Source organism: Schistocerca americana, chromosome X, assembly GCF_021461395.2.
Source record: "Schistocerca americana isolate TAMUIC-IGC-003095 chromosome X, iqSchAmer2.1, whole genome shotgun sequence".
In the NCBI taxonomy this organism is placed as follows: Eukaryota; Metazoa; Arthropoda; class Insecta; order Orthoptera; family Acrididae; genus Schistocerca; species Schistocerca americana.
Window position 1 is genome coordinate 174,599,893 of NC_060130.1, and position 144,179 is coordinate 174,744,071.

Consider the following 144,179-nt stretch of genomic DNA (forward strand, 5'->3'; position numbering starts at 1 on the left):
AACCGCACAACAACCCTGGGTTCGGTGCGGGGCGGCGGAGGGGTGGACTGCGGTAGTCGTCGGTGTCTTGCGGACCACTGCGGCTGCGGCGGGGATGGAGCCTCTCCGTCGTTTCTAGGCCCCCGGTTAACACACAATACAATACATACAAGATTTAAACATCGATTTTCTCGGGAACTAGGGGTCGTTGCATGAAAATCCCGTAGGCAGGTACTCAGAAAACGTGCCTCTACAACATACGTAGGACTCATCATAATCCGCATTTGTCAGACATGATGGCCCCCTTGTGAGTCGTAGTCGGTCGCGGTATGTACAGTCACGAATCGGATCGCAGAAAGAAAGCGGGATCATTAAAAATTGCTCATTAACGATAGTTTTGTGTGAGATGAGGCAACATAAGAGGGTCATATATTTTTAAGATCCGATTTGTCAAGAAATAGAAACCACAGTGAAATCAAAAATGATTTATCTGCAGAATTTAGCCACATCTTCCAGCTGCATAGTTAAGTTTTCTAACAGACAGGGAGCAGTATGTCGTCCTGAACGAGGTGACTTCAACAGAAACAAGCGTAACTTCAGGTGTGGCCCAGGACAGCGTAATAGATCTTCTCTTTTTTATGATTTACATAAACGATCTGGTTGATGGTATTCAAATGTTCAAATATGTGTGAAATCTTATGGGCCTTAACTGCTAAGGTGATCAGTCCCTAAGCTTACACACTATTTAACCTAAATTATCCTAAGGACAAACACACACACCCATGCCCGAGGGAGGACTCGATCCTCCGCCGGGACCAGCCGCACAGTCCATGACTGCACCCCCTAAGACCGCACGGCTAATCCTGCGCGGCAGCTACGTAGTCACTGCTCCGACTTAGTCATTTGTCGTAACGTTGCACCAAGTTCTAGTACCGTAGTCACAGAAGGCAGTCGCCTGCGCTTTCCGCCAATACTCTATGCTGGTCTGCAGATCGTTGTCTGTACCTAAATGCTCACCTCGTAGCCAGCGGTTCCTGTGAGCAAAGAAATGAAATCAGTGAAAGCCAAGCCCGGGGTGCATGCTGGGTCATAGAACACTTCCTATCGGAAACCCTCCAGGAGCATCTTTGGTGCAACTGCAATTTATGGCCTAGCATCGATGAGAAGAAGGGCAATGCCTGATGACAACATTCCTCATCTCTCGTCCTGAATTGCCCTTCGTACTCTATTTTATCGAAGCGTCTAATCCACTTGCTGAATAACATCATCGGTTGACACTAGCTTCCTTTCGTGACCTCCTGCATCATGAATGTCTACATGTACATCTACATCGACACTCCGCAAGCCACCGTAAGGCGCGTGGCGGAGGTTACCCTGTACCACTACTTGTCATTTCCTTTCCTGTTCCACTGGCAAATAGAGCGATGAAAAAGGGACTGTCTGTATGCCTCCGTATGAGCCCTAATTTCTCGTATGCAGTATGTTACAAAAAGGTACGGCCAAACTTTCAGGAAACATTCCTCACACACAAAGAAAGAAAATATGTTATGTGGACATGTGTCCGGAAACGCTTACTTTCCATGTTCGAGCTCATTTTATTACTTCTCTTCAAATCACATTAATCATGGAATGGAAACACACACCAACAGAACGTACCAGCGCGACCTCAAACACTTTGTTACAGGAAATGTTCAAAATGTCCTCCGTTAGCGAGGATACATGCATCCACCCTCCGTCGCATGGAATCCCTGATGCGCTGATGCAGCCCTGGAGAATGGCGTATTGTATCACAGCCGTCCACAATACGAGCACGAAGAGTCTCTACATTTGGTACCGGGGTTGCGTAGACAAGAGCTTTCAAATGCCCCCATAAATGAAAGTCAAGGGGGTTGAGGTCAGGAGAGCGTGGAGGCCATGGAATTGGTCCGCCTCTACCAATCCATCGGTCACCGAATCTGTTGTTGAGAAGCGTACGAACACTTCGATTGAAATGTGCAGGAGCTCCATCGTGCATGAACCACATGTTGTGTCGTACATGTAAAGGCACATGTTCTAGCAGCACAGGTAGAGTATCCCGTATTAAATCATGATAACGTGCTCCATTGAGTGTAGGTGGAAGAACGTGGGGCCCAATCAAGACATCACCAACAATGCCTGCCCAAACGTTCACAGAAAATCTGTGTTGATGACGTGATTGCACAATTGCGTGCGGATTCTCGTCAGCCCACACATGTTGATTGTGAAAATTTACAATTTGATCACGTTGGAATGAAGCCTCATCCGTAAAGAGAACATTTGCACTGAAATGAGGAGTGACACATTGTTGGATGAACCATTCGCAGATGTGTACCCGTGGAGGCCAATCAGCTGCTGATAGTGCCTGCACACGCTGTACATGGTAGGGAAACAACTGGTTCTCCCGTAGCACTCTCCATACAGTGACGTGGTCAACGTTACCCTGTACAGCAGCAACGTCTCTGACGCTGACATTAGGGTTATCGTCAACTGCACGAAGAATTGCCTCGTCCATTGCATGTGTCCTCGTCGATCTAGGTCTTCCCCAGTCGCGAGTCATATGCTGGAATGTTACGCCGATCAATTGCTTCGAACGTCTTCCTGTCGGGACACCATCGTTCTGGAAATCTACCTCGATACAAACGTACCGCGCCACGCCTATTGCCCCGTGCTAATCCATACATCAAATGGGCATCCGCCAACTCCGCATTTGTAAACATTGCACCGACAGCAAAACCACGTTCGTGAAGAACACTAACCTGTTGATGCTACGTACTGATGTGCTTGATGCTAGTACTGTAGACCAATGAGTCGCATGTCAACACAAGCACCGAAGTCAACATTACCTTCCTTCAATTGAGCCAACTGGCGGTGAATCGAGGAAGTACAGTACATACTGACGAAACTAAAATGAGCTCTAACATGGAAATTAAGCGTTTCCGGACACATGTCCACATAACATCTTTTCTTTCTTTGTGTGTGAGGAATGTTTCCTGAAAGTTTGGCCGTACCTTTTTGTAACACCCTGTATTATCTTCATGGTCCTTATGCGGAATGTATGTTGGCGGCAGTAGAATCGTCCGGCAGTTAACTTCAAATGACGGTTCTCTAAATTTTCTCAATAGTGTTCCTCGAAAAGAAAAGAACGTCGCCTTCCCTCCAGAGATTCCCATCTGAGTTCATGAAGCATCTCCGTAACACTTACGTGTTGTTCGAACCTACTGGTAACAGATGTAACAGCCGGCCTCTGAATTGCTTCGATGTCTTCCTTCAGTCCGAACATTATTACGCTGAAGCAGAGGACACCGGCTTATCGCAGGCACCTTCAGTGCTGGCCGGAAGGGTTTACGATGAGGTCGACAGCCGTACCGGCGGTAATGTAGCTACTAGCAGGATCATCCAAGCCGGAGTGGTCTCGACAGAGGAGCCACACCATAGGGTAGGGGGGACTCTATAGCCTAGGTCGTTACCCCCTCTAGGGGAGCTAACCCCGAATTGAAAGCCCGGTCCTCCAGGTTGTGGGTTGAGCGCGTGGTTGATACCCCTGCCTTGTAAAAAATGTGTTATTGCGAATAATTCAACAAGGCATGCTGGACTGCCCCTACACAGACCAACTATGCTAGGAAACAGGAATATGGATTTATCGGTGTTTAAATGGTTCAAATGGCTCTGAGCACTATGGGACTTAACTTCTGTGGTCATCAGTCCCCTAGAACTTAGAACTACTTAAACCTAACTAACCTAAGGACATCACACACATCCATGCCAGAGGCAGGATTCGAACCTGCGACCGTAGCACTCGCGCGGTTCCAGACTGAACGCCTTAACCGCGAGACCACCGCGGCCGGCTGGTGTTTAAATTTGGAACATGGAACGTGCTTACGCTGTTACAAACAGGAGCGACGAATAGTGTTGCAGAAGAGGTGCTATGGTATGGAATGGGAGTTTTTGCACTCCAGGAAATCAGGTGGAAGGGAGAGATTTATAAGCAGAAATTCTCCATGTTCTATTCAGGAAAGCGAAAGACAAGGAGAGTTTGGATTTGGGTTTATAGCCTCCAAGGATATGCGTAGATAAATTATTGCTTTCATCCCATATAATGAAAGCATATTTACTCTGCGTATGAAAGGCAAATTTCAAAATGTGACCTTTTTGAATGTATATGCACCAACGGAAGTATCAGATGGAGATACTGTGGACATCTTCTATGATCAGCTACAGGAGGTGTGTGACAGAATATCCAGATTTGATTCCAAAATAGTTCTTGGCGACCATAATGCAAAACTGGGTAAGGAAGAGACGTTCAGAAGTGTGTTTGATAAGGAAAGTGTGCATGGTGAAACTAACAATAATGGTAGGAGGGTTGCCCAGTTTGCTTCTGCAAACAAGTTGAAGGCAGTAAGTACCTGTTTTCCAAGGAAAAATATCTACAAAGGGAAATGAGATATACGAGGAACAAATGAAGCAGACCATATAGACCATATATTGATATCAAAGAGGTAGGCATCCGATATGGAAAATGTGAGCACTTTCCCAGGAGCAAACTCAGATTCTGATCATTACGTAGTAGGAGCCAAAATGAGACAGAAACTTGCAATGGCTGCCAGAGGAAGTAGTGCCAGAGTAAAGAAATGGAATATAGAACTACTGAAAGATAGGGCTACTGCTCAGGATTACCAGAACAGATTGAGACAGGAGCTACAAACAAAAGGTGGTGGCTCAGAAATGAAGACTTGTCTGATGATGAATGTAGACAGGCAGCGGAACAGAAAAAGGAAGCAAGGCGAAATGCTTGCAGCGGAATACTAGATAAAATCAGGCATTATATAATGAAAAGAGAATAGAGGCAGCAAGGGTATGCAGGAGGGAAAAAAAAGTAGCCATGAAGAGAAAGATACAGGAGATGGAAGAGCACTACCAAAGGAATGAAAGCAGAAAATTCTACAAGAAAACCAAAGAAGGATCTCAAGAATATATACCGAAAATAACAGCTTGTAAGGACAAAGAGGGAAATTTGCTGACAGAGAGGGCAATCCTATCAGGAATGAGCAGCCACTCTATTATACCGTAGATCCAGAAAAAGAGGAACCAACGTTAGAGGAAGTACGGAGGGTAGTGTATTGTTTAAAAAATATTATAAAGCACCAGCAACTGATGAAATAACTGCAGAACTGCTAAAAAAAAATAGAGGAACTGATCTTCATAAGCGGATGCACAAATTTATTAAGTTGACATGCAATCAGGAAAGGATCCGAGAAGAGTGGACCTTAGGTGTAATCCAACCAATACACAAGAAAAGAGGCAAGACCTGCTGTTCAAATTACCGAGGAATTACCCTACTGAATTTAACCTATAAGACCTTCTCTAGTATTATCTACAACAGGTTAGCACCATATGCAGAAGATATTCTGGGGGAGTATCAGTGTGAATTTCGGCCTAATAGATCAACAAAAATGGTTCAAATGGCTCTCAGCACTATGCGACTTAACTTCTGAGGTCATCATTGGCCTAGAACTTAGAACTAATTAAACCTAACTAACCTAAGGACATCACACACATCCATGACCGAGGCAGGATTCGAACCTGCGACCGTAGCGGTCGCGCGGTTCCAGACTGTAGCGCCTAGAACCGCACGGCCGCTCCGGGCGGCTATCAACAACAGACTAGATATTTGTGTTGAGGCAAATACATGAAAAGGCATATTGAGTATAGCGTTGAGCTTTATAACATCTACGTAGACTTCAAACAGGCCTTTGATAGTCTCGACAGAGCGCAAATGCTAAATGATTTGCTTCTACTTGGTATACCTCCAAAGTACGTCTCACTTATTCAAGCAACATTGGCTGGTTCCAAGGCTGCAATGCGAGTGGATGGAGAATTGAGCAATTGGTTTAGCATTTGTAGAGGAGTCAGACAAGGGGACGCACTCTCTACAATGCTTTTCAGTCTGACTCTTGAAGCAGCCGTGTGGAAGCTTCAGATATCTGGTTACATAGTGATACGTGTTACAAACCGGACACAGTAGGAAGGACCAGGCCACTTTGCTTTTTTCTTTTATCACTCGTTTATTACATCAGAGAAATACACATTTTAAGACAAAATTTAACTACATGAAATATTGCTCCCAGTAAAGGTTAACATAATCAGTGAAAAAACTTAGTTCTCTTAAGTGTTTCTGCTGGCAACAAATTTTAAGGAGGAAATGTAAGGTTTATATCAATTTAGCTCAAACACGTGGCTAGTGATTGAATCACGACACAGACACTTTAACAATTTCGGCAATAAATATATAGCGTGAATTTGTACTCACAGTAACCAACTAATCAACAGCCTTGCCATTGAATAAGTAGTAGGCCATTTGGAACGAATTAGCGACACCCAGCAACTAGGGGAGTTAATACCTACAGTCTTTAAATGTCTTGCTCCCCATTAAATAAACAAACTTACAGTAATTACATGAATAACAAATCAAACACACTACGATCCTTACAAACTCTTCAGTGGAAACCAAGCCAAAATGAATATTCCATTAACTGACTAGCACTGAAGTCACGGTAAAGCTCATCTCTGTGTTCCCAGACACACATAAGACAAATTTATACAAGACAAGATTTTGAGGGGAGCACATCAGTAAAACCGGTAGTGGAGCTAACTCGTGCCACTGAAAATTAAGGTACTAGACTGGGGCACAAGGTGGTATACAATGAGGTTGCCTTAGTGCTATACTGCGTTCCAAAATATTAAGTCAAATGGCCAAGTCAAAACTAAGTACACATAAACCAGCATTAATTAACGAGGAGTGACACACGTCGCTCGAAGGGATGACAACACTTAATTGAAAAGACGAATGCCGGAGGCGGCAGCAACATCAAACACCTTCTCCGAGTTTTAACCAGGAGTCACTTCCCGCTATACAAGTAAACATTTAACCAAGCACAAGGAAGGAACCCCAAAGAGAAAATTCAAATAAAACCCCCTAAAGATTATAAGGACAGGGAACCCCAACTATTTAAATTCAAAAGAATTAGCTCTCCCCAAAGGCAGTGTAAACGCGAAGGCCACACTTAAGAGGCCACCAAATTTGGTTACAAAAAGTGTTATACATTTGCTCCTTTCCTTTAAAAGAAACACAAGGCTGCTTAACTTCTGCTGGACGTCCGGTATGGCTCGTGTAGGACACACCAGGCAGTAACCCAAGCTAGGCGGTCGCAAGGCACGGCGAGCAAAATCAATCAGGAGAGCAGACAGGCAGGCAGCCAACACATATCCTCCATCCTGAACCGGCAGACCGCGTACAACCAACTCCAAATATACGTGGTTGCTTCCCACCTCGTACTTCGCGGCGTCTCAGCAGGTAGCCCGAGCAAACGTCAACTGCCACTCTCCCCGAGAATGCGGAAAACTACAAGGCAAGCAAAGATAAGAAACATCGAAGGATCGATAATGAACATCCAAGAGACTGGCGCGCCAGTAACGAGCGCCATGGCTCACATAGGCACAAAGTCGACTCATATGCACATGCATATTCTGATGATGTAACAATTATTAGTAGAAGAAGGGTATCGCTAGAGAGGACATTATGTGAGCTGAAAGAAGCCACAAAATATAGAAGACTTTCTATAAACGAAACAAAGATTAAGTACATGAATTTCACATGGAAGGAAAATTATAACTTGGATAGACTATCAGCAAACGGTTCCAATTTTGAACATGTGCAAAACAATGACTATTTGGGCTTTAATATTAACAGCACAGATTCCATGTCAACTGAAATAAAACTGCGCACCCTAAGTGGTAATAGATGTTTCCACACGTTTAAGAAATTGTTGGTCTCTAGGTTATTAAACAGGCATCTGAAGCTGCAAATATATAAGGTCATGATCAGGCCAGTTGTAACCTACGGATGCGAAACATGGACGCTAACGAGTGTTGACGAGCAACAGCTCAGGACATTTGAACGTAGAGTGATGCGTAAGATCTATGGGGCAGTTCAGGATAATGGAGATCTAGAACGAATACTGAGCAGGACCTCCTCATACAAGGAGCTGACATCGCAAGAATTATAAAAAGTAGAATAGCCTGGCTTGGGCATGTCCTCAGGATCGATGCAGGGAGAACAACCAAAAAGATTTTTGAATGGAGGCCAACCGGAAGACGACAGAGAGGAATGCCACGAAAACGGTGGATAGAGGATGTGGAAGAAGATATGAAATTTCTCAGAGTCCGAGGATGGCGGAGAACTGTGCTGGTGAGGACAGACTGGAGGAAACTTGTTGATAAGGCTAAAACTCACACAGGGTTGTAATGCAGTGAGAAGAAGAAGAAAAATAAGATATATTAAATAATTTTGGAAAAGCTACTTTAATTTTTAATTTAATTCTTAGATTATGACGCAATACTTTGTATGCTACGCACCGGCGCGGTATGATGACATGGTGCTATTATCAGTGAACTGTGTAAGTCCCGGCACACTCGCTCGACTCTCTATCTCTCAAATGATAACAGCGCTTGTTTCACTACACGTGCACGCTACCCAGACCCACCTAAACTTCCATACGCCACACTGTCTACGCCTCTATTGTTCGCTAAATTATTTGGATTCCCGCAACAGGGTTAATGAGAGTAATGTGTTCAAAGTTAGTATTATTATCGTCATTTTGCCAGTCTAGGCTTGTAACACTTATTTTCCGGTAAGGGGAGGGTGCACGGATAGCCGAAATGGCTACGGCGACCTCTCGCGAATGAAGGAAATGTGGGTTCGAGTCCTAGAACGGCACAGAATTTCATGCACCAAAAAAGGGTAATACTACCGTACCTAATACAGCTGATGTCAAAAGAATTCGCAGTTGGCGAATAAATTTAATAATATTAATAGAGCTGTAGATCGTTACCAATGTCCGTTCCTTCAGACATGCATGCATCTCTAAAGGTGCTCCTCCGTCCGAACAGGTCTCGTACGGCCCAACACTACCGACCGACTGCCGTGTCATCCTCACCGATGGGCATAGGTATGAAACGCATCAAATCAGCACTGCACTCCCCGGTCGTTGTCAGATTCCGTGGCCAGAGCCCCCACTTGCCAGAGTACATCCCCTTGCCCACAGCTCTCGTCAGAGTAGGACGGTAAGCCATCCGATTAGTAGCCAATGCCGACAGCACTTAACTTCGGTGACCTGACGGGAACCGGTGTTACCACTGCGGCAAGGCAAGGCATTGTAAAATAAGTATTAGACAAAACTGACACCGAGCGAGGCGGCGCAGTGATTAGACACTGGACTCGTATTCGGGAGAACGACGGTTCAATCCCGCGTCCGGCCATCCTGATTTAGGTTTTCCGTGATTTCCCTAAATCACTCGAGGCAAATGCCGGGATGGTACCTCTGAAAGGGCACGGCCGACAACCTTCCCTAATCCGATAAGACCGATGACCTCGCTGTCTGGTCTCCTTCCCCAAAACAACCCAACCCCAACAAAACTGACAATTTTCTGTGTAGTTGCAAGACACATCTACATCTACATCCATACCTCGCAAGCCACCTGACGCTGTGTGGCGGAGGGTACCTTGAGTACCTCTATCGGTTCTCCCTTCTATTCCAGTTTCGTATTGTTCGTGGAAAGAAAGATTGTCGGTAGGCCTCTGTGTGGGCTCTAACCCCTCTGATTTTATCCTCATTGTCTCTTCGCGAGATATACGTGGGAGGAAGCAATATACTGCTTGACTCCTCGGTGAAGGCATGTTCTCAAAACTTCAACAAAAGCCCGTACCGAGCTACTGAGCGTCTCTCCTGCAGAGTCTTCCACTGGAGTTTATCTATCATCTCCATAGCGCTTTCGCGATTACTAAATGATCCTGTAACGAAGCGCGCTGTTCTCCGTTGGATCTTCTCTATCTCTTCTATCAACCCTATCTGGTACGGATCCCACACTGGTGAGCAGTATTCAAGCAGTGGGCGAACAAGTGTGCTGTAACCTACTTCCTTTGTTTTCGGACTGCATTTTCTTAGGATTCTTCCAATGAATCTCAGTCTGGCATCTGCTTTACCGACGATTAATTTTATATGGTCATTCCATTTTAAATCACTCCTAATGCCTACTAGCATATAATTTGTGGAATTAAATGCTTCCAGTTGCTGACGTGCTATATTGTAGCTAAATGATAAAGGATCTTTCTTTCTATGTATTCGCAGCACATTACACTTGTCTACATAGAGATTCAATTGCCATTCCCTGCACCATGCGTCAATTCGTTGCAGATCCTCCTGCATTTCGTTAGAAATTTCCATTGTTACAACCTCTCCATATACTACAGCATCGTCCACAAAAAGACTCAGTGAACTTCCTATGTTATCCACAAGGTCATTTATATACACTCCTGGAAATGGAAAAAAGAACACATTGACACCGGTGTGTCAGACCCACCATACTTGCTCCGGACACTGCGAGAGGGCTGTACAAGCAATGATCACACGCACGGCACAGCGGACACACCAGGAACCACGGTGTTGGCCGTCGAATGGCGCTAGCTGCGCAGCATTTGTGCACCTCCACCGTCAGTGTCAGCCAGTTTGCCGTGGCATACGGAGCTCCATCGCAGTCTTTAACACTGGTAGCATGCCGCGACAGCGTGGACGTGAACCGTATGTGCAGTTGACGGACTTTGAGCGAGGGCGTATAGTGGGCATGCGGGAGGCCGGGTGGACGTACCGCCGAATTGCTCAACACGTGGGGCGTGAGGTGTCCACAGTACATCGATATTGTCGCCAGTGGTCGGCGGAAGGTGCACGTGCCCGTCGACCAGGGACCGGACCGAAGCGACGCACGGATGCACGCCAAGACCGTAGGATCCTACGCAGTGCCGTAGGGGACCGCACCGCCACTTCCCAGCAAATTAGGGACACTGTTGCTCCTGGGGTATCGGCGAGGACCATTCGCAACCGTCTCCATGAAGCTGGGCTACGGTCCCGCACACCGTTAGGCCGTCTTCCGCTCACGCCCCAACATCGTGCAGCCCGCCTCCAGTGGTGTCGCGACAGGCGTGAATGGAGGGACGAATGGAGACGTGTCGTCTTCAGCGATGAGAGTCGCTTCTGCCTTGGTGCCAATGATGGTCGTATGCGTGTTTGGCGCCGTGCAGGTGAGCGCCACAATCAGGACTGCATACGACCGAGGCACACAGGGCCAACACCCGGCATCATGGTGTGGGGAGCGATCTCCTACACTGGCCGTACACCACTGTTGATCGTCGAGGGGACACTGAATAGTGCACGGTACATCCAAACCGTCATCGAACCCATCGTTCTACCATTCCTAGACCGGCAAGGGAACTTGCTGTTCCAACAGGACAATGCACGTCCGCATGTATCCCGTGCCACCCAACGTGCTCTAGAAGGTGTAAGTCAACTACCCTGGCCAGCAAGATCTCCGGATCTGTCCCCCATTGAGCATGTTTGGGACTGGATGAAGCGTCGTCTCACGCGGTCTGCGCGTCCAGCACGAACGCTGGTCCAACTGAGGCGCCAGGTGGAAATGGCATGGCAAGCCGTTCCACAGGACTACATCCAGCATCTCTACGATCGTCTCCATGGGAGAATAGCAGCCTGCATTGCTGCGAAAGGTGGATATACACTGTACTAGTGCCGACATTGTGCATGCTCTGTTGCCTGTGTCTATGTGCCTGTGGTTCTGTCAGTGTGATCATGTGATGTATCTGACCCCGGGAATGTGTCAATAAAGTTTCCCCTTCCTGGGACAATGAATTCACGGTGTTCTTATTTCAATTTCCAGGAGTGTATATTGTGAATAGCAACGGTCCTACGACACTCCCGTGCGGCACACCTGAAATAACTCTTAATTTGGAAGACTTCTCTCCATTGAGAATGACATGCTGCGTTCTGTTATCTAGAAACTCTTTAATCCAATCACACAATTGGTCTAATAGTCCATATGCTCTTACTTTGTTCATTAAACGACCTTGGGGAACTGTATCAAACGCCTTGCGGAAGTCAAGAAACACGGCATCTACCTGGGAACCCGTGTCTATGGCCCTCCGAGTCTCGCGGACGAATAGCGCGAGCTGGGTTTCACACGATCGCCTTTTCCGAAACCCATGCTGATTCCTACAGAGTTAATTTCTAGTCTCCAGAAAAGTCATTATACTCGAAAATAATACGTGTTCCAAAATTATACAACTGATCGACGTTAGAGATATAGGTCTATACTTCTGCACATCTGTTCGACTTCCCTTCTTGAAAACGGGGATGACCTATGGCCCTTTCCAATCTTTTGGAACGCTACGCTCTTCTAGAGACCTACGATACACCGCTGCAAGAAGGGGGGCAAGTTCCTTCGCGTAGTCTGTGTAAAATCGAACTCGTATCCCATCAGGTTCAGAGGCGTTTCCTCTTTTGAGCGATTTTAATTATTTTTCTATCCCTCTGTCATCTATTTCGATGTCTACCATTTTTACATCTGTGCGACAATGTAGAGAAGGAACTACACATGTCGCTGGCTATGCTGAAGTAATGTCTGAAGGTTGTCTAACGATCCAGCCAGACTGCAGTAGCGGAGTACTTTCTAACGTGCTGCTCGATCGCAAGGCAGGCGCTGCACTAATGAAGAATTGCCGGTGAACGCCAGGTGGCGCAAAGCGTCAAGGCTGGAGCGAGCCGGCTCCGCCCTCCGCCCCACAGCTCGCTGCGCACATTACGAGCACACGGAACACGCCCCTGTCTGCAGGCGCCCTCCTATCGACATCTCCGCTACTCTTCACCTGTTCCCGTACTGCGTAGCACTAGTCGCACGCGTGGTACGGGAGCCACTCCAGACAAAAGAAGCATACATTCAACTGATCATAAAGTTTACCTTTTCTGTGTAGGAGTGTTGATATTTTCAAAATATCGTGTATCCGATACATCGATTTTAACGATATATCGAAGAAAGGTTTCGATGTACCGACAGAAAAAGATATCGACGTACCTATCTATAAAAAGATCAGCTGAACATTGTAAAAATACTGCCGGATTTAGGTTAGTTAGTGTTGTTTTAACGTCCCGTCGACAACGAGGTCATTAGAGACGGACCGCAAGCTCGGGTTAGGGAAGGATGGGGAAGGAAATCGGCCGTGCCCTTTCAAAGGAACCATCCCGGCATTTGACTGAAACGATTTAGGGAAATCACGGAAAACCTAAATCAGGATGGCTGGAGACGGGATTGAACCGTCGTCCTTCCGAATGCGAGTCCAGTGTGCTAACCACTGCGCCACCTCGCTCGGTCCGGATTTAGAGTAGTAGATTTAAGTATTGATTTACTCTTAGATGTTCTGTACATATCACTGGGGTTAAGATACATACTGCATACAGGAAAATTAACGAGACCCTTGGAGAAAAGAGAACCACTTGCACGAATATCAAGAGCTCAGATGCAAACCCAGTTCTAAGCAAGGAAGGGGAAGCAGAAAGGTTGAAGGAGTATATAGAGGGTCTATACAAGGGCGATGCTCTGGAGGACAGTATTATGGAAATGGAAGAGGATGTAGATGAAGATGAAATGGGAGATATGATACTGCGTGAAGAGTTTGACAGAGCACTGAAAGACCTAAGTCTAAACAAGACCCCGGGAGTAGACAACATTCATTTAGAACTACTGATAGCCTTTGGAGAGCCAGCCCTGACAAAACTCTACCATCTGGTGAGCAAGATGTATGAGACAGGCGAAATACCTTCAGACTTCAAGAAGAATATAATAATTCCAATCAAAAAGAAAGCAGGTGTTGATAGATGTGAAAATTACCGAACTATCAGTTTAATAAGTCACAGCTGAAAATAGTAACGGGAATTCTTTACAGACGAATGGAAAAACTAGCAGAAGCCGACGTCGGGGAAGTTCAGTTTGGATTCCGTAGAAATGTTGGAACACGTGAGGCAATGCTGACCCTACGACTTATCTTAGAAAATAGATTAAGGAAAGGCAAACCTACGTTTCTAGCATTTGTAGACTTAGAGAAAGCTTTTGACAATGTTGACTGGAAAACTCTCTTTCAAATTCTGAAGGTGGCAGCGGTAAAATACAGGGAGCGAAAGGCCATTTACAACTTGTACAGAAACCAGATGGCAGTTATAACAGTCGAGGGGCATGAAATGGAAGCAGTGGTTCGGAAGGGAGTGAGACAGGGTTGTAGCCTCTCCCCGATGTTATTCAATCTGTATATTGAGCAAGCAGTAAAGGAAACAAAAGAAAAATTCGGAGTGGGTATTTAAATCCAGGGAGAAGAAATTACAACTTTGAGGTTCGTCGATGACATTGTAATTCTGTGAGAGACAGCAAAGGACCTGGAAGAGCAGCTGAACGGAATGGACAGTGTTTTGAAAGGAGGATATAAGATGAACGTCAACAAAAGCAGAACGAGGATAATGGAATGTAGTCGAATTAAATCGGGTGATGCTGAGGGTATTAGATTAGGAAATGAGACGCTTAAAGTAGTAAATGAGTTTTGCTATTTGGGGAGCAAAATAACTAATGATGGCCGAAGTAGAGAGGATATAAATGTAGACTGGCAATGGGAAGGAAAGCGTTTCTGAAGAAGAGAAATTTGTTAACATCGAGTATAGATTTAAGTGTCAGGAAGTATTTTCTGAAAGTATTTGTATGGAGTGTAGCCATGTATGGAAGTGAAACATGGACGATAAATAGTTTAGATAAAAAGAGAATAAAAGCTTTCGAAATGTGGTGCTACAGAAGGATGCTGAAGATTAAATGGGTAGATCACATAACTAGTGAGGAGGTACTGAATAGAATTGCGGAGAAGAGAAATTTGTGGCACAAGTTGACTAGAAGAATGGATCGGTTGGTAGGACATATTCTGAGGCATCAAGGGATCACCAATTTTTGTATTGGAGGGCAGCGTGGAGGGTAAAAATCGTAGAGAGAGACCAAGAGATGAATGCACATAGCAGATTCAGAAGGATGTAGGTTGCAGTAGGTACTGGGAGATGAAGAAGCTTGCACAGGATAGAGTAGCATGGAGAGCTGCATCAAACCAGTCTCTGGACTGAAGACCACAACAACAACATTCTGTACATTAACAAACTAGCAGCCTGTCTATCTTCCTTAGAGCAAGAACTGAAAGAAAAACTATGCACGTTCGCCCTTGGCGGTAATCACTTTGCTAACAATGGTAACTGCATGTAAGTGACACAATAAAACGTGTCCGATGGGTTCGTCATTTGGCTTCGCCACATATCGAATCTGTCCGGGACACTTCATGTCGACTTCCCTGTTTATCCATTTCTGCCAAGACCAGTGACCTAGCAGCTGTAATGTGAAAATTGTGGGGTGAAACTAAACGTTGCAGTTTTTGTTCCTAACGCCGAGCGCCGGTTACGTCAGCATTTCCCCTCACATGTCTACGCCCACCGTAAAGACCAATCTTGTCATTTAAAGTATTATTCATAATTTTCGGCAACTGCTTTAGAAGAAAGCCGATGTGAAGAAATTACAGACTAGTAGCGAATGGTGGCTTTCAGTTGTGACGTTCGTTTTGCAGTTTATTCTGCATGTTTGAAGTAAATAAACCCATATAATGGTTAATTAGTGTTATTAGGTGGATTAGAAAGAGAAATACGTGAAGATTAAACACATATCTGAAATAATGCAGGCTTTGGTAATGATAATATTTAGTTGCGTGCTGTAGGTGTAAGCAAAGTAAATTTGCCAGTGGAGGCGAGGAATGGTCGGGCGCAGCCTGGGAGGTGGAGGCCGTCGATCGCCAGAAGAGCATTGTGCAGGGGCCAGGGGTCCCAGAGGATGCGGCCACTGACCGGCAAGCATCAAAAGGAACACCGCCGGGTGCCAGGTGAGAGACAGAGGGGGAAATGTCGAGCAGGCAGAGAGCGTCCAACGTACGCGCTAGCGCCGCCCGGTCGCGAGCTGTTTTAGCGGCAAATGGGCTGAGCTCTGATTGGGCAGTTCATAAGAAAGTGCGGGAAACGCTGAGGGTCAACGCCCGCTGTTTGAACAGAGAAATTTTTGGATAGGTGGAGAAATTGTATCACTCTGCGAGGGAGATGTGGGAGGCCTTTGCAGTGTTGGGATTGGCTGATTAGAGTTTGGCGGCAAGATTGTCGCAAGAGCATCGACAGAGCGAGGCAGGAGGAGAGCGCCTTGTGCCGTGAAAGCGGACAGTCCCAAAGTTCGGTAGCTCTGAGATAGGGACTTAGATTTGAATACTGTGCTGTGTATGATGTAGAGTCTGTAGCTACAGTTGGACATCAGCGTCCACGATAGGCATTGAATTGACTACTAGTATAATTGCAGTTGATTTCGCCTGGCAGTCACCATTGAACGTAGTCAACCAGTGCACAGAGCTATCATACTGGTATTGCACGTTAGTACAAGACACACTGGGCTGCACCTTAAAGGTTGTTGAGCCAGTCTTGGATGCGTTGTATACCATTTAGAGGAAATATAGGGCTTGTGGTATTAGCAGTTTCTGAGTAGTTTATTCTGCTCAAGATATTTGAGTGACTTTTCTTAATTCAGCGACTTCGCAGCTGCAGTCGTCGCCCCAGCAGTATCGACAGTATCGAGGGAGCCAGCACGCTGGTAGACGGTATTGTAAAACTTGCACCAGCGGCAGTAAAGTTCAGAAATAGTTGTTGAATCGTGTTCTTGCCATCCACTGAGCATCGTAGTTTTGCTTACGATTCGTTATTGGTTATTTGTCTATTTGCATGTTGTTTGGTTTGTTTCTTGGTGGTGGTGTCCGAAGTGCGTATTATTTCAGACACAAAAGAGATTATAGGAACGCAGTCAGATCGCATTTACCATTTTCTTATCCAGGGGCATAATTAAATCTAACTTCGCATCAACTTAACATTAAGAGCAGAGAGCCAATCTTACCAGTGTAGTATATCTAAGAACAGTGTACAATTTGTTTAATTTGTTTTCATTCATGATTTGTTCAATATCATCTAATGTCTATCGTGAGATAATTTACAATAAATACAAGTTGTTTACAATATCGCTTTTGATTCAGTAGTGGTCGTAGTTACCCATCACTGTCACATTAATATACTTTATTCATGTTTAATTTCGACCACTGCCCCAACATAAGAAGTCCTCCAGTAGCATTAAAAATTGTTTTTTAGCGCAACTGGTGTGGTATTTCTCCACATCGCAAATCTTGTTATTCCATTCACACAGCCACCCTCTAATGCAATCTTGTTTTATACGTCTTGTTTTATACGACATATACTTGTTTCATATAGTCAAAGAGAGAGATTGGACACAATGAAAGCTCAAAAAGAAGTAAGACTCCTTCACACAGTGAAAATGAAATTATGTTCCACTACAATTTTAAAATAACAACTTCAAATATTTACCGAAAATTGCGAAAGAAATATAATATAAAATGGAAATATCGGCACTCGGTATTACGATTTTGATATCGATATATCGGTGGGAAGAGTGTCGCCGGTATATATTGATACTTTTTGGAAAAGATATCGATAATTTACCAACAGCCCTAATTCTGAATAGTTGTGCGTGCATTATGTCCGCTGCAGTCTGGAACCGCAAGACCGCTACGGTCGCAGGTTCGAATCCTGCCTCGGGCATGGATGTTTGTGATGTCCTTAGGTTAGTTAGGTTTAACTAGTTCTAAGTTCTAGGGGACTAATAACCTCAGCAGTTGAGTCCCATAGTGCTCAGAGCCATTTTTTTGCATTATGTCGGAGTTAAGTGGACTCAAACGTGGGCAAATTGTGGTTCGTACGATGAATGCTTCCGTAACCAAGAGAGCCGAAGTGTTTGGTGTTTCAAGTGGCACTGTATCGAAGATTTATAACGCATACAGGGAAAACGGGTAAAAAATCCGCTTAGTCCAATGCGGATGACAGTGTGTGTTGAATGATCGAGAAAGAGAATCGCTGAAGAGGATTGTGACCAGAAATAAGAGGACGTCAACTGCAAAAGTTACTGCATAACTGAATGTCGCACTCGCAAATTCTGTCAGTGTCAAAAGAACGCGAAGGTTGCTCGACAATCAGGGAACTGGAATTCTGGAAAAACTCATCAGTGATGCAAATTCCAGTAACTGGAAAATGTGGTGCGGATGCCATAGCACCTGGACTGTGAAGCAATGGAAGAATGTCATTTGGTCGGATGAGTCTTGTTTCTCACTTCTTGCAACCTCAGGCCGTGTATACGTCCCAAGGCACAAACATGGCTATGGTTCGGTGATGTCTTGGGCTTCGAAATCGTGATAATCCATAGGCCTTATTGTTACTCTGCATGGTCGAATTACTCCAAAGGATTATGTGAACGTTTTGGCTGTTCAGGTCCGTCCCATGGTACAATGTTTGTTCCCAAATGGTCGTGCTGTGATCAAAGACGACAGGATCGTTGTTCACACAGCTCGCATCGTCCGGGAATAAGTTTGTGAGCACAAGCAATTGTCGCGTCTCTCCTGGCCACAACATCCTCCATATTTCAATACTGCTGACCCTTAGTGGTCTACTTGGGACAGAAGGGCGCTTAATCTGTCCACTTCCGTCGTCGTTACCTGAATTTGCCACTATTTTGATGGAAGTAAAAAATTCCCTTGAAAAGTGTACAGGACCTGTACTTATTCACTTCTAGACGATTGGAATCTGTTTTGAATGCAAACGGTTTTCCTACACCGTATTAGATTTGGTACTGTGTTACATTTTTGGTGTTCACATATTTTTCTCCATCCCCTGTACTTGGATTAACAAATACTGCTCTAGGACGACGCGATTCTCAAACGTTTTCGAGAAATCGACTTAAAAAATTTTATAAGTCTACTGAGTACTATACCTGCCGCCATAGACCAGGTCGCTAGCTCATGCGTGTGCTGTGGTGCTCGAGTCGGATGTCAGCCAGTTCGAATCCTGGCGGTGGCAAATATCATTGGCGGTGTCTGGCCAGCAAGACAAGAAGAGATGATGGCGTAAGTTCCTGATCACTACTCGTTGCGCCAATATTCTGGATTAAATTCCAAATCTTCTCATAGTGAGGGTATGTGACACTGTTGATGATGATCTGTTCATCGGATGGAGACCTTAGGCCTGGCGGTCCCCTATTCGAGAGGAGAATGCTATGTGCCAACGCCGGATTTCTCCTGCTCTTTTGCTTCATCCATTAACAACACAAACCGAACACCATACTGCACAAGCAGTTATCACACTCACTGGTTTCGACTTCACTTTTCACGTTCTTGAACAGGTAATATACAATCTACTTCTTAACTATCAGACAAGAAGTAATACAGGCTGACCATTATTGAAGTATATGAAATAAAATTGTCATAACTTCTGAACGGTTTCAGTTAGGACGTCCAAACTGCGCAGTGGGCCGCGAGGCATGATGTGAATTAGTTTGCGCTGTATGGTTTGGTTTAGCGACGAAGCCCACTTTTATTTGGATGGGTTCGTCAATGAGCAAAATTGGCGCATTTGGGGGACTGAGAATCTGCATTTCGCGATCCAGAAGTATCTTCACCCTCAACGGGTGCCTGTGTGGTCTGCAGTGTCCAGGTGCGATATTCCTTGATGGCACGGTGACTACCGAAAGGTACGTGAAGGTTTTGGAAGATGATTTCATCCCCATTATCCAAAGTTACCCTGGTGTCTAAAAGATGTGGTTCATGCAGGACTGAGCTCGATCCCATCGAAGCAGGAGAGTGTTTGATGTCCTGGAGGAGCACTTTGGGGACCGCATTCTGGCTCTGGGGTACCCAGAGGCCACTAGCATGGGCCTCGATTGGCCACTATATTCTCCGGATCTGAACACACGCAACTCCTTTTTGTGGGACTATGTTAAAAAAACACAGTTAACCCCAAGATCATTGCTGAGCTGAAAACAGCCATTCAGGAGGTATCGACAGCATCGATGTTCCAACACTTCAGCGGATCATGAAGAATTTCGCTATTCGTCTGCGCCACACCATCGTCAATAATGGCAGGCATGTCATAACCTACATCCGAATATGCGTAGTGGCGTTAACAGGTAGAATAAAATGTGTGCACGGCGTAGTTTGTAACTAATTTACGTTTCTTTTCCCATATAGTTCAATAATTGTCACCTTGTATATTGTCAGTGTCACGGTTCAGATTTCTAAAGGTCTTCGATGTTGATAAGGCTATCCACACATACAGAGAGAGTGCACTTAATTCATCAGACATTAAATTACAGCCTGTTGGTATATTTTGTGATCTGTCAAAAGCATTTGACTACATAAATCACAATATCCTTTTCAGTAAATTACACTATTGCGGGTAATAGGTAATGCTACAAACTGGTACAAATACTTTTCCTCTGATAGGCAACAAAGGGTGTCAAGGGAAGGAGAAGTGTATTAAGTTATCAGGCATCATGCAAATGGAAACGAATCATAAGAGGTGTCCCACAATGTTCCACATTAGGGCCCTTACCTTTTCTTCTGTATATCAGTGTTCTTACGACTGTAACGTTACCAGGTACCAAGTCTTCTTTTTGAAGGTGATACAAACATTACGATAAATAGCAATTCAAGTACACTACTGGCCATTAAAATTCCTACAACACCAAGATGACGAGCTACAGACGCGAAATTTAACCGACAGGAAGAAGATGCTGTGATACGCAAATGATTAGCTTTTCAGAGCATTCACACAAGGTTGGCGCCGGTGGTGACACCTACAACGTGCTGACATGAGGAAAGTTTCCAAACGATTTCTCATACACAAACAGCAGTTGACCGGCCTTGTCTGGTGAAACGTTGTTGTGATGCTTTGTGTAAGGTGGAGAAATGCGTACCATCACGTTTCCGACTTTGATAAAGGTCGGATTGTAGCCTATCGCTATTGCTGTTTATCGTATCGCGACATTGTTGCTCGCGTTGGTCCAGATCCAATGAGTGTTAGCAGAGTATAGAATCGGTGGGTTCAGGAGGGTAATACGGAACGCCATGCTGGATCCCAACGACCTCGTATTACTAGCAGTCGAGGTGACAGGCATCTTATACGCATGGCTGTAATGGATCGTGCAGCCAAGTCTAGATCCCTGAGTCAACAAATGGGGACGTTTACAAGACAACAACCATCTGCACGAACAGTTCGACGACGTTTGCAGCAGCATGGACTATCAGCTCGGAGACCATGACTGCGGTTACCCTTGCGCTGCATCACAGACAGGAGCGCCTGCGATGGTGCACTCAACGACGAACCTGGGTGCACGAATGGCAAAACGTCATTTTTTCGGATGAATCCAGGTTCTGTTTACAGCATCATGATGGTCGCAACCGTGTTTGGCGTCATCGCGGTGAACGCACATTGGAAGCGTGTATTCGTCATCGCAATACTGGCGTATCACCTGACATGATGTTATGGGGTGCCATTGGTTACACGTCTCGGTCACCTCTTGTTCGCACTGACGGCATTTTGAACAGTGGGAGTTACATTTCAGATGTGTTACGACCCGTGGCTCTACCCTTCATTCGATCCCTGCGAAACCCTACATTTTAGCAGAACAACGCACAACAGCGTGTTGCAGGTCCTGTACGGGCCTTTCTGGGTACAGAAAATGTTCGACTGCTGCCCTGGCCAGCACATTCTCCAGATCTCTCACCAATTGAAAACGTCTGGCCTTTCTGGGTACAGAAAATGTTCGACTACTGCCCTGGCCAGCACATTCTCCACATCTCTCACCAATTGAAAACGTCTGGTCAACGGTGGCCGAGCAACTGGCCCGTCACAATACGCCAATCACTGCTCTTGATGAACTGTGGTATCATGTTGAAGCTGCATGGGCAGCTGTACCTGTACACGCCATCCAAGCTCTGTTTGACTCAATGCCCAGGGGTATCAAGGCCGTTATTACGGCCAGAGGTGGTTGTTCTGGGTACTGATTTCTCAGGATCTATGCATCCAAATTGCGTGAAAATGTAATCACATGTCAGTTCTAGTATAATATATTTGTCCAATGAATACCCTTTTATCATCTGAATTTCTTCTTGTTGTAGCAATTATAATGGCCAGTAGTGTATATTGTTTGAAAGATCGGTCAATATAATTTTCATGGACATTAATAAAAAGTTCCTAGCCAATTCTTTGTCACTAAGCTTTGGAAAAAAAACACTACATGCAGTTTATAACTTGTAAGAGGTTTCTCGACAGTATATGCCTAAAATATGATGGCAACAAATGAAAGTTAATAGTATTAAATTCTTTGGATTACATCTTGATGATAAATTCAAGTCTGAGGAGCTTACCATAACTGCTGAAGCACCTACCCAATTGTTGCCATACACATTTGATACACAAATGAAAAAGATAGAATACTATGCTTGCTTTCATTACATAATGTCAAATGGGATTTTTTTGGGGTAACTCATAAAGGCCGACCGTTGTGGCCGAACGGTTCTAGGCACTTCAGTCTGGAACCGCGCGACCGCTACGGTCGCAGGTTCGGATCCTGCGTCGGGCATGGATGTGTGCGATGTCCTTAGGTTAGTTAGGTTTAAGTAGTTCTAAGTTCTAGGGGAGTGATGACCTCAGATGTTAAGTCCCATAGTGCTCAGAGCCATTTGAACTCATGAAGACAAGATAAATTTTTCCGGGGCCAAAAATGTGTAATAAGAATTATTTGTGGTATGTACTCAAGAATATCCCTCAGAGACCTGTTTAGGGAACTAGAGATACTAACTACTGATCCCAATACAATTATTGCTTGGCAAAATTTTCGTTCAAAATATGTCTCCTTTTTTATACCAACAGCTCAGTTCATGGAATTGATAGTAGAAATAATAAAGAGCTTTACAAAGGCTTATAGTCACTTTAGTACCGAAAGGTGTCCATTATAGAGTAACATACATTTTCAGTAACTTGCCATCAGCCATTTTTCGTATTCTTTCCGTTTGTATCGCTACAACGAATAATGTTTCTTCCGAAAAGAATAATAATAATCGTTATCATTCTGCTACAGTCGTGGCGAGGAATAGTCGAGGTGTAATAATGAATCATGATGAAATGAAAATTAGTTTATGGATACATTTATCTGCGTATCGCAGTGAGATCATAATGGGTTATATCTGTTTGAATAAAGAATACATTATCTGCGATACCCAGATGAGTGTATCGGTAAGTAAATATTCATTTCATCACGATTCCTTATTATGCTTCGATAATCCGTAACTACGAATGCACCTTGATACGCCCACTAAACCCGCTGGGCAGAACAGGTAATTAGGATTGTGGAAAGGGCCAAATAAGGTTGGGGACAGTTTCCCCTTCTAATTGCAATTTATTGTAATTTAACAACACTTTTACAACCAAAGCGGCACATAACTGGACCTTTACTGAATGCAACCCTTTCACGGCTGAAGTCCTCTAAACAAGAAATCTTAACAAATCAATAAGATAAAAATCCAATTAAGATAGCAATAAAATAATTAAAAAAACATCACAGCAAGTAGATAGAACAAACATATGCAAGGTGCAATACCAAAACTAAGTTTTCGGAACCTAACCAGGGGACAGCCACGGGCCGAATGACACAACGACTTGCTTCCCATCAATCAGTACATGAGAACTCAAACAGAAAAGGTTAGAAACGTGATAATCCACAATGGAGTATGTATTAGCTGTCAAAATTATACACCATGTTGGACAGTGGCAACAGGTGAGGAAAGGACGCTGCCTGAAATTACATTAGAGGCCAGGGCAGGTAACCGGAACACTAACGGCCACAAGGCAGAAAATTCCACTGGTGCACTCGAATTGTAATCAACCCAAAATAGTTAATTGCACAGCATGGCGGCTAAATTTCAGCCTTAGAAACACTCGGTGTTGCTCACAGGAAAACCTCCCCAACAGCAAACCACCGAAACGAACCACCACAACATGAACGGACGTGGCTTGGATAGTTGAAACCACTACTCAACTTTGACGTCCTGGGTCGGTGAACCACGAAGCTCGTAGCGATCGGACAGCTGCACACACGCTCCGACACTGCCCAGAGGCTGCCAGCGGCCCCAGCCGACTGCACCGCGCGGAAACCAAAGATGGTACACGGTGCAAATATCGATACACATCACTGCTGCCACACGCAGAAGGAAGATGAACCACAACGTAACCGCAACAAGGGCGGGAAACCAAACACAGATAGACAGCGAAGTTCACCAAAATGCATTGTTGGGAGTGAGCACGACTCAATAATTATTATTCATTCCTTTCCGAAAAATCACGACTCGTAGTAGCGATAAAATTGTTTTGTGAAACAGTAGGAAAAAAGTAAGAAAACGACGATACATGAATGCAGTGCGGGTAGACTTTCAGTCTGTCTCCTTAACCGGTTGCGCTAACGCTGCTGATGGGCGGTTGGCACTCTCCTATGGGATTCAACAGGTTTGTAAAACTTCGAACCTTTATTTCTCGAAATTGATGAAGAAGTGCATCATACTAGAGCAGCATTAGTTAGATTCAAGTATGTACTGCATCCGTGTGAAAGAAGAGAAAATCGCGATCCATTGGGTGTATGCTTCATCTGTGAGTATAAGTTGATATCCTCAGGAATAAGGCATATTTTACTTCAGACTGTCTATTAAAAACTTGTTATCTTGATAATATTTTGAAGTGAGGCCTGCTCAGTGACAAAATTGTGAAGAACCGCGGTAATTTTACCGTCCAAGAATAGCATAATCATTAGCCTGTTAATTATGGACTGAGAAGAATGGTTTGACGAGAGATCAGTTGTCTCTTGTTCAATTTTAGTATCTAACTTTTTGAGCAAAAAGGATTAAATTTTTCTTTTGGACCAGAAGACCGTATAGAGCTTGAAATTTTGTTTGTATACAGCTTTCTGACATTACACTTATATTCAACGATAAAGTTTTGCACCACTGTACTATTGTAGCGCGCTTTTTACCTCAAACTGTGCGAAGAAGACCTGTTAGAAGAAGCCAGGAACTGTTTGTAACTGATACGTCTCCGTTTGCAGAGGTGGATGTCACGTTTCGGCAGATGTTTTCACAGTATTTTCCTTGCCTTGCAGAATAAGAAGTTCGATTACTATCAAGGAGTTAACTAAGCTAGCTTCACCTATAAATTCTAGACACGTTCCTGTACCTCCCTGTTCTTTATCTAAGTCATCTGAAATGGGTACATCTTCCGGCCCCGAATTGTGTTCGATCGATAGCCTAGATTGTTATATACACTACTGGCCATTAAAATTGCTACACCAAGAAGAAATGCAGATGATAAACGGGTATTAATTGGACAAATATATTATACTAGAACTGACATGTGATTACAAAATGTTCAAATGTGTGTGAAATCTTATGGGACTTCACTGCTAAGGTCATCAGTCCCTAAGCTTACACACTACTTAACCTAAATTATCCTAAGGACCAACACACACACCCATGCCCGAGAGAGAACTCGAACCTCCGCCGGGACCAGCCGCACAGTCCATGACTGCAGCGTCTTAGACCGCTCGGCTAATCCCGCGCTGAGAAATCAGTACCCAGAACAACCACCTCTGGCCGTAATAACGGCCTTGATACCCCTGGGCATTGAGTCAAAAAGAGCTTGCATGGCGTGTACAGGTACAGCTGCCCATGCAGCTTCAACACGATACCACAGTTCATCAAGAGCAGTGACTGGCTTATTGTGACGAGCCAGTTGCTCGGCCATCATTGACCAAACGTTTTCAATTGGTGAGGGATCTGGAGAATGTGCCGGCCAGGGCAGCAGTCGAACATTTTCTGTACCCAGAAAGGCCAGACGTTTTCAATAGGTGAGAGATCTGGAGCATGTACTGGCCAGGGCACCAGTAGAACATTTTCTGTATCCAGAAAATCCCGTACAGGACCTGCAAAATACGGTCGTGCATTATCCTGCTCAAATGTAGGGTTTCGCAGGGATCGAATGAAGGGTAGAGCCACGGGTTGTAACGCATCTGAAATGTAACGTCCACTGTTCAAAGTGCCGTCAGTGCGAACAAGAGGTGACCGAGGGGTGTAACCAATGGCACCCCATACCATCACGCCGGGTGATACACCAGTATGGCGATGACGAATACACACTTCCAATGTGCGTTCACCGCGATGTCGCCAAACATGGTTGTGACCATCATGATACTGTAAACAGAACCTGGATTCATCCGAAAAAATGACGTTATGCCATTCGTGCACCGTGGTTCGTCATTGAATACACCATCGCAGGCGCTCCTGTCTGCGATGCGGCGTCAAGGGTAACCGCAGCCATGGTCTCCGTGCTGATAGTCCATGCTGCTGCAAACGTCGTCGAACTGTTCGTGCAGATGGTTGTTGTCTTGCAAACGTCCCCATCTGTTGACTCAGGGATCGAGACGTGGCTGCACGATTCGTTAAAGCCATGCGGATAAGATGCCTGTCATCTAGACTGCTAGTGATACGAGGCCGTTGGGATCCAGCACGGCGTTCCGTATTACCCTCCTGAACCCACCGATTCCATATTCTGCCAACAGTCATTGGATCTCGACCAACGCAAGCAGCAATGTCGCGATACGATAAACCACAATCACGGTAGGCTACAACCCGACCTTTATCAAAGTCGGAAACGTTATGGTACGCATTTCTTCGCTTTACACGAGGCATCACAACGACGTTTCACCAGGCAACGCCGGTCAACTGCTTTTGTGTATGAGAAATCGGTTGGATACTTTCCTCATGTCAGCACATTGTGTGAATGCTCTGAAAACCTAATCATTTGCACATCACAGCATCGTCTTCCTGTCGGTTAAATTTCGCGTCTGTAGCACGTCATCTTCGTGGTGTAGCAATTTTAATGGCCCGTAGTGTAGAAGCGTCATGAGGTGATTTCTACGCTGTCCGCTGTTGTTGCTTCAAATGGAACGGGTCTCCGCAGAACTACCTATACCAGGCGGGGCTTTGGACGAAGCTATACCGTTTTGTTGTAGTCTGATAGAAACTGGGGAGGTCGCTACCACGAACCACGTACCTTGTGGAATCAAATTTGACGGTAAGTCGATGGATCGAAACAATGTAGAGAGCGAAGATTACAATTAAAAGTAAAGGGAGTTCAAACCAGATTCGTCGTAAGCCATAAGACACACAATCTGAGCTACAAAATTGACGTCCACTTAGATAAAAGTAGCATTTACAAATCGTGGCATTGGATCTTCTACAACGGGATAGGAACTACGGATCTAGCTGGTCCGTCTGTGTATTCCCTGTAGCGATCCCTATGTGACATGTTTGCTGGGAACTTTGGATCCGCGGCAGAACTATCTGTAGGCTACTTTCACAGTGGCACCGACAACGATCTTTAGACGCTGTCAGAAGAGGTAACCCGATAACATCGGTCGACAGCTTGGTGCCGGCCGGAGTGGCCGTGCGGTTCTAGGCGCTACAGTCTGGAGCCGAGTGACCACTGCGGTCGCAGGTTCGAATCCTGCCTTGGGCATGGATGTGTGTGATGTCCTTAGGTTAGTTAGGTTTAATTAGTTCTAAGTTCTAGGCGACTGATGACCTCAGAAGTTAAGTCGCATAGTGCTCAGAGCCATTTGAACCATTTGAGCCAGCTTGGTCACTATGCGTCCGATCTCATTCATCAGTTTTTGGTGGGGTCGAGAAGGCTAGGTTAGAATCTATCCTATGTATCAAGCACGTTAGATTCTAACCTGTTAAATTGGAATGGATGCCACGATGCCTCTGTGCTTAGAGACGAGTGCTGCAACGCGGCGTTTGCTATTAAGAAGTTGCCGAATGAGATATATCTGTCTCGAAAGAACGTATCGAGTACTGTACACTCTGTCTTCAGTTACTGGAATTATCAGACAAGTCTTACGAAATACCTACGCTTTAGGAAAATATGTAATTTCAGTGATACACCGCGCTAAGGATCTGTACAAAACACGTTGTTCAGAGTATGGTTTATTATACTACAGTGGCGACTTCGGTGTATAAAGGTTTTGCCGATGAGGCTACGAACACACAATCGCTAATTTACGTGGTGAAAGCAGATGTTTCTATTATATGATGAACGGATAAAATCTTTGTGTGAGTAAACAAGTATTATTTAATTAAAGAAAGGTTGATCTGTGGTTTCTCAGCAGCTCACTTTATTCTTAAAACGGGGAATATTAATGCAGTACTGGCAATTGATATAATCAGATTCTTGTACTAAAAACTTCACTGCTCTTTGAACACTTCCCCAGTGGACTTGAGGAAGCACGAACATGTGGCGGCAGTATTACTTCAGATTCAGAGTAGCTTTCAGTAAAGAAAATTAGAGTGTATTTTAGGGCACTTGTGCCGGCCGCTGTGGACGAACGGTTCTAGGCGCTTCAGTCCGGAACCGCGCTGCTGCTACGATCGCAGGTCCGAATCCTGCCGCGGCAATGGATGTGTGTGATCTCCTTAGGTTAGTTAGGTTTAAGCAGTTCTAAGTCTAGGGGACTGATGACCTCATATGTTAAGTCCCATAGTGCTTAGAGCCATGTGAACCATTTTTTAGGGCACTTGCACGGAGCATAGATCCAAAATTCGATATAGGATAAATTACAAATTTCGTAGTATTTGGGGTGCAAGAGTAAAAATATTTGCTTTAAAACTAGAATTTGGAGCATCGTAAATAGCATCCAAAATATCATACAAAAACTTTGAAACTGTACATTTCAGAATGCGGTATAGGCCTAACCATTGGAAGGTGTAATCGCCAGATGTCAAATATCAAAGTGTCACTTCTAGTTTTGCTTGAGCCGGAACTGCATCTTTAATGTGAGTACTGGATTTTTTTTAATAAAGCTCAAACCATACCTTTACAAACACTCGAAATCTGTTGTAAACATACGTCAGTTAACCTTCAATGACTGTTATTCAGCATACGTGTGTCTGGAATAAGATACTCTGAACACCTAAAGTAATGTAAAGTGGAAACACATACGTGCACCACATTTGCAAACCACTTCACGTAACGGAATAACCAGCCTACTTGCATAAAAACGCCAGTAAGCAGAAAAAATATTTTGTAGACAGCTAATGTCGACCACAACCCAAAAAGGTCAACGACAGTAACGTTAATCATAAGATACACCATCCATGTCAGCTGAAAGTTATAATCTACACCTAAAATTCCCGATAAAGGTTTTGCCCACTTGTGGTTTCCAATAAACCTGAGATTTCAGTCTGTGTATTCTGAATCCCAATTATAGTTTTTAGCCTCAGTATGCCACAAACTACTGCTTTGACTAAACTTATCAGTTTGTCACAGTCCACGTTTCGTGTCGTGTCGGCCATTATGACCGAAAAAAACAAGCTGATTTGAATTTCACCGATTGTCGTCCGAAATCTGTACGGTCAGGAGATATGATCGTATACGAGTACATTGTGACCGCGCATGTAGTGGCTTGCTCATTTGGAAATATTGTCCGTCTTCGGACGATGTCGATTGTCGGCGGAATCCACCGATATCGGTGCCACTGTGATCACAGCCTTATACAGATGTGACCGTCACCATCTTCTCAGTCGATTTCAAGATCGCTGAAGTGGCGGGAGTTAGATATACCTCCACCAAATGCGAACGATATTATTCATGTCCAAAATAATCCGAGAATTTGCCAACGAGAGTTCGCTCTGAAGGGCCATACTTATGTTAAATGATTATCTAAATGATGTAATTAATGTTACTATCAATTTATTGTCTCTAAAACCAAAATAAACAAGAAAAGGTTGTTCAAGAGTGACTCTCGAAGCACCCCAGTGAGACTAAAAAAACTGTCCCCATAAAGTTAGTGTAATTTCACATATCAATTGAATTCGCCAGTTAAGGGTGTTACGTCATTTGTGAAATTCAGTGTATGTTGTTAAGTTTAGGTTCATAGCTCTTTGGTAGGTAGACATAAACTTTAGAATCATCTTATATTTTAATTGACAGCACTTTTTCTGGCCAAGTGCACAATATAACATGAAGGACAGTTATTTTAGACGGCCGTGGTGGCCAAGCGGTTCTAGGCCCTTCAGTCTAGAACCGCGCGACCGCTACGGTCGCAGGTTCGAATCCTGCCTCGGTCATGGATGTGTGTGATGTCCTTAGTTTAGTTAGGTTTAAGTAGTTCTAAGTTCCAGGGGACTGATGACCTGAGATGTTAAGTCCCACAGTGCTCAGAGCCATTTGAACAGTTATTTTAAAGTGGTCAGAGAGTGCTCAAATTCGAGTGTTCTGTCGCTGATAGTACCTCAAACAGTGGTCGACGATCATGTATATATTTTTGGTGGCGGAACGCCCCCGGTATCTAACACGAGAGCTCGTAGGGCTTCCGAACGTTTGCAAGTTCTAGGGAAAATTTCGAAATCTAAATAACTGATCGTATTAAGTTAACATTAAGGATAAATCCAGCTGAGTCCAATGGCGCCCCAGCATTTCCGTTAACATCTTAAGAAATATTCTAGAATTCGTTTCCCCACTGGTAGAATGAAATACACTATGAGCTACTGTCTGCGATTAGTTGACTTCGGAGTTTTAATTTAACGAACGGTCGCCCATGAACATGATTTCAGGAGATCGAAAAATACCTCTCTGCTTGAAAAGGTCACCTCTACATCAAAATACTACTCTCAGTTTCATTTGAGTATACACAGTTTCTCATTCCTCCAAAAAACAATATTTCTGGACGGTCAATTCCCTACACACGGTTTTGGTCGATTTCTCTCCCCAAATACATATTTCATCAAAAATGGTTCAAATGACTCTGAGCACTATGGGACTGAACATCTGAGGTCATCATTCCCCTAGAACTCAGAACTACTTAAACCTAACTAACCTAAGGACATCACACACATCCATGCCCGAGGCAGGATTCGAACCTGAGACCGTAGCAGTCGCTCGGTTCCGGATTGAAGCGCCTAGAACCGCTCGGCCATCGCAGCCGGCCATATTTCATCAGAACGTGCACTAAGAAGCACAATTTTCCCTAACAGCTTCCGCTCGATGTGGAGGGCAAAGCCTGGTTCCTTTTTTACAGTTTCTATCGGCTCTGGACCAATATTTTCCTCACGTTTAAAACTTTTCCTCAATTTTGAAAATGCCTGTACGCCAGTAAAACCCTTTCCATTCCGCACCTTCTCCCATTCTAATCCCTTGAGCTAGAAAATGCTGCCCTTTTGGGAACAACCACCGCAACAAAAAATTTTGTCAAAGTTCTATTTTCGCAACAGAGTTGCATATGCTGATTGTAACCTGTGTCGAAAAAGAGGAATAATGGAGAAGTGAAGACGGACTCTTCCGGTAAAACAGTCATCTGGACTAGTTTGACAACACATGAACCTGTGTTCTGTGTGTGGCGCCTTTAGCATCTGAAGATGGTCATTGTATGGCCAAAACCGGTTATGACTGAGTCATAAACAAGTGATTGTGTCTGTAAATAAAGAAAAAAATTTACAGGAGAATCAATCACGCACTCCATGGACAAAATGGTTTTTTCAAAGTCATCTGGATGGCTGTTCACGCACGTCATGTACTGTACTCAGACTACCCCAAGAAGAATAAAATTGTTCATAAGCGCCAAACGCCGACACCCCTGCGGCAAACACTACGCAGGCATCGTTACCGAGTCACGTTAGTGATAAAACACAGCCCAGTAATTTTCCGTGTCTTACCTATGACTGATAAATTACAACCCCAAATCCACTCGAAAATGTATTCAAATGTGTGTGAAATCTTATGGGACTTAACTGCTAAGGTGATCAGTCCCTAAGCTTACACACTAATTAACCTAAAGTATCCTAAGGACAAACACACACATCCATGCCCGAGGGAGGACTCGAACCTCTGCCGGGACCAGCCGCACAGTCCATGACTGCAGCGCCTGACACCGCTCGGCTAATCCCGCACGGCCAAATCCACTCACACAGAGTTTTAGATGTTACGTAACAAGTATTATTCTTGACCTGCATCGTTCCAATATGATTAGTTACATAGCAGCCTACGTTTTATGATAGGTGTGGTGTCACCGCCAGACACCACACTTGCTAGGTGGTAGCCTTTAAATCGGCCGCGGTCCATTAGTATACGCCGGACCCGCGTGTCGCCACTGTCAGTGATAGCAGACCGAGCGCCACCACACGGCAGGTCTAGAGAGACTTACTAGCACTCGCCCCAGTTGTACAGCCGACTTTGCAAGGAAAGGTTCACTGACAAATACGCTCTCATTTGCCGAGACGATAGTTAGCATAGCCTTCAGCTACATTTGCTACGACCTAGCAAGGCGCCGTATTCAATTTATAATTAATATTATGAAGCATGTACCGTAACGAGAGATGTTCTACAATTGTGGATTAAAGTTAAGTATTCCAGAAGCTACGTACTTTTCTTTATAGCATTCATTACGTATCCTGTTGCAGACCTCACGCCAGCCTGCGTGAGTTTAAGCGCGTACCTTTCGGCTTCCTCTCATTGTGTCTAGGCTGTCTTGTCTAGACACAACAAAAGGTATAATGTCCAGTCACACTGATTTGAGTTTGAATAACCACCTTTTCAGTGTGGACCGCAGTGACAAAGGTAGAAGAGTCAGTGAGATTCTGGAAGATGTGGAGTCATGCAGACTCCTGTACCGTGTCCAGCTGCGCGAGGCTTCTCGGTTGAGGTTCCAGCGCACGAACAACCTGATCGAGGTGATCCCAGAGATTCTCGACTGGGTTTAAATCAGTTGAGTTTCGTAGCCTTCCAGAATGACGAGATCACCCAGGGAATTCCACGGAAACACTTTCCAAGCCATGACGCTCCCACCTATGGCTTAGACCCTTTGGTCTCAGACGTTTCACGCCGTACACGCCAACGGCCATCTGTTTGATGGAACATAACGCATCATTCATCCGAAAAGACCACCTGTCGCCAGTCAGTGGATGTCCAACTGCGGTACTGGCGTGCAAATTCCAGCCTTCGTCGACAATGAACAGCAGTTAGTATTGCATGAACCAGGCGTCTTCTGCTGCGGCCCATACGCAGAAATGAACACTGAACGGTCGTTGAGGAGACGCTGATGGAAGCCCCTTCGTTCATCTGGGCAGACAGCTGCTCAACAGTTGCGTCTCCATTCGCCCGTTCACATTTGCACAGCTGTCGTTCAGCCCTGTCAGCTCGGGTCCGTGGTGCACCGTAGTTGCCTCGCCGACGGTTTTGGACAGCACCATTTTGCCATGGAGAGTGTACTTTAACCACAGCGGAACGCGAACAGTAAAACTTAGCAGTTTCGGAAACGTTTCCTCCCTTGGCACGAAAGCAAGTCATCATTCCCCATTTGGGCGTCAGACCCGTCGTACAGGGTCGTTACCTAAAACATGCAAGGGAAATATTGCGGAAATGGAAAGTGCTATTAACGTGCGGTTTTCGTAGAATGGATTGGCATTCGGGGACTCGCTCTGTTAGTCAATAAACAGACTGTAATAATACACTACTGGCCATAAAAGTTGCTACACCATTAATATGACGTGCTACAGACGCGAAATTTAACCGACAGGAAGAAGATGCTGTGAAATGCACATGATTAGCCTTTCAGATCATTCACACAATGTTGGCGCCGGTGGCGACACCTACAACGTGCTGACATGAGGAAAGTTTCCAACCCATTTCTCATACACAAACAGCAGTTGACCGGCGTTGCCTGGTGAAACGTTGCTGTGATGTCACGTGTAAGGAGGAGAAATGCGTACCATCACGTTTCCGACTTTGATAAAGGTCGGATTGTACACTATCGCAATTGCGGTTTATCGTATCGCGACATTGCTGCTCGCTTTGGTCGAGATACAATGACTGTTAGCAGAATATGGAATCCGTGGGTTCGGAGGGTAATACGGAACGCCCTGCTGGATTCCAACGGCCTCGTATCACTAGCAGTCGAGATGACAGGTATCTTATCCGCATGGCTGTAACGGATCGTGCAGCCACGTCTCGATCCCTGAGTCAACAGATGGGGACGTTTGCAAGACAACGACCATCTGCACGAACAGTTCGACGACGTTTGCAGCAGCATGGACTATCAGCTCGGAGAACATGGCTGCGGTTACCCTTGACGCTGCATCACAGACAGGAGCGCCTGCGATGGTGTAGTAAACGACGAACCTGGGTGCACGAATGGGAAAACGTAATTTTTTCGGATGAATCCAGGTTCTGTTTACAGCATCATGATTGTCGCATCCGTGTTTGGCGACATCGCGGTGACGCACATCGGAATCGTGTATTCGTCATCGCCATACTGACGTATCACCCGGCGTGATGGTATGGGATGCGATTAGTTACGCGTCTCGGCCAGTCACTACTCTTGATGAACATTGGTATCGAGTTGAAGCTGCATGGGCAGCTGTACCATTGAGTGAAAATGTAATCACATGTAAGTTCTAGTATAATATATTTATCCAATGAAAACCCGTTTATCATCTGCATTTCTTCTTGGTGTAGCAGTCTTAATGGCCAGTAGTGTACTTGGAATGTGTATTTTTTGTGCAAACGTACTCTTTTTTAAATGGAACTATGCCTATTGTCATTAACAAACTGAAATAGGGTAAATTAGAATGTCAGTGGTGTTTGTTGGAGGAGACTAATGCAAGTTTTTTAAAAAGAGTTATCGTGTTTTGAAAAGTGTCCCCACTGACACATTTTGGTGCCGTTCAACCTGCCTAATTACTAGGTTCGGTATTGTTATATGTTTGTTTACAGCCTGCGTGTGTGTTCCTTGAATGCATTGCCACTTGCTAGTCAGTTAGTGTGTGACAGCCCAAGCAGTGCGTCGTGAGAGGACGATGGGATTTACCAATGCAAAAAGCCGACATTCTCTTGGTGTGTGGAGAGAGTGTAAGAAGAATGCATTTCGTTCTCACGGTGTATGCGGCTAGATATCCCTATAGACGTCAACTATCTCAGCAATTATTTATCAGTCTCTTCAACTACTTACGTGAAAATGGTGGTGTAATACGTAGACAACGTAACAGAAGTGACTACAGAAGAGGTGGAAATTAATGTCCTTGCTGCTGCTGCAGTTGATCCACTCGTTAGCTTCCGCGTAATCGCACGAGGAAGTGCCATGATGCACCAAGTGTCTTACGCATTCTCAATCGACATAGGTTCTATCACTGTCACATCTCTCTCCATCAGCAGCTGCATGGAAACGATTATGAGATTCGTGTTAACTTCCGTACATGGGCATTAAGGCAGGATACTCCAGATGTATCACGGATCTTGTTTACTGACGAATCCACATTCACCTATCACGACCAGATAAACCGCTGAAACATACAGTACTGGCCTGTTGACAATCCCCGTTGGCTTCTCCAGGTGGAACGTTAGCGTCCGTGGAGTGCAAACGAGTCGTATGGGATACTGAACCATTAGCTCATAGGCCGGCTTTTGGATGGAACAGTGAACGCGCACATATATGGCAGCCTATTAACAGACCATCTTCCACAGATGCAAGAAAACGTTCGTTTTCAGACTAGGAGGAACCTGTGGTGCCAACATGATGGCTGTCCAGCCCATAGTGGACGAAGTACTACAGTATGTCTTTACGAATTGTTTACAAATCGTAGGACTGGACACAGAGGACCCGTACCGCGGCCGACTCGTTTCCTGGACTTGACGCCTGTAAACGTTTTTCTGTGGGAAAAGGACACACCAACTACAAGCGATGATATGCAACGACAGATTACTGTCATCTGCTCGGACATCTCCGCTGGAATGCTAGTACGTGTGCCACAGTCGTTCCATACCAGACTGGAAGTGTGTACTAGCGCTACCGGTGGTCATTTTGAACACAACCTGGGATAGTTAATTGACTCACTACAGGTCAAAATCCACATAGCTAGCGTACATACTAATGTTGTTCTTTAGAACGTACTACCACAGTTATTTTACAAGAGTCGGTGTGGGAACTTACCAAAATACAATATCTCGTAAACGCAACTTCCTAGCAGATTAAAATTTGTGCAGGAGCAAGACTCGAACTTGGGACTTTTGCCTTTCGCGGGCAAGTGTTCTACCACCTGAGCTACCCAAGCACGACTCGCGCCCCGTCTCACATCTCTACTTCTGCCAGTACCTCGTCTCCTACCTTCCAAACTTCAGAGAAGCTCTTCTGCGAACCTTGCAGAACTAGCACTCCTGAAAGAAAGGATATTGCGGAGACATGGCTTAGCCACAGCCTGGGGGATGCTTCCAGAATGAGATTTTCACTCTGCAGCGGAGTGTGCGCTGATGTGAAACTTCCTAGCAGATTAAAACTGTGTGCCGGACCGAGACTCGAACTCGGGACTTTTGCCTTTCGCGGGCAAGTGCTCTACCATCTGAGGTAGGAGACGAGGTACTGGCAGAAGTAAATATGTGAGGACGGGGTGCGAGTCGTGCTTGGGTAGCTCAGATTTGCCCACGAAAGGCAAAAGTCCCGAGTTCGAGTCTCGGTCCGACACACAGTTTTAATCTGCTAGGAAGTTTCACATTAGCGCACACTCCGCTGCGAGTGAAAATCTCATTCTGTAAACATCTCGTAAACGACTCGCACTAGAATCCTGTAACAAAGACCACTGACATTCCAATTTACCCTACTTTTAGACTGTTCACGTCAATAGCATTGTTCCATTTTAAAAAAAAGTGTATGTTTGCACAAAAAATACACTTTCTAAGTATTTTTACAAACTATTGATCAACTAACAATACGACTTCCTGATTACCAGTTCATTCTGCGAAAACCGCACATCAGAGCACTTTCCATTTCCGCAATATTAGAGGTGCGAGTTTTAGGTGATTCACCCTGCATACCCTCAACTGCTAGTGCTGCATTCTGCTGTCTGTGAGAGGTAATACACGTTGACGTCGATCATTGGCGGTGACTGGACCTAGTAGAAGAATATGATCGATAATCATAAAGTTTTAATTATAATCTTGAAAAAAATGAGGCGGCAGCCATTAAAATTCAATTCGACGGCCTTTCCCAACCACGGATTACTTGGGAGAGACCTTGGCAGTAGAAGTTCGCATTTTCGCTTTTAAGGACACGTTCCACCTAGAAAATCTCCTCCTCGTCATTCTGGAAATGCCTCACACGCAATGGCTGGCTCTGAGCACTATGGGACTTAACATCTATGGTCATCAGTCCACTAGAACTCAGAACTACTTTAACCTAAGGACATCACATAACACCCAGAAAATCTCTGACCCCGCCGGGAATCGAACCCGGGAACCCGGGCGTGGGAAGCGAGAACGCTACCGCACACGCAATGGTTTTTCATCCTAGGAAAAATGAAAAAGTAGCTGAGTGGCACGTCAGGAGAATGCGTGGGGTGAGGCAAAATATGATTAACTACAAAAGCAGCGCGTGTGACTGTGCAGTGCAGAATGAGTTGGGGCGTTATTGTGGAGCGTAAACACCCCCTTGTACAAATTTCTCACGACGCTTCATCTTAACATCCTCCCACAATCTCGTTAGGAGGTTTGGGTACTACTCTCCTGTGACCGTTTGCCCCTTATGAGCATAATCTCTTACCTGTACACATTGGACAGACCCAAAAACATCGCCGACCGGGATGGTCGAGCGGTTCTAGGCGCTACAGTCTGGAACCGCGCGACCGCTACGGTAGCAGGTTCGAATTCTGCCTCGGGCATGGATATGTGTGATGTCCTTAGGTTAGTTAGGTTTAAGTAGTTCTAAGTTCTAGGGGACTGATGACCTCAGGAGTTAAGTCCCATAGTGCTCAGAGTCATTTGAACCGTTTGAACCAAAAACACCCTGCATCGCCTCGCTCTACGATGATTTGGTCTTCGCCATTTTCAGCGGTGTTAAAAAACTACTTGCCTTGCTCCTTTGTCTAGTTATCGTAATGGTGCACTCAGCTCTCGTCAATGGTTATTAGTTGGCTAAAGAAGTCTTCTGGATTGGTCTAACACAGATGCAACATCTTGATATCGCGGTTAGAAGTGCTTTCTGAATAAATGTGACCTGTCGAGGAACGCAGTGGAACACGATGTTTGATATGTTCAAAATATCACGGAAGTTGTTGAAAACTGATTCACGATTTTTTCATTTCTTCCTTTATCGCCTCAATTGTGATATGCCAATTTTCGAACAGTATGGCCTCCCATTTATATAGCAATCGCGCGTCTTTACAGAATGTTCTGCCATCTCTTTTATCGATACTTACACTTCGTTTCCAGACTGAGTTTTCGAAATTCGGCCATAGCAGTCAAAAAATTACTCAAAATGATACCGTTTCGGCAACTTTTCCCCAAATATCTTAATTCTATCTATTCCTTTAACTATTAGTATATATCACTGTTGGCAGCTTAAAGAGATGGAATTACGCGTTCAGAGCCGACAAATTATCATACATACAAAAAATTATAGCACATCAACTAAAATTTTTAATTTGTGAATAAAAACAATAGCCTGAACAGAAAAATATAAAGACCTGCTCTAGGGGCGCCACATTACTTCCTTCCACTTATTACTTCCTTCCTGCCACCTATGTCTCACTTCGCTGCTCGTCACCTCTATCCAGCACGTAGACTGCAAACACACAAAGTCAAAGCCCGTGTTTTTTTACTTCTACTTCCTGAAGGCTCTTAACCGTTGCCCTGTTTTTACCTCATATTTGATTATAGCAGATCATACAATTCTGACGCGTTTGCGAGAGATCCTAGTTTTTTTCATTATTGATTCTCGATTCCTCCCACACCTGGGGAGGTGCGGGCTGACAGCAGCTTAATACGCTACTGTACAGCCGAGAGAAAAGTTTAACAATCAATCGTGAAAGAACAAACAATATAAAAAGGCGATAAAACAAAATGGTTAAAATGGCTCTGAGCACTATGGGACTTAACTTCTGAGGTCATCAGTCCCCTAGAACTTAGAACTACTTAAACCTAACTAACCTAAGGGCATCACACACACCTATGCCCGAGACAGGATTCGAACCTGCGACCGTAGCGGTCGCGCGGTTCCAGACTGTCGCGCCAAGAACCGCTCGGCCACCCCTGCTGGCTGCGATAAAACGATGACTTTGTTAATAACAGTAAAATGGCGGAAAGTTGCTGAACTTAAAATACAAAAACACGGCATTGATGATGCGGATGAATACACGCAGGATGGAGACATGCACAATTAGAAAACATGGCGACAGTCTGGTTTCTGTTCGCACGAAATAAAAACACAACTAAGCGACAGAATGGTGGCTGTTCGCGACACTGACAGGGGACGCACAACACTGAACATCCACTTAAAACAGCACCGTAGAGGCGACACGGCGGCAGCTGGGGGTGGGGGTGGGGGTGGGGGAAGGACCCGGACTGATGAAGGGGAGAAAGGGGAGAGGAGAGGAAGGGAGCCAATCGAGGGAGGGGACATAGAAAAAAGGAGAGGCTGGGTGGATGCGAGAAGGAGTGGGAAAGGCAGTGGAGGGGAGAGCAAAAGGACTCAGGGGAGAGAAGGGCGGCAGGGAGAGGGTAGGCAGGGAAACTCGACAGACACCCCAAACGGTCGTAACAGGACATGTACACGCCATAGTAAAGTCACGGGGACATATTACTGCGGTGAACCGAACGTCTCCCACAAAAAGAAATGTGTATGGATTGATCTGAAGAGAGAGTGCCATCTAGTGACAGAACTTAAGTATCAGAGATGGCATTCGTAGTAAGGCTAGGCAGATAAAATACTTCCCCAATTTCTCCAGTACCGAAATTTTCTTCCCCAAAAATTTCCACAGGGTTTCCGTTTCTCAAAAATTTCGCTCAAAAAAAATGTTTTTCCCCACAATTGCGAAAAAACCAATATGGGGTCGCTGCCTCTGTGGTTTAAGATTGCGCGTTGTTGCCGTACACTGCCACCAACTCAGCACTGATTGCCGCAGCGTTGTTACCCACCAAATGCAAAAAACTGATTACAGCACGATACGTGTGTTTTGGGTCTTCTAGTGGTGTGCCATTGTACTCTGTCGCAGGGATTTCAGCGTGTACCGCTACTGCTGACTTGTACCTGCAAGCAATCAACACGTAAAAGCTTCCTGGCATATTAAAGCTGTGTGCTAGACCAGGTCTCGAACCTAGGACCTTTGCCTTTCGCGGGAAAGTGCTCTACCGAATGCGCTCTCACAGCTTTACTTCCGCCAGCACTTCATCTCCTACCTTCCAAACATCACAGAAATTCCTTCGTATTCTGCGGTCGCAGTTGAAGATAGCAAACCGAAAGCTGAAGTTTTAAGTTTCACGTTGAAGAAATTGTTAATACAAACATATCATCATTTGATCATCGGACGAACTCCCGAATGGACGTCATAGTAATAAGCATACCTGGCGTAGAGAAACAACTGAAAGATTTGAAAGCAAATAAAGCACCAGGTCCGTGTTGAATCCCAGTTCGATGTCACAAAGAGTACTCTAGCTTGCATTTATCGAGAATCTCTCGCCCAGCACGAAGTTCCAAGCGACTGGAAGAAATCGCAGGTGACTGCAATGTATAAGAAGGGTAAAAGAAACGACCCACAAAATTTCAGACGAATATCCCCAACTTTTGTTTGCTGCAGAATCCTTAAACACATTCACAGTTCGAATGTAATAAACTTTCCTGAGACTGAGAAGCTTATGTCCACGTATGGTTTTAGGAAGCATTCCTCGTGCGAAACTCAGCTTGCCCTTTTTTCACATGATACTCTGAGAACTATCGATGAAGGGCGACAGGCAGAGTCCATATTTCTAGATTCCCGGAAAGCATTTGACACGGTGCCCCACTGCAGGCTGTTAACGAAGGTAAGAGAATTTGGAAACCGTTCACAGATATGTGAGTGGTTCGAAGACTTCTTAAATAATAGAACCCCCCAGTAAGTTGTCCTTGGCGGCGAGTGCTCATCAGAGACACGGGTGTCGTCATGAGTGCCCTAGGGAAGTGTGATAGCACCGCTGTTGTTCTATGTATACATAAATGATATGGCGGACAGGGTGGGCAGTAATCTGCGGTTGTTTGCTGATAGCCGGCCGTTGGTGGCCGAGCGGTTCTAGGCGCATCAGTCTGGAACCGCGCGACCGCTACGGTCGCAGGTTCGAATCCTGCCTCGGGCATGGATGTGTGTGATGTCCTTAGGTTAGTTCGGTTTAAGTAGTTCTAACTTCTAGGGGACTGATGACCTGAGATGTTAAGTCCCATAGTGCTCAGAGCCATTTGAACCATTTTTTGTTTGTTGATAATGCCGTGGTGTACGGTAAGGCGTCGAATTTGAGAGACTGTAGGAAGATACAAGACGCCTTAAAAAAAATTTCCAGTTGGTGTCATGAATGGCAACTAGCCATAAATGTGGGAAAATGTAAGTTAATGCGGATGAGTAGGAAGGTCAAACCTGTAATGTTCGGATACAGTATTACCAATGTCCTGCTTGACACAGTCAAGTCGTTTAAATATCTGGGCGCGACGTTACAAGGCGATATGAGGTGGAATGAGCGTGTGAGAACCGTGGTAGCGAAGGCGAGTGATCGATTTCTTTTTATTGGGAGAATTTTAGGAAAGAGTGGTTCGCCTGTAAAGGAGACTGCATATAGGACGCTGGTGCGCCCTATTATTGAGTACTGCTCGTGTGTTTGGGATCCGTACGAGATGGAATTGAGGGAGGACATTGAAGGAATTCAAAGGCGGGCTGCTAGATTTGTTACCGGTAGGTTCGAACAACACGTAAGTGTTACAGAGATGCTTCGGGAACTCAAATGGGAATCCCTGGATGGAAGGTGACGTTTTTTTCCAGAAACACTATTGAGAAAATTTAGAGAATCGGCATTTGAAACTGACTACCAAACGATTCTACTGCCATCAAATGGCTCAAATGGCTCTTAGCACTATGGGACTCAACTGCTGAGGTCATAAGTCCCCTAGAACTTAGAACTACTTAAACCTAACTAACCTACGGACCTCACACACATCCATGCCCGAGGCAGGATTCGAACCTGCGACCGTAGCGCTCGCGCGGTTCCAGACTGTAGCGCCTAGAAACGCTCGGCCACCGGAGGCCGGCTCTACTGCCATCGACATACAGTGCGCGTAAGGACCACGAAGATAAGATACGAGAAATTAGGGCTAATACGGAGTCATACAGACAGTCGTTTTTCCCTCGTTGTATTTGCGAGTGGACAGGAAAGGAAACGACAAGTAGTGGTACAGAGTATCGGCTGCCACGAACCGTACCGTGGCTTGCGGAGTATCTTTGTAGATGTAGAGGTACCTTGCGGGACTTACGCTTGCCGGCCGGTGTGGCCGTGCCGTTAAAGGCGCTTCAGTCTGGAACCGCGTGACCGCTACGGTCGCAGGTTCGAATCCTGCCTCGGGCATGGATGTGTCTGATGTCCTTAGGTTAGTTAGGTTTAATTAGTTCTAAGTTCTAGGCGACTGATGACCTCAGAAGTTAAGTCGCATAGTGCTCAGAGCCATTTGCGCCATTTTTTGACTTGCGCTTCTACACTCCTGGAAATGGAAAAAAGAACACATTGACACCGCTGTGTCAGACCCACCATACTTGCTCCGGACACTGCGAGAGGGCTGTACAAGCAATGATCACACGCACGGCACAGCGGACACACCAGGAACCGCGGTGTTGGCCGTCGAGTGGCGCTAGCTGCGCAGCATTTGTGCACCGCCGCCGTCAGTGTCAGCCAGTTTGCCGTGGCATACGGAGCTCCATCGCAGTCTTTAACACTGGTAGCATGCCGCGACAGCGTGGACGTGAACCGTATGTGCAGTTGACGGACTTTGAGCGAGGGCGTATAGTGGGCATGCGGGAGGCCGGGTGGACGTACCGCCGAATTGCTCAACACGTGGGGCGTGAGGTCTCCACAGTACATCGATGTTGTCGCCAGTGGTCGGCGGAAGGTGCACGTGCCCGTCGACCTGGGACCGGACCGCAGCGACGCACGGATGCACGCCAAGACCGTAGGATCCTACGCAGTGCCGTAGGGGACCGCACCGCCACTTCCCAGCAAATTAGGGACACTGTTGCTCCTGGGGTATCGGCGAGGACCATTCGCAACCGTCTCCATGAAGGTGGGCTACGGTCCCGCACATCGTTAGGCCGTCTTCCGCTCACGCCCCAACATCGTGCAGCCCGCCTCCAGTGGTGTCGCGACAGGCGTGAATGGAGGGACGAATGGAGACGTGTCGTCTTCAGCGATGAGAGTCGCTTCTGCCTTGGTGCCAATGATGGTCGTATGCGTGTTTGGCGCCGTGCAGGTGAGCGCCACAATCAGGACTGCATACGACCGAGGCACACAGGGCCAACACCTGGCATCATGGTGTGGGGAGCGATCTCCTACACTGGCCGTACACCATTGGTGATCGTCGAGGGGACACTGAATAGTGCACGGTACATCCAAACCGTCATCGAACCCATCGTTCTACCATTCCTAGACCGGCAAGGGAACTTGCTGTTCCAACAGGACAATGCACGTCCGCATGTATCCCGTGTCACCCAACGTGCTCTAGAAGGTGTAAGTCAATTACCCTGGCCAGCAAGATCTCCGGATCTGTCCCCCATTGAGCATGTTTGGGACTGGATGAAGCGTCGTCTCACGCGGTCTGCACGTCCAGCACGAACGCTGGTCCAACTGAGGCGCCAGGTGGAAATGGCATGGCAAGCCGTTCCACAGGACTACATCCAGCATCTCTACGATCGTCTCCATGGGAGAATAGCAGCCTGCATTGCTGCGAAAGGTGGATATACACTGTACTAGTGCCGACATTGTGCATGCTCTGTTGCCTGTGTCTATGTGCCTGTGGTTCTGTCAGTGTGATCATGTGATGTATCTGACCCCAGGAATGTGTCAATAAAGTTTCCCCTTCCTGGGACAATGAAATCACGGTGTTCTTATTTCAAATTCCAGGAGTGTAGAAGAAAGAATATTTCGGACACGGCTTAGTCACTGTCTCGGGGATGTTCACTCTGCAGCGCTAACTTGAAATTTGCTGGCACATTAAAACTGGATGCCAGACCGCGACTCGAACCTGGGACCTTTACCTTTCTCGAGCAAGGTCTCCACCGATTAAGGTATTGAAGCACGAGACACGCTCCGCCCTTGCAGCTTTATTTCCGCCAGTACCTCATCTCCTACCTTTCAGATTTCACAGGCGTTCTCTTGCATACCTTGACCTCTGACCCGTGTGCTCTGCAGGGGCAGTTCCAACTGACGACCCTGCTGTTCCTTGCACAGGGTGTATCTACGACTCACGCTTCCGTACTCAGGGCCAGCAAACCTTTGGCGAGCGTCAGTGGACCACCACACTCAACTGTCCTAGTTGAGAACGGATCAGTTTTCGTACCGGTTGTTGCAGTCAGACGCAGCTGGTACGTGATGGACTGAGGTTATCCAGAAGACATTGTGCAGCTCTATGATTACGTAACTTACAGTGAAGCGGGGTATTTGAAACTTATTTTATTTCCAAACTGCACATTTCCGGACGTGGGTTCCTTATCAAACTTTATCTACTAAGACCGATCTACAGCCCCTAGAAACACCAGAAGAAGCGTGGTTAATATTCTGCTGGTCATTATAATGCAACACCATACAAGAAATGTCAAACTGACATGAATTCTTCTACGTGCTTTATTAAGCAATGATTAACATATCAGCGCAACCGCACCACGTAATTCGAAGCAACTTCATCTGCACTCTGTGCATATGAAACATTATACAGCGTGCTGCTAATTTTTAAATTGTGTTTGAATGTTGTTTGTTTATGAGCAGATTATATTATGCCTCGCGGAAGAACATACCCATCGTTGTGACTTCAACACTTCTACCCAAGGGTAGTAAAAGAAAGCTGAACATTGAACACGCGAATGTGAATTATCGGAGCAAATAATAGAAACTTTAGGATTTAATGCCCCTTGAACAATTAATTTCTTAGTTACGGAACCGAAACCAGTGTTGCAAGAAATTTGAGAAGAAAATCATCTATGTCCTTTTGGCATGAAACGTTACGCTACGTCCACAGTATCTCGATACTTCATCAGGAGCTGGTGAATATGAAACTTGTCGAAATATCTTTGAGTGCTTCCACCCGCATGGCAACTATAGAGTTTTTCATCTTCAGTTACGCTGGGGAAGTATATATTCATACAAACGGAAAACCTATTTCTGCTTGCTAGTAGGAGATATGAAGCTCGCTGCTCCCGATCACGAATCCGGTGCCTTAACTGCTGCGTGACCTCGCTTAGCTGGAGCTGCAAGGTCACGTCGAAAATGTTTTACCTCTATTCCCGGAATTATTTCATGAAAAACAATAAAAGAACGGGACTAAAAATTGACAAATGTATTGATTATAAAACTTATATTAAACCATACGGTATGAGCAATGCATTGATGGAACGGGAACGACAACAGATGAGAGTATCTAATGAGAGACTTACGAAGGTGCTCAATGAAGTATTGCGCATCCTTTTAAAATTACTCTTAAAACTTCGTAAATACGGCTTCAGAAAGCATACAGCTTATCCAAGATTACATGCAGGAAAGTGAAGGAATTGGTACCTTCAAAGCACAAAATGACATTTTTTATTTCACAGATGTGCCCAAAAACAAAACAACTTGGCAACCAAATTGATCTGGCACTTTTTTATCGTAACATTTTCGTGAAATTGGCTATAAATAAACCAACTTTCCTATTTCAGAAAGAAGGCTGTAGCTTGCGCTCAAGGGTGAGCTTGCACGGTATGTTATACAAAACTACGTATATTGTAAAAGTGTTGATAAGCAGTTTATACAGACAATACTACCAAGGAAACGAAACAAAGGAATAAACTATCTCTCCCTCCAGACACAACTATCATGACTTCACAAACAGGTGCGGTGTAAGCGTCTGGCTAGAATGACCTGTCGCAAATCAGTTTTCTGTTTAATCCCTGATGTAATGAAATAAATGCCACATTTAGAGTCACGTAAGGGATGTAGCACGTAAATACTTCATAACCGCTTCGAGATATCAAGACAATGTTTTCGGTGGATGGTACTAGGCAAACGAGGATCTATGAGGACAGTTCTGAAAGCCACTTCCAATTAGTTTCAAAGATAACGATGACAAATTTAACGACGGTTTATTATATACATATTACAACTACAGGCTTAAACTACATCTGAAACAAACTCTCGCGACAGTAAGGCACTTATCGCTGCAGTGAACGAGGTTCCTAAGACCCTCGTCGTAGAAGTCTGCTACCAACGCCTTAAACACTTGTCGCCGGAGATTTATAGTGCTCGCGAAGTGATCTAATGATAGCAATTTTTCGCAATGGCGATGAGCTTGTAATCAATGGGCATCAAAAAAATTGTACAGAGGATGATTCAGCTATTCCCATTCGAAACTTGCCACGATTGCTCGATTTTTTTTTATTCATTTGTTTTGTTGCACTACAAAACGATACTAGAGCTCAAATGTCCACGACGTTTATTATGTGTTGTTTTTGGTTCCTGTTTTTTAAATTTTGTGTTAGTTGTTGAACTAATTGTTGTGCCTTATGGGGAGGGGGGGGGGGGGGGGGCACTGAAACAACTGTTTCTTTCCTCCGCCAAACTTCATAGCCAATCAGTCCCGGGACTTTTCTCTGTCACTTTTCAGTTCTTCCACCTCTGACAGCGTTCGTTAATGTGCAAAACGCCATTGCATCGTGGATAACAGTCCACGTGAAAGTTTACGTTCTCCTATAACTAGCTGGGTAAGTAAAAGTTGGAGGAAGGCAACAACATACCACCTGAATTAGCACCATGTTTCGTAAGGCATTGTAGTGCTCAAACTAACCTTTGGGTTGATGATGCATTTTTTGAAATGTGAAAGAAATAAAGGAGATCCCATAATTATGTAATTATTAATTACCGATGTTTTCTAAGGGTTTTGTTCATTTTTTCTAATAAAATCGTCGGTGACTACTGAGTCTTTAGGGATCACGCATACAATTTCCCAATTTCCTCTGTCCTGAAAAATGTGGGAAGATTGTGAAGAGCATTTTCAATCACAACATTTTCTATCCAAACGGCGTAACTTTCGCAATGAATATCTGTAGCTATTTTTCTTTTCTGCTCACAACAAATGAGTCACTATTCACGTCTCGCAGTCGCCTTGGTTGTGTTAGGTGGTGCAGAAACACAGCAATGGAATGTAAGCCAAAATCTGATAGACGCTCAAAAAGATAGCAAAACACGTTTCCCATAAATTCTCTCATAATCAAGAGCACAATCAAAGGCGTCCAATATATTTCGTAAAATTTATATATCATGGTATCACAAACGCTTTTGATAACTGTTCGAAAATTCAAACAAATTCTGCATTCAACATACTTGTTTATGAACTGAGATTGTGTTGGAAGGCCATTTACAGCCTTCTAATCACAACTAAAAACTTATAGTTGTATCATTTGTGAACATCATATGCATTGAACATACTTGTTTATGAACTGAGATTGTGTTGGAAGGCCATTTACAGCCTTCTAATCAGAACTAAAAACTTATAGTTGTATCATTTGTGAACATCATATGCATTGAACATACTTGTTTATGAACTGAGATTGTGTTGGAAGGCCATTTACAGCCTTCTAATCACAACTAAAAACTTATAGTTGTATCATTTGTGAACATCATATGCATAAAATCGGCGACACATGCCTTTCATCCCAAGAGCCTTCAGTTTAAAGTCATTGAAAGACGCCAAGTGAATTGTGTATTTGTGTCAGCGGCCGTAAGCGTTTTTAGTCAAACGTATTGTTTAGTATAGTAGAAGCCACAACGCAGTTGTCGAACCTAACCAGTTTAAAGTCTGTATTTGAGAAGACTCGAGTAATCCGCGATACTATGGACCTATGGTGTAGTTTCTGGACCAGATAATAAGTATGCCAATACGAAAGCATTGATATGCCAGCACACTCAAATTGTGGATATTCTAAAATGATAGGCGTCCAAGTTCGGATTTATCCTAGCACTTGCATCATATTGCGTGGTATTATGTAAAAGATATTTAAGACTCCCATTTGTACGCGAGTGTAACCACACCGTGACTGAAATTATCAAAGTTATTGGTGTATCAAGGTGGACCGCTTTACATGTCTACAAAGAATGGTATATTACCGACAGCTAAGCATTCCGGTGAAAGAATACTTATCGGAAAAAAACCGACAAACATCAGAGACGAGTGTCATGCTTTCTAAATGGCGATCGGTTTCAAACACCGGCAACCCGGCAACAGTTGCTGCTGTCACTCAATGCTGGTTCATCTCAATCAGTTTCCGAGCGACCATCGTGAAAGTAACTGCATACATTGAACGTCTAGAGTTGGCTACCTTGCAAAAGGCCATTGCTAATAATTCAACAAACAAGTGCACGTATTCATTGGGCCAAACAGCACAGAAACTTGGTGGTAGTTGAATGGAGGTAACTAATGTGGTTTAACGAGTTGCTGTTTTACCTCTATTCAAATGACACAAGTTGTCAAATGCGTCGACAGTCAATGAAGCTTTTAACCTGAAGTGTGTGGGGGATGTAATTAAAGTCTGAGGTGGTTCTCTGAAGTTCTGGGAATGTTCTTCATGCTGAGGCGTATGCTGATTCATTTACGTTACCATGAACATGACGCATTCTCGAAGACCAAGCATTTCCCTCCATCTTCATGATGAGTGTGGTGTAATCACGTCCGTGTTCCTAGGTGACGACAGGCTATTTCACAGGGTTGTGCGAATACGTTCCTCGTTTGTCGAACATTCAGTACTGAGTAGGCAGAAAATCCTAAGAAATTTTGGTCTTATGTCAAAGCGGTAGGTGGATCAAAACAAAATGTCCAGACACTCTGCGACCAAAATTGTACTGATAGAGAGGATGACAGACTAAATGTCTTTTTCCAAAGCTGTTTCACATCTGTCGCACAGATGACAAAATGGTAGATATCGAAATAGATGACAAAGGGATAGAAAAACAATTAAAATCTCTCAAAAGAGGAAAGGCCGCTTGACCTGATGGAATACCAGTTCGATTTTACACAGAGTACGTGAAGGAACTTGCCCCCTCCCCCCCCCCCCCCTTTCTTGCAGCGGTGTATCGTAGGTCTCTAGAAGAGCGTAGCGTTCCAAAAGATTGGAAAAGGGCACAGGACATCCCCGTTTTCAAGAAGGGACGTCGAGCACATGTGCAGAACTATAGACCTATATATCTAACGTCGATCAGTTTTAGAATTTTAGAATACGTATTACGTTCGAGTATAATGACTTTTCTGGAGACTAGAAATCAACTCTGTAGGAATCAGCATGGGTTTCGAAAAAGACGATCGTGTGAAACCCAGCTCGCGCTATTCGTCCACGAGACTCAGAGGGCCATAGACAAGGGGTTCCCAAGTAGATGCCGTGCTTCTTGACTTCCGCAGGGCGTTTGATACAGTTCCCCACAGTCGTTTAATGAACAAAGTAAGAGCATATGGACTATCAGACCAATTGTGTGATTGGATTGAAGGGTTCGTAGATAACAGAACGCAGCATGTCCTTCTCAATGGAGAGAATTCTTCCGAGTGATTTCAGGTGTGTCGCAGGGGAGTGTCGTGGGACCGTTGCTATTCACAATACACATAAATGATCTTGTGGATAATATCGGAAGTTCAGTGAGGCTTTTTGCGGATGATGCTGTGGTATATCGAGAGGTTGTAACAATGGAAAATTGCACTGAAATGCAGGAGGATCTGCAACGAATTGACTCATGGTGCAGGGAATGGCAATTGAATCTCAATGTAGACAAGTGTAATGTGCTGCGAATACATAGAAAGAAAGATCCGCTATCATTTAGCTACAATATAGCAGGTCAGCAACTGTAAGCAGTTAATTCCATAAATTATCTGAGAGTAGGCATTAGGAGTGATTTAAAATGGAATGACCATATAAAATTAATCGTCGGTAAAGCAGATGCCAGACTGAGATTCATTGGGAGAATCGTAAGGAAATGCAGTCCGAAAATAAAAAATGGTTCAAATGGCTCTGAGCACTATTGGACTTAACTGCTGTGGTCATCAGTCCCCTAGAACTTAGAACTACTTAAACCTAACTAACCTAAGGACTTCACACACATCCATGCCCGAGGCAGGATTCGAACCTGCGACCGTAGCGGTCGCTCGGTTCCAGACTGTAGTGCCTAGAACCGCTCGGCCACTCCGGCCGGCAGTCCGAAAACAGAGGAAGTAGGTTACAATACACTTGTTCGCCCACTGCTTGAATACTGCCCACCGGTGTGGGATCCGTACCAGATAGGGTCGATAGAAAAGATAGAGAAGATCCAACGGGGAGCAGCGCGCTTCGTTACATGATCATTTAGTAATCGCGAAAGCGTTGTGGAGATGATAGATAAACTCCAGTTGAAGACTCTGCAAGAGAGACGCTCAGTAGCTCGGTATGGGCTATTGTTAAAGTTTCGGGAACAAACCTTCACCGAGGAGTCAAGCAGTATATTGCTCCCTCCTGGGTATATCTCGCGAAGAGACCATAAAGATAAAATCAGAGAGATTACAGCCCACACAGAGGCATACCGACAATCTTTCATTCCACGAACAATACGAGACTGGAACAGAAGGGAGAACCGTCAGGTGGCTTGCGGAGTATGGATGTAGATGTAAATGTGGACTGACCCGCTAAATGACCCGACCATAAGCCCACAGATAAAGTCTGGGACTATTTGGAAAGACAGGTGCAGCGTAGCAGTTATGATTCCCGGCAGATGTAACGGCAGCAAGCTCCAATGAGTGACTTTAGTTAGATATGGCACTCCTGAAGAAACATGTGGACTCCATTACGCGCCCAAATGCATCCATTATCAAAGTCACAGGCGGTGTTACGTAGTATCAGCATGATGTGTCCTCAGGGTGACTAATTTTTTGTTCAGTATGCTCAGTTAATGCTTTAATTAGCGTACTATCGCTGCAAAATGCTGAAGGAATTGCAAGAAGGTAGGAAAGTAAGCGGATGAGATCTGGATAAGTTGAAAGAACCAGAGTTTTTAATAGTTTCCGTATTAGCTCTGATTACTCCGATTTTCTTGTTGTGGTCATTGAAAGAGACCTATGTGGGTGGAATTAGTAAGTTATCCAACTCTTCCTAGAGTGTAATCTTTCGGATTTTTTCAGCTGTAAACCTCTCCATAATGCACAATGCCTCTCTTGTAACGTGTGCCACTGGAGTTTGTTTAGCATCTCTGTTAAGGTTCCGAGACAGATGATCAATGCTCAAAACTCAGTTGCACAACCGTTTTCTAAGTTACTGTTTTCATGAATGGATTACATGTCCTTATTATTCCTCCAATGAACCTGAACACAACATCTACTTTTCCTATATTCCCTTTTACGTAGTCATTCTGTGGTGTCACAGCCAGACACCACACTTGCTAGGTGGTAGCCTTTAAATCGGCCGCGGTCCGTTAGTATACGTCGGACCCGCGTGTCGCCACTATCAGTGATTGCAGACAGAGCGCCGCCACACGGCAGGTCTAGAGAGACTTCCTAGCATTCGCCCCAATTGTACAACCGACTTTGCTAGCGATGGTTCACTGACAAAATACGCTCTCATTTGCCGAGACGATAGTTAGCATAGCCTTCAGCTACGTCATTTGCTACGACCTAGCAAGGCGCCATTACCAGTTACTATTGATACTGTAAAACATGTACCGTCAAGAGCGACGCTCATCAGTAATGGATTAAAGTTAAGTATTCCACCAGCTACGTCCGTTTTTCTAAAGTCTAAATTCCTTGTCCTGTTCCAGACCTCACGCCAGCCTGCGTGAGCTAAAACGCGTGCCTTTCGGCTTCCTCTAGTACCCGGTGTTGGCTCTCCTGCCAACCCACAACACATTCCACTTTAGGTCACTCCAGATATTTACTTCCAGGTATTTTATGGATGTTCATGTTTGTAATGGTTTTCTATCGCTGGTGTGATTGCAGAGAACTAGATTTCTTGGCCTATTTATGCATACTACATTACATTTACTTACATTAAATGTCAGCTGCCAGTCCCTGTACCAGTCATCGCTTGCAGGTTTTCCTGCAATTCGTTACAGTCTTCTGGTGTAGATATTTTCTTACAGACAGCCGCATAGTCTGCAACTAGCCTCATGGAGCTTCCTACGTTGTCCAGTGGATCATTTATATTGGTGCAACAGCTTCGCGGGTCTGTCGCAACCAATCACGAACCGTGATTTTATAAGGAGCACCAATGTATGATGACTGTGTAGTTTTTTACTGCTACGGAACAATTAACTGATGGCAGTAGCACCACATGTGTTTCGTATTTGAAACATTTTGTATTTTAACAAATAGAAATACATACGGTCTTATTTTGACACAAGATTCAAGTTTTTCATTCACGATCATAGATCTACACACATCAAAAAAAGTTTTGCATCACCCCAGTTCCCAGAACTCCTGAAGATAGACGTTGATTGTGGATAATGTATCTTAGACACAGTCCCTTTGACTGTTCAGAGATGTCACTAAACCCACCCAAAGATGTAAACAACCATGCATGAGCAGTGCCTATTAGATGGAGGCGGTCCGACAGCCTATCACTTCCACTTATTCCACCAGGAAGGAGGTACGCGGCTCTTGTTGTCTGTAGTTCAACCATGGCTAGATGGTCAATACCGCGGTTCGTTCGCGTCCGCATTGTTACTTTGTGCCAGGGAGGGCTCTCAACAAGGGAAGTGTCCAGGCCTCTCGGAGTGAACCAAAACGATGTTGTTCGGACGTGGAGGACATACTGACAGACAGGAACTGTCCATGATATGTCTCGCTCAGGCCACCCAATGGCTACTTCTGCAGTAGATGACAGCTACCTACGGATTATGGCTCGGAGGAACTCTGACAGCAACGCCACCATGACGATTGGTTGGTTGGTTGGTTGTTTCGGGGAAGGAGACCAGACAGCGAGGTCATCGGTCTCATCGGATTAGGGAAGGACGGGGAAGGAAGTCGGCCGTGCCCTTTGAAAGGAACCATCCCGGCATTTGCCTGGAGCGATTTAGGGAAATCACGGAAAACCCAAATCAGGATGGCCGGACGCGGGATTGAACCGTCGTCCTCCCGAATGCGAGTCCAGTGTCTAACCACTGCGCCACCTCGCTCGGTACACCATGACGAATAATGCTTTTTGTGCAGCCACACGATGTCGTGTTACGACTCAAACTGTGCGCAATAGGCTGCATGATGCGCAACTTCACTCGTGACGTCCATGGCGAGGTCAATCTTTGCAACCACGACACCACGCGGCGCGGTACAGATGTGCCCAACAACATACCGAATGGACCGGTCAGGATTGGCATCGCGTTCTCTTCACCGATGAGTGTCGCATATGCCTTCAACCAGACAATAGTCGGAGACGTGTTTGGGGGCAACTCAGTCAGGCTGAACGGCTTAGACACACTGTCCAGCGAGTGCAGCAAGGTGGAAGTTCCCTGCTGATTTGGAGTGGCATTATGTGGGGCCGACGTACGCCTCTGGTGGTAATGGAAGTCGCCGTAGCGGCTGTACGATACGTGAATGCCATCCTCTGACCGATAGATCAACCATATCGGCTGCATATTGGCGAGAGATTCGTTTTCATAGACCACAATTCGGGCCCCCATCATGCACGTCCTTCAGGGTAACGACACCTGTCGATTAGAGTCGCCAGCGTGTTCTCCAGACGTGAACCCTATCGAACATGCTTGGGATGGATTGAAAAGAGCTGTTTATGGATGACGTGACCCACCAACCAATCTGAGGGATCTTCCCCGAATCGCCGTTGAGGAGAGGGACAATCTGGACCAACAGCGCCCTAATGAACTTGTGGATAGAATGCCACGACGAGTAGAGGCATGCATCAATGCAAGAGGACGTGCTAATGGATATTAGAGGTACCGGTGTGTACAGGAACTACCACCACCTCTGATGGTCTCACTGTACGGTGGTACAACCTGCAATGTGTGGTTTTCATGAGCAATATGGTTCAAATGGCTCTGAGCACTATGGGACTTAACATCTTAGGTCATCAGTCCCCTAGAACTTAGAACCAGTTAAACCTAACTAACCTAAGGACATCACACACATCCATGCCCGAGGCAGGATTCGAACCTGCGACCGTAGCAGTCGCGGTTCCGGACTGCGCGCCTAGAACCGCGAGACCACCGCGGCCGGCCGTGAGCAATAGAAAAGGCGGAAATAATGTTTATGTTGATCTCTATTCCAATTTTCTGTACAGGTTCCGGAACTCTCGGAACTGAGGTGATGCAAAACTTTTTTGATGTGTGTATAATCATACTTACGTATTACGATATGCAACCAGTGTATGTTTTGTACACATACTGTCAAATTCTGCCCCAAACGACATACGACATATTTAGGGAGGAAATTTAACGGTGTCTATTTATTAATATGACATTATCTCTTATACTTATATTGTAACTGAACAGCTACACGGCATACTTGCACAGTAAAGCAATACGTTCTGGAAAGCTTTGTACACTCCTGGAAATGGAAAAAAGAACACATTGACACCGGTGTGTCAGACCCACCATACTTGCTCCGGACACTGCGAGAGGGCTGTACAAGCAATGATCACACGCACGGCACAGCGGACACACCAGGGACCGCGGTGTTGGCCGTCGAATGGCGCTAGCTGCGCAGCATTTGTGCACCGCCGCCGTCAGTGTCAGCCACTTTGCCGTGGCATACGGAGCTCCATCGCAGTCTTTAACACTGGTAGCATGCCGCGACAGCATGGACGTGAACCGTATGTGCAGTTGACGGACTTTGAGCGAGGGCGTATAGTGGGCATGCGGGAGGCCGGGTGGACGTACCGCCGAATTGCTCAACACGTGGGGCGTGAGGTCTCCACAGTACATTGATGTTGTCGCCAGTGGTCGGCGGAAGGTGCACGTGCCCGTCGTCCTGGGACCGGACCGCAACGACGCACGGATGCACGCCAAGACCGTAGGATCCTACGCAGTGCCGTAGGGGACCGCACCGCCACTTCCCAGCAAATTAGGGACACTGTTGCTCCTGGGGTATCGGCGAGGACCATTCGCAACCGTCTCCATGAAGCTGGGCTACGGTCCCGCACACCGTTAGGCCGTCTTCCGCTGACGCCCCAACATCGTGCAGCCCGCCTCCAGTGGTGTCGCGACAGGCGTGAATGGAGGGACGAATGGAGACGTGTCGTCTTCAGCGATGAGAGTCGCTTCTGCCTTGGTGCCAATGATGGTCGTATGCGTGTTTGGCGCCGTGCAGGTGAGCGCCACAATCAGGACTGCATACGACCGAGGCACACAGGGCCAACACCCGGCATCATGGTGTGGGGAGCGATCTCCTACACTGGCCGTACACCACTGGTGATCGTCGAGGGGACAGTGAATAGTGCACGGTACATCCAAACCGTCATCGAACCCATCGTTCTACCATTCCTAGACCGGCAAGGGAACTTGCTGTTCCAACAGGACAATGCACGTCCGCATGTATCCCGTGCCACCCAACGTGCTCTAGAAGGTGTAAGTCAACTACCCTGGCCAGCAAGATCTCCGGATCTGTCCCCCATTGAGCATGTTTGGGACTGGATGAAGCGTCGTCTCACGCGGTCTGCACGTCCAGCACGAAAGCTGGTCCAACTGAGGCGCCAGGTGGAAATGGCATGGCAAGCCGTTCCACAGGACTACATCCAGCATCTCTACGATCGTCTCCATGGGAGAATAGCAGCCTGCATTGCTGCGAAAGGTGGATATACACTGTACTAGTGCCGACATTGTGCATGCTCTGTTGCCTGTGTCTATGTGCCTGTGGTTCTGTCGGTGTGATCATGTGATGTATCTGACCCCAGGAATGTGTCAATAAAGTTTCCCCTTCCTGGGACAATGAATTCACGGTGTTCTTATTTCAATTTCCAGGAGTGTATATTTGTAATGATTTTGATGGCTCTGAGCACTATGGGACTCAACTGCTGAGGTCATTAGTCCCCTAGAACTTAGAACTAGTTAAACCTAACTAACCTAAGGACATCACAAACATCCATGCCCGAGGCAGGATTCGAACCTGCGACCGTAGCGGTCTTGCGATGATTTTGATGATCGATATGTAGCACCACCATGTACCACACCACCAAACACATGCACCGTGTACCTCACCACCAAATAAATCAGCATCAACCATAAAATACCTCGTCAGCGCTATGTAGACAAACAGTCACAAATCCCATGCAGGTATCTCATCTTTGTAGAGGACCAAATGCATAATTTGTTTACAAAGGCGACTTTGTTCTTTCTCTGGAAGGAAATGAATATAGTGTGTTAGTTTGTAAAATAATTTTTTTTTCCTGCTGCCAGTCACGATTTATTTTTAAAATACGGTGTGCTTTTCAAACAATCGGTGGTGAGTGTGATGCACTAAGTGTCATCTTTTTCGAATACAGGTTGTAGAAATTTACCGAACATGGTCTCATGAGAACTACGCTGTCTTTCTTCTGCGGAATACCCTTTACGTTCCTACAAAATACACGAAGGTTGCTTGTCATAATACACAAGTACGAATATAAATATCTGATCGCTACAGTATTGGTAGCATTATGGAACATGAACGAAAGAGAGCCTAGCACACCTGTCGAAATCTCGAAATTTGGCCGTGTTATGGGAAGCCAGCCCTCATCGAGTTGGATGCACTTTCCTCTGCAGCTCAAAATTATGTGTGGTAAGTTTTGTAGACTATACTTTTTTAAAGTAAAAGATTTTTATATACAGGGTGCCAATTATTGAACTATATGAAATAAACTCGTCATTACTTGTGAACGGTTTGCATTAGGGCGTTCAAACTGCCGCGGGGCACGACGGGAATTAGTAAGCGCATGATTTGGATCGGTTCGTCAATAACCAAAATTGGCGCATTTGGGTGCCCGAATATCCGCATTTCACGATCGAGAAGTCTCTTCACCCTCAAAATGGTTCAAATGGGTCTGAGCGCTATGAGACTTAACTTCTGAGGTCATCAGTCCCCTAGAACTTAGAACTACTTAAACCTAACTAACCTAAGGACATCACACACATCCATGCGCGAGGCAGGATTCGAACCTGCGACCGTAGCGGTCGCGCGGTTCCACACTGTAGCGCCTAGAACCGCTCGGCCACTCCGGCCGCCTCTTCACCCTCAAAGGGCCACTGTGTGATGGGCAATGTTCAGTCACGGAATAATCGGTGCGATATCCCTTGATGGCACGGTCACTATCGAACGGTACGTGAAGGTTTTATTATCCAAAGTGTCCCTGATTTCGACAGGATGTTTTTCGTGCAAGACGAAGCTCGACCCCATCGACGTGTGAGACTTATGTCGTGGAGGAGCACTCTGGGGACCGCATTCTGGCTCTGGAGTACCCACAGGCCACTGGCGTGGGTCTCGATTGGCCGTCATGTTCTCCGGATCTAAACACATGCGACTCCTTTTTGTGGGGCTATGTTAAAGACGAGGTGTACAACAATAACCACAAAACCATTGCTGAACTGAAAACAGCCATTCAGGAGGTCACCGATAGCATCGATGTTCCAACACTTCAGCGGGTCATGCAGAATTCCGCTATTTGTCTGCGCCACATCATCGTCAATGATGGCAGGCATATCGAACATGTCATAACCTAAATCCGAATATCTGTAGTGACGTTTACATGTTGAATAAAGTGTGTGCACGTCGTAGTTTGTAACTAATTTACTTTTTTTCATTCTTTCTTCTTTCTTTCTTTCTTTCTTTTGCTACTGCCATTATCCCGCTCGTGCGCAGGGTCGGTAGGGTTAAGTAAGGGATTGGCATGGTTAATTGTAAGGGGTGGCTGGATGCCCTTCCTGCCGCTACCCCATATCCCCCGGGACGGAAGTAGTGTACCCCAGCTGTCTGCGTCTAGTGTAAATCGTGAAAGAGTGTGAACGTGTTTCAAATGTCAGCGAGTCGTGCAACTGAGGCGGGACGTGGGGACCAGCCCGGTATTCACTTGTAGAATGTGGAAAACCGCCTAAAAACTCATACAGGCTGTCCGGCACACCGGCCAACGTCGTGAATCCGGCAGGCGGATTAGATCGGGGACCGGCGCGCCTACCCGAGTCCAGGAAGCAGTGCGTTAGCGCTCCTGGCTACCCTGGCGGGTAATTTACTTCTTTTTCATGTAGCTCAATAATTGTCACGCTGTATATTTTACCAGCTGCTGTCGAGTGTGCTGTTCTAGAATAAAGTGGAAGAATTTCTCTGCAGCTCACAATTGATTACAGATATGGTGCACTCTAATATCTAAGTGACTGAAGCCAGAACCTTTCTGGTTGTGTGCAGTGCGTGGTAACGATGCCATAAGCAGAGACTCCTAGTCGTTTCATCATAATAATATGCAAGAAAGCAGCTAATATACATGCACACTATAAGCAGATTGGAGGGGGGGTGTGCGGAACAGAGGAGCATGAATTTGGCAGTCGCTTCCTCAGGCTGCCAGAGGAATGGCTCGAAGACACTTAGCTTCTCCTGGCATCGGGTGAGAGCGTGCTTTTTCAGATGTACTGAACAATCTATAAATGTCTTTGGATGATGATACTGTAATGTTCAAATAATGCACTGAAACACCTCAGTTATTCATTAATTAAAACTTCCGGGATGAATTGCCGTGATCCATATATAAAACTTGTTCTCCTTCCTGATGTTTCGTTGCCTATTGCGGGCAACATCTTCTGAGGTGAGTCGGCGACTGGCTGCTAGGCGCTGGTGGTCCCGCTTATATAGAGCGCTTAGATGGCGCCGCCACTCGTCACGTGCTTTCGACTTTAAAACTATCTCTGGCTAGTGCCATCTCTCTCGATTACAGGTAATCGATTGTCACTTATTTGGTACAAAGTCGACCGCCATATCTTGTCTAGTTTTAATCCTTCTTCTTTTTTATCAAAATTATTTTCGTGCTTTTAGATCTCTATAGCTATACATGCGGGTATAATAATGTGACGTCCTAGCTATCACGTTTATCTCACTAAATTTTATTTCGTGATCACCGTCTTTGAAAACGCGTTCCTCTACAGCTGATTTGTCAATTTGTCCCAATCTACAGTTCCTTTTGTGTTCCGTTAGGCGGGTATTAACACTCCTTTTGTTGTTCCAATATAAATCATGCCACCACTACACGGAATTTTATACACACCTGGGGTAGCTAAGGGGTGTCCTTCGTCTTTCAGTGATCTTAAACTTTCACTAATTTTCTGGGTAGGTCGAAAGATTGTCTCCACTTGAAACTTGGCCAAAACTTTCCCAATACGGTCCGTGATGTTATGAATAAATGGAAGAAAAACTTTTCCAGCCGACGGTTGTTGTTGTCATGTATTTTCGGACACTTTTCTTCTAGGGTGGAGTGCTCGATCTGTTTCGTTGCCAGTGTACCCATTTCTCTTGATAGCCGTTCGCAAATGGCTTAATTCATCTTGCAAACAAATGGCTCATAGATGTTATTAGCCCTGTCCACTTAAGTTTTTATGACTCCTCTCTTCTGCCTAGGATGGTTCGAATCATTATGTAGGTAACGATCGGTGTGTGTGTCTTTCCTATATATCTTGTGCCCTAAAGTCCCATCTGCCCGTTTAATAACCAACACATCCAAAAAAATTTAGTTGTCCATTACTCTCTTTCTCCATGGTGAATTGTATCTTTGGATTGAAACTGTTTCTGTGCTCCAAAAAATCACTCAGTTCATCTTCAGCATGATTCCATATCACAAAGGTGTCATCCCCGTATCGATACCATTTCAAAGGGCTTTTTTTGGCCGACTGCACCACTAGTTGTTCGAAAAATTCCATAAATACACTCCTGGAAATGGAAAAAAGAACACATTGACACCGGTGTGTCAGACCCACCATACTTGCTCCGGACACTGCGAGAGGGCTGTACAAGCAATGATCACACGCACGGCACAGCGGACACACCAGGAACCGCGGTGTTGGCCGTCGAATGGCGCTAGCTGCGCAGCATTTGTGCACCGCCACCGTCAGTGTCAGCCAGTTTGCCGTGGCATACGGAGCTCCATCGCAGTCTTTAACACTGGTAGCATGCCGCGACAGCGTGGACGTGAACCGTATGTGCAGTTGACGGACTTTGAGCGAGGGCGTATAGTGGGCATGCGGGAGGCCGGGTGGACGTACCGCCGAATTGCTCAACACGTGGGGCGTGAGGTCTCCACAAAACATCGATGTTGTCGCCAGTGGTCGGCGGAAGGTGCACGTGCCAGTCGACCTGGGACCGGACCGCAGCGACGCACGGATGCACGCCAAGACCGTAGGATCCTACGCAGTGCCGTAGGGGACCGCACCGCCACTTCCCAGCAAATTAGGGACACTGTTGCTCCTGGGGTATCGGCGAGGACCATTCACAACCGTCTCCATGAAGCTGGGCTACGGTCCCGCACACCGTTAGGCCGTCTTCCGCTCACGCCCCAACATCGTGCAGCCCACCTCCAGTGGTGTCGCGACAGGCGTGAATGGAGGGACGAATGGAGACGTGTCGTCTTCAGCGATGAGAGTCGCTTCTGCCTTGGTGCCAATGATGGTCGTATGCGTGTTTGGCGCCGTGCAGGTGAGCGCCACAATCAGGACTGCATACGACCGAGGCACACAGGGCCAACACCCGGCATCATGGTGTGGGGAGCGATCTGCTACACTGGCCGTACACCACTGGTGATCGTCGAGGGGACACTGAATAGTGCACGGTACATCCAAACCGTCATCGAACCCATCGTTCTACCATTCCTAGACCGGCAAGGGAACTTGCTGTTCCAACAGGACAATGCACGTCCGCGTGTATCCCGTGCCACCCAACGTGCTCTAGAAGGTGTAAGTCAACTACCCTGGCCAGCAAGATCTCCGGATCTGTCCCCCATTGAGCATGTTTGGGAATGGATGAAGCGTCGTCTCACGCGGTCTGCACGTCCAGCACGAACGCCTGGCCAGCAAGATCTCCGGATCTGTCCCCCATTGAGCATGTTTGGGAATGGATGAAGCGTCGTCTCACGCGGTCTGCACGTCCAGCACGAACGCTGGTCCAACTGAGGCGCCAGGTGGAAATGGCATGGCAAGCCGTTCCACAGGACTACATCCAGCATCTCTACGATCGTCTCCATGGGAGAATAGCAGCCTGCATTGCTGCGAAAGGTGGATATACACTGTACTAGTGCCGACATTGTGCATGCTCTGTTGCCTGTGTCTATGTGCCTGTGATTCTGTCAGTGTGATCATGTGATGTATCTGACCCCAGGAATGTGTCAATAAAGTTTCCCCTTCCTGGGACAATGAATTCACGGTGTTCTTATTTCAATTTCCAGGAGTGTATTTATCGTCTACGTTTCACTTCCATACATGGCTACACTCCATACAAATACTTTCAAAAACGACTTCCTGACACTTAAATCTATACTCGATGTTAATAAATTTCTCTTCTTCAGAAACACTTTCCTTGCCATTGTCAGTCTACGTTTTATATCCTCTCTACTTCGACCATCATCAGTTATTTTGCTCCCCAACTAGCAAAACTCAATTACTGCTTTAAGCCTCTCATTTCCTAATTTAATTTCCGCAGCATCACCCGATTTATTTCGACTACATTCCATTATCTTCGTTTTGCTTTTGTTGATGTTCATCTTATATCCTCCTTTCAGGACACTGCCCATTCCGTTCAGCTGCTCTTCCAAGTCCTTTGTTGTCTCTGACAGAATTACAATGTCATCGCAAACCTCAAAGTTTTTATTTCTACTCCATGGATTTTAATTCCTTCTCCGAATTTTTCTTTTGTTTCCTTTACTGCTTGCTCAATATACAAATTGAATAACATCGTGGAGAGGCTACAACCCTGTCTCACTTCCTTCCCAACCACTGCTTACCTTTCATGCCCCTCGACTCTTAGAACCGCACAGTATCCATGTTTAAATCTGTGGTTTTTATTGTTGGACAGCCGTCACGTGCATCGCCTTCAAGGGAAGCACACCATATCTTAATTCAGCTACCCATTTCTCATGTGTTGAAAATGAAGGGGCAGGTTCCTTATTATCCTTCAACAACTTTGGTGGGTGGGTGGCAGTATTAAACTGTATAATATAAGAAACTACCTAAATGATGACACTGTGTTGCAATTTACTCGACTGAACGAAAGTACATCTACATCTACATCTACATGATTAGTCTGCAATTCACGTTTAAGTGCTTGGCAGAGGGTTCATCGAACCACAATCATACTATCTCCCTACCATTCCACTCCCGGACAGCGCGCGGGGAAAACGAACACCTAAATCTTTCTGTTCGAGCTCTGATTTCTCTTATTTTATTTTGATGATCGTTCCTACCTATGTAGGTTGGGCTCAACAAAATATTTTCGCATTCTGAAGAGAAAGTTGGTGACTTAAATTTCGTAAATAGATCTCGCCGCAACGAAAAACGTCTTTGCTTTAATGACTTCCATTCCAACTCGCGTATCATATCTGCCACACTCTCTCCCCTATTACGCGATAATACAAAATGAGCTGCCCTTTTTTGCACCCTTTCGATGTCCTCCATCAATCCCACCTGGTAAGGATTCCACAACGCGCAGCAATATTCTAACAGAGGACGAACGAGTGTAGTGTAAGCCGTCTCTTTAGTGGACTTGTTGCATCTTCTAAGTGTCCTGCCAACGAAACGCAACCTTTGACTCGCCTTCCCCACAATATTATCCATGTGGTCTTTCCAGCTAAAGTTGTTCGTAATTTTAACACCCAGGTACTTAGTTCAATTGACAGCCTTGAGAATTGTACTATTTATCAAGTAATCGAATTCCAACGGATTTCTTTTGGAACTCATGTGGATCACCTCACACTTTTCGTTATTTAGCGCCAACTGCCACCTGCCACACCAAACAGCAATCTTTTCTAAATCGCGTTGCAACTGATATTGGTCTTCGGATGACCTTACTAGACGGTAAATTACAGCATCACCTGCGAACAACCTAAGAGAACTGCTCAGATTGTCACCCAGGTCATTTATATAGATCAGGAACAGCAGAGGTCCCAGGACGCTTCCCTGAGGAACACCTGATATCACTTCAGTTTTACTCGATGATTTGCCGTCTATTACTACGAACTGCGACCTTCCTGACAGGAAATCACGAATCCAGTCGCACAACTGAGACGATACCCCATAGGCCCGCAGCTTGATTAGAAGTCGCTTGAGAGGAACGGTGTCAAAAGCTTTCCGGAAATCTAGAAATACGGAATCAACTTGATCCCCTGCCGATAGCGGCCATTACTTCGTGCGAATAAAGAGCAAGCTGCGTTGCACAAGAACAATGTTTTCTGAAACCATGCTGATTACGTATCAATAGATCGTTCCCTTCGAGGTGATTCATAATGTTTGAATACAGTATATGCTCCAAAACCCTACTGCAAACCGACGTCAATGATATAGGTCTGTAGTTCGATGGATTACTCCTACTACCCTTCTTAAACACTGCTGCGACCTGCGCAATTTTCCATTGTGCAGGTACAGATCTATCGGTGAGCGAGCGGTTGTATATGATAAAAAAAATCGAATAAACGAAAGCTATCCGACACGTAAACTAATACTTCACTGAAATTGCTGTGCAGTGTACAGAAATAATACATAAACAAAATTCAGTTAACGTGAACGGCATCTCTGCGCAGCGGCGAGAGTTTATTCCCTCGCTCTCGCACTTCTACACGTCTCGGCGTGCTGGTTTCTCGTGCGGCGCACGCTGAGCAGTAGGAAAGGTTTTCCGGAAATGCTGCGAGCCGCTCGTCGTTTGCTGGCGAGGCCGACCAGGAGGCCTTGAGATTCCAGTCCGCGGAGGTCGAATCAACGGTTTATTGCGAGGAATGTAGCCGCAGCCTGCTTACTGCTGCTGATGAGTTTTTCTCAAACAAAATGGCACTAATCGAGGGAGTCAGGAAACGAGCGAGAAAAGAGCTGGATTCCCTACGTAGCCATTTTCTTCTGTTCTAGTGCGTAACACATTAATGCTGCGCAGCTGACAGTAAGTTTTGTTCTAACATGTGGCATGGCTACTGAAGTTGTTTAGCCAACGCTCGTAAGTGAATGTCTTTGCCTTAATTTGACTTCGATTAAGTAATAATTTTCGTTTCGATGAGCATAAGGGAACAATTGACGGGAATGGGGGAAAGAAATACAGTAGAAGAAGGATGGGTAGTTTTGAGGGATGAAGTAGTGAAGGCAGCAGTGGATCAAGTACGTAAAAAGACGACGGTTAGTTGAAATCCTTGGGTAACAGAAGAAATACTGAATTTAATTGATGAAAGGAGAAAATACAAAAATGCAGTAAATGCAGCAGGCAAAAAGGAATACAAACGTCTCAAAAATGAGATCGACAGGAAGTGCAAAATGGCTAAGCGGGCATGGCTAGAGGACAAATGTAAGGATGTAGAGGCTTATATCACTAGGGGTAAGACAGATACTGCCTACAGGAAAATTAAAGAGACCTTTGGAGAAAAGAGAACCACTTGTATGAATAACAAGAGCTCAGATGGAAACCAAGTTCAAAGCAAAGAAGGGAAAGCAGAAAGGTGGAAGGAGTATACAGAGGGTCTGTACAAGGGCGATGTACTTGAGGACACTATTAAGGAAACGGAAGAGGATGTAGATGAAGATGAAATCGGAGATATGATACTGCGTGAAGAGTTTGACAGAGCAATGAAAGATCTAAGTCGAAACAAGGCCCCGGGAGTAGACAACATTCCATTCGAACTACCGATAGCCTAGCGAGAGCCAGCCCTGACAAAACTCTACCATCTGGTGAGCAAGATGTATGAGACAGGCGAAATACCCTCAGACTTCAAGAAGAATATAATAATTTCAATCCCAAAGAAAGCAGGTGTTGACAGATGTGAAAATTACCGAACTATCAGTTTAATAAGCCACGGCTGCAAAATACTAACACGAATTCTTTACAGGCGAATGGAAAAACTGGTAGAAGCCGACCTCGGGGAAGATCAGTTTGTATACCTTAGAAATATTGGAACACGTGAGGCAATACTGACCCTACGAATTATCTTAGAAAATAGATTAAGGAAAGGCTAATCTACGTTTCTAGCAATTGTAGACTTAGAGAAAGCTTTTGACAATGTTGACTGGAATACTCTCTTTCAAATTCTGAAGGTGACAGGGGTAAAATACAGGGAGCATAAGACTATTTCCAATTAGTTCAGAAACAAGATGGCAGTTATAAGAGTCGAGGAGCATGAAAGGGAAGCAGTGGTTGGGAAGGGAGTGAGACAGGGTTGTAGCCTCTCCCCGATGTTATTTAATCTGTATATTGAGCAAGCAATAAAGGAAACAAAAGAAAAATTCGGAGTAGGTATTAAAATCAACGGAGAAGGAATAAAATCTTTGAGGTTCGCCGATGACATTGTAATTCTGTCAGAGACAGCAAAGGACTTGGAACAGCAGTTAAATGGAATGGACAGTGTCTTGAAAGGAGGATATAACACGAACATCAACAAAAGCAAAATGAGGATCATGGAATGTAGTCGAATTAAGTCAGGTGATGTTGAGGGAATTAGATTAGGAAATGAGACACTTAAAGTAGTAAATGAGTTTTGCTATTTGGGGAGCAAAATAACTGATGATGGTCAAAGTAGAGAGGATACAAAATGTAGACTGGCAATGGCAAGGAAAGCGTGAATAAAACGCCAAAGGCTACTTCTAAGAAGTGCCCCCCCCTCCCCCCCCCATCCTTTGTGTTGGGCAATGCCATCGGTATCCCCACCTGTCCTTGTTGAGCACTTTAAAAAGTCACCCGAGAAGAGAAAACCTGTGACCAACTTCTTTGCGCTTGCTGACACGAAACGCCTTCGACACCCCTCCGATTCTGGATTGCCTACTGCACAAGGTTGTCCCTAGGACTCTTGCCACAGGTTCTGTCTGTACTCCTGCAGGTATATTTTTAAGGTGCTCAACAAAGGTTTGTGGGTGGCACCGACAGTGTTGCCGATCTAGGTGGTCTTAGACGAATCCTTTGTTGTTTTATTCACACATGTATCACTGTCGCACACCTCTGTGATAACGCCAGACCGGGCTGAAAAAGTACAAGTATACGCACCCTTTGCTGCTTCATATCTTGTTCAAATTTCAAGAAATGGTTTTGAACAATCCCTAGTGGTGCCACCCTGTATACAGGGTGTTACAGAAAGGTACGGCCAAACTTTCAGGAAACATTCCTCACACACAAATAAAGAAAAGATGTTATGTGGACATGCGTCCGGAAACGCTTAATTTCCATGTTTGAGCTCATTTTAGATTCGTCAGTATGTACTGTACTTCCTCGACTCACCACCAGTTGGCTCAATTGAAGGAAGGTAATGTTGACTTCGGTGCTTGTGTTGACATGCGACTCATTGCTCTACAGTACTAGCATCAAGCACATCATACGTAGTATCAACAGGTTAGTGTTCATTACGAACGTGGTTTTGCAGTCAGTGCAAAGTTTACAAATGCGGAGTTGGCAGATGCCCATTTGATGTATGGACTAGCACGGGGCAATAGCCGTGGCGCGGTACGTTTGTATCGAGACAGATTTCCAGAACGAAAGTGTCCCGTCAGGAAGACGTTCGAAGCAATTGATCGACGTCTTAGGGAGCACGGAACATTCCAGCCTATGACTCGCGACTGGGGAAGACCTAGAACGACGAGGACACCTACAATGGACGAGGCAATTCTTCGTGCAGTTGACGATAACCCTAATGTCAGCGTCAGAGAAGTTGCTGCTGTACAAGGTAACGTTGACCACGTCACTATATGCAGAGTGCTACGGGAGAACCAGTTGTTTCCGTACCATGTACAGCGTGTGCAGGCACTATGAGCAGCTGATTGGCCTCCACGGGTACACTTCTGCGAATGGTTCATCCAACAGTGTGTCAATCCTCATTTCAGTGCAAATGTTCTCTTTACGGATGAGGCTTCATTCCAACGTGATCAAATTGTAAATTTTCACAATCAACATGTGTGGGCTGACGAGAATCCGCACGCAATTGTGCAATCACGTCATCAACACAGATTTTCTGTGAACGTTTGGGCAGGCATTGTTGGTGATGTCTTGATTGGGCCCCATGTTCTTCCACCTACGCTCAATGGAGCACGTTATCATGATTTCATACGGGATACTCTACATGTGCTGCTAGAACATGTGCCTTTACAAGTACGACACAACATGTGGTTCATGCACGATGGAGTTCCTGCACATTTCAGTCGAAGTGTTCTACGCTTCTCAACAACAGATTCGGTGACCGATGGATTGGTAGAGGCGGACCAATTCCATGGCCTCCACGCTCTCCTGACCTCAACCCTCTTGACTTTCATTTATGGGGGCATTTGAAAGCTCTTGTCTACGCAACCCCGGAACCAAATGTAGAGACACTTCGTGCTCGTATTGTGGACGGCTGTGGTACAATACGCCATTCTCCAGGGCTGCATCAGCGCATCAGGGATTCCATGCGACGGAGGGTGCATGCATGTATCCTCGCTAACGGAGGGCATTTTGAACATTTCCTGTAAGAAAGTGTTTGAAGTCACGGTGGTACGTTCTGTTGGTGTGTGTTTCCATTTCATGATTAATGTGATATGAAGAGAAGTAATAAAATGAGCTCTCACATGGAAAGTAAGCGTTTCCGGATACATGTCCACATAACATATTTTCTTTCTTTGTGTGTGAGGAATGTTTCCTGAAAGTTTGGCCGTACCTTTTTGTAACACCCTGTATTAGAGTAAAAATTGTGGTCGCACTGCACCTCAGAGGCGTGCGATCACGTTTAATGTGGTTGCTGGCCTGCGATGTCCTTAGAGTAGGATTGAATCGACCGTGGGTGTCAGCATGTTGCTCATCGCAATGTGAAATTTCGTTTTCGACGGCGAAATATGTGGAAATCGAGGGAGGGGGTGGCTTCATTGAGGTTCTTTATGCAAGGCTATCCGTGACGATTCCGATAGCTGGTGAGTCTGAAGTATTTTCCTCGGCCGCCGCATGATTTAAACGTTGGGAGCCGTGGATTTTTTTTTTAACGTAAGGACAGCGCGAACGCAATCCGGACTACCAAAAATTACGCGCCCGAGGGACGGGCATTTTTTAAAATTTATTTATGAACATAACATCGTCACAATAATTCATGAACAGAAATATGTCATTATGAACACCTGGTCAATATTTCACATAATCGAAATACTTGAAGAACAGAAATAAATACAACTGAAATGTGTGACAAGTTATTCACAGAGAGCTTTTAGTAACAATTCTATAAAAAAAATCAGTATGAGTTGTGAAATGTAAACAAAAATTGAAATAAGTGTATCAGGTAAGAAACTAAGAGAAAATGGAAAACTCTAATGAGAAAAGAGAAACAAAAGGGATACTTCTAGCGAAAGTATTCACTGTAAGTGAAGGGTCCTCTGATATGCGTACAATAACGCAACCGATAAAGTGTTGGCAAAATGTTCGCGGTACTGCGGTGAATTTTGCAATCGTTGATGACATTCCCACAGGTAGGCCATGTACTGCACGGCGTCACTGGGTTGTAAGTCAAAAACGGCGTAGGCAGTGTGTCCCAGTAGCCAGGCCACGGCGTTGCACTTCGTTTTTGGGTGCAGTTTAAGGTCAGGAAGGATAATCCACATTGGTGTCACGCTGGAAGGTGCAGTCTGGTTGAGAAGCCCCACCATCAGTCGGCACAACTCCCATACTCCCCACACGTAGTGGCAGGCTATACGGTGGTCTCTGGTGTCGGCGACTCCACACTGGCTGCACTCGTTCGTCTGGCTTAGGTGAATGTCTGCTAGACGCTGCTTAGTTGGAAAGGTGTCATTGACGACTCGGTACCACATCGAACTGATGTCCGACGGCAGGAATGGGTTGTTAATATTAGTTAGTTGCGTCTTCCATTGATCAATCGCACGGTACGGTAGCCGTTATGATGTGGAACGTGTCAAGTGCACAATGTGCACAAGTGCGCAAATGCACATATGAAACAAGATTTTTTCATATATATATATATATATATATATATATATATATATATATATATATATATATATATATATAGCCAAAAGTATTCACTGCTCAAAAGAAAGTAGTTAGAATAATGTGTGGGGTTCATAGACGCACATCTTGTAGGCGTCTTTTTAAAAGTTTGGGAATTCTTACAACAGCCTCACAGTACATTTACTCACTAACGAAATTTGTTCTCAACAACATGGATCAGTTTAAAAACAACAGTGATATTCATGATTATAATACCAGAAAAAAGAAAGACTTACACTATCCTTTACTCAACCTATCTTTGGCACAGAAAAGGGTAAAATATGCTGCTATAAAAATTTTCGACAAACTACCAGATGAAATAAAATGTCTGACAGACAGCAGTAATAGCTTCAAAAATCAATTGAAATCATATCTCCTTGACAATTCCTTCTATAACATAGATGAATTCTTAAATAGGAATAAATAAATCTATATAGTGCATGCATTTTGTGCCATTTAAGGTATTTCGGTAAATAATACAATATATATATATATATATATATATATATATATATATATATATATATATATATATATATATTACAACACAGAGTTAAGGATTAATTTTTGTATTATTTACCGAAATACCTTAAATGGCACAAAATGCATGTACTATATAGATTTATTTATTCCTATTTAAGAATTCATCTATGTTATAGAAGGAATTGTCAAGGAGATATGATTTCAATTGATTTTTGAAGCTATTACTGCTGTCTGTCAGACATTTTATTTCATCTGGTAGTCTGTCGAAAATTTTTATAGCAGCATATTTTACCCTTTTCTGTGCCAAAGATAGGTTGAGTAAAGGATAGTGTAAGTCTTTCTTTTTTCTGGTATTATAATCATGAATATCACTGTTGTTTTTAAACTGATCCATGTTGTTGAGAACAAATTTCGTTAGTGAGTAAATGTACTGTGAGGCTGTTGTAAGAATTCCCAAACTTTTAAAAAGACGCCTACAAGATGTGCGTCTATGAACCCCACACATTATTCTAACTACTTTCTTTTGAGCAGTGAATACTTTTGGCTAAATGTCGAGTTACCCCGAAATATTATTCTGTATGACATCAGAGAGTGAAAGTATGCAAAGTATGTTAACTTACTAATTTCTATATCCTCAAAATTGGCAATTATTCTGAATACAAAAGTTGCTGAACCTAGTCGCTTTAGAAGATCCAAAATATGAACTTTCAATTTAAGATTCTCATCTATGTGTACACCCAAAAACTTAGTATGCTCTACCCTGACTACTGGCTTCTGTTGATGTGTTATATTTATTGAAGGAACTGTACTTTTTGCAGCATAAAATTGGATGTACTGTGTTTTTTCAAAGTTTAGAGCAAGTCCATTTGCAGAAAATCAATTAATGACTTTTCTGAAGACCATATTTGTATGATTTTCAATTGGAGTTTCTTTTATCGGATTAATAATGATGCTTGTATCATCTGCAAACAGTGTCAGTTCAGCTTCCTATTTCAGATAGGAAGGGAGGTCGTTCACATATATCAAGAACAGAAGGGGACCCATGATTGAACCCTGTGGAACACCTAATGTAATTTCACCTCCGTTAGATGAAGTGGCAAACTTATTTAAATCAGTTGACCCATATAAGGAAACTTTTTGCTTCCTATTCTGTAGGTACGACTTAAACCACTCATATGCTGTTCCATTTATACCATAGAACCGTAACTTCTGTAATATAATGTTATGGTTCACACAATGCTTTGGACAAGTCACAGAAAATTCCTATTGGTGACGTTTTACTATTTAAAGTCTCTATTATGTGGACAGTGAAATTGTATATTGCTGTCTCAGTGGAATAGCATTTTTGAAATCTGAACTGTGATGTACTAAGTATCCCATCACTGTTGAGATGGTTAACCACTCTTGAGTACATTACTTTCTCAAAGATTTTTGAAAATGCTGTAAGCAAGGATACTGGCCGATAATTATTGACATTATTATTATTATTAGCTTCCAGACGACCGTTGGCATCCGTATTTCCAGTTTTGTGGTAGTGGACAGCCTAGGAGAGCTTCATAGATCCGTCGAGCCGACGTATTCCGATCAGTAGCCCCCTCCAAGACATAACTGCGTGCGAGATAACATTCCCTGACGTAGGACATCTTGAAGGGAATGCCCAGTCCTGAAACTGGAGCGCATTGTGACTGAGGTCGGTATCGATCCAATATTGCTGCCGTTGTCCCGTTCGGATGGTCGGTCTGCGGTGTCGCTGTTCGGTGGATGAGTGGCGTCGTGCACTTCCGCCGGAAGTCGATCAATCCCAGTCCCCCGAATAACCGATCGAGGTCGCAGGTGATGGCTAGCACTTTGAAGATGTAGTGTCGCCACATCCATTGCCGAGGCGCCACAAGAAGGGGTGAAATGAGGGTTAGGGGGGTTGTGGGGTTGCGTCAACCTTCCCATCGCGTACCACGTCCACGGTGGCGTTGAACATAACTGTGGTGAAAATAACCCACCTTACAGGTTACATGAACTTCTGAGATCTGGCCTGTTTTTCAGATGTTTCGACGCCTCACTGCCTTAAGCGACGGCGAGCCCTTGGGTGAGGTGGCACGGCGCCACACTTTTGCACCAGTACGAAGGAATATTGTAGGTGCCTTTAAGTCACATCTCAAACTTACGTGGCCCAGTGGGAGACAACCACAGGTTTTCGAAAAAGTGATCATTTAATTGTGCTGTGCGTTGTATATAAACAGTTTAGGAGACAGTTTGAACAGCCTTCTTAGATTGCTGCCGATGATGCTGTTTTTTATCGTCAAGTAAAGTCATCAGAAGTACAAACGGTTCAAATGGCTCTGAGCACTATGGGACTTAACATCGATGGTCATCAGTCCCCTAGAACTTAGAACTACTTAAACCTAACTAACCCAAGGACATCACAAACATCCATACCCGAGGCAGGATTCGAACCTGCGATCAGAAGTCTAAAATGAACTGCAAAATACACTACCGACCATTAAAATTCCTACACCACGAAGATGACGTGCTAAAGGCGCGAAATTTAACCGACAGGAAGAAGATGCTATGATATGCAAATGATTAGCTTCTCAGAGCATTCAAAATGCTGACGTGTGGAAAGTTTCCAACCGATTTCTCATACACAAACAGCAGTTGACCGGCGTTGCCTGGTGAAACGTTGTTGTGATGCCTCGTGTAAGGAGGAGAAATGCGTACCATCACGTTTTCGAATTTGATAAAGGTCTGATTGTAGCCTATCGCGATTGCGGTTTATCGTATCGCAACATTACTGCTCGCGTTGGTCGAGACCCAATTACTGTTAGCAGAATATGGAATCGGTGAGTTCAGGTGGGTAATACGGAACGCTGTGCTGGATCCCAACGGCCTCGTATCACTAGCAGTCGAGATGACAGGCATCTTATCCGCATAGCTGTAACGGATCGTGCAGCCACGTCTCGATCCCTGAGTCAACAGATGGGGATGTTTGCAAGACAACAACCATCTGCACGAACAGTTCGACGACGTTTGCAGCGGCATGGACTATCAGCTCGGAGATCATGGCTGCAATTACCCTTGACGCTGCATCACAGACAGAAGCGCCTGCGATGGTGTACTCAACGACGAACCTGGGTACACGAATGGCAAAACGTTATTTTTCCGGATGAATTCAGGTTCTGTTTACAGCATCATGATGGTCGCATCCGTGTTTGGCGACATCGCGGTGAAGCGTGTATTCGTCATCGCCATACTGGCGTATCACCCGGCGTGGTGGTACAGGGTGCCAATGGTTACACGTCTCGGTCACCTCTTGTTCGCATTGGCAGTACTTTGAACAGTGGACGTTACATTTCAGATGTGTTACGACCCATGGCTCTACCCTTCATTCGATCCCTGCGAAACCCTACATTTCAACAGGATAATGCACGACCGCATGTTGCAGGTCTTATACGGGCCTTTATGGATACAGAAAATGTTCGACTGCTGCCATAGCCAGCACATTCTCCAGATCTCTCACCAATTGGAAACGTCTGGTGAATGGTGGCCGAGCAACTGGCTCGTCACAATACGCCAGTCACTACTCTTGATGAACTGTGGTATCGTGTTGAAGCTGCATGGTCAGCTGTACCTGTACACGCCATCCAAGCTCTGTTTGACTCAATGCCCAGGCGTATCAAGGCCGTTATTACGGCCAGAGGTGGCTGTTCTGGGTACTGATTTCTCAGGATCTGTGCACCCAAATTGCGTGAAAATGTTATCACATATCAGTTCTAGCATAATATATTTGTCCAATGAATGCCTGTTTATCATCTGCATTTCTTCTTGGTGCAGAAATTTTAATGCCCAGTAGTGTCATTCCGACAAGATATGTGCATGGTGAAAAAATTGACAGTTGACGTCAAATAATGCAAAGTATGATGTCCTCCACATAAATAAAAAAAAACAGTTAAATTTCGGTTGCACGTTGAATCACATAAATTTGAAGGTTGTCATTTCAACTTAAATTGGAGCAATCTCACAGAAAATGTTATGGGGGAATGCAAACCATAGACTACGTTTTAGTGCAGAATATATAGAAGATGCAACAACTTTACTAAAGAAGACGCCTGCATTATGATTTTCCGTTCTAATCAGGAGCACTGCTGCGCAGTATGGGATCCTTATCAAATGGGATTGATGGAGGACGTGAAAGAGTTCAATGTGGAATAACTTGGTTTGTATTATCACGAAATAGGGAGAGGGTGTCGCAGATATAAGCAGGTTGGGGAGGCAATCATTAGAACAAAGGCATTTTTAGTTGTGGTGAGATCTCGTTACGCAATTGCAATCACCAGTTTCATGTCGACTTCCAGATACATAGGAAGTAATGACCATTGTAATAAATTAAGAGAAATCAGTGTTCATACTGAAAGATTTAGGTTTTCATATTTTCCACTTGCTTTTCGAGAGTGGGGACGGTCCAGAAATTGTCTGAAAGTGTTTCTGTGAACCTTCTATCACACACTTGTGTGTCAACTTCAGAGTAATCATGTAGATGTAATGAAACATCCACTCACAATCCTCACATGACACTCTCTGTTTGACACTTCTACTGTAAGAACTACACTCAATATACACTCCTGGAAATTGAAATAAGAACACCGTGAATTCATTGTCCCAGGAAGGGGAAACTTTATTGACACATTCCTGGGGTCAGATACATCACATGATCACACTGACAGAATCACAGGCACATAGACACAGGCAACAGAGCATGCACAATGTCGGCACTAGTACAGTGTATATCCACCTTTCGCAGCAATGCAGGCTGCTATTCTCCCATGGAGACGATCGTAGAGATGCTGGATGTAGTCCTGTGGAACGGCTTGCCATGCCATTTCCACCTGGCGCCTCAGTTGGACCAGCGTTCGTGCTGGACGTGCAGACCGCGTGAGACGACGCTTCATCCATTCCCAAACATGCTCAATGGGGGACAGATCCGGAGATCTTGCTGGCCAGGGTAGTTGACTTACACCTTCTAGAGCACGTTGGGTGGCACGGGATACACGCGGACGTGCATTGTCCTGTTGGAACAGCAAGTTCCCTTGCCGGTCTAGGAATGGTAGAACGATGGGTTCGATGACGGTTTGGATGTACCGTGCACTATTCAGTGTCCCCTCGACGATCACCAGTGGTGTACGGCCAGTGTAGCAGATCGCTCCCCACACCATGATGCCGGGTGTTGGCCCTGTGTGCCTCGGTCGTATGCAGTCCTGATTGTGGCGCTCACCTGCACGGCGCCAAACACGCATACGACCATAATTGGCACCAAGGCAGAAGCGACTCTCATCGCTGAAGACGACACGTCTCCATTCGTCCCTCCATTCACGCTTGTCGCGACACCACTGGAGGCGGGCTGCACGATGTTGGGGCGTGAGCGGAAGACGGCCTAACGGTGTGCGGGACCGTAGCCCAGCTTCATGGAGACGGTTGCGAATGGTCCTCGCCGATACCCCAGGAGCAACAGTGTCCCTAATTTGCGGGGAAGTGGCGGTGCGGTCCCCTACGGCACTGCGTAGGATCCTACGGTCTTGGCGTGCATCCGTGCGTCGCTGCGGTCCGGTCACAGGTCGACGGGCACGTGCACCTTCCGCCGACCACTGGCGACAACATCGATGTACTGTGGAGACCTCACGCCCCACGTGTTGAGCAATTCGGCGGTACGTCCACCCGGCCTCCCGCATGCCCACTATACGCCCTCGCTCAAAGTCCGTCAACTGCACATACGGTTCACGTCCACGCTGTCGCGGCATGCCACCAGTGTTAAAGACTGCGATGGAGCTCCGTATGCCACGGCAAACTGGCTGACACTGACGGCGGCGGTGCACAAATGCTGCGCAGCTAGCGCCATTCGACGGCCAACACCGCGGTTCCTGGTATTTCCGCTGTGCCGTGCGTCTGATCATTGCTTGTACAGCCCTCTCGCAGTGTCCGGAGCAAGTATGGTGGGTCTGACACACCGGTGTCAATGTGTTCTTTTTTCCATTTCCAGGAGTGTACATTGTAATATAAAGCTACAAAAAAAAAAAGAATAAAACAAATAAGGTAGCTTACAATACACGAATTTCCGCTGTTCATGCCTGTTCAAGTTAGGCCTAAAAATACACTACTGGCTATTAAAATTATTACACCAAGAAGAAATGCAGATGATAAACGGGTATTCATTGGACAAATATATTATACTAAAACTGACATGTGATTACATTTTCACGCAATTTGGGTGCATAGATCCTGAGAAATCAGTACCTAGAACAACCACCTCTGACCCTAATAGCGGCCTCGATACACCTGGGCATTGAGTCAAACAGCGCTTGGATGGCGTGTACAGGTACTTCTGCCCATGCAGCTTCAACACGATACTACAGCTCATGAAGAGTAGTGACTGGCGTATTGTGACGAGCCAGTTGCTTGGCCACCATTGACCAGACGTTTTCAGATGGTGAGAGATCTGGTGAATGTGCTGGCCAGGGCAGCAGTCGAACATTCTCTGTATCCAGAAAGGCCCGTACAGGACCTGCAACTCGCGGTCGTGCATTATCCTGCTGAAATGTAGGGTTTCGCAGGGATCGAATGAAGAGTAGAACCACGGGTCGTAACACATGTGAAATGTAACGTCCACTGTTCAAAGTGCCGTCGCGAACAAGAGGTGACCGAGACGTGTAACCAGTGGCACCCCATACCATCACGCCGGGCGATACGCCAGTATGGCGATGACGAATACACGCTTCCAATGCTGTTGGTGTATGAGAAATCGGTTGGAAACTTTCCTCATGTCAGCACGTTGTAGGTGTCGCTACCGGCGTCAACCTTGAGTGAATGCTCTGAAAAGCTAATCATTTGCATATCACAGCATCTTCTTCCTGTCGGTTAAATTTCGCGTCTGTAGCACGTTATCTTCGTGGTGTAATAATTTTAATGGCCAGTAGTATATGCCGCTTTGAGTGAGACGAAATAAACAATTCTGACACATTTTTTCGTGATATTATGTAACATTAACACATTCACCAATACAGTTATAGATAACGGACTGCGGAGATCGAAATCAAATGAAATTGACCTTTAGAGAAAAGTCTATCGGACCTGATGGATCCACGACGTATTATTAATCGATTATGCAGAAAACTGTGCCGCTCTTCAAGCAACAGTTTATCGGAGGCCGCTGGAATTCTCGAGCATCCCACGTGACAGGAAATTCCAGTCCTTTATAAGGCTTGTAGAACAACTGAGCAAACCTACAAACTTCTCTGACTTACGTAAATGTATTGTAGTATAATGAAACATATTTTGTGCTCGCGTATGACGTGTTGTTTGGAGACCGGCGAATTCCTCTGAACGTCTACTGGGTAAAATATAGGTCGCTCTGTTCATTCATGGGAACATGAGGCTGGGTGTAGAGGAGCCCTAGTTGATATTGTGTTCCTTAAATTGCCAACTGGGCATCGTCCAAGCAAATATTGGAAGTACTCTCGTTTTGGAGACTTTCACAGGAGATGAAGTGGACTGCCTGAATAATTCGTCATCGTCTCTCACCGCCGAACGATATTGAAACCTGCAGCCGGCTGATGTGTGTTCATATGTTCGCTTGCAGCAACGCATAAAATACATCACTACTAAACCGTGTGCAAATGGGAGCAAAAACGATTTGGTGTGAATGGAGACTTTTCCGGAGTATACTACCGATGAATAGCTTTCCGATTTTCAGACGGGTGGCAGTGTTGAGATACTGCACAGTTGTGAGAAGTGGAGTTCTCTCCTTTTGGCGAGGTGTCGAGAATTTGGGGTTGTTCATATAGAGCGTGTTTTAAAAAAAGTCTCACACATTCCTACAGGAGGTATTATTGGTTAAAATTATAAAAAAGTTCCAATAATGATACGTCCGCCGGCCAGGGTGGCCGAGCGGTTCTAGGCGCTTCAGTCTAGAACCGCGCGACCGCTACGGTCGCAGGTTCAAATCGTACCTCGGGCATGGGTGTGTGTGCTGTCCTTAGGTTAGTTAGGTTTAAGTAGTTCTAAGTTCTAGGGGACTGATGACCTCAGAAGTTAAGTCCCATAGTGCTCAGAGCCATTTGAACCATTTGATACGTCCGGTAACCGATACCTGTTGAGATATGGGCCAATCTGTCCTCTTGTTCCTATCCGTATGTTCGTGGAAGCAGACGTTACAGGTAGTGCTGCATTTTGTTACTACTAACCCTTACATTTTCCTTAAGGCCTTCTTCGCAGTGAATCACGCACTCTTTCAGATACACTTAGCACCATTCTGATTACGTCACATACATTGATCAAACGCTCCTGTGACGTCTGCACATTGTGGATGGATTGGACATACACCAATGCCTTGAAATGTCCCCATAATCAGAAATAGAACGGATTCAGGATCGAGGAGCCCATGCTATCGGACCTCGTCGACCAGTCACCCTTGAACCGTTACAGTGAGGTGCTCTCGCACGATCTGTAGGAAATGGGGTGGTATCCCGTCGTGCATAAACCACACTCATCGTCTCTCCAATAGCGCTGCTAATTCACTGGCCAGAAATCGGTGATACACAGGACCTGTTGATCTGTTTGACTAAATGTATGACCCAATGAGTCTCTCACCGACACTCCCTAACTATAGGTCATTACTGAAGCGAAATTGATGCCTCACTTCAAGTGTTACTCGAGGATTAGCATGTGACCACAAGTGAGTATTGTGGCAATTATTATGCAACCTCTTCTGAATCCTGCCTCATCTGTGAATAAAGTGCAAGCTGTGAACTGCGAATCTTCAACGACATGTATCTTAACAGGCATTCGTTTCAGGACGTACGATAATTGGACCTTTTCTCCTGTAGAAATATGGGACACATTTTTCAGCATCCTGTATTTATATGCGAGGAGGAGCCGTCCCCTCCACCTGGGTAGTGACGCCAATCAAAGGAGTGGCGTGGGGGTACGGCGGTGGGCTGGGGATGGGCTGGAAGCTGCAATAGAATTTCTGCAAGTACACCCTCGATTCACCTCACGTGCTTTCCACTGCTGGGCACCCTCTCGGCATATAGCTGCTAACGCGGGATTCCAAGTCGAACATAGTTGACGATTTTCGTTTATATTGACTAAATTTTCGTGTATCCTTATTTCTATAGTCTGCACATTATGATTTTCCAATAGCCAGTGGGGATCAGTGACATGAAATGGGAAGAAGATAAGGATTTCTGGTCAGACGAATATACACTACTGGCCATTAAAACTGCTACACCAAGAAGAAATGCAGATGATAAACGGGTATTCATTGGACAAATATATTATACTAGAACTCACATGTGATTAAATTTTCACGCAATTTGGGTGCATAGATCCTGAGAAATCAGTACCCAGAACAACCACCTCTGGCCCTAATAACGGCCTTGATACGCCTGGGCATTGAGTCAAACAGAGCTTGGATGGCGTGTACAGGTACAGCTGCCAATGCAGCTTCGACACGATACCACAGTTCATCAAGAGTAGTGACTGGCGTATTGTGACGAGCCATTTGCTCGGCCACCATTGACCAGACGTTTCCAGTTGGTGAGAGATCTGGAGAATGTGCTGGCCAAGGCAGTAGTCGAACATTTTCTGTATCCATAAAGGCCCGTACAGGACCTGCAACATTCGGTCGTGCATTATCCTGCTGAAATGTAGGGTTTCGCAGGAATCGAATGAAGAGTAGAGCCACGGGTAATAACACATCTGAAATATAAGGTCCACTGTTCGAAGTGCCATCAATGCGAACAAGAGGTGACCGAGACGTGTAATCAATGGCACCCCATACCATCGCGCCGAGTGATACGGCAGTATGGCGATGACGAATACACGCTTCCAATGTGCGTTTACCGCAATGTCGCCAAACACTTATGCGACCATCACGATGCTGTAAACAGAACCTGGATTCATCCGAAAAAATGACGTTTTGCCAATCGTGCACCCAGGTTCGTCGTTGAGTACACCATTGCAAGCGCTCCTGTCTGTGATGCAGCGTCAAGGGTAACCGCAGCCGTGGTCTCCAAGCTGATAGTCCATGATGCTGGAAACGTCGTCGAACTGTTCGTGAAGATGGTTGTTGTCTTGCAAACGTCCCCATCTGCTGACTCAAGGATCGAGACGTGGCTGCATGATCCGTTACAGCAATGCGCATAAGATGCCTGTCATCTCGACTGCTAGTGATACGAGGCCGCTGGGATCCAGCACGGCGTTCCGTATTACCCTCTTGAACCCACCGAATCCATGTTCTGCTAACAGTCATTGGATCTCGACCAACGCCAGCAGAAATGTCGCGATACGATAAACCGCAATCGCGATAGCCTACAATCCGACCTTTATCAAAGTCGGAAACGTGATGGTACGCATTTCTCCTCCTTACATGAGGCATCACAACAACGTTGCCGGTCAACTGATGTTCGTGTATGAGAAATCGGTTGGAAACGTTCCTCATTTTAACACTTAGTAGGTGTCGCCACCGGCGCCAACCTTGTGTGAATTCTCTGAAAAGCTAATCATTTGCATATCACAGCATCTTCTTCTTGTCGGTCAAATTTCGCGTCTGTAGCGCGTCATCTTCGTGGTGTAGCAATTTTAATGGCCAGTGGTGTAGAATATTATCAACAGCGGCAGAAAATGGTGTAAAGGGAGTAGTATTCGCCGTGAACAGGCGAGAGAGAGTTATTTACCGTGAGGACCATAACGATAAGATTATTCCCATTAGGAACGACAGCAAACAGACATCAAAAACAATAGATGAGGTATACGTGCCAACGTCACAGCAAATGATGATCTAGAGAAAGTACCTGAGAATACTGAACGTGTAATTCGGTATGTAAATGGAGATGGGACACTAGTAATCGTGTGTGATTTCAACGCTGTTGTAGAGGACGCAACAGAAGAGAAAATGACGGAAGAAGTTGTACTCGGCAGTAGAAATGAGAGAGGAGAAGTATTAATTGAGCTCTGCTATAAATGTTAGCTGGTAACAGTGAATTCCCTCTTCAAAAATTGCAAGAGGCAAATGTATACTGGGGAAAGATCTGGAGACAAGGGAAGATTCCATCTGGATTACATCATGGTCAGACAGAGATACCTAAAACACATGTTGGATTGTAAAGCGTACCTAGGAACAGATATAGACTCACGTCATTATTTTGTAGTGGGGATGAAGAATCGGCTGATATTTAAAATAATTACCAGGAAGAGTCAATGTAGGAATAAGTGGTGTACTGAATTAATGAAGAATGAAAAAGTGTTTCTGAAATTTTCTAAGGCTGTAGACACTGCGAAAATGAATATCACAGCAGGTCATCCAGTTCAAGAGGCATGGCCATCTCTAAAGAGGGCAGTCACAGAATTTGGACAGACAAATATGGGTACAGTAGAGATAACTGCGAACAGGTTTTGGTTAGCAGAGGAAATTCTTAGACTGATCGATGAAGGAAGTGAGTACAAAAACGATGAAGAAAAGGAGTACAGCAGCAGAAGTCACTTAGCAATAACATGAAAAGGAATCGCAGGGAAGCCAAGGCGAAATGGCGAAGAAATCGAAAAGTAAATAGTCGTCGGTGGGACTGATTCAACATGTAGAAAAGTCAAAAAAGCCTTGTGTGAAATTAAAAAGCAAAAGTTTTAACATTAAGAGAGCAGGATGAATTAAACTTTTAAATGTAGAAGAGAGAGCAGAGAGGTGGAAAGCCCTCCACAAGGCAAATGAACTCTCCGATGGCACGACAAAAGAAGAACTAGAAGAAATGCGAGTCGAGATAATAAGACAGAGGGCGTCCAGTAATAAATTCAGAGTTTAACAGAGCTTTGAAAGACTTGCTATCAAATAAGGCGGAAGTCAGAGATAAAATACTTCGGAATTTTTAAAACCGTTGGTGGAAGTGGAAACCAAACATGTAGTGAAGTTGGTTTGTAGAATCTATGGGTGTGGAGACATACAACGAGACTTTCTGAAAAAAGGAAATGAGAGTATGGCAGTATTGGTCGTAAAAGTATCATCCACACAATCCCGAAGATAGCAAGGGCAGATAAGGGCGGGAACTATCACACAGTCAGCTTACCAGCTCATGCTTCCAAAGTTGCTGACTAGAAAAATATGCAGAAGAATGGAAAAGAAAACTGAGGATTTGTTAGCCAACGATTAGTTTAGCTTTTGGGGAGCTAAAGACACCAGACAGACAGTTCTGACGTTCCGGTTGATACTGAAAGCAAGTCTTAAGAATTTCAAGATAAGTTCATAGGATTTATCGAACTAGAAAAAGCGTCCGGCAATGTAAAATGGTGCAAGATGTTCAAAATTTTTGGAAAATATTTTAAAGCAGCTGGGGAAAACGGGTAATATGCAAGCTGCTGTACCATGTTCAAAAGTATCTGAACGACTTGGCCGGCCGGTGTGGCCGTGCGGTTAAAGGCGCTTCAGTCTGGAACCGCGTGACCGCTACGGTCGCAGGTTCGAATCCTGCCTCCTGCATGGATGTGTGTGATGTTCTTAGGTTAGTTAGGTTTAATTAGTTCTAAGTTCTAGGCGACTGGTGACCTCAGAAGTTGAGTCGCATAGTGCTCAGAGCCATTTGAACCATTTTGAACGACTTGGATTGCGTTCTGCCTCATGTGTATGCAACCTGCATAAACTAACAATCTTGCCAGTCCTCTACCCTCTTTACCGAGCGAGGTGAAGGAGTGGTTAGCACATTGGACTCGCATTCGGGAGGTCGATGTTTCAATCCCGCGTCCGGCCATCCCGACTTAGGTTTTCCATGATTTCCCAAAATCGCTTCAGGCACATGCTGGGGTGGTTCCTTTGACAGGTTCAAATGGCTCTGAGCACTATGCGACTTAACTTCTGAGGTCATCAGTCGCCTAGAACTTAGAACTAATTAAACCTAACTAACCTAAGGACATCACACACATCCATGCCCGAGGCAGGATTCGAACCTGCAATCGGAGCGGTCGCTCGGCTCCAGACTGTAGCGCCTAGAACCGCACGGCCACTCTGGCCGGCTCTTTGACAGGGCACGGCCGACTTCCTTCCCCATCCTTCTCTAGTCCGATGAGACCGATGACCTCGCTGTTTGGTCTCTTCCCCAAATCAACCCAACCAACCCTCTACCCCCTTTTCGGTACAGTCGTTTGACTATTCAAAGTGGAAACTACAAGAGACCAGTAGAGAACACTGCGCTATGTGCCTACCAATTCAGATGCAAATATAAACTTAAATTTATTACATAAATGACATTTCAAAATGCAAGTTTCCGTGGTGACCGAGCGGTTCTAGGCGCTTCAGTCCGGAACCGCTCTGCTGCTACGGTCGCAGGTTCGAATCCTGCCTCGGGTATGGATGTGCGTGATGTCCTTATGTTAATTCGGTGTAAGTAGTTCTAAGTGTAGGGGACTGATGACCTCACATGTTAAGTCCTATAGTGCTTAGAGCCATTTTTTGCAAGTTTCAACTCGAAATTACATTACAAAAATTTTTGTACTGGACCGGGATCCTGGACTCCTACCTGTCAACCATTGTCCCTGTTAACTAACCAGGAAAGATCTTGAATATGGATCCAGTCACAAGAAACAACGTGTGCACATGTTTAAACTTAAAATAACGTGACGTGTGTTGGACGGTGTTCAAAAATGATTCAAATAGCTCTGAGCACTATGGGACTTAACATCTGAGGTCATCAGTCCCCTATAACTTAGAACTACTTAAACCTAACTAACCTAAGGACATCACGCACATCCATGCCGGAGGCAGGATTCGAACCTGCGACCGTAGCGGTCTAGCAGTTCCAGACTGTAGCGCCTAGAACCGCTCGGCCACTCCGGCCGGCTATTGGACGGGGAATTCGCAACCCATCACCTAATGGGATTGTTAACTAATCCGAATCAAATGTTCAGTAGCAAATTTTTTCGCTAGTACTGAGATGACAAACCGAAATGACGAGACGAAAAAGTTTTGCTTTCATGGTATTCGAACCTGAAGGCTGTCGCCGTCGTTTCATAGCCACGAATAGACGTTGAATATCGGTTTATTTCAACGGTAGTGAGATGTGCTCATGTCTGAACTGGAAATAGCGTGACGCAAAGTTATATACGACTGGGAATCAAACCTCAGGCGTATCTCCGTAGTTGACTTTCACTTAAAGACGCCAACTATTGAATACTTCTTCACAAGTAGCTAGGAGGGGCCTGTTTGAGTCTGAAACAATTTGATGAAAAGTTCTGTGTTTGACTGCGAGTCGAAACATGCACCAGTTATTATTATCGACAACTCACGAAAAAAAATTTATAAATTTGTGGTAAGGTGTTGTGGGACTAAACTGCTGAGGCCATCGGTCCCTAGGCTTACGCACTACTTAATCTAACTTAAACTAACTTACGCTAAGGACAACACACACACCCATCTCCGAGGGGGGGGGGGAGGGGGCGGGAAGCCGCGCGGACCGTGACAAGATGCCCCAGACCGCGCGGCTACCCCGCGCGGCGAACTCACGGAGAGCTCTAGAAAAATCGTGATTATTTTTCACCCGTAACTTGCACTGGTCAACTCACACGAAAGGGGCGATCTGAGTTCGTATCCTACTACAGCACTAATATTTTCTATATCTCGAGTTCAAATACAGTTAGAAATAAGTGCCCTGCGACTTAACACGACGATTGATTTATTACAAAAGTGAAATTTCTGTCGTAAGAAAGCTTACTGGCGACATAGTCTCTGCTTGCCACGACTTATGCCTCTATCACGGCCCAGCCTACATCGACTCTCTTCCAGTCGATAACGAAGGGACATCACGTTTAATGTGGATTTGGAAGCACGGTGCAACACTACGTTGTTCAACTGGCGTTTCCGAAAGTGAAGTGGGTCCATTCCTGCTTGGTAAAAATGGTTACCTGAAGAATAAAACGATCCCAGAACTTAAAGGTTTGCCACAGTGCGAGCTCCCAGCGCTAGTCGGCTGTGCTCAGAGAGCGGGGTTGTAGCAGCGATCCAGTTGTCGAATCGCGCTCGTTGCGAGTGTGAGCTGCTGTGCAATAAAAATGGTTTTCAGTTTTGACAGCGAACTGTATAACCTTTTACGAGCACTGTATTTACCTCAAACAACGTAGGAAATATGGAAGAAAAGTGAGATATGCTTCGTGGAACGCTGGCCATTTCCTAACTGCATTGGCGGCATAGATGGGAAGCATGTTGAGAATCAAGTATCCTAAAACCTTTCTGGGCGTGAAGGAGCGCCTGGTCCCCGGCACGAATCCGCCACGTGGACTTGTGTCGAGGTCCGGTGAGCTGGCCAGTCTGTGGATGGTTTTTAGGCGGTTTTACATCTGCCACAGCGAATTCGGGCTGGTTCCCCTTATTCCGTCTCAGCTACACTGTCGGCGATTGCTGCAGAAACAAGTTCTTCACGTACGCGTACACCAGCAAACCATACCAAGCAAACATAGGGGTTATACTCGTCTGGTGTGAGACGTTCCCTGAGGGGGGGCGGGGGGGCTCAACCGGGATCCGAACCGCACAATAACCCTGGGTTCGGTGTGGGGCAGCGGAGGTGTGAAGTGGACTGCGGTAGTCGTCGTGGGGTTGTGGACCACTGCGGCTGCGGCGGGGACGGAGCATCTACGTCGTTTCTAGGCTCCCGGTTAACATACAACAACATCCTAAAACCAGTGAATCAAATTATTTGTGTTACGCAAACTTTTTTCAATTGTCCTGCTTGCAGTTGTTGGTCATTATTACAGTTACGTGGTTGTTGACGCGGCCAGCTATGACTGACACTCTGACAGCACAACTTTTGAAAACTGCGTTTTTCCGCGAACTCATTCAAGGCAAATGTATTCGGCCTCCGAAACCACTGCCGTTAACAAAAACACCCTTCCCTCTTGTGCTGATTGGTGTTGAAGGATTTTAATTTCAAACGTATCTGATGCCCCCTTAACCCAAATCAGCAGTCTTGGAAGGCAATTGTCAATAAAAAATAAAGGCAACCATAGCGCCATCTGGTTTCCCCCTTGAAGCTAGACGAATTTCGTTCTTTGTAGTTTTTTCGTTTGACGCTTATTTCGTGAGATATTTAGCCCGGTCACGATCAATGGATTACACTATATACGAAATAATAAAGCAAAGACGAAGTATGCTACGTGAAATGACGAGAATAACAGTGCAAAGCTATCCATAGGTGGGAAGCACTTGAAGTATTTAAGAGTGATTGGCTACCACACTGTTGGCTTGAAATCTCACTGACTGGAGCAGAATTGTCTTCAGTGATGAGCCCCATGACGTGCCTGGACAATGGTGGGATACTAACCTGAGTGTCGCCCGCCATACGGCCGACAACCTGGAGTGATGGTTTGGGGTGCCATTTCTTTTCTCACAAGGGAACCTCCCCATCGCACCGCCCTCAGATTTAGTTTTAAGTTGGCACAGTGGATAGGCCTTGAGAAACTGAACACAGATCAATCGAGATAACAGGAAGAAGTTGTGTGGAACTATGAAAAAAATAAGCAAAATATACAAACTGAGTAGTCCATGCGCAAGATAGGCAACATCAAGGATGTTCTGAGGTCAGCAGCGCCGTGGTCTCGTGGTTAGCGTGAGCAGCTGCGGAGCAAGAAGTCCATAGTTCAAGTCTTCCCTTGCGTGAAAAGTTTACTTTTTTATTTTCGCAAAGTTATGATCTGTCCGTTCGTTCATTGACGTCTCTGTTCATTGTAATAAGTTTAGTGTCTGTGTTTTGCGACCGCATCGCAAAACCGTGCGATTAGTAGACGAAAGGACGTGCCTCTCCAATGGTAACCGAAAACATTTGATCGCAAGGTCATAGGTCAACCGATTCCTCCACAGGAAAACACGTCTGATATATTCTATACGACACTGGTGACGGCATGTGCGTCACATGACAAGAATATTTTGTCGACCCACCTAACTTGTACACTTGGCGAATGGGTAAAAAGATTCTTCTAGCTTGCCCGATTTAGGTTTTCTTGCGGATGTTATAATTACTTCCAAAAAAGTGACTAAAACATAAGAGTTTGTCACATAAACTGCAACAAATGAATGCAACAGTTTCACAGTCGCACAGTTTTCCCTGTGTTCTGTCAAAACATATGTTTTTAAAGTTTTCAAATTTTTCCGTGTGTAGACCGTCAAATCCTGCATACGTCCAAGCAAATCTGAACATGTCCTGGAATTTTGGAGAGCGAAGTTCGTTATGTGTGAGTGCCTGAACTTTGATAATTGTCTGAAAATAAAAATTTTTTCACTCGAGCGATGATTTGAACCATGGACCTCTCGTTCGGCAGTTGCTGACCCTAACGACGGGACCACGGAGCTCCTCAGTTCATATTGTCCTTGTTGTTGCCTATCTTGCGCATGGGCTACTCAGTTTGTATATTTTGCTTTTTTTTTTTCATAGTTCCATACAACTTCTTCCTATTTTCTCGATTGATCTGTGTTCAGTTTTTCAAGGCCTATCCACTGTGCTGACTTATAACTAAATCTGAGGGGGGTGCGATGGGGAGGTTCCCTTGTTAGCAAGATCCCTTTGGTTGTCACCAGCGGCATCCTTACGGCGCAGGGGTACGACGACGTACGCCCCTTTTTGTTGCCCTTCATGGCAAGCCATCTTGGGCTTGCATTACAGCAAGATACTTTCCGCCCGCACATTGCGAGAGTTTATACTGTTCGTCTTCATGTTTGTGAAACCCCGTCTTGGCCAGAAAGGTAATCGGATCTCTCCTCAATTGAGAACGTTTGGAGCATTACGGACAGGAACCTCCAACCAACTAGAGATTTTGACGATCTAACGCTCTAATTGGACAGAATTTGGCACTATATCCCTCAGGTGGACATCCAACAAGTCTATCAATGAAGACCAAGCCGAATAATTACTTGCGTAAGGGCTAGCGGAGGACCAACGCGTTTTTGCCTTGCTGAATTGGTGAAGTTCTTTCTCTTCAATAGACAATCCAATTAGCCGGCCGAAGTGGCCGTGCGGTTAAAGGCGCTGCAATCTGGAACCGCAAGACCGCTACGGTCGCAGGTTCGAATCCTGCCTCGGGCATGGATGTTTGTGATGTCCTTAGGTTAGTTAGGTTTAACTAGTTCTAAGTTCTAGGGGACTAATGACCTCAGCAGTTGAGTCCCATAGTGCTCAGAGCCATTTGAACCATTTTTGAGACAATCCAATTTTTCTGAAATTTTAATCGTTTATTTGTCTTTACGTGTACATCCCATATACCGACTTCTGTCCCATTTAGAGCGTATCTGTAAGATGTTCTTGAATTAACACCAAATATCATACTTATTAAATAATATTGTAGTCTGATAATACTATCCCTGTAACCTGAATATTCCGAGTGCACAACCAACTCGTGAATCGAAATTTGCAGATATACTAGTTTCTTCAGTTTTAAATCACCTATGGCAATAATTGCTTTATCGATAGGGATGTGACAAATAAATAAAAGCAGACGTCTACAAAAAGGTAACACATTAATAAGTTATTTTACACTATGTACCCTTAATACATGGCTTATAAATAACTTTGAACGTTGTGAGAATGAGTTATATACAGATGATAGTAATGTTATTGACTGTAACAAATAGTCTCGAAAACTGATACTCTTACACAAGGTGAACATTAACAAAACCGGAGAACTGCAGGGAGGGATTGCTGACTGGAAATGGAGGAGAAGAGGTCCTATGAATATGTGTCCGGAAATGCATCGTTGCCACGGTATACGGCGCTGGCGAATGGAAGTTCCTTTGACCATGGGTCGTATGAATAAAAACGAGAACATTCTCCAGAGTTGATACTCGGAGCAAAAGCACATTCTCAGAGAAAGTTCTCAGGTTCGTATGAATAAAAACTAGGAAGCATAATCTCTGACCCGGGGGTGCTTTCTCTCTACCTCCCCTACTTATTGTGTAAATTCTCAGCAAAGAGATTAAAATTCAACATCTTTGGTTCTCAGTTTGTTTCGTTTGCGTGTATTTTGTGATACCGACAGTTTTTTTCACGTTATTTCTATGCCGAACTGGAAGATTCAGAATTAGCCTTCGTGAACATTATGGAAGATTATCCAGCAATCATCAGCAAATCGCAAACTCCGGCCGCAATAAGAGAGAAAGCAAATAGTGTTATGGAAATACAACACCGTTACAGGATTAGTTTTGGGAAAGAAATCACAGACGGGCAGATTATGAAGAAACTGCACAATATGAAATCATGCATCAAGGCCAAGACGGGTATAAATAATAGTGGAAACATTAATATTTCCCTGAAAAATTGGGAACGGATATTTTTGAAGTTTTTGGGCGGAGCTGATTGCAACCCAACTATCCACAGAGTTCCCGGTAAGTCCGATACTTTCAGTTTGTTTTTATTATGTGCTTAATGCTTTTAAATTGTGAGTCAGAAAAATACTTATTTTTAACGTGTGAAAATGAAACAATGTTTGGCAAAATTCGTCTAATATTTGACCACTTTTCTGTAAAAGTATCACAGTGTACTATGCATGAAATTTGACAAACCCGTACCCCATTTCTGCGTAAACCTGCTTGCTATATATACTAACTAGAAACTGAATCATGACACACACTACTATTCCTTGTTTTTTTATTTTTATTTTTGTTTTTATTAGGAGCTTGTGCAGAAGGTGGTTCCACCTCTATCATCTCTTCCCCAGGGAATTCGGAGGCAACTGATACAGACTGCACATTCTACGAACCAGAATCAATTTTGCAGCTACCGCAAATTGTCGCAGCAGACCATACAGATCTGATGGGCGCCGATGTCGTCATACCTGCTCAATCGCCTGTTTTGGGGCATCAGATTGAGCATGGAAACTGATGAGACAGTTAATTTGTCCAATTCAGAAGTGCTATTATACCAGTTAGATATACTGAAAAGCAGCAGAAATTGATGCGCTAAGACAAAGATAAACAATAGAACAAATTGTATAATGTTTTACAGCAACGATTTTAAATTATTCAGTACAAATTTCTTTTCAATGAAACAATAAGAGTAACATAATCCAATCTGAAATGTTAAAAAGTGTATGCACTTATTTATTGTTGTGACAGACAAATAGGTTCACCACATCCTTGAAACAATTTTTGGGAAAGTAAAGCAAAAAGAGTAACTTGTTTCTATTTTAAATGGTGCAGGTTAGACAGTTGTGCACTTATTTACTGCAGCACCTGCAAATACCTTCACCACACCCTTGAAACAATTTTTCGGAAAGTAAAACAAAAACTTGTGGCCATCAATCTGCTGAAGTTATAGTACAAAAATGACATAAGGTTCCAGTAATTTAAGTTAACCTGTTGTGTCCAAAGATTTTTACTGTAGTATCTGAAAATTCTGTTCCAGTTTGAACTGTTACATGTTAAACAATTTTTGTTGAAAGTAAAATCGATGATAGATAATGAAGAAAAACACTAAACTGCATTTTATTATGTAACATCAGAGCACTGTTTTTTATTTTCACCAGGAAAAATTAATGTAATTACAAAAGATACATAACTTGGGTTTAATTATGCAATGTTTTGGCAGACTCCCATACACTACAGTTGACGTATTACATTAACAATTTCCCGTCGTCTATTTGTTCCACGTACACGTACGTTTGCTGCTTCGTCTTCTCCCAGTACTGAAAGATTGTTGTCATCATCACTAGATGCTTCAAAACTCTCATTCCCTATATGTTTTGCTAAGTTGTGCAAAACAAAACAAGCTATTATCACACTGGGGATTTTTGTTTGGGCAAGCCTTATTTTATTTTGCAGAGTTGGGAAACGCCTTTTTACCTGTCCAACGCACCGTTCGATTATCATCCTTTCCTTAGAGTGAAGTACGCCCTCTAATCAGGCGTTTCGGGATTCTGAAACGGTGTCATTAACCACGGTGCAATGCCATATCCTTCGTCTCTTAAATTAAGGCATTGTACTTGTTCTCTCGCAATATACGGTACACATCTGAGTTTCTCTGTATCCTAGCGTCATGTACAGACCCAGGTCATGAAGCATCAACACTCGTGAACATTTCACTGTTATCACACGTCACCCGCACATTTATAGATGGAAAGCCCTTTCGATTAACGTATTCGTTTCCATGTGCAGAAGGTTTGGTTATAGGTATGTGAGTGCAGTCTAGGACCCCTACCGCACATGGAAAGTTGTATCTCGATTGCCATTTAACTTTAGCTGTTTCTAGTTCGTTAACGTTTCTCGGAAATCGTATCCACAACGGTGCTTTTCTGTTAACCTATTGCAGAAGATACGAAAATCTTAGTGATACTGTAGTCTGGTGTACTCCCAAGTCTTCTGCTACACAAATCTGTAAGCGTGGATCCGCTAAATAGCGCAAAAATGTTTCCATTTGCATTCATTGGAAAGGGCGCCTCCTCTTCTTTCGTGATTTTCGGGAAGAAAGTGATTCGCCAGCCAAATAACGTTTTCACTGTTAAATCTGTATAAACTTCTACAGTTTCTTTCTTCTGCGTTCCTTCGTGCTACGTATATCTTTTTTTGCTTTTCAAGAAACATAAATTCCACCATTTTCACTAAAAACACTCGGTAACGCTTAACCACAACACAACTTACTCAGCTCGAAGTATGCTACGGAGCTCACTCGTAAAAACAGAGAATGTTCTCCGCTTGTGAGAAATTTCTCCGGTTTTATTCATAAGAAATCGGAGAATATTCTTTGCGTTGAGCAACTTCCCCCACCCTTCAACCCACGCTGAGAACATACTCAGGTGGAGTATATTCTCAGACTCGCTTTATACATGCCAACCAGAGAACTTTCTCCGAACTTCTGAGTATAAAGTATATTCTCCGTTTTATTCATACGACCGCATGTGTCGTGTGTTCCTTATGCGTTGCAGGCTGTGTGAATGACGCAGCGTACTGTAACCAGCAGAATCGTCCGGTGTTCATGTCGGGAATAAGGTGAGATAGTGTTCGCGTACGGCTTACCAGATAGAAACGGTCGAGAGGCAGTACCGCTATACCAACATAAGTACCCTCACATACACCAACAACCAATATTTCCCATCATTTTTTGTGTGTTTGTGTGATCATGGGTCCTTTTAGGGAGGAGGCGCATGTGCCTACACCAGATTTGGAGGACCGTTTCAACAGACACTTTGTCGGTTTTCCAAATGTGGTGTATGCACAGTCCGCCACCTCCTTGCACGTTCGTCTGTCTGAAAGGACCCATCATTAATGTTAACGCTGTATAAGACGCTGAATGTTAGTAATGATTAGTAGCGTCATGGTTCTTCGATGTAATGTTTCTCACTGTAGTCTTCCACACTAATGTTCATACGTTTATAAATGCACTTGATGTCAGGCCGCGCTTTGAGTTACATCTGCTTAAAAAGACGAAGTGGCCATTCAGAGCAGCGTGCAGTGAGGTAATGTGATTTGGGCGGCCTCTGGTGGGGTGTTTGGGTGGTGCCCCTCATTCGAAACAGTGAGCGATGGTAGGGCTGCCTCGCACTGTGAGATGCTGGCAGGAGATTTAAACGTGCTGTCTCTCATGTAACTTTAAGCGGCGAAGGACGCGCTGGGTACATTCGATAAAGATGTCGTTGATACTGCATTCCTCTCCCCCTCCAATATATTCCACACCTCCATACTGTAGTGAGGGTGCTGCCGACGGCGGGGGTGTTCTGATCTACATCTACATATATACTCCGCTAGCCACCAAGCGGTGTGTGGCGGGAGGCACAATTCGTGCTAAAGTCATATCCCCCCACTGTTCTACTCATGGATCGCGCGGGGGAAAAACGATTGTCTGAACGCCTCAGTATGAGCTCTTATGTCCCTTATATTTGAATGGTGATCATTGCACGATTTGAAAGTTGGTGGCAATAATATATGCTCTACATCCTCGGTGAAGATCGGATTTCGGAATTTAGTGAGCAGCCTCTTCCGTTTAGCGCGCCGTCTATCTGCAAGTGTGTCCCACTTCAAACTTTCTATGAGATTTGTAACGCTCTCGCGATGTCTAACTGTACCAGTCACGAATCTTGCCGCTCTTCTTTGGACCTTCTCAATCTCTTGAATCAGACCCAACTGGTAACGGTCTCATACAGACGTACAATACTCCAAGACTGGACGAACTAAGCTATTATAAGCTATTTCCTTCGCTGAAGGACTGCATCGCTTCAGGATTCTACCAATAAACCGTAATCTAGAGGTCACCTTACCCGTTACTTGGGGCAGGTTGTGACGCTATGGCGAATGGCGCCAACCGACCCACGCCCCAATACGTCCTACGAACCACTGGGAACATCTACTGAGAAACCGGAGGCAGGACGTCCATCCGACAGCACAAGAAGGTGCAGCGTTGTTGTCGTTAAGAGAGCAGAGGGCTGGATGGCTGATGATGAAGTTTGGTTTGGGGGGCGGTCAACAGCGTGGTCATCAGCGCCCGTATAAATTCCCAATCTGTACACAGTCCAATCTAACCACTTTCACGAATGACGATGGAATGATGAGGACAACACAAACACTCAGTCCCCAGGCGGAGAAAATCTTCAACCCAGCTGGTAATCGAACCCAGGACCCCGTGATCCAGAGGTAGAAAACCACGAACTGCGGACTGGACAGGTGATGCAGGCTCAATGTCCGTGAGGGCCATTACAGCGAACTCCGGTGGGAGTGGTGTCTGGCAGCAACTGCAGAGCCGCCCTGGTGTCGGCCTCCATGGCAAAGTCGTCAGAGGACCTGTGCAGATAATGTGAGGCGCTGGCAAGGGCTGCTCAGGGGATGCGGCTGGGTTGCAGGCTGCGTGTCTGAGAAACGAAAATCTATGGCACAATCACTGTAATCACGCCAACGAAGTAGATTTTGGTGCCATCAGTCAGTGTCCGATGTTCTGAGAATGTTATATTATGTACGACAGACGACTGAGTGATGATGTCGGATTCCCAGTTGTGAGGCTTGTTGTAGACATGATGCAAAACTTTGTCCTTCAAGTGAAACACCGTTGCGACATTAGCGTTGGAGACAGAGTGACATGGGTGAAACAAATGCAGTAGAGTGTGATGGAGATGTAGGGTTATCCCATGCGTAGCCCTTGCCTGTCGTGTGGTTGAAGTTCTTTAATTGGATACTTTAATTAAACAAATCAATTTGATCATGTTGTATTTGATTCGAATTAATCATCATTCATCAAATCAATGATTAAGTAACGTATCTGACTACTAAATCAGAAAATGAGCTCAATTGATTCAGTTTATAACTCACAGGTAATCAGATTTTAAAAAATGAGTTTCACAATAACCGTAATCAATAAAATAATGCCTTGGTGGCTGCACCAAGTAGTCATGCGGTCAAAGACACCTTGCTACTGTTCGCGCGGCTCCACCCGTCGGAGGTTCGAGTCCTCCCGTGGGCATGGGTGTGCGTGTTGTCCTTAGTGTAAGTTAGTTTATGTTATATTAAGTAGTGTGTAAGCCTAGGGACCAATCACCTCAGCAGTTTGGTCCCATAGAACTTACCACAAATGCCTTGGCAACTTTGCATAAGAACTGGGAATGGTACACTATGTGTTCAAAAGTATCTGCACACCCCAAAAATATTAGATGCATTATGCTGCCACCTACTGCCAGGTACTCCATATCAGCGACCTCAGTAGTCATTAGACATCGTGAGAGAGCAGAATAAGGCGCCCGCGGAACTCACGAACTTCGAACGTGGTCAGGTGACTGGGTGTCACTTGTCTCATGCGTCTGTACGCGAGATTTCCACACTCCTAAACATCTCTAGGTCCACTGTTTCCGATGTGATAGAGAAGTGGAAGCGTGAACGGATACGTACAATACAAAAGCGTGCAGACCGACCTCGTCTGTTGACTGACAGAGACCGCCGACAGTTGAATAGGGTCGTAAAGTGTCGTCGTCGTCGGCTGATACTCGTATCCGAGTTTTCATTTCTCTCCTGAGATTTCCTTTGTCACGGTTCAGGCGTGGAAGTGTCGTTGATGGCTTAGCAATCCAATCCTAGCGTGGAACAGGCGGCCACAGACATTACAGCTGATGGAAGGTGGAGGACGTGGCTGAGCCTGGAGGAGTTTACGTCTCTGGCGTTTGTCATTCTCCATTCTTCGACGTTCCAGCTCAAAGTTTTGAAGAGCATTTGAGGTAACTGAACGCCAGCGACTTCGGTCTTCTGCTATTGTGGACCAGTTACTCGGATCGATGTTCAAGTTTTTCAGATTTTTCTTGTACTGATCCTTATAACGTTTGAGAGGGGCACCTCGTGGCCTTTTACCTGTGCTCACTTCGCTGTACAGCATTTGGCGTGGAAGTCTGTCATTTTTCATCCGCTGGACATGTCCGACCCATCTGAGTTGATGCCCAATGATAAGAGCTTCCATGCTATGCATTTTTGCTCTCTCTAGAACAGCCGTGTTGGATATGAAGTCATCCCATTTTAGGTTCATGATATATCTTAGCTTCTGTTGGTTGAAGCGTTCTAGTTTCTTCAGATCGCAGCGATACAACGTCCAGGTTTCGCAACCATATAGCAGGGTGGAAATGACTACAGCTTTGTACACCATCAGTTTGGTGTACAGTGTTAGGTCTTTATTCAGGAAGACACGCTTTGTAAGACGACCAAATGCTACATGTGCAGCACGTATTCTATTCTCCACTTCTTTTCCAGATGAGCAGTTGGATGACAGCATGCTTCCCAGGTAGAGGAAATGGTCCACTTGTTCCAGGAGTGTATCATAGATGGATATGCTGAAGTCAGGAACGGAGGAGCCAGGAGTTGGCTGCGCCATCACCTTTGTCTTTGAAATATTGATGGAGAGACCAAATCGTTCGTACGCCCTGCTGAAGGAATCAACTGACAGCTGCAACTCTGCAGGTGAATGAGCTGGAGAGGCATTGTCATCAGCATACTGCAGCTCTGTCACACGAGTGGTACTGGTGAACCTTTTTGAATGGAGTCTGGACTGGTTGAATAATCCTCCATCAAACCTGTACTTTAGTTCTATTCCTGCATTGTTTACGGTTGTCTCGTAAAGCATAGCTGCCAGATACAATGCAAATAATGTAGGTGCAAGAACGCATCCTTGTTTAAGCCCACTTGTTATTGGGAATTCACCAGTCATTTCATTCTGGCAGAGGACCTGTCCAGTCATATCAACGTGGAGAGCTTCAATCAGGTCAACAAAATGTTCAGGGCAGCCGAAGCGTTTTAAGACCATCCACATGGCTTCTCTGGGAACTGTATCAAAGGCCTTTTCTAGATCGTAGAAAACAAGTAGTAAAGGCTTTTGCTGTTCTCTGCACTTCTCCTGTAGTTGTCGTGCACAGAAGATCATGTCAATTGTCCCTCTTGAAGGTCGAAACCCGTATTGAGACTCAGGTAGTATAGTCTCTGAAAGTGTCTGGAGGCGATTTAAAAGGATTCTTGCAAAAAATTTTCCAGTGACAGAGAGTAGAGATATTCCCCGGTAGTTACCACAGACGCTTTTGTCGCCCTTTTTGAAGATGGTGACAATTGTGAAGTTCTTCAAGTCAGCTGGTACCTTGCGGGTTTCCCACATTAATATAATAAGTGAGAAGAGTCTAGTTTTTAGAGGCAAGCCGCCACCCTCAATAAGCTCCATCGGGATGCTGTCAGGTCCAGGAGCCTTCCCAGGTTTCACACTCTTGAGTGCCTTGCAAAATTCTTGAAAAGTTGGAGGATCAGCCAGACAGGGTTTTGGAGGGTGCTGTGGGACATTTTTGAGAAAATCTCCAGCGGCAGTAGAAGGGCTGTTTAACAGTGAGCTGAAGTGCTCTTTCCAACGATTTAAGATGTCCTGACTTTCAGTAAGAATGGTGGAGTTGTCAGCAGCTTTAAGTGCTCCTGATGATGAGCGGATAGGTCCATACAGCTCTTTAATACCAGCATAAAAGCCACGCAGGTTCCTTGCATCAGAAAGATTTTGGAGTTCTGTGGCTTTCTGTTGCCACCATTTGTTCTTGATTACTCGTATTTCACTTTGACATTTCTGCTTGAGTTCTAGAAAGTGTGCTTTCTTTTCTGCGCAGGATGGATCTTGAGCAAGGGATAGGTAAGCATCCCGCTTTGCATTGATGATGGCTTGGATTTCTCCGTGGTTGTCATCAAACCAGTCACTTCTTTTCCGTGCACTACAACCAACAACATTCTCAGCAGTTTCTTTGATGATGTTCTTTAATGTGGTCCATTCTTGTTCGACGTCATCTGTGGTTGCTGGAGCTTTGTTAAGTTGTTCGGACAGTATGTCTTGGAAGTGTGAGCGAACATTTTTGTTGTTCAGGTTGCTTATGTTGAATTTTCTGCGTGGTGGGTTTGAAAAGTGGGATCGTGGCTTGCGATACTTTGGTACTCTCAAACGGCTGACTAAAAGTCTATGGTCCGTCCAGCACTCATCGATGTTTAGTGCTGCTTTTGTGATGAGAATGTCTTTCTTGTCACGCTGTCGCGTAATAACGTAGTCTATAAGATGCCAATGTTTGGAGCGTGGGTGCATCCATGTGGTCTTATAGCGGTTACGCAAACGGAATTGGGTATTGGAGATGAAAAGCTCGTGCTCAGCACACAGACCAAGAAGTAGCAACCCATTTGCATTGCAGTTTCCCACCCCTTGTTTACCCATGACATCTCTCCAAAAACGGTTGTCCCTTCCCACTCTGGCATTGAAATCACCAAGTAAAATTAATTTATCTTGAATGGGTATTTTAGAGAGAGTACTGTTCAGTTGGTGGTAGAACTGATTCTTTGTGTCTTCATCACTGTCTAAAGTAGGAGCATATGCAGAGACGAAGGTGATGAATCTGTCTAAACCAATGGGTACTCTAAGAGTCATCAGTCTTTCATTAATTGAGACAGGTGTAAGTCGAAGATCTTTCACTATTTTCGTTTTTACGGCAAATCCTGCACCATGGATGCGTGGTTCTCCTGCATCCTTTCCCTTCCAGAAGATGGTGTACCCTGAACGTACCTCACTAATGTGTCCCTCACCTGAGAGTCTTGTCTCACTCAAGGCAGCAATGTCTATATCTAGACGGGCTAGTTCTTGGGTGATAAGAGCAGTTCTTCTCTCTGGTCTGTAATTGTTCACGTCCAGGAGGGTCCTGACATTCCATGTCCCTATTGTCATAATCATTTCATTCTTCTTTTGTTTACGTCCGCAGTATAAGGAGTGACCTACTGGGTGCGGATTCCCAGCCCGGTTCAAGTGTGACTTCCGATGTTTAGCCCACATTTTCTAGGGCCTTCCCCATTCAGGGTGGGCAGCGGTCATCCTAAATAGGCCTGCCCAGTCGCAGGTGCAGGACCGGATTCCCGAGTAGTCACACGGGTTCTCAGGAAGGCGACCATCACACACCTGCCGCCAGTGTGCAGGTCCAGACTAGTAGCTTCCAGCCTCACTCGGAGCCTGCTACCATCGTCCTTATCCCATCGCCATTGGTCTTTAGAGAAAATGACAGGAGAAATTGCCATTTGCGTGAATTTGTTTAAGGTGGATTACAGCTTGCGAGGAAGTGACCCACACACTATGATTCTGGAACAATTCATCACGGCACATATGTATGTGACATGTGACTTCCGGTACCAGAACTGCAACGAACTGCCGCGAGCTCAATGATGGCTGAGCGGCGCCTTTACAGCCAGTTCGTCTGGCATGACCTCTTCCGCCTCCACGATCTTTGAGAACCTGGGATATAAGATTCTTCTTCCGCTCGCTTCGCCGTTGGGTCGGAGGGTAGATAATAGATACTAGAGAGGAAAGTGAAAGACACCCTTGGGCCTCGGAAACCTAATACCGTTGGGGTCGAAGAAACCAAGAGTTGGCCGAGGGGGGCCGGATAGGAAAGGAAACAGGAGAAGCCTGACACAAGTAAGTGGAAGTAATGCCAGGCTTAGCTAAGGGCCCGTGTGGATGCCACCCACATACTCCCAAGACGGGAGCCCCCTGCGTCTGTTGACTGACAGAGACCGCCGACAGTTGAATAGGGTCGTAAAGTGTAATAGGCAGACATCTATCCAAACCATCACACAGGAATCCAAAACTGTATCAGTACCCACTGCAGTACTGTCACAGTTTGGCGGGAGATGAGAAAACTTGGATTTTATGGTCGAGTGGCTGCTCATAAGCCAAAGACCACAGCAGAAAATGCCAAACGACGCCTCGTTTGGTGTAAGGAGCGTAAACATTGGACGATTGACCAGCGAGAAAACGTTGTGTGGAGTGAAGAATCACGGTACACAATGTGGCGATACGATGACAGGGTGTGGGTATGGCGAATGCCTGGTGAACGACATCTGCCAGCGTGTGTAGTGGCAACAGTAAAATTTGGAGGCGGTGGTGTTATGATGTGGTCGTGTTTTTAATGGAGGGGGCTTGGACCCCTTGTTGTTTTGCGTGGCACTATCACAGCACAGGCCTACATTGAGGTTTTAAGCACCTTCTTGCTTCCCATTGTTGAAGAGCAATTCGGGGAAGGCAACTGCATCTTTGAACACGATCGAGCCCCTGTTCATGATGCACGGCCTGTGGCGGAGGGGTTACACGACAGAGTCCTGACCTGAATCCTGTAGAACACCTTTGGGATGTTTTGGAACGCCGACTTCGTGTCAGGCCTCACCGAACGACATCGATACCCCTCCTCAGTGCAGCACTCTGTGAAGAATAGGCTGCCATTCCCCAAGGAACCTTCCAGCACCTGTTTGAATGAATGCCTGCGAGAGTGGAAGCTGTCATCAAGGCTAAGGGTGAGCCAACACCATATTGAATTCCAGCAGTACCGATAGAGGGCGTCACGAACTTTTAAGTCATTTTCAGCCAGGTGTCCGGATACATTTGATCACATAGTGTAATTCAAAGTTAGCGCGTATGTGAACAAAACATTTCCAATCGTGGAGGTCGTTCCGTGTTTGCCATAGTTAGTACTGAAACGTCCCCTTAGAAAAATTATGAATGACTGTGCTGGTAAACCTCTTACATTATTTGATTTTCAAACAGCTCAGCAAAACTGAAAGTACTCAGACATTTCTCTCTTTACTTATTCTGATCATCACTCAACTGACACAATATTTTTAGCGCAACGCAATCTGACTTTCAATAATCTCTACAAAAAATGGCCCTGACTATCAATAACCTATACCTTTCATGAATCACTTACCTCACAAAAATCTTCGTTACTCGAACTACTGCAATACAGCGAGCGCCAGTACTGCCAGCTAAATAAATGATGATAACTACTGAAGGCACTAACTATTGATAGGCATAGTTAGCAAATGAATGATTTTGATAGAGAACAAACAATGTATTTACCTTAATAATGATCAAAAGTCATCATATATATATCTATCAATTCATGACATCCATCTTTATAAATTTCCTTTTTCTGGGGGACACACGTCCAGGTCGTCCGCTTATAGCAACCTCTGAAAATTCTGGCATCTCTCTCTCCACATCCACCACTGCTGGCGGCCCACCTCCAACTGCGCAACGCTACGCGAGGTTCACATCCAACTGCCCAATACGACAATAGCAAATATTCTAACAATGCCAACCAGCAACAGACTGCACACAGCACAGTCAGTGATTTTCATACTGAGCGCTACGTGGCGTTACCAACATAAAAACCTAAACAGCCTACTTACAGTACATAAAATAGAAAATTATACTGAAGGATATGAGTGTGCATCTGTTGCCGGAGTTTAAAGCATGTTGAACTGCAAATGAGTCTTCGATATGAAGACTGGAACTACTCAACATTGTCACGAAAGCTTCACCTTTCCTTACAGTTCGCTTCGCTTTCCAGCTGGATACGTAGAATCTGCAAGTGGCTACATCAGTCATTGGCTTGGTACCAACAACCCGTCTCTGCCTGCATCAAAGTTCAACTGAACCGTATGAGAGCCTCTCGTACCAGACGAGTAGAAGTTTTGAAGTGAGTGGACCAGTTTATGCCTGCATTAACATTCATTTATCATGTTGAGTTTAGAGAGTCGTGAAGTTTCCTCAGGGTGGTCACCGGTGGTCAGGCAAAAACGCTTCAGCCAGACAGGACATCGCTCCACAGGACTGTGAACAACAGCCGCATGCTGTGCTGATGGCAGCAGGGGGCGATAAAGTGTCGCCTGCCCAGATGTTTTGCGGCACAATGCGGCCCACACCTCAGCACTCTTGAAGACAGCTAGTTCTGCACTGCCGGCCGGAGTGGCCGAGCGGTTCTAGGCGCTTCAGTCTGGAACCGAGCGACCGCTACGGTCGCAGGTTCGAATCCTGCCTCGGGCATGGATGTGTGTGATGTCCATAGGTGTGTTAGGTTTAAGTAGTTCTAAGTTCTGGTGGACTGATGACCTCAGATGTTAAGTCCCATAGTGCTCAGAGCCGTTTGAACCATTTTTTTAGTTCTGCACTCAGGTGAGGACTGTCGACGGTGGTCCAGCAGGTCGGTGGTCGTGAAGACAAGTCCCTGGTCGTTCACCACGGATATATATATACATGAGCTCCAATAATTATTCTGACTACACGCTTTTGTGCAATGAACACTCTTTTACTCAGTGATGAGTTACCCCAGAATATGATGCCATACGAAAGCAGAGAATTAAAATAGGCGTGGTAAGCTAATTTACTGAGATGTATATCGCCAAAATTTGCAATGACTCTAATAGCATAAGTAGCTGAACTCAACCAGTTCAACCCCTCATCAATGCATACACCTAGAAATTTTGAATATTCTACCTTAGCTACCGATTTCTAATCGAAGTCTATATTTATTAATGGTGTCATTCCATTTACTGTGTGGAACTGTATATACTGTGTTTTGTCAAAGTTTAATGAGACCCCATTTGCAGAGAACCACTTAATGATTTTCTGAAAAACATCGTTTACAATTTCACCAGTTAATTCTTGTCTGTTGGGTGTGATAGCTATACTTGTATCATCGGCAAAAAGTACCAGCTTTGCATCTTCGTGAATACGGAATGGCAAGTCATTAATATATATTAAGAACAGCAGAGGACCCAATACCGAACCTTGCGGCACCCCATTCTTGATTGTTCCCCAGCTTGAGAAATCACCAGTCTTTTGCATGTTATGTGAACTGTTCATTTCAACTTTCTGCACTCTTCCAGTTAGGTATGATTTAAACCATTTGAGCACTGTCCCATTCATACCACAGTACTTGAGCTTATTTAGAAGTATTCCATGATTTACACAATCAAAAGCCTTTGATAGTTCACAAAAAATCCCAACGGGTGACTTCTGGTGACACAGACAGAATGGCACACGACTGAACATCTTTTTGAGTCCCAAAAGCCTCATTACTTAAAGGTCTGAGCATACGCCTACGATGCTGTGACTCTGGGTGTACAAACACATTTTCCCTCATTTATCGGTACCGTCAGCGCTCCTTGTATCGCAATGATAATTCAGCAATTATTCTGGGTCACTGAACTTGGGGCTTTCCGCCTACGTTTGACTTTGTGGTTGCAATGTTACAGATTATGTGGGTCGGAGAAAACGTCGTGTAGTTGTTCTGAAGAAGAACAATCAAAATCGGAGAGACTTTGTTGCAGCCGAAGTGCTACCTCACACTTAATTATTAAGTATCACTGCAACGTTTGCGTTTCAGCCTTGCTCGCTCGGAGGTTATGTGGAAATGCTGGTTTCAGTCTATTACGTCGGCAGTATATTTTATTGACATTCAGATTGGATGCGACCATATTGATGCTGTAAACAGAACCTGGAATCGTCCGAAAAAATGACGTTTTGCCATTCGTGCACCCAGGTTCGTCGTTGAGTACACCATCGCCGGCGCTCCTGTCTGCGATGCAGCATCAAGGGTAACCGCAGCCGTGATCTTCGAGCTGATAGTCCATGCTGCTGCAAACGTCGTCGAAATGTTCGTGCAGATGGTTGTTGTCTTGCAAACGTCCCCATCTGTTGACTCAGGGATCGAGACGTGGCTGCACGATCCGTTATAGCCATGCGGATAAGATGCCTGTCATCTTGACTGCTAGTAATACGAGGCCGTTGGGATCCAGCACGGCGTTCCGTATTACCCTCCTGAACCCACCGATTCCATATTCTTCTAACAGTCCTTGGATCTCGACCAACGCGAGCAGCAATGTCGCGATACGATAAACCGCAATCGCGATAGCCTACAATCCGACGTTTATCAAAGTCGGAAACGTGATGGTACGCATTTCTCCTCCTTCTCTGTTCTGAGCTCGCCTGGTAAGGGTTTAAAAAATTTAAACGTGTAAAATAAAATTATTATGACGCACAACATTCCTCCCCCGTTTGAAAAAAATTCGTCCGAGATTTGGTTTCCGCTATCCTCTCTAACAATCTCATAGATATACTTCCATAATAGTACACTACTGGCCATTGAAATTGCTACACCAAACGAAATGCAGATGATAAACGGGTATTCATTGGACAAAGATGTTATACTAAAACTGCCATCTGATTACATCTTCACGAAATTTAGGTGCATAGATCCTGAGTAATCAGTACCTAGAACAACCACCTCTGGCCTTGATAACGGCCTTGATACGCCTGGGAATTGAGTCAAACAGAGCTTGGATGGCGTGTACAGGTACAGCTGCCCATGTAGTTTCAACACGATATCACAGTTCATCAAGAGTAGTGACTGGCGTATTGTGACGAGCCAGTTCTCGACCACCATTGACCAAACGTTTTAATTGGTGAGAGATCTGGAGAATGTGCTGGCCAGGGCAGCACTCCAACATTTTCTGTATCCATAAAGGCCAGTAGAGAACCTGCAACATGCGGTCGTGCATTATCCGTAGGGTTTCGCAGGGATCGAATGAAGGGTAGAGCCACGGGTCGTAACACATCTGAAATGTAACGTCCACTGTTCAAAATGCCGTCAATGCGAACAAGAGGTGACCGAGACGTGTAACCAATGGCACCCCATACCATCACGCCAGGTGATACGCCAGTATGGCGATGACGAATACACGCTTCACCGCGATGTCACCAAACACGGAATCGACCATCATGATGCTGTAAACAGAACCTGGAATCGTCCGAAGAAATGACGTTTTGCCATTCGTGCACCCAGGTTCGTCGTCGAGTACACCATCGCCGGTGCTCCTGTCTGTGATGCAGCGTCAAGGGTAACCGCAGCCGTGGTCTTCGAGCTGACAGTCCATGCTGCTGCAAACGTCGTCGAAATGTACGTGCAGATGGTTGTTGTCTTGCAAACGCCCCCATCTGTTGAGTCAGGGATCGAGACGTGGCTGCACGATCCGTTACAGCCATGCGGATAAGGTGCCTGTCATCTCGACTGCTAGTGATACGAGGCCGTTGGGATCCAGCACGGCGTTCCGTATTACCCTCCTGAACCCACCGATTCCATATTCTGGTAACAGTCCTTGGATCTCGACCAACGCGAGCAGCAATGTCACGATACGATAAACCGCAATCGCGATAGGCTTCAATCCGATATCAAAGTCGGAAACGTGATGGTACGCATTTCTCCTCCTTACACGAGGTATGACAACAACGTTTCACCAGGCAATGCCGGTCAACTGCTGTTTGTGTATGAGAAATCGGTTGGAAACTTTCCTCATGTCAGCACGTTGTAGGTGTCGCCACCGCCGCCAACCTTGTGTGAATGCTCTGAAAAGCTAATCATTTGCATATCACAGCGTCTTCTTCCTGTCGATTAAATTTCACATTTGTAGCACATCATCTTCGTGGTGTAGCAATTTTTATGGCCAGTAGTGTATATTGTGCGCACTGCACGCACTTTTTTGCTCGTGTGAGCTGATTACATGGATTATATCTTAATTCTATACCATTATTCTTAAGTTTTTGTTGGCTGAACACTTTTCACAGTTATGCTACATTGTTCCTACAATAATTTTAGCTTTCTTTAGTCCCTCAGGTGTTTCTTATACCGCTGTTTCAGTACAACATCTGGAACTTTGTGTTTGACAAAAACGTTTCCCTTACGTTTCCTCAAAACACACACCCCTAAAACTATGCTTACACAATAACTACTGGCAGTACTACCACATGAAATATACTGGTCTGTAGCTCCAATTACCTCTCTTATTTTGTAGCTGATTAAAGACTAACTACGCCTTCCAATGCCATGCTTACTTATACTCTCCTTTTCAAAACTAATTTCCTCATGCTCTTCGGCAGTTTATCGTGTGCGTTGAATCTTAGTGCTGCCGTACGCAGTTTAAGTCGTTGTACTTTCATGATAATAGAACTCTGCGACGTTACATCGCTTGCAATTATCTTCTTCGGCTGCAGCAGAGTCTCCCCGATTTTGACTGTGCTTTTAAGAACAATTACACGACGTTTTCCCTGACCCACATTACCTTCAGCTATCGTCAAATTTGTCCCGATCCTGAGGCACATATTTCTGAAAAGATTCAATTTCTTCGTCTCGATCTTTAGGCTTACAAGCATTTTTTGTCCATCTTCTCTTTCTCCCTCCCTTCTTTGGAGAAGGGGAGAAGGTGGTGTTACCCCAAGTGGCGAAGAATTTGCCTCCTTCGGAAATAAATGTATCTGTGCTTCTGCATTTTCCACAACATTCACAACACAACGAACATCATCAGTAGTTTCCTGGACATTCTCCACAGTATCTACCTTAAGTCACAGTCTGCAGTCCCACTCAGCACGAAGCAAAAATCAGTGGCGTATGCAATCCCCTGAACATATGGCCCAGGGTCCATGGTCTCAAAAAAGGAACTGTTGTCAACCACTGGCGTAGATACTATTGCACGTAAATCAAATCTCACATGTTGCTATTCACATACCCATTTACCTCCGTTCAGTACACACTTATTTCGTTTGATACTTCACATATTTCAGACTCCGCATTTTAAGTAGACATTGGAGTTGATATCTTTACATTACTCACGGGTATTTCCGCAACGCTGGTACTTTGCGTATCAAGTATACTTACAGGAACTCCCACAATCCTTGATTTCTGACATTTGTTCGTATTGTCTAGTCTCATATAAACACTCTTCATTCCTCCTGCTTCCTCCTTTCCGCTACCTATCCTTCCTTTCCATCCTTTCTATAGTAACGTAGGTCTGCAAAAAAATATTTTTTGGTAGTTGTTTGAAATTTGATAACTGACGTTTATGTACTTTTCAGAGCTGATTTCAAAAATGCAATCCATTTTTTCTGTCACATCAGGTTTTTTCACAGAAAGGGAGTACTTTTTGGTATAATAACAAAATTAAAGCAATTTATCACATTTTTTCCAACGTTATAAAATTTTATTTTATTTAGAAATCATATTCTAAACTACATTTCCAGTACACTCCCATTTCTCTTTAAGCTGATAAGTCCTTATAATAACGCTTTCGCTTACTGTCGAAGCTTCTTTTATTGCTTTTCCGGCTGTGGACTCGTTGAGGACCATCTCTTTTTATCATCCAGCAGTAGTCCGCTATCATGTTGACGTTCCATCTCCCTTGATACCTTCTTTCCATTTCTTTGATGTCTTGGTGGACTCTTTCGCCCTGCTTTCGCCTGCATCACCAAGGTTTGCACGGAAGTAGTCAAGATGTGAGTGGAGAAAACGAACTTTAATGCTCATGTTACAGCCCAGCTTCTTAAGGTTGTCGAGCATCTCTGAGACGATTGTCTTGTATTTTGGATCTGTTTTGTTTCCTAGGAAACCAGTGACAACTGTTTTAAAAGATGTCCTTGCTGCCTTTTCTTTTGTTTCCATTTTGTCCAGGAAGTTAGGATCTGTCATTAGTTTTCTAATGTCTGGTCCGAAGAAGATTCCTTCCTTTAGCTTTGCCTCGGATAAACCAGGAAACTGTCCACAAAGATATCTGAATCACTCCCCTTCTTTTGGCCATGCCTTAACAAATTGTTTCATCAGCCACAACTTAATGTGAAATGCTGGAAGTAACACCTTTTTGGGATCCACAAGGCTTTTCCTCTCAACATTTTTAACCCCTACCTGTAAGGTTTTTCTCAAGGGCTAAGCTTTTTTTATGTAGTTCTGCTTTCTGTCTCTACTGTCCCATTCACAGAGAAAGCAAGGGAACTTTGTATAGCCACTTTGTTGACCAAGTAGCATTGAAATCACTTTTAAATCACTACATAGTGTCCATTTCTGGTCTGAATAGCAGAGTTTGCTTAAAACCAGTTCAAGGTTTTCGTAATATTCTTTTAAGTGAACTGAGTGTCCAACTGGTATAGAAGCATACTTATTACCATTGTGTAGAAGTACAGCTTTAAGGCTTCTTTTAGAAGAATCAATAAAAAGTCTCCAGTCATCAGGAGCATATTCTATTTTGAAACGTGCCATAAGTCCAGGAACATCACTGCAAAACACCAGGTCATCTTCTTGAGAGAAGAAAGATACAAACTCCTTTTCCCTCGATCGATACCAAGGAAAGGATGTACCCAGAGCCAACATATGTTTATCTTTAAATCTTAATCCTAAAACCTCTGCCGATTCTTTAGAAAGGTTTAGGTCTCTAACTAAATCGTTCAGTTGAGATAGTGAGAATGGAATGGGATCGGTTGTGCCAAGATCATAGCAGTCTCTGTCTTCTTCACTATCTTCTTGCTGAGCCAATGGCTCGTGATCAACTATCTCATCTAAAGACTCTGTAGGAGAAGGTATTGATACTCCAGGTCCGTGAGGAACAGGGCGAATGGCTGATTGAATGTTAGGGTAAAAATATCCTTTTTGTTTTTTAAAATTGAAACCTCTTACGTTGCAAGAACAAAAATAGCAGTCATCACTATGATTTTTGGTCTCCCCCCCAAACCACTGGTATTCCACAACGTAAGGACTGCTTTTTATGTTGAAACGATTGCCTCGGTTCTTCAACACACAGTGAACAAACTTTGTGTGGGGCCCAAGGCTTATCTTGATCGTCTAACTTTATACCAAAATAGGTGAAATATACTATTTAAACAAAATCGGAAATGTTTCTTTGTTGCTTTTTGACGGTATAGTTACCACCAATGTAGCAGAAGCAATCTGGCGAGTTTATACATCCTCAGGTGGCCATTGTCCATTGTCCATAAAACAACTTCACAACACAAAAAAACAGTCACTGCTTTAAAGCGCTAGTAACAACAACACGTGAACAGCACAGAGTGAAGAGGTACTGTGAATTGAAGGACAAGAGCAGAAGCTTACTGCTTGGTGATGGCGGGGGAAGGGCAGCGCGACAGACAGACACTGACAGGAAAATACTGCTGGTTTCTCCTAATTACTCTTTATTTGATGTATATCTAGTATAAAAACGGCTTAATAATAGTTTATTGGGATCCTAAAAACAAAAATTCAAACTCAATAGAGTGCTGAAATATCGAAAAAAGCTAAAACTAGACAAGAAGTTCGTGAAATAACTGCGCATGATGGAATTTTTTCACTATATTTCCCGAAATCAGCGTTGAAAACACTGTAAAAATCACTTAATAAGTTTGACAAATTTTTATGTCGCAGACGTGTGTAATCCTATTCCTCATGTCCCGAGACCCGTTTTCAAAGAACCAGTATTCACGACTTCTCTGCAGCTCCTCTGCATACTGAGTCTTACAATAACATTTTTCCCCCTCCCTCTCTTCTTCGATCCTGGTTTCCTCCTCTGGACTTGCGCAGTCTGCACCTATAGCCATTACTTTGTCAAGCATGTTCCCAGTGTTCGCGAGTTGCTCTGTACTGCTCTCCTGTATATGAGCTACTGCTACGGATAACATTCTGAATGTTTCCTCCAGGATGTCACCATGTGGAATCGACAACGACATGATTGACGCACTAACCAATATACACTCCTGGAAATTGAAATTAGAACACTGTGAATTCATTGTCCCAGGAAGGGGAAACTTTATTGACACATTCCTGGGGTCAGATACATCACATGATCACACTGACAGAACCACAGGCACATAGACACAGGCAACAGAGCATGCACAATGTCGGCAATAGTACAGTGTATATCCACCTTTCGCAGCAATGCAGGCTGCTATTCTCCCATGGAGACGATCGTAGAGATGCTGGATGTAGTCCTGTGGAACGGCTTGCCATGCCATTTCCACCTGGCGCCTCAGTTGGACCAGCGTTCGTGCTGGACGTGCAGACCGCGTGAGACGACGCTTCATCCAGTCCCAAACATGCTCAATGGGGGACAGATCCGGAGATCTTGCTGGCCAGGGTAGTTGACTTACACCTTCTAGAGCACGTTGGGTGGCACGGGATACATGCGGACGTGCATTGTCCTGTTGGAACAGCAAGTTCCCTTGCCGGTCTAGGAATGGTAGAACGATGGGTTCGATGACGGTTTGGATGTACTGTGCACTATTCAGTGTCCCCTCGACGATCACCAGTGGTGTACGGCCAGTGTAGGAGATCGCTCCCCACACCATGATGCCGGGTGTTGGCCCTGTGTGCCTCGGTCGTATGCAGTCCTGATTGTGGCGCTCACCTGCACGGCGCCAAACACGCATACGACCATCATTGGCACCAAGGCAGAAGCGACTCTCATCGCTGAAGACGACACGTCTCCATTCGTCCCTCCATTCACGCCTGTCGCGACACCACTGGAGGCGGGCTGCACGATGTTGGGGAGTGAGCGGAAGACGGCCTAACGGTGTGCGGGACCGTAGCCCAGCTTCATGGAGACGGTTGCGAATGGTCCTCGCCGATACCCCAGGAGCAACAGTGTCCCTAATTTGCTGGGAAGTGGCGGTGCGGTCCCCTACGGCACTGCGTAGGATCCTACGGTCTTGGCGTGCATCCGTGCGTCGCTGCGGTCCGGTCCCAGGTCGACGGGCACGTGCACCTTCCGCCGACCACTGGCGACAACATCGATGTACTGTGGAGACCTCACGCCCCACGTGTTGAGCAATTCGGCGGTACGTCCACCCGGCCTCCCGCATGCCCACTATACGCCCTCGCTTAAAGTCCGTCAACTGCACATACGGTTCACGTCCACGCTGTCGCGGCATGCTACCAGTGTTAAGGACTGCGATGGAGCTCCATATGCCACGGCAAACTGGCTGACACTGACGGCGGCGGTGCACAAATGCTGCGCAGCTAGCGCCATTCGACGGCCAACACCGCGGTTCCTGGTATTTCCGCTGTGCCGTGCATGTGATCATTGCTTGTACAGCCCTCTCGCAGTGTCCGGAGCAAGTATGGTGGGTCTGACACACCGGTGTCAATGTGTTCTTTTTTCCATTTCCAGGAGTGTACGCTATTGGCCATTAAAATTGCTACACCAAGAAGAAATGCAGATGATAAACGGGTATCATTGGAAAAAGATATTATACTAGAACTGATATGTGATTACATTTTCACGCAATTTGGGTGCATAGATCCTAAGAAATCAGAACCCAGAACAACCACATCTGGCCGTAATAACGGCCTTGATACGCCTGGGCATTGAGTCAAACAGAGCTTGGATGGCGTGTACAAGTACAGCTGTCCATGCAGCTTCAACACGATACCACAGTTCATCAAGAGCAGTGACTGGCGTTTGTGATGAGCCAGTTGCTCGGCCACCATTGACCAGACGTTTTCAATTGGTGAGAGATCTGGAGAATGTGCTGGCCAGGGCAGCACTCCAACATTTTCTGTATCCAGAAAGGGCCGTACAGGACCTGCAACATTCGGTCGTGCATTATCCTGCTGAAATGTAGGGTTTCGCAGGGATTGAATGAAGGGTAGAGCCACGGTTCGTAACACATCTGAAATGTAGCGTCCACTGTTCAAAGTGCCGTCAGTGCGAACAAGAGATGACCGAGACGTGTAACCAATGGCACCCCATACCATCACGCCGGGTGATACGCCAGTATGGCGATGACGAATACACGCTTCCAATGTGCGTTCACCGCGCTGTAGCCAAACACGGATGCGACCATCATGATGCTGTAAACAGAACCTGGATTCATCCGAAAAAATGACGTTTTGCAATTCGTGCACCCATGTTCGTCGTTGAGTACACCATCGCAGGCGCCCCTGTGTGTGATGCAGCGTCAAGGGTAACCGCAGCCATGGTCTCCGAGGAGATAGTCCATGCTGCTGCAAACGTCGTCGAACTTGTCTTGCAAACGTCCCCATCTGTTGACTCAGGGATCGAGACGCGGCAGCACGATCCGTTACAGCCATGCGGATAAGATGCCTGTCATCTAGAGTGCTAGTGATACGAGGCCGTTGAGATCCTGCACGGCGTTCCGTATTACCCTCCAGAACCCACCGATTCCATATTCTGGTAACAGTCATTGGATCCCGACTAACGCGAGCAGCAATGTCGCGATACGAGGAACCGCAATCGCGATAGGCTACAATCCGACCTTTATCAAAGTCGGAAACGTGATGGGACGCATTTCTCCTCCTTACACGAGGCATCACAACGTTTTACCAGGCAACGCCGGTCAACTTCTGTTTGTGTATGAGAAATGGGTTGGAAACTTACCTCATGTCAGCATGTTGTAGGTGTTGCCACCGGCGCCAACCTTGTGTGAATGCTCTGAATAGCTAATTATTTGCATATCACAGCATCTTCTTCCTGTCGGTTAAATTTCACGTCTTAAGCACGTCATTTTCGTGATGTAGCAATTTTAATGGCCAGTAGTGTACAAATCCTAGCCGACCGAAGTGGCCGTGCATTTCTAGGCGCTGCAGGCTGGAACCGCGAGACCGCTACGGTCGCTGGTTCGAATCCTGCCTCGGGCATGGATGTGTGTGATGTCCTTAGGTTAGTTAGGTTTAACTAGTTCTAAGTTCTAGGGGACTAATGACCTCAGAAGTTGAGTCCCATAGTGCTCAGAGCCATTTGAACCATTTTTTTTGTACAAATCCTAGCAGAAGAGAAAGACTTGAGACGATGCTGTAGCCCTTTAAATACACCTCTTTCATACTCTTACTATAACTTAATGTTCCGACAGAAAGGCTACTCATGAGTGTGAGCACCCTATACTTAAGTAGCCTATATGATGAGTGAGCAAGGCGCCCAACAAAATTCACAACTTTTTTAAAACGGTACAAATTAATGCACCCAATCTTTGATCATTATCTGCATTTACTACCTTTCCTACTGGCAAAGAACTTATTGACTCATTGCGAACCTTACAGGCAGAAATACTTCACTCACCATACCTCACGTTGACGAAACTGCAACCCTGCAGTAGTCGAGCTTTCTTTCCAGGAATGGCAGCAGGTGTGGTTCCACTGTCACTGAAGTCCTGAGGTGACAGCCAACTCTGACCCCAGTAATGTGACTCGAGAGTTGGGGTCACGTTGTGAGTAGGATGCTGGTCACGGAGTGTGTGTGAGTGGTCCTCTTTACGGACAGAGGCGTCAGTATCACAGCGATCTCTGCAATAACATTATGTATCGTATTGAGATTACAGAGTCATAAGGTACGTTCATGGTGGTGGTCGGCTGTCGGGCCTAAGTGCGTGCCTCGAGGAAGTAAATATCTTCAGCGTTGCTCGCCAAATCACATCATAATTTAATCATTTCCCGTCATCCTCCCATAATCGACTTGTTCTTTAAGTACATATTGACCTATGTAGGTCAATTACTTTAAGTGTGTTTGCCGGAGCGATGTTCAAGTCCCACTTTAGTTTTGAGCATAATTGACCTATGTCGGTCAATAGTATTTAAGTGTATTGACAGGAGCGATGTTCGTCAAGTCCCACTTTAGCTTTGAGCATAATTGACCTATGTCGGTCAATAATTTTTAAGTGTGTTGACTGGAATGATGTTCGCCAAGTCACACTTTAGCTTTATGCGTATTTCCGCTGTCATTTCCTAAGTTCAGTGGCAGTGGTCACCAGGCCGGAATTATGATGGCAGTGGTCCACACACAGTTTTTACAGTATGTGTGTGGATCACCTCCATGAAGGCAAATTGAGTACCCCATTGCCGCCACATTATCCCCTACTATAGTGTTTTCTGCAACTCATAACCATAACTTCGCCAAGAAGCTCAATCAGGCACGTGCATTAGTTTTTGACTTGATTCTAGACCATTTCAAAAATGGTTCAAATGGCTCTGTGCACTATGGGACTTAACATCTGAGGTCATCAGTCCCCTAGGACTTAGAACTACTTAAACCTAACTAACCTAAGGCCATCACACACATCTGTGCCCGAAGCAGGATTCGAACCTGCGACCTCAGCGGTTTGCGGTTCCAGACTGAAGCGCCTAGAACCGTTCGCCACACAGGCCGGCTAGACCATTTCAGGTCAAATATACTAATCTTGAATAATAACTTATATGGCTCGTATTGCCGGATGTTACAGATTAGATATAGACTTGTTCATAAATTCAATCATGACCATTTGTGTGCTAAGTCAATAGGATGTTCATGCGTTGTAACAATAGCTAAGCAAGTGCTTAACAATTACGTCTTAAAAATTTCTAGACCTAGTCGTAATAATGACGATGTTGGCTTTATATAATCCTTCCCACTCCTAAGTGGGATTAAACTTCGTGCTCAAGCACAAAAATTTTCCTAGATAGGCCATACCTTGTAAGCACGTGATGTCTTCCTCATATCACGACCAATGAATAGTTCATAAATTTTAAGACAGTCGATCTAAGTACGTTCTTCACAGGTTAACATATACGCCCTTGTCCTCAGCTACAACTTTTATTTCACTTTACTAGTAAACTCATGGTCAGGAGTTAGGTCCACGTCTTGTCCCAACAAGTAATTATCATACAGTTTATGCGCAGGCGCAAGGTATTGTGTCCGCCTAGGCGGGCCTCGTGACGCTACGGTCATTTCCAGTACAGCATTCGTGGCTGCCGCATCGCGGTCGCGAAGTGGGGCCGAGGCAGTTCCAGATAAGTTTTACAGTCTTACGATAACTTATGGATTTATCGTTTTAGCTTGACGATGCCCACTATGGACAAACGGTAGTTACTGTTATTCTGTAGAAGGTTGGTTTATCCCGACTGAAGCCTAGGTAAATTTCTAGGTAAACGGTGCAACTGAGGCTGTTAATTATTAAAATTAAAATTAAAACCTCGAGGAAGTACTGACACCTAGTGAGTCACTGTTGAGTGTTGTACTGGTGGCAGCGGGTCGACGAGACGATATCTGTCCGGTGTTCTGCGTCACAGTGTGGCTCCCCCCCCCCATCCCCACCCCTCCACCCCAACCCCACCGTGCTCTTGAAGAGAACCCAACGCAGACTTAGGTGACGACTGCCAACTCTAATCCAGGGTGTCGGTTGTCGTAAAGATTAGGCCCTGGTCATCCACCACGGATCGATCAAGACTGCAGGAGATACTCACGAGTCAACTTTGAGGCTGTGTGAACGTGCTTGATCAGTGTGAAGGTGAAGCTTGCAGGTCATTCGCGATGGCCTTTAGTGAAGGAAGGCTGGCTGCCATCCAGGCTTCCCCTCATCTGTGCTGACGTAGTAGACAGCAATGGCAGTCCACGATTATGGTATGCATCAGGCTGGCTACATTTCGCTGTTGACGTCAGCAAGCAGGCACCAGGAAGACCATCATCGCTCGGCTTGTCTTGGTTTCACTGAAACTCCTTAGACTGTCATCATCTCTGGTTCTTGCAACACGGACAAAATGGCAGCACGATGAATGTATTATTGAGCTCCGGAAGCCTCCTTATTTAAATGGCTGAGCCTGTGCATATGACGTGGTGGCTCTGGGTGTATGAACGCATTTGCCCTCGTCTGTCTGTCCTGTCAGCGCTTCTTGCCTCGATATGATAATTCAGTAATTATTCCGAGTTGCTGAGCTTGGGTTTTTCTGTCTACATTTTGCTTTGCCATGGCACTTTGGCGTTGAAGTTAGAAGTATTACTTTACAGTGCCTTATTATGTAGCACAGCGGATTTTGCGTTTATGCCTTCCTCGCTTGGAAATTGTATGGCAATCTACATCTGCATCCATATTCCTCAAGCCACCTGACGGTGTGTGGCGGAGGGTACCTTGAGTACCTCTATCGGTTCTCCCTTCTATTCCAGTCTTGTATTGTTCGTGGAAAGAAAGATTGTCGGTATGCCTCTGTGTGGGCTCTAATCTCTCTAATTTTATCCTCATGGTCTCTTCGTGGGATAGACATAGGAGGGAGCAATATACGGCTTGACTCCTCGGTGAAGGTATATTCTCGAAACTTCAACAAAAGCCCGTACCGAGCTACTGAGCGTCTCTCTTGCAAAGTATTCCACTGGAGTTTATCTATCATCTCCGTAACGCTTTCGCGATTACTAAATGATCCTGTAACGAAGCGCGCTGCTCTCCGTTGGATCTTCTCTACCTCTTCTATCAACCCTATCTGGTACGGATCCCACACTGGTGAGCAGTATTCAAGAAGTGGGCGAACAAGTGTACTGTAACCTACTTCCTTTGTTTTCGGATTGCGTTTCCTTAGGATTCTTCCAATGAATCTCATCCTGGCATCTGCTTTATCGACGATTAATTTTATATGGCCATTTCATTTTAAATCACTCCTAATGCCTACTCCCAGATAATTTATGGAATTAACTGCTTCCAGTTGCTGACCTGCTATGTTGTAGCTAAATGATAAAGGATCTTTCTTTCTATATATTCGCAGCATATTAAACTTGACTACATTGAGATTCAACTGCCATTCCCTGCACCATGCGTCGATTCGTTGCAGATCCTCCTGCATTTCAGTACAATTTTCCATTATCACAACCTCTCGATATACTACAGCATCATCCGCAAAAAGCGCCAGTGAACTTCCGATGTTATCCACAAGGTCATTTACATACCGGGTGATCAGAAAGTCAGTATAAATTTGAAAACTGAATAAAAGCACGGAATAATGTAGATAGAAAGGTGCAAATTGACACACATGCTTGGAATGACATGAGGTTTTATTAGAACCAAAAAAATACAGAAATTCAAAAAATGTCTGACAGATGGCGCTTCATCTGATCAGAAGAGCAATAATTAGCATAACAAAGTAAGACAAAGCAAAGATGAAGTTCTTTACAGGAAATGCACAATATGTCCACCATCATTCCTCAACAATAGCTGTAGTCGAGGAATAATGCTGTGAGCAGCACTGTAAAGCATGTCCGGAGTTATGGTGAGGCACTGGCGTCAGATGTTGTCTTTCAGCATCCCTAGAGATGTCGGTCGATCACGATACACTTGCGACTTCAGGTAACCCCAAAGCCAATAATCGCACGGACTGAGGTCTGGGGACCTGGGAGGCCAAGCATGACGAAAATGGCGGTTGAGCACACCATCATCACCAAACGACGCGCGCAAGACATCTTTCACGCGTCTAGCAATACGATCTCGTTCTAATAAAACCCCATGTCATTCCTAGCATGTGTGTCAATTTTTACCTCTCTATCTGCATTATTCCGTGGTTTATTAAGTTTTCAAATTTATACTGACTTTTTGATCACCCTGTATATTGTGAATGCTTGTTCTTACCCTGACGTCTGTTGCATTGGCCGTACATTTTGCTGTCGTTCCGACTGGCACACCAGCCCAGAGCTCGCCTTCTGTGTTCTGAGCTTGCCTGGTGGAACTTCAAACAATTTAAATGTGTACAATAAAATTATTTCATTATGTGATTCTTTCGCTTTCGTCCATAGTTCCTCTGTGGCTTGCCAGGAGGAGTGGACACAGATTCAGAACGAAAGATTGCATTTATTTTCATTCTGACAAGACGAGGAACGAGCAAGGTGATCAGGGTTAGCACACTGGACTCGGATTCTGAAGGATGGCTCAAAAATAGTTCAAATGGCTCTGAGCACTATGGGACTTAACATCTGAGGTCACCAGTCCCCTAGAACTTAGAACTACTTAAACCTAACTAACCTAAGGACATCACACACATCCATGCCCGAGGCAGGATTCAAACCTGCGACCGTAGCGGTCGAACGGTTCCAAACAGAAGCGCCTAGAACAGCTCGGCCACACCTGCCGTCTTCTGGATAATGTTCAAGACCATCCACATTTAGGTTTTCCGTGATTTCCCTAAATCGCCCTAGGCAAATGTCGGGATGGTTCCTGTGAAAGAGATCGGCCGATTTTGTTCCCCATCCTTGACACAATCCGAGCTTGCGCTCCGTCTCTAATCTCATCGATGTCAATGGGTCGTTAGATCCAATCCTCCTTCCTTCTTCCCTGACAGGTCGAGATGTGTGTCGAACGGAATTTAGTTTCCGTTGATTTTGCATGAACACTTGCTGTGTGTGAGTCCTGATTTATGGCAGTGTCAACATTCCACGTGGCGGAGAAAGCAGTTTTCACAGTCATGCGTTACATAGCGTTTCACGTAAGGCTTCGGAAGGTACGATAAAGCCGAGGAAGACGCTGTTTTTATTCCGTCAGCTGTGGCAGCGGTTGTCATGTGCCCTACGAAACTGGCCGCCTCGAGCTACCTGTGATCAACGTTGCAACAACAGGCATATTAAAGTCAAGTTCTGGAAGGTCTTGAACTTCCTGGCTTCGATTACTTTAAGCACGACGTTGAGACTAGGGTTACGATGCTTTAGAATATCAGTCCATATTCTGTTATCAGCAAGACTTTGTATGAGGGTCACTCCAAAAGAAATGCACACTATTTTTTTTAAATCCATCTTTTATTCTACATGTTTGAAAGTTATACTTTTAAATCCATCTTTTATTCTACATGTTTGAAAGTTATACAGCGTGTTGATACATCCTTTGTAAGGTGTCAGGCAAATCCAACACCTTCCATGAAAACCCTGACATGATGAGCAAATCCAGTAGTATGTCACATAGCTCCGAATAAATCGTGACATTAAATTAACCAAAGTAATACGAGTAACGAGTGAGCAAATGGAATACCACAGACTAACACAAGAATGCCTAAATGCATGTCATACCTTCCCACCGTGAGACAGACGCAGTTCCGAGGGGAGAATAGAGAACAGAAGCCGAGAGCAGAACCGTGTTAAGCTGGAAGGCCCTACGATAAGGGACGGACGGACACCCCCGTTGCCAGCTAACCGCTAGGACCACACCACCCGCAAGTTTTAGCGTGAGACTTTTTCGCGTCTCTGTTACGTTAGGACCACCCCCCAGCCCATGTTAAAAGCTAGAGCCCTCCAGAAGAACAGTATAGATCTTACGATAACGTTAAAAGGACCACACCAGCTGCAAGTTTTAGCGTGAGACTTTTTCGCGTCTCTGTTACGTTGCAAACCTTAAAAACATTGCCCCACCACGAAAAGTGTAATGTTTCTCATTGGATAGACAGAATTTTTGTAGGCGGAGCTTAAGGTTAACATTGAGAACCTGATTGTTCAGATGAAAACACAGCCAGATAGTTTTTTTAAAACCAACTTCGGTAAATTGTAGTAAGGAGAAGTTAGGAGGAGTTGCTTCCGAGAGGGCGAGCTGGACAGAGCTGCCCCGGCTGCCGCCCCCTGACGAACACCGACAAGGTAATGTACGCACGCGATGCCGCATTTTTGAGCGCATAAGGCTTCACTCAGAACTGCAGAAGTCTCATCTGTTACATCCCCTTTGCGTAATACTAGTGTCAATCGTCAATTAAAGCTCATGGTGTTCACATTTGCCACTTGAAGTAAAAATCTGAAACGCGATGATTTTTCTGTTATATAGTTATTGAGAAGCCACATCAGCCACTGTAATTTACAACAAGTTAGATAAGTAACTAAAGATAATTGAGGGTCACTGTAGACAGGGAGTGCAGTGGAGCTAACGCTGAAATCATTAAGTATTTGGTTATATCATCGCTAGTCTCACTGAACTCTTCTGAATTCTACATGTCATGTGTGGTCTGGGGTCTCCTTACCAGCAACAGGTCCCAGGTTCAAACTAGACAATTCCCTAAAAAACACGCTCAGAGTGTCGTTGCGTGGCAGTGGTAGGGAGACACGATATAGAACAAAACAGACACCACGCAGAATATTTAGACCTTTAGGAACAATATTTTCATTTCTCCAAATAATTTCCATCCCATTCAACTGCCTTACGCTATCTTGGAACTAGCGCCTGTATACCCGCACGGTAAAATTCTGGACCAACCTGTTGGACCCACTGTTTGGCAGCGTGCACAAGGGAGTCATCATCTTCAAACCTTGTTGCACGAAGAGAGTCTTTCAGTTTCCCAAAGAGATAATAGTCACATGGAGCCAGGTCAGAATTGTAAGGCGGGTGTTTCAGCGTTGTCCATCCAAGTTTTGTGATCGCTTCCATGGTTTTTTGACTGACATGTGGCCGTACATTGTCGTGCAACAGCAAAACATTCTGATTTTGGCGATGTGGTCGAACATGACTCAGTCGAGCTTGAAGTTTCTTCAGTGTCGTCACATATGCATCAGAATTTATGTTGGTTCCACTTGGCATGATATCCACAACCAAGAGTCCTTCGGAATCGAAAAACACCATAGCCACAACTTTTCCAGCAGAAGGTGTGGTTTTGAATTTTTTTTTTTCTTGGGTGAATTGCATGATGCCACTCCATTGATTGCCTCTTCGTCTCTGGTGAAAAATGATGGAGCCATGTTTCATCACCTGTCACAATTCTTCCAAGAAATTCATCTCCACCATTCTCGTACTGTTCCAAAAGTTCGCTGCATACCGTTTTTCTTGTGTCTTTGTGAGCCACTGTCAACATCCTGGGAACCCACCTGGTACAAACCTTTTTTTAACGTCAACACTTTCAGTATTCTGCAAACACTTCCTTCCCCTATCCCAACGTAGCGTGACAATTCGTTCACTGTGATGCGTCTGTCAGCAGTCACCAATTCGTTAACTCTCTGCACATTGTCTGGAGTGTGTGCAGTACGAGGCCTGCCGCTGCGAGGACAATCCTCAATATTGCCGTGCCCGCTTTCATCACGTAACCTGCTTGCCCACCAACTAACTGTACTGTGATTGACAGCAGCATCTCCGTACACCTTTTTCAACCTCTTGTGGATGTTTCCCACTGTCTCGTTTTCACAGCACAGGAATTCTATGACAGCACGTTGCTTCTGACGAACGTCAAGTGTAGCAGCCATCTTGAAGACATGCTGTGACAGCGCCACTCACGGGAACAGGTTGAACTAATGTAAGCGTAGGCTTCCGCGGCCGTTGTCTTGTTCAATAAAATTCTTCAGGGTATCAGACCGCATCGTCATAATTTTAAAATGCGTCAACGTTTCGGCCAGCGTTGCAGCTAGCCTTCATCAGGGCCTTACGTTAACTGCTAAATGAACACACTTGGTTCCTTAAATAGCTGCACGAGAAAACCGTGTCGTTACTTGATTGGCTGTAAAAGGAGGAGGAGGAGGGGTGAAAGGTATGCTTTATTGGTGTTTCCTTTATTATCTGTCATTGGCTGAAATAGCTGTTTTCTGTTGGTCTTTATATTAATCCACCCCATTGGAGGAGACGGACGAATAGCGAAGAGGTGATGGCTGTGACGTCACACTGTTTCCATGCTGTCCAGAAGCCGGCTGCGGCGTGCCATTGCTTTGTGTGCTCGCGACCACTACTGCGGCTCTCCGCGTGTCTGCATGGGCCGCCACGGCTCTGCCGCCGCTCCGTGGCCCTGCTATTGCAGGCAGCCAAGACCTCGGAAGCTTGTACCCGTCCTCTCTATTCATGTTGGCGGGTCTTTTGGCTATTTCTATCGCCTCTCTAATCTTTCTTTTGAAAGTGAGAGGCTGTTTCGACAGGACGAGGGCTTCTTGAAAAAATATTGGTTTCCCGCACTCGTCTCGGTGTTCCGCCACTGCTGACTTAGTGTGTTGTTTCAGGCGGATGTATCTTTCATGTTCCGAGAGCCTTGTGCTAATCGGACGTCCCGTCTCACCTATGTAGACTAATCCACACGCACAACCAATTTCATACACGCCAGCTGTGTGTAGTTTGTCAACTGCATCCTTGGTAGAACCTAGCATGTCTGATATTTTGTTTCTGCTTCGGAAAATTGGTTTGATGTCGGCTTTTCGTAGAATTTTGCCAATACGTTTGGTGACCCCTTGTACATATGGTAACACAGCAATGCTCTGTGCCTCCTTCTTCTCTTCCCTATTAGTCTTCTCCCTTGTCGACATGGTGCTGTCAATCATCTGCTTCCCATAGCCATTAGTTCCGAAGATGGACCTGAGGCGTTCAAGTTCTGTCTTCAGATGTTCTTCGTCGCTTATCCTGTACGCTCTCTTCGTTAGCGTGTGCAGGGCGGACTTCTTCTGCGTGGGGTGATGGTGGGAGGAGGCGTGAAGGTACCTGTCCGTATTGGTTGGTTTCCTGTACACTTTGTGGCCAAGTTTACCATCAGGTTTTCGATAAACTTCCACGTCGAGAAAAGGCAGCACCCCATTCTTCTCTGTTTCCATTGTAAACTGAATTTTCCTATGCTGTTGGTTAAGGTGCTTGTGGAAGTTCTGTAACTCCTCTTCTCCGTGGGGCCAGATGACGAAAGTATCATCGACATAGCGAAGCCAACAATTTGGACGTAATGGTGCGGACTGGAGGGCTGTTTCCTCAAATGCCTCCATGAAAATTTCAGCTGCGATAGGCGATAGGGGTGAGCCCATAGCTACACCGTCAGTTTGTTCATAAAATTGACCTCTCCACTTGAAATAGGTGGTCGTCAGACAGTGGCGCACAAGCTCACATATATCAGGTGCCACGCGTTCTTCTAGGATGTTCACAGTATCTGACACTGGGACATTCGTGAATAGGGATTTGACGTCGAAACTAACCATCAGATCTTGGTCCGTAACACGCATGTCCTTTAGGAGAGACACGAAGTGAGTGGAATCCTTAACGTAGGACTCGGTTTGATGCACTAGGTGTCGGAGCCTAGGTGCCAGTTCTTTCGCTAGGTAGTAGGTCGGCGAATTTATACTGTTTACTATGGGCCTTAAGGGGAAGTCGGTTTTGTGTACCTTCGGTACACCATATATCCTTGGTGCCTGTGTCACTTGCGGGATGAATCTTCTGGCCTTGTCGAAGTTGATTCTAGAGTGCTTGAGCAGTGCCTGCGTCGTTTTGATTACCTTGGCCGTCGGATCTCCCTGAAGTTTCTTGTAGATAGGTTTTGCGAGAATATCTTCCATTCGTTTGTTGTAATCAGTTGTGTCCAAGACTACAGTGGCGTTGCCCTTATCTGCCTGTACCACTACTAAGTGGGAGTTGTCCCTGAGTTCCTTGATGGCATGGTATTCCTCAGCGTTGATGTTTTGCTTCGGTGACTTTGCTTTATTTAGAACTCTGACCGTTTCCTGCCGGATCTTCTCCGCCTAGGCCTGTGGCAGATGACGTACCGAAGCCTCTACGGATTCTATGATATCTTCTTTTGGAACTCGCTTAGGTGCGACTGCGAAATTCATCCCCTTGGCCAGAATTGCTGTGGTTGCTTCGCTCAAGGTGTGGCTGGAGAGGTTGACCACTGTCCGTCGCCTGTCCAGCGTCAATGTTTCGTCCGTGGCTTTCTGTTGTAGTTTGTCGTACTTTCTCATCTGGCGGTTAGTAATACTATTGCTGGTCCTTGATGCTTGCTGAAAGGTTAACCTGTCGACTTTATCCCAGTCTTCCATCTGAAGTTTTCCGGCCAGAAATAGGTGCAGATCACACAAATTCCTGTTGTGAGCATCGAGACTTATGCGGATGTGGCGGATCCTTTCCCGTAGCAATGCTTTACTGGCTTTAACACAGATATTCCTCGCCTTAAAATTGTGACGATGCGGTCTGATACCCTGAAGAATTTTATTGAAGAAGACAACGGCCGCGGAAGCCTACGCTTACATTTAACCAACCTGTATGAGCAGGAAATCCACGGAAACATCAAGAAGTTAGAAGCACTGCGTTTAAAAAGATGTAAACTGCTGAATGACCTTGCTTTTTTGAATAGATGCAGAGACACGAGTGTTGTGCCGTATTCTTTGCCGTTGACGTCTCACATGAAAACGAACAAGGCGAGGAATATCTGTGTTAAAGCCAGTAAAGCATTGCTACGGGAAAGGATCCGCCACATCTGCATAAGTCTCGATGCTCACAACAGGAATTTGTGTGATCTGCACCTATTTCTGGCCGGAAAACTTCAGATGGAAGACTGGGATAAAGTCGACAGGTTAACCTTTCAGCAAGCATCAAGGACCAGCAATAGTATTACTAACCGCCAGATGAGAAAGTACGACAAACTACAACAGAAAGCCACGGACGAAACATTGACGCTGGGCAGGCGACGGACAGTGGTCAACCTCTCCAGCCACACCTTGAGCGAAGCAACCACAGCAATTCTGGCCAAGGGGATGAATTTCGCAGTCGCACCTAAGCGAGTTCCAAAGAAGGTATCATAGAATCCGTAGAGGCTTCGGTACGTCATCTGCCACAGGCCGAGGCGGAGAAGATCCGGCTGGAAACGGTCAGAGTTCTAAATAAAGCAAAGTCACCGAAGCAAAACATCAACGCTGAGGAATACCATGCCATCAAGGAACTCAGGGACAACTCCCACTTAGTAGTGGTACAGGCAGATAAGGGCAACGCCACTGTAGTCTTGGACACAACTGATTACAACAAACGAATGGAAGATATTCTCGCAAAACCTATCTACAAGAAACTTCAGGGAGATCCGACGGCCAAGGTAATCAAAACGACGCAGGCACTGCTCAAGCACTCTAGAATCAACTTCGACAAGGCCAGAAGATTCATCCCGCAAGTGACACAGGCACCAAGGATATATGGTGTACCGAAGGTACACAAAACCGACTTCCCCTTAAGGCCCATAGTAAACAGTATAAATTCGCCGACCTACTACCTAGCGAAAGAACTGGCACCTAAGCTCCGACACCTAGTGCATCAAACCGAGTCCTACGTTAAGGATTCCACTCACTTCGTGTCTCTCCTAAAGGAAATGCGTGTTACGGACCAAGATCTGATGGTTAGCTTCGACGTCAAATCCCTATTCACGAATGTCCCAGTGTCAGATACTGTGAACATCCTAGAAGAACGCGTGGCACCTGATATATATGAGCTTGTGCGCCACTGTCTGACGACCACCTATTTCAAGTGGAGAGGTCAATTTTATGAACAAACTGACGGTGTAGCTATGGGCTCACCCCTATCGCCTATCGCAGCTGAAATTTTCATGGAGGCATTTGAGGAAACAGCCCTCCAGTCCGCACCATTACGTCCAAATTGTTGGCTTCGCTATGTCGATGATACTTTCGTCATCTGGCCCCACGGAGAAGAGGAGTTACAGAACTTCCACAAGCACCTTAACCAACAGCATAGGAAAATTCAGTTTACAATGGAAACAGAGAAGAATGGGGTGCTGCCTTTTCTTGACGTGGAAGTTTATCGAAAACCTGATGGTAAACTTGGCCACAAAGTGTACAGGAAACCAACCAATACGGACAGGTACCTTCACGCCTCCTCCCACCATCACCCCACGCAGAAGAAGTCCGCCCTGCACACGCTAACGAAGAGAGCGTACAGTATAAGCGACGAAGAACATCTGAAGACAGAACTTGAACGCCTCAGGTCCATCTTCGGAACTAATGGCTATGGGAAGCAGATGATAGACAGCACTATGTCGACAAGGGAGAAGACTAATAGGGAAGAGGAGAAGGAGGCACAGATCATTGCTGTGTTACCATATGTACAAGGGGTCACCGAACGTATTGGCAAAATTCTACGAAAAGCCGACATCAAACCAATTTTCCGAAGCAGAAACAAAATATCAGACATGCTCGGTTCTACCAAGGATGCAGTTGACAAACTACACACAGCTGGCGTGTATGAAATTGGTTGTGCGTGTGGATTAGTCTACATAGGTGAGACGGGACGTCCGATTAGCACAAGGCTCTCGGAACATGAAAGATACATCCGCCTGAAACAACACACTAAGTCAGCAGTGGCGGAACACCGAGACGAGTGCGGGAAACCAATATTTTTTCAAGAAGCCCTCGTCCTGGCGAAACAGCCTCTCACTTTCAAAAGAAAGATTAGAGAGGCGATAGAAATAGCCAAAAGACCCGCCAACATGAATAGAGAGGACGGGTACAAGCTTCCGAGGTCTTGGCTGCCTGCAATAGCAGGGCTACGGAGCGGCGGCAGAGCCGTGGCGGCCCATGCAGACACGCGGAGAGCCGCAGTAGTGGTCGCGAGCACACAAAGCAATGGCACGCCGCAGCCGGCTTCTGGACAGCATGGAAACAGTGTGACGTCACAGCCATCACCTCTTCGCTATTCGTCCGTCTCCTCCAATGGGGTGGATTAATATAAAGACCAACAGAAAACAGCTATTTCAGCCAATGACAGATAATAAAGGAAACACCAATAAAGCATACCTTTCACCCCTCCTCCTCCTCCTTTTACAGCCAATCAAGTAACGACACGGTTTTCTCGTGCAGCTATTTAAGGAACCAAGTGTGTTCATTTAGCAGTTAACGTAAGGCCCTGATGAAGGCTAGCTGCAACGCTGGCCGAAACGTTGGCGCATTTTAAAATTATGACGATGCGGTCTGATACCCTGAAGAATTTTATTGAAGAGGTTGAACTAAGTTTGTAAACAAGCGGGAAGGATGTGTCTACACACTGTAAAACTTTCACACCTGCAGAATGAAAAGTGTATTTTTACAAAAATAATGTGTATTTCTTTGGGAGTGACCCTCGTATAATGGTATCACAAAGCATTTCGTCTCGAAATGAGGCTCCACAAGAGCAGTTAAATTTACATTTATTAGTCATGTCCATGAGTTCAGCGAGTCATTTCGTTCAAGACTGATCATTACGACGATGCGTAAGAGAAAATTTGAAACGAGCATTGGCTGCGTGAACCTGTGCTTCGAAGTAGTCGTCTAACGCGCTAATAACGCTCTCATTTGGGTAAGGTTTGGAGCTATGGGGAGCAGCTTGTGACAAATCAAAAGCATGTTCACCTGCCCATGAAAAAATGAAAGAGCATCGTGATTCACCTTATATGTTGCAAGCTTGAAATTGCTGCTCTGGCTGCCGGTGGAACTCCGTTCATTCTTCTTGCCGTGCATCGAAAGCGTGGAAGGGTGGAGGTGCTGGCGCCTGGCCACTGGCATTCGGTTCTTCGCGCATTTTGCTGAGTTTGTTCTGCGTCGATCAGTCTCTCAATAGCAGTGAACAAGGAGGTAATTTGTTGGCTCTAAAACTCAATAAGTGCAGTGAGTTATTGTTCTTCAGAAGTTGCCACTGCATCCAAAAATTAAAGGCACTTGAAAATACAGGGTGGTCTATTGATAGTGCCCGGGCCAAATATCTCACGAAATAAGCATCAAACGAAAAAACTACAAAGAACGAAACTCGTCTAGCTTGAAGGGGGAAACCAGATGGCGCTATGGTTGGCCCGCTAGATGGCGCTGCCATAGGTCAAACGGATATCAACTGCGAATTTTTAAATAGGAACCCCCGTTTTTTATTACATATTCGTGTAGTACGTAAAGAAATATGAATATTTTAGTTGGACCACTTTTTTCGCTTTGTGATAGATGGCGCTGTAATAGTCACAAACGTATAGGTACGTGGTATCACGTAACATTCTACCAGTGCGGATGGTATTTGCTTCGTGATACATTACCCGTGTTAAAATGGACCGTTTACCAATTGCGGAAAAGGTCGATATCGTGTTAATGTATGGCTACTGTGATCAAATTGCGCAACGGGCGTGTGCTACGTATGCTGCTCGGTATGCTGGACATCATCCAAGAGTCCGGACCGATCGCAGGATAGTTACGTTATTTAAGGAAACAGGAAGTGTTCAGCCACATGTGAAACGTCAACCACGACCTGCAACAAATGATGATGCCCAAAGAGGTGTTTTAGCTGCTGTCGCGGCTAATCCGCACATCAGTAGCAGACAAATTGCGCGAGAATCGGGAATCTCAAATACGTCGGTGTTGAGAATGCTACATGAAAACCCTGACATGATAAGCATATCCAGTAGTATGTCACATTGCTCCAAATAAATCGTGACATTAAATTAACCAAAGTAATACGAGTAACGAGTGAGCAAATGGAATACCACAGACTAACACAAGAATGCCTAAATACATGTCATACCTTCCCACCGTGAGACAGATGCAGTTCCGAGGGGAGAAACGAGAACAGAAGCCGAGAGCAGAACCGTGTTAAGCTGGAAGGCCCTACGATAAGGGACGGACGGACACCCACGTCGCCAGCTAACTGCTAGGACCACACCACCCGCAAGTTTTAGCGTGAGACTTTTTCGCGTCTCTGTTACGTTAGGACCACCCCCCAGCCCATGTTAAAAGCTAGAGCCCTCCAGAAGAACAGTATAGATCTTACGATAACGTTAAAAGGACCACACCAGCTGCAAGTTTTAGCGTGAGACTTTTTCGCGTTTCTGTTACGTTGCAAACCTTAAAAACATTGCCCCACCACGAAAAGTATAACGTTTCTCATTGGATACATCATCATCGATTGCACCCGTACGATATTTCTAAGCGTTCGGAATTGCATGGCGACGACTTTGAACGTCGTGTACAGTTCTGCCATTGGGCACAAGAGAAATTACGGAACGATGACAGATGTTTTGCACGCGTTCTATTTAGCGACGAAGCGTCATTCACCAACAGCGGTAACGTAAACCGGCATAATATGCACTATTGGGCCACGGAAAATCCACGATGGCTGCGACAAGTGGAACATCAGCGACCTTGGCGGGTTAATGTATGGTGCGGCATAATGGGAGGAAGGATAATTGGCCCCATTTTATCGATGGCAATCTAAATGGTGCAATGTAGGCTGATTTCCTACGTAATGTTCTACCGATGTTACTACAAGATGTTTCACTGCGTGACATAATGGCGATGTACTTACAACATGATGGATGTCAGGCACATGGCTCGCGTGCGGTTGAAGCGGTACTGAATAGCATATTTCATGACAGGTGGATTGGTCGTCGAAGCACCATACCATGTCCCGCGCGTTCACCGGATCTAACGTCCCCAGATTTCTTTCTGTGGGGAAAGTTGAAGGGTATTTGCTATCGTGATCTACCGACAACGCCTGACAACATGCGTCAGCGCATTGTCAATGCACGTGCGAACACTACGGAAGGTGAACTACTCGCTTTTGAGAGGAATGTCGTTACACGTATTGCCAAATGCATTGAGGTTGCCGGACATCATTTTGAGCATTTATTGCATTAATGTGGTACTTACGGGTAATCACGCTGTAACAGCATGCGTTCTCAGAAATGATAAGTTCACAAAGGTACATGTGTCACATTGGAACAACCGAAATAAAATGTTCAAACTTACTCACGTTCTGTATTTTAATTTAAAAAACCTACCTGTTACCAACTGTTCGTCTAAAATTGTGAGCCATATGTTTGTGACTATTACAGCGCCATCTATCACAAAGCGGAAACAGTGGCTCAACTAAAACATTCATATTTCTTTACGTACTACGCGAATATGTAATAAAAAATGGGGTTCCTATTTAAAAAAAAAACGCAGTTGACATCCGTTTGACCTATGGCAGCGCCATCTAGCGGGCATCTGGTTTCCCCCTTCAAGCTAGACGAGTTTCGTTCTTTGTGGTTTTTTTCGTTTGACGCTTATTTCGTGAGATATTTGGCCCCGTCACGACCTGTGGACCACCCTGTATATAAAGCGCATACGCGTGGCGTCCCTCATCGGAAACAGCGAACGATGGAGGGGCGGGGTCGCCCGCCGGCGCGCTGGCCGGAGATTTGTAAGCGCTGTCTCTCGCCTTGCTGTGGCCTGTGAGTGGCTCGCACAACGCCACTGAGATGCCGTCGACACTGCAGTAAGCATACGTACCGCAGACATGGATGAACCGAGGCACGGTAGATTTTGCAGTTGAGGTTTTGATTTGTCCATAGGCTCAAAAGACTTTCATGTTCCCCCCGTGTAAATCGCTGTATGGGAAACTTATTTTTATAGCTTGTGGAGTTCTTTGAGAAGCGGAGTGATATGGAGCTGCTACCCATTGCTTTCCACCCTTCAGTTAAGATAAGAGTGATGAATTTCTATACCTCCTGTTCCATAGTATTTCATCCGTTGCTTTAGGATATTATGATTCACACATTCAAAAGCCTTAGTCAACACACAAAACATTCTCAATGGAAGTAACTTCTGATGTATTGATTCTAGGATATTATTTGCAAAGGAAAACGTAGCCTGTTCAATTGACAATCTGTTTCGAAATTTACAATGTTTGATACTATTTTTTCCTGTACTACGTCAGTATAAAGTCTACTGTGAAGAATCTTCTTCAACATTTTGGAAAATATTGGCAGTAATAAGAGGGTAAAAAATTCTTTAGTAAGGTTTTGCTTCCTTTTTTTATTTTTACTTTTTTAAAGTGATTTGACAACAGCATGTTTAAGTCTCTCAGGGAACGTACTGCTGTGAAAAGTTTCGTTGCACTGTTAACTCAATATACAGAGGGGTCCAAAAAAATGTATCCACTGTTTAAAAGTTGATAACTTGCAAACTAATTGACAGAGTTGTCTCATTTTTGGTGAAAGTGTAGCTTAAAGTCCAACTTAAAGATATCACTCTAGGTGTTTGAGATGGTCACTATTAACATCCACACACAAACGATGCCGCCGAACTGCAGCACGAAGTACCTACTGCAACGTATTCAGTTCGATATCTGCACATGAATGTACGATGGATTCTCGAAGTTCATCCTATGTGCATGGCTTTTGTCAATAAACGACGGAACATGGTGGGTACTCCACAGCACCTCTATGACCTATCCATCTTCCTGGTAGATTTTCATCGAGATACGCCCTAACACGATTTGAGTAGTGGGATGGGGCACCATCTTGTTGAAAGTAAACTCTTCCGTCTCCATACAAGTCTCGGATGGCAGGTAAAATGGATGTCTGAAGCTTCTGAAGGTACACCCCACCGGTAACCGTGCCGTCAAAGAAGAATGGCCCAATCAAGCCTCGGTAAGACAACCCACACCACACAGTTACTCCTAGCAAATTCACGGCTTTGTCTACATGGACGTTCGGATTTTCGGCGGCCCAGTAGATGCAACTGTGGCGATTTACTGTACCATAGAGTTTGAACTGTGCCTCATCAGACCACACAATCATCTGTGCAAACTCTTCATCGTTGCGCACCATGTTAGTAAACCACTCACAGTACTCCATTCTACGATATGGGTCGTCCTCATTCATTGCGTGTAGCAATCGTGGGATGTAGCACTTCCACTTTGCTGTCTTCAAAATTCACCGAACACTAGAGTGACTCACTACAGTTTCACGGGCACACTGTCTCTCAGACTTCTGTGTTGAGCAAGTGAATTGTTGTAACACATGACAGGAGTCAGCTGGACTTGTTACTGTTACAGGTCGTCCAGATCGTTTTTTGTGTACATCTTTAACACAGCCTTCAGCTTCAAATTTGTCTCAAATGTGACGAATCGTTAAACGTGTCGGTGGCTCTGTTTGATACTCATTTTGCCATTGCCGTTTAACTGCATTAATGTTTTAGTACTTAAAATACCACTTCAAAACTGACTTCCTTTCATCGAATGTAAGGCTTGCGCCAGCCATGTTTACTCGAATAACTAGGTGCAACTAAGAACAAAACACTGACTACCTGGCGACTGTCATCTGACAAAACAAAACAATGCAATACAACGCTTGTGTGGCGATTGCCAGAACTACAAGCTATTACACTACCAAAGATGAGACAACTCCGTCATTTAGTTTGCCAGTTACGGACTTTTAAACAGTGGATACATTTTTTTGGGCCCCTCTATATTACTAAGTATGCTGAACAAATATCATTATTTTACTATTGATTTCATCAGAGCCATTTGAACATTTATTTTACGAGAAATGATAACATTTAAAACTCTTTTTTGGGGATGTGCAAATGATGTGGTATATCGTCAGACTTATTTTGGAAGGATTTTCTCAGGAACAATAGTCTATTTTCTAAGGAAGTCTTAAAACCTAAATTATCTACTACTGGAAAAGAAAGTTATTGCACGTTTCTGCAATTTTAGGGTTACCTTTGGTAAGTTCATTATCTACCGTTAAAGAAGTTTATTAATTTCTTTGATTTGTTTTTCATGTCTCTTTTTTGCCTATGTTCCACTAGTGTTGCTGGAGAAGCTTAATTTTTACTTGAAAGTACATACATTGTGCAGTTCTGATGACTTTGATTAGAATTTTGCAGCATAGCTTGAAAAGTGATCATCATCTGTGTCTCCTGATGATAAGTAGAGTCTTTTCTTATTTTCGCATGATATTCTGATCCTGTTTATAATCCAGGGTTTCGATCCATTGAATCAATTTCCACCAGTTCTGCCATGATCGAGAATCATTTCTGAAAACTTACCCACTTCTCTAGCCTGCTAACGTGACAAAGTTAAAAATTACGAACAGCGATAGAGGACCAAGAGTGTATAAATAATAATTTACTACATGCAAAGTTACCATGCATAATAAAATCATCAGTAGTGGAAGTAGACACATGTTACTGATAAGAGCCCAGTTCTAGCTCACCCCATATTGATATAAAAGATATAAAAATCCATCAGTAACCAAATTTATTACGTTAAAAATTCACATGTCCGCACGCACAGCCATCTTTTCACAAAAATGCATCTATTTTAGAAGATACACTGTGAAAGTAGCGTCCAATTCAATGTTGTCAAATGTATCCCCACACACGAGGATAGAACGTATCCTCGTATGAAAAAAAGCTAAATTCGTGTTAATTAAGAAAGAAATAATATTTACAAGTGAAAAATTCCTAGTTAAATTCAGATTTATTGTAATGAATGGAGATCACTTATTGAAGATAATGTTCTAATGGTATATATAGCACCACTCATTTCTTAAGATGGTCCTGGACATGGACTTTCCATGACTGCGTAACTGCTCTCAAAGTTATAAATTATGAACAGCGATAGAGGACTAAGAGTGTATAAATAATAATTTACTACATGCAAACTTACCACGCATAATAAAATCATTAATAGTGGAAGTCTGGCTTGTTCAGACTCACTAATGGCATACCCCTTCTTTGTGACAAAAATGTCAGTTTTAGTTGAATTGTGTATTATAAACTGTAAAAACTGAGTCTTACTGTGATTTAGCAGCAATTTATTTTCTGCAAGCCATGAATTTATGACATGAACTGCACTATTTAATACGCTGCCTACGCTGCACTCAATATCCTTCACTATCAAGTCAGTGTCATCAGCAAACAGAAATATTTTAGACTCACCTGTCATGGATTGTGTCGTAAAGCACGTACTGAGATTAACGTTCACGGCTTGATCCACTGCTTTTTGTGCTCTTTCATCTCGTTTTACCTTTCTTTAGAGCACTTACGTGAACCCACATTCCCGCCTGTTGCTTCATTTTTTTATGTATCAGCGAATAGATGTTTCACCTAATGTTATGAAGTGTCGAAGAAAGTAACTGGGGTTATTGTCACATAAGTTATGTTACTAAGTATTTCTGGTCGTAGGTGCACAGAGACAACGCCCATCAAACGGGGTACTGTGTCATTCCAAAAACTTTGTGTAAAAAATAGTGGTAAGGGCATACACTATTGGCTATTAAAATTGCTACACCTAGAAGAAATGCAGATGATAAACGGCTATTCATTGAACAAATATATTATACTAGAACTGACATTTGATTACATTTACAAAGAATCTGGGTGCATAGATCCTGAGAAATCAGTACCCAGAACAAGCACCTCTGGCCGTAATAACGGCCTTGATACGCCTGGGCATTGAGTCAAACACAGCTTGGATGGCGTGTACAGGTACAGCTGCCCATTCAGCTTCAACACGATACCACAGTTCATCAAGAGGAGTGACTGGCGTATTGTGACGAGCCAGCTGCTCGGCCACCATTGACCAGGCGTTTTCAATTGGTGAGAGATCTGGAGAATGTGCTGTCCAGGGCAGCAGTCGAACATTTTCTGTATCCAGAAAGGCCCGTACAGGAACTGCAACATGCGGTCGTGCATTATCCTGCTCAAATGTAGGGTTTCGCAGGGATCGAATGAAGGGTAGAGCCACGGTTCGTAACACATCTGAAATGTAGCGTCCACTGTTCAAAGTGCCGTCAGTGCGAACAAGAGATGACCGAGACGTGTAACCAATGGCACCCCATACCACCACGCCTGCTGATACACCAGTATGTCGATGACGAATACACGCTTCCAATGTGCGTTCACCGCGCTGTAGCCAAACACGGATGCGACCATCATGATGCTGTAAACAGAACCTGGATTCATCCGAAAAAATGACGTTTTTCCATTCGTGTTCCTAGGATCGTCGTTGAGTACACCATCGCAGGCGCTCCTGTCTGTGATGCAGCGTCAAGGGTAACCGCAACCATCGTCTCCGAGCTGATAGTCCATGCTGCTGCAAACGTCGTCGAACTGTTCGTGCAGATGGTTGTTGTCTTGCAAACGTCCCCATCTGTTGACTCAGGGATCGAGACGTGGCTGCACGATCCGTTACAGCCATGCGGAAAATATGCCTGTCATCTCGACTGCTAGTGATACGAGGCCGTTGGGATCCAGCACGGCGTTCCGTATTACCCTCCTGAGCCCACCGATTCCATATTCTGCTAACAGTCATTGGATCTCGACCAACGCGAGCAGCAATGTCGCGATACGATAAACCGCAATCGCGATAGGCTACAATCCGACCTTTATCAAAATGGGAAACTTGATGGTACGCATGTCTCCTCCTTACACGAGGCATTACAACAACGTTTCACCAGGCAACGCCGGTCAACTGCTGTTTGTGTATGAGAAATAGGTTGGAAACTTTCCTCATGTCAGCACGTTGTAGGTGTCGCCACTGGCGCCAGCCTTGTGTGAATGCTCTGAAAAGCTAATCGTTAGCATATGACAGCATCTTCTTCCTGTCGGTTAAATTTCGCGTCTGTAGCACGTCATCTTCGTGGTGTAGCAACTTTAATGGCCAGTAGTGTAGTTGACAAATAATTAACATATAATGGGAAAAGTAATGGGCCTATTACTTTTCCTTGTGGGAGCCCTCCATTGTGACATTTTAGCTCGTATCATTACACACTCTTGATGGGCTGTAGGGTACGAGTGGAATACGGGAAACCATCAGTTTATAATGGAACACCGGACCGGGATTCGAACCCGGATTTCCCGCTTTACGCATAAACCGGGAAATCTGGGTCAGATTCCCGTCACAGCACAGATTTTCATTGTCGGCATTCCATTATACAGCTGATGGTTGTCCGTACTCGCAACTGCAAATGCATTTCACCTGGTTGATGACTGCTGTAGTCGCCGCAGTGCCTGTTTCTTGAGACCTACACGCACGTCCGAAGGAAGATTGAATCGTATTTCTCAACAACACAGGTACTGCAGCGCTGTAGTGCCGAAAGTTTTGCTGAAATACGAAAAATACATAATTGTCACTTGTTGCCTGTCCATAGCTTGTTTCAGTTCGTTAACCCCTTTTATAAGAACGGTGTCCGTGCTGCGATTTTTCCGAAAACCACACTGGTTTCATCCAAAAGGTTATTCGTTGTTAAATTATAAAGTAACCTCTTGGTGGAGTATGTATTCTAATGTCCTGGATTATGTTGGTAGAATAAAACGAGCCTTTAGGCGGATGATTGTCTGGCAGAGTCCTAGTTTAATGGCTTTATGAGTATGTGCTTCTAGACTGTTGGGAAGATGCAGGGGGTCAGAGAATTGTTGAAAATCTCCGTTATTGTGGGCAGTAGATGATCGACGAGAAAACTGATCATTTGCACAGTTGTACACTGAAGCGCCAAAGAAAACGGTATAGGCATGCATATTCAAATACAGAGATATCTAAACAGGAAGAATACGGCGCTGCGGTCGGCAACGCCTATATAAGACAATAAATCTTTGGTGCAGTTTTTAGATCGGTTACTGCTTCTACAACGGCAGGTTATCAAGATTTAAGTGAGTTTGAACGTGGTGTTGCCGGCCGGAGTGGCCGAGCGGTTCTAGGCACTGCAGTCTGGAACCGCGTGACCGCTACGGTCGCAGGTTCGAATCCTGCTTCGGGTATGGATGTGTGTGATGTCCTTAGGTTAGTTAGGTTTAAGTAGTTCTAAGTTCTACGGGACTGATGACCTCAGAAATTAAGTCCCATAGTGCTGAAAGCCATTTGAACCATTTTGTGCGTGGTGTTATAGTTGGCGCACAAGCGATGGGACACAGCAAAAAAATGTGTGTGAAATGTTATGGGACTTAACTGCTAAGGTCATCAGTCCCTAAGCTTACACACTACTTAACCTAAATCATCCTAAGGACAAACACACACACCCATGCGCGAGGGAGGACTCGAACCTCCGCGCCGGGATCAGCCGCACAGTACATGACTGCAGCGCCTTAGAGGACACAGCATCTCCGACGTAGCGATGAAGTGGGGATTTTCCCGTACGACCATTTTACGAGTGTTCCGCGGATATCTGGAATTCGGTAAAACATCAAGTCTCCAACATCGCAGAGGCCGGAAAAAGAACGGGATCAACGACGAATGAAGAAAATCGTTCACCGTGGCTGAAGCGCAACCCTTCCGCAAATTGCTGCAGATTTCAATGCTGGGCCATCAGTAAGTTTCAGCGTGTGAACCGTTCAATGACGTATCATCGACATGGGCTTTCGGAGGAGAAGGCTCACTCGTGTACCTTTGATGACTGCACGACATAAAACTTTACGAATCGCCAGGGTCCGTCAACACTGACATTGGACTGTTGATGCCTGGAAACACGTTGCCTGGTCGGACGAGTCTCGTTTCAAATTGTATCGAGTGGATGGAAGAGTACAGGTATTGAGACAACCTCATGAATCCATGGACCTTGCACGTCAGTAGGAGACTGTTCGAGCTGGTGAAGGCTCTGTAATTGTGTGGGGAGTGTGCAGTTGGAGTTATATGGGGGGCCCTGACAGGTAGCACGAACGTGAGCACCCTGTCCGATCACCTGCATCCATTCATGTCAATTGTGCATTCCGAGCGACTTGGGAAATTCAAGCAGGACAATGCGACACCCCACACGTCCATAATTGCTACAGAGTGGTTCCAGGAACACTCTTGTGAGTTTAAACACTTCCGCTGGTCACCAAACTCCCCGGACATGAGCGTTATTGAGAATATTGCGCCGCGCGGGATTAGCCGAGCGGTCAAGGCGCTGCAGTCATTGACTGTGCGGCTGGTCCCGGCGGAGGTTCGAGTCCTCCCTCGGGTATGGGTGTGTGTGTTTGTCTTTAGGATAACTTAGGTTCAGCAGTATGTAAGCTTAGGGACTGATGACCTTAGCAGTTAAGTCCCTCAAGATTTCACACACAGTTAAATTGAGTTGAGCATATTGCCTTGCAACGTGCTGTTGAGAAGAGATCTCCACCCCCTCGTACTCTTACTGATTTATTGACAGTCGTTGTGTCAATACCCTCCAGCACTGCTTCAGACGTTAGTCGAGTCCATATCACGTCGTGTTGCGGCAGTTCTGTGTGCTCGCGGGGGCCCTACACGATATTGAGCTGGTGTACCAATTTCTTTGGCTCTTCAGTGTATTTTCGTGTCCTGCAACTACCGAACGAATACGCGCAATGGACTTTCTGACAGTATTTAGGCTTGCTGGCTGTATAAAAATTTTTTAGTTAGTACGAACCACTGTTACTTTAAGGGAGTGTTGGTTTGCGCTCTCGTGCGCTGTTCAAGTACAGATGTCGGCCTGGTGATATAGTACAGAAAGAACACAGTAGAAGCGGAGGACTGACCACACTCTGATCTATTATAGGCTCTCTAATGAAGGCGATACAGTAGTGCCAGCAAATTCGTCGGGACACAGGATAAACAACCACAGGTTCTGTCGTAAAGACTCGTCAATTCGGTTCCTGTACTGAAAGCGCGATCTGTGAGAAACGGAAAATTAGTATTGCGTGTTTTGGAGGGAGTTGTGCGGCAGCAGGAAGCAGGCAGCACGGCAGGGCTTGATTCACGAAGTAGCCGCGGGCTTGAGTGACAGCGCCTACTAGCTTGCGATAGCGCACTCAGATAACTCACAATTACCGCGCACGTCCGCCCAGATTTATCTCGCACTCGTGTCCGATTGATTCAGATGACTTTTGCACGGCGACGCCCGATCTTAGGAAGATATCCTTTAATTGACAGTGCTCCGAATGGTTTATTCCCCGCTTCTAAATTGCGCCGGAACAGTTTGTTCCGCGCAGAGAAAACCAATTACTACGGGAGTGCCACGCGGATGATTCATAGGGCCGTGTCCTCAGCGCGTCTTCGAATCTGCGCCGGGTTCGCTTGTCGGTCTTAACTCGCCGTGAATAATGCCTGTGAAATAATGCACGTCTGCAAATAAGTTTAGCGCGACGAATGGCTCGCTCGGCTGCAGCTTATTCACGCGAGAGCATGCGATGGCTTAGTTTCTGTTGCTGCGTGCGCTGTGCTCTTCTGCGTTCAAAAGTCTAAGCTATCTGGAAAAAAGCACTCCGTCTTCAGGCCACGAGAGGCCTACCGGGACCATCCGACCGCCGTGTCATCCTCAGATGAGGATGCAGATAGCAGGGGCGTGGGGTCAGCACACCGCTCTCCCGGTCGTTATGATGGTATTCTTGACCGAAACCGCTACTATTCGGTCGAGTAGCTCCTTAATTGGCATCACGAGGCTGAGTGCACCACGAAAAATGGCAACAGCGCATAGCGGCTGGATGGTCACCCATCCAACTGCCGGCCACGCCCAACAACACTTAACTTCGCTGATCTCACGGGAACCGGTGTATCCACTGCGGCAATGTCGTTGCCCAAGCCGTCTGCAGATACGACGGATATTCTACAAGTTCTCGAACATACAGCAAAATTATATACATGTAGCCTAAATACTATCTTTCTTGAAACTACGGGTCTTAAGATGACGCCCTGCCAATTTCAGATACGAACAATCAGTTGCTTGCTTTGTGGCAATGATGTAAGCGATAAAAGTTTAAAGAATAAAACAGAGTAGTTAGTACTTAGTTTAAAGGGTTTTAATGTTAAGAGGAGAAGGATTCGCACATTTAACGATTTATTTCCCACGTTTTAGACTGTTAAGAAGTGAGCTACGAAAATTAGATGTTATCGTGGATACATCGCACATGAAGAGCGTTCAAGATGTCCAAAATCCGCACGAACGTAGCAATGTTTCCCAGTGCTGACCACAATAATCGTCAATAGAAGGTATGTGAGCTAACTGACAGTACAAGAGCATGAATACACTACTGGCCATTAAAATTGCTACACCACGAAGATGATGTGCTACAGACGCGAAATTTAATCGAGAGGAACAAGATGCTGTGATATGCAAATGATAAGCATTCGCACAGTGTTGGCGCTGGTGGCGACACCTACAACGTGCTGACACGAGGAAAGTTTCCAACCGATTTCTCATACACAAACAGCAATTGACCGGCGTTGCCTGGTGAAACGTTGTTGTGATGTCTCGTGTAAGGAGGAGAAATGAGTACCATCACGTTCCGACTTTGATGACGGTCGGATTGTAGCCTATCGCGATTGCGGTTTATCATATCGCGACATTGCTGCTCGCGTTGGTCGAAATCTAATGACTGTTAGCAGAATATGGAATCGGTGGGTTCAGGAGAGGAATACGGAACGCCGTGCTGGATCCCAACGGCCTCGTATCACTAGGAGTCGAGATGACTGAACAGTGGGCGTTACATTTCAGATGCGTTACGACCCTTGGCTCTACCCTTCATTCGATCCCTGCGAAACCCTACACTTCAGCAGGATAGTGCACGACCGCATTTTGCAAGTATTGTACGGGCCTTTCTGGATACAGAAAATGTTCGACTGCTGCCCTGGCCAGCACATTCTCCAGATCTCTCACCAATTGAAAACGTCTGGTCAATGGTGGCCGAGCAACTGGCTCGTCACAATACGCCAGTCACTATTCATGATGAACTGTGGTATCGTGTTGAGGCTGCATGGGCAGCTGTACCTGTACACGCCATCCAAGCTCTGTTTGACTCAATGTCCAGGCGTATCAAGGCCGTTATTAAAGCCAGAGGTGGTTGTTCTGGGTAGTAATTTCTCAGGATCTATGCACCCAAATTGCGTGAAAATGTAATCACATGTCAGTTCTAGTATAATATATTTGTCCAATGAATACCCGTTTATCATCTGCATTTCTTCTTGGTGTAGGAATTTTAATGGCCAGTAGTGTGTTATCTCGCATTACAAATATGACATGTACGCTGAAGACCCTAAGTTATATCTAAGTGCAAGTCCAACATACTTGTGCACAGCCATACAGCATATAAATACTGATTTACTTGCCTTACCTTGGTGGGTGCACAACATAGGTTTGAAGCTTAACCCATCTAAAACGCAAGCAATCTTATTCGCTCACAAAAGACTGTATACCACGCAGTGCAGAGACTCTCTTTAAGCCTTAATCCTAGACAGTATAGAAACAGACTTTTTTTCTTCTGCAAACAACTGGACTCAAGACACAACTACAATAAGTAAGAAAGTGTCAGCGTCACTTCATTTACTACAGAAATATAAAAAATTTCCTTTTGAGCTTAAAAAGAAGCTCGTAAGACAATAATGCTCCCCACACTTGACTATGATGATGCCATTCTCCAAGGGCTTTCGCATGAAATCTCAAGCAGACTGGAACTGACGATAAAAGCTTGTGTGCGATACGTTTATGATTTCCGCTATTTCGCCCATATCACTACAGCCTACGAACAATTATCATTGCTGCGTGTGGATAAGCGTAGAGACTATCATACTCTATGTCTGCTCTATCGTATTCTCAATCAACACACTTCCTCTCGTTCATCATAACCTCTTACACTACTATCTGAACAGCACAGCAAAAATACACCTTCTCAACAAAGGAAAATCCTCTCTGTAGCATGACATAACGCCGCCGCGTTCTCTAAAACGTTTTCTGTATCAGCAACTCGACTCTGGAACAATCTTCCTCAAAAAAATCAGAGAAATTAAATTCCCTCCAAACTTCAAAACACAGTTAATCGCCAACCTTCTATCACATTAGCTATCTCTCTCATATTCTAGTCTGCAGCTCACTCTGGTCAGTCCCCCTCCCCCACAACTATTCCCTCCCCCATGTCGGCATAGTTCTTTATTTAAATTCTATTCTTTCCTAATAACCGCTGTCACTGTCATTTCAATCTTCTTCCCTTTCTTTATCTTTTCCGCTTCTATAATACTAAACATATATTCAAATGTGCTAAACTAATCTATATGATTCCCTTTAATATTATTAGTATTATTATTGTTACATATTCTTGCCTTCAGGAGAGTGGTTAACTTGAATGTTACGTGTTCATTCAGTTTTTCTCGTTGCCTTCTTCTTTTTCTCCTCCCAAAACCCCTTCATTCTTTGGCTGTGTTCCTGTTTCATTTGCTCTGTCCATATTTTACCTGTATTGTCCTTTATTTTATTTCATATTTCGTGTTCATAACTTTCTATCTGAATTTGTCTCTTTCATTGATCATTTCAGGACTGATCGTACCTAGTTTTAGGTCTAAACCAGTTGATTTTTTTGATTGAACTGTTTATTACATCAAAAATCCTCTTTTAAGTCTGCTGTTGTTCATTCTATGTATGGGTCCATAGAATTTTAGTCGATGTTTTCTGATCATGTCCGAGAGCCTCTCTTTGTGGTCATATAATTCTTTGGTTGGTCTCTTCATCCATATAACAACTCTGTGTACTGGTCCAAAAAATTTTCTAAGGACTTGGCGTTCTAGTTTTTCTGTCTCTGTGGTACCTGATGCTCCGATTGTGGTCGTCTCTGATACGTAGAGTGCTACTGGTAGTACAGCTGTACTGCAGTGCCGAGGTTTAGTCTGTCTTGCAATATTTCTTTTATTGTAGTGCGTCCATGTCACTTTGTATGCTTTCTAGAGTTTTTCTGTTCTTTGTATGTTGGATGCCTTGTTTGATCCTCCCATTTGTGTATATTCCCCAAGGCATTTGAATTTTTCCACCTTTCCGTGTTTTGTGTACATTTCTTGGTTGTTGTTCTTTCTTTCCATGTATTGCGTTTCCTCATACGGTATCTGCAGACGCGTTTTCGCAGAGACTTCATGTAAGTGTTCCACTGCCTCTTGTGCCCCTTGTCTATTGTTGCTGAGTATTGTCAGGTCAGCTGTAAATACTAGACATTTTATAGTCGTCTCGCTTGCTTTCATCACAACTGAATTCCTTTTACTTTTCTTCCCACTGTTTAATAATTTTGTCCAAGACAGTGATGAATAAAAGCGGTGAGAGACCATATCCTTGTCTGAGCCCTGTATGTATCTCGAATGGGTCTGAGATATTTCCCATGAATTTTATTTTGGATGTGGTGTCTGAAAGTGTCTGTTGTATGAGCGTCCTTGTTTTTCTGTCTACTCCATATTCTTTTAATGTGTCATAGAGAACCTGCCTGTTTAAGGAGTCGCAGGCCTTCTCAAAGTCCATGAATGTGACTACAGTGTGGCGTTGCTACAGTGCTGTTCGTATGTCTGACCTTCAGCAGCGTTCGCAGTTTCCAAATCTGTTCAATACGAGACCTTCCTTTTCTGAAGCCTGCTTGGCATTCACCTATATTTGTGTCAGCTAGTGGTTATAGCCTGTTGAGAAAATTTGGAGACAATTTTGTAGGTAACTGGTAATAATGAAATACCTATGTTGTTATTAGTGTCTGTCTTGTCGCCCTTTTTGTACAGTGGGTGAATCAACGGACATTTCCATTACTGTGGAATTTCATCTGTATTCCATATATCTGTAAGAACTTTATGGATTTTCTTCCTGGTGGGTTTTTCTTTGAGTTTATAGATCTCGGAGATAATGCGGTCTTTTACTGGGGCTCTACTGTTTTTTAGTTGTTTTATAATCTCTTCTACCTGTGTTATTGAAGGCGGCTTTGAATGTGGGTTTGGTACTGTTTTCGTGAAGTGTGATTTTTATTTAAGCTTCTCGCAATTGAGGAGTTTATAAAAACAATTTTTAAGAATTTTGCAGTATTCTTAAGTATTTGTTTCCAGAGAACGGCCTGTTCTTTTGTACAGCAAATATGTGGATTCTGATAACAGTTTATATTTTCCCTAAAAATTTTCTAGAAATTTCGCGTGTTATTTCTCTTGAAGTCTGACTCGATTTCATTTAGACTATTTTTGTGATATGTCGTTTTCACTCTCCTAATATCTTTCTCGAGGATTATTTCTCTGGAAATCTTGTCATGTCTCTTTTGTTCTGTTACTGCTGAACTTCTTCCAGGCCTGGATTCTACATTCAATGGCCTGATCACAAGTTGCGTTTCACTATTTACGTTTTCGTTTCGTAAGCGGTTGACCCCAACGCATTTCATTCTGAGTTGTTCTCGTGAGGTCTGTCCAATTTTTTTTTGTTGAACTTTGATCAATTTCTTCAATAATTTTGTCTTTGTTTATCTTCAAGTATTCAGGGTCCAGTCTTATAATTCCTTTCTGTGCTGTCTTTCTGTTCGTGGGATTGGCTTAAGTGTTACTTGTGGCAAGTGATCACGGACTCGAAGAATCCCTTACGTGTTCGCACATTCAGAATTTCGCTTGTATTTTTGCTTGTTACAGCTATGTGATTTATTTAAAAATCTCTTCATGTGCTTTTTGGGCGTTTTTCACGTTGTGAGTTTTTTTTGTTTTTGAAATTGCGTTGAAATAATTTTTAATTTAAAATTTTAACAGTAAAGTATGAGATGTTCCTAATTCTTTTTGGTGTGTTTGTGCGCTGTGTACGGGCCTGTATAGTTGTGCATTGACGTCTCCTAATACAATCTTCACATGTCTCTCTAGTATTTTATTTGTTATTTCTTCCATATCTTCCCAAATGTCTTAACTCCTTGTGGTTTCTTTCTGTTGTGATCGTTTGTCGGTGCTTGTGCGTTGATGAGCGTGGAGTGTATCTTTTGTTTCCTGATTTGAAGGTTATTGTACAAATTCTTTCTGATACTGAACTGAAATCTAGGATGTTGTATATCACTGATTTGTGAACGGCAAATTCTGTGCCAAACATTGTCGGTGTTCCTTTTCTGGCAGCGGGTTTTCCTTTGTATACCCTGTACTTTCCTGTGTTGAAGTGGTTTTGGTCTGTGAAACGCGTTTCTTGTATTGCAAAGACTCTGATGTGAATTTTTTCTACAAGACCCGTAAGCTGTTTGAGTTGGCCTATCTTGACCACCGTATTTGTGTTGAGTTTGCCAATACAGAGTTTGCGAACAGGTTTCGAGAAGCTCCGATTCTTCTTCTTCTGATGATGTTGTAAGTAGGCTGCTTAGGTTTTTATGTTGGTAACGCCACGTAGCACTCTGTATGAAAATCACTGACTGTTCTGTGTGCAGTCTGTGGCTGGTTTGCATTGTTGAAATATTTGATATTGTAGTCTTGGGCAGTTGGATGTGAACAGCGCGTAGCGTTGCGCAGTTGGAGGTGAGCCGCCGGCAGTGGTGGATGTGGGGAGAGAGATAGCAGAATTTTGAGAGCGGACGATCTGGACGTGTGTCCATCAGGAAGAGTAAATTTGTAATACTGGACATCATGAACTGATATATATATATATATATATATATATATATATATATATATATATATATAAAATGACTTTTGAGCATTATTAAGGTAAATACTTTGTTTGTTCTCTATCAAAATCTTTAATTTGCTAACTATGCCTATCAGTAGTTAGTGCCTTCAGTAGTTAGAATCTTTTATTTAGCTGGCAGTATTGGGGTTCGCTGTACTGCATTAGTTGGAGTAACGAAGAGTTTTGTGAGGTAAGGGATTCATGAAAGGTATAGGTTATTGTTGGTCAGGGCCATTCTTTTGTAGAAATTATTGAAAGTCAGATTGCGTTGCGCTAAAAATATATTGTGTGTCAGTTTACTGTTGATCAGAATAAGTAAAGAGAGAAATGTCTGAGTACGTTCAGTTTTGCTCAGCTGTTTGAAAATCAAATAACGTAAGAGGTTTACCAGCACTGTCATTCATAATTTTTCTAAGGGTGTGTTTCAATGTTCCTGGTTCCCCAGAATCCGATGACCAGGAAAGTCCAGTATAGCCGGCCGCTGTGGACGAGTGGTTCTAGGCGCTTCAGTCCGGAACGGCGTTGCTGCCGCGGTGGCAGGTTCGAATCCTGCCTCGTGCATGGATGGGTGTGATGTCCTTAGGTTAGTTAGGTTTAAGTAGTTCTAAGTCTAGAGTCTAGGGGACTGATGACCTCAGATGTTACGTCCCATACTGCTTAGAGCCATTTGAACCTTTTTTTTTTTTTTTTTTTTTTTTTTTTTTTTTTTTTTTTTTTTTTGAAGTCCAGTATATTTACTGGGGCCTGGCGTAGTGGATATTTACTGGGGCCTGGCGTAGTCGATATTTATCCTATTGCTCCATCATGAGTTTTTCAAGTTGAAGGTGGTTGTGATGATCTCTGTTGGCGATCACAAATGTTAAAGATTTGATTGTTGAGATCAAGACATATCTGTAGCAGGCGCACCAGCTTCGTGAACAGACGCTGACCACTAGCCGCCGGATGCC

At 44.9% G+C, this 144,179-nt stretch overlaps 1 protein-coding gene across 1 annotated transcript; it reads right to left on the reverse strand.

The window, feature by feature from the left end:
• Positions 1–38,494: 38,494 nt before the first annotated feature.
• Positions 38,495–97,763, reverse strand: LOC124555891 (craniofacial development protein 2-like). Its single transcript, XM_047129951.1, has 2 exons — positions 96,443–97,763; positions 38,495–38,538 (listed from the first exon to the last, which is right to left on the reverse strand). Exons 1-2 carry the CDS (start codon positions 97,761–97,763, stop codon positions 38,495–38,497), a joined length of 1,365 nt encoding a protein of 454 aa, XP_046985907.1.
• Positions 97,764–144,179: the final 46,416 nt, after the last annotated feature.

Excerpts from the sequence above, each read along its gene's own strand:
- LOC124555891 (XM_047129951.1), bottom strand. The coding sequence starts at position 97,763 with ATGACAATAGGGACATGGAATGTCAGGACCCTCCTGGACGTGAACAAT. Across the intron at positions 38,539-96,442 it reads CTCCACCATTCTTACTGAAA|TCTACGTGCTGGATAGAGGT; the intron begins GTCAGGACATCT and ends GTGTGTTTGCAG.